Raw genomic sequence first — 133,054 nt, 5'->3', positions numbered from 1 at the left:
CAGACTAACAGTAAAATAACTTTGAACAATTACTCCCTTGGATAAACACTCTCGAAAATGGGCATGTGTGTCATATCACAACGAGCGGCGCAGCCGCGAGTTGCTTGGGGAGGAGAAGCTGAAATCGACTCGCGGCTGCGCCGCTTGCTTGCGCGCGACAACAATTACTCCCTTGGATAAACATTCCCTTGGATAAACACTCTCGAAACTGTGCATAATATCACGTCAGCCCGACTTCCACTTGGAAATTTTCCGCCCAACTTTCACTCGGAAATTTTGTTTTTCAAAAATGTTCATGATTATGTCGGATAGGTTTTATTATGTGTCGTGCATGTCGATATGTTCCTGTGAATGAGTTGAAGTGGTGTCTGCCACATGTTTATGAATTTTTTTAACGAGCTTGATAGACAGTTTTTTTTTTTGCTTGACGTGTAAACAGTTCTTTCATTGCACTACGTCGTATATTGGTCATGAAGCTAGGTAATATAACTTTCCATGATTTTGATGTATAAAAATAAACTGTGCGCTCTCAGCATTTTCTTGATACTGTGTAGCACAGTTATTTACTTGTGTCAGGTTTATTCCGCCAAATTTACCACACACAGGAAGTTTACGTTCCAAAAACATTAACTTTTTGCTTATTTAGTGATCAGGCGCGTAGGAGGGGCGTTCGAGGGGTTCGAACGAACCTCCTTTGAAAGGTCAATAATGGCGGACTGAAAACACAAACTGTTGATTTTCAGCTTTTAGCAAATAGTGGGGAAATGGAAAACAAACTTTGAGTGTTGCAGCTTTTAAATTACCCTGCAAGAAAACGCTAAAAGTATCGGGGAAAGTATTAAATTGTTAGGAGAATGGATCCTAGTGACCTAGTATTATATGTAGTCAAAAAAATCCCATCGTTGAAAAAATATTTCCTTAACAGGCGTTCGGGATTTGATAAATGGAGTATTAATAGACGAAATGCGGGGATTACAGTTTCGGGGGTTCCAGGTGATACGTGTATTTAGTGCATATTGACGCTTTGACGCCGCTTTTAGTACATTGACGGTGGAGCCGGGGGGTGGGGGCTTAACCTTTTACCCTGAGATGCCTTTGCAGCACACGTCAAGCTTTTGTAAAACGTTTAGTGTACTAAGCCGGTATGTATGTATGAATGTATCAAGTTAACAAAACGCCGGAAATATTGTTGTTATGACTAAATATACCTGTTATTTTACACTCCATCCGGTTTGAAACATTGGCGTGCACAATGCTGAAATAGCATTTCCGGGCCTCTAGATTTCAGAATATTATGGGGGGACATGCCCCAGATCCCCCTAGAATGGAATGTTGGCGGCGACGTAGAAGGCGACGCTCTCCTCCACCTTGCATTCCTCGCGATTGTCAAGTTATCTCCTGGTCAACATGGAGTCCCTGCACACATAAATGCGGGACAAGTGGAACACAGACGAGAACGAGGGCCGTAACTCAGGCTGCTTCTTGTGGAGGATCATGTTCGTTCGTTTTATCAGAAACAAGTCCATGCAATATTGGCAAATGTCAGAACTCGGGAACTCCTGTGAGTAGCGGTTGTTCTTGTCCACCGGGATATCAGGGAACGTGTTGTGAAATTGGTAAGTTTAAAACAGATCACCCACGCAAATTAAACACAAATAAACAGCGCATAATACTTGTAAAAGGAACGGCGGATTATATTGAAATACAACTGTGTTTCGTTACAAAATATTTGAAACATATCTTCGAAAAAAAACCACACTTCATTAAAACGATTCACTCGAACTTATTTCATCCAAAGCTCCCCTACAGCACGCAATTTGCCTCATTGTGGTGGCTTGTCTTGACTTTTCTTTTTCTTGTATTTTTCCACGATACAGAAAAAATATTTCCAACCTGACAGAACTTTATTAAGAATTTAAGAAGCGATTTTAAGACTTGAAGACTCGTCTTTGCTAATATTTGTACAGCGTATACAAAGCTTATTGCCACAGGAGTTAAGTTTAGAATTCCAATCATGTGTTTTGATGTTTTTTAGTCAGAACACTGATCATTAGCTTGTTTAAAAAACTCATGCCTAGTTAACAAATTCTTGAAAAATACTGGCATTGACTTTGGTGAACGTAAAACAACGTTTATGAAAAACTTACAAAAAGACGTTTCGATCGAGAACCTCACACAAAGTTACAAGGCACGTTTACAGAGCTTCTGGATCAATAAAGCCCGAAGAAATAATTGTACAATTTTAGGATATGATGCCACAATTTTATAACTAACTGGCAGTTCACATGGGTCTTCCAAAATTGCTTTGATGATCGTTAATAGAGAAAAGAACAATTACACGGTCGAGTATCCAAGGAAGAATCTTTTTGTTATTTCGAATATAAATAGCATACTAAAAGGAAAATTAATGTCTGAACTGAATTCTTGTACATCGTGCATTTTATTCCTTTTTTAATTGTTCACGCTGACGCCGATAGCAACCTTAATAACGTCATCAGTCAATAAGCGAAAATGCAACATCATGTGTTTTTTGTCTTGCGAATAGCGATATTTTCGAATCACACTTCTAAAGCCTTGTCTTCTATATTTTTAAGACATTGATTTTTTAATGTGCTTGATAATTAATTCTTTACTCTTTTGTAGTTCACGTTCACGTCAGTTTTTCCATTGAACTGCCCCGTATATTGCTCGTCTGAGCTGATAAATTTAACCTTGGATAATCGTGATATTAACACACCCAAAACTGTGCCGTGTCATCATTACCCGTGATATTAGACTTTGCGGTCGAGAAATACTGCACTTATCATCAAACTATCGGAACATAACGTAATGTAGCACAAACAAATTTTACAGTCGTCACAAGACCAAAGTGACTAACACACAGTAATCGACATACTTAAAATACAAATCTAACTCTGGAAAATCTTAATGATGCACAAGCATACGAAACTCTGTAGTGTCTTGGCACGTATGTGATCAGCATTTCATATAGAGATCTGTGTCATGTTTTTCCGCTAAATTTTCCACTCAGCAGTTTTAGCGTTTCAAAAATCTTTAAACGGGACGATATTAAGCACCAATTAAGTTCTAACTCCCCGGGCGTCAGATGAACACTATAAATAACGTCCATGAACATTCCACTGACAACTAGTAAATATAATAGTGCACATAATAAAAACTTCAACGTAGGGGCTGGGCTTATCCAATTTATATCCATAGTTATATTCGGACGAAATCGCATCTTTTAATTCTTCAAGCCGCCTCAATCCAATACATGTATAAATCCACATGTACGGCTTTCATTCACCAAATTGTTATGACGCCCATATATGGTCAGGAAGTCCTTGTTATCGGCATTCGTACATGACAGATATGCTGTGATATACGCACTTTGCCATATTTGAAACGCGCTCAACCAGATTCATCTGATATTTTTGCGAAACCCTGCCCAACAAGAGTTTGTTCAGCTGTAAATATGAAGCAATAAAACAATTATCGTACTCAATCCTGCAAAATGTCGCCTGATTTTAGCCAACTCACCCTATGGCTTCGTTGGCGATTCTTCGTGCAATTTCGCAGGAGAATTGTTAAACGTTCGGTATGGGGGGGGCTGAAGACTTGTACGTCAACGACAATTAATTAATGAAATGAAATGACTAAGCGCTTATTTTTCCGCAATATCTCTAGCATTACAGCCCATCAGTTTACAATCATTTTCGACTACATTGCTTGTAGATGGTCCAACTTCGATCTCGTCGTCTGTTATAACCTTCAAAAAGTAATGTGGAGAAACTATTTCCTGTTGGTACTGTTCACGGCCATCTTACTTACGAAAACCTCATCAGGTAATTGACTCAGTTGTTGATACTTGAGAAATTAAGTTTGTGATACCACGAAGTTTTCAAAGTTTTACTGTCATCTAAAGCGAGACCCGGTGGGCCCTTCGAAATCAAATAGTTGGAAGTGTGCCAATGGGAATCATTTTTTTCGGGTTGGGCCATCCAGATAAGCTCTTTCCGTATCTTGCTTTTTAGACTCGTCACCTATTAAATTCTTTCGCTAAACACTAAATTGGAAGATAATTCAGTTTTTTGGCTGCTTCTTCAGTATTTGTTATTCGAGACACCGAATGCTAGCGTAGCAGAAATACATAATATCCTGTAGACATGTAACGATCGATGTATGATGAAACTCCTTTTTGAACTACAAAAATTAACTTCAAATGTAAGGGAAATATCAGCTTACTTAGCTTATATTTGATATTTAATGGTAATTTTGCGCTTTAATACTGAAGCACATATCCCTTCTTGCAATCAATGTTGAGATAATATCGAAAGCCTACAGTCTGGAACATCTTCGATACTCCGCATTATTATGTTAAACCACTATTCTCAGTTGACTTTATCTTTAGTAACAGTGACGTCAACGTTAACGCCAGAACCCAGAGCGTCTCCTTCCGCCGGAAATGCGACGACACCGCCCATGACTTCACAGGCACCGCAGTATCAAAGCTCTCCTACACCGTGCAGCGAACATCATTGTCAAGTTTCCTCCTGGTCAACATGGAGTCCCTGCACTCATCAATGTGGGACAAGTGGAACACAGACAAGAACGAGAACAAAGACTGTAGTCGAGGGTTGTGGAGGAATATGCCCGTTAGATTTATCGCAGACTCGCTTTTGCAACACAGACAAGTGTCAGAATTCGGGGACTCCAACAAGAAGTGGCTGCCTTTGTCCACCGGGATATCAGGGAACGTGTTGTGAAATGGGTCAGTTAAAAAAAATTGTTAGGAAACAAAACACACACAAAAAAAAACAGTTTTTATTTGCACTCCTTGTAAATATTCGGAAGTGCCCGGAGAATGTTCGGAAACGTGCTTAATCTATAGACAATCTTCGAGAAAGTTATAGAAATTAGCAGAAATCTTCCATTAACTATGAAATCGTCATTATTATTATGTTAGACTATTGATTTTCTATAATTTCCATCTTTGGCTTTAGCTTCCGTGGTATCGTCGCTAGCACCCACGCCCTCTTCTTTAGCCGTATTTGTAACACCAACGCCCGCGATACCAGTGACAACACCACCACCCTTTATCGGTAAGCCATTGGATTTTATTTACCGCGTAGGGCTAGTTCAGTTTTTACCTTGCATGTTACCTGGTTACCACGTGTTGCATGGTCGAGGAGGGGTCATTAATGGACTGATAGAGGTAGACAGAAAGAAGTGTCTTTGCAAGCTTAGGTCCTCTTCCTCGATCTTCCTCTCTCAGAAATGTGCTTAAGTGCCATGATGTAGTATTGACATATGGAGAGTAGTCATTACACCAACAGCGGTTTTCAAATGAGTTTCGTTAAACCAAAACTAACATAGTTACTCTGGCCAATCACTAAGGACACAGATCATCCAGTGAACCAATAAAAACTCAAGCTAATACCTGCAACCCGCGTAAAGCGCGGGGAGACGCGCGAGAGCAAGTCACGATTGGGTTTAAATAGTGGGATTTAAGCAAACATTACGTGAACACATAACAATAAAAATAATAATAACTAATAATAATAAAACATTTATCTCTTGATATTTTCTTTTAGGATGCGGCGGGATGTAAAACGGGTCTTCGGGATTATTTGCTTCTCCTGGATATCCCGTGTCTTACACTGTCAATTTGGACTGTTTATGGACGTTGCGTATTCCTGCTAACGGCTCTCTCAGACTCCAATTTATAGTGTTCGAAATAGAGCCAGTGTAAGTCCTAGACGTAATTAAAATAAATTAATGAGCATCAAATCATAATAAAAATTATGATTATAAACATTGACTTGCTAAGTGCCCTTTTCCAGGGCTCTCACCATGCAAGTTTTCACGCACTTCAGTGGCACCGGCGCGGTCAATTTTTTTTCCACGTTTGACCTGACTAGTTTCATTCTTCCCTCGCTCACTGCAGGCTAACTCTTTTCTTCTTGTTCTAGTGATAGAGGGTGAAGAACTTCTCGTTGCTTTGTTTGTTTTTTAAGCGCAATGTTTATGACCATTTTGGTTGTCTCGCTAATTCCTTGCAAATCACATGAATGTATATATGACTGGATTTATGAAAACCAGGTTAGTGAAATTTTCACCGTTGTTAGCGCAAATCGACGTAAACGCGTTTTTTTTCTCGCCAGAAACTATCTCCAAAGTAGACGATATAAAAACTAAAGTAAATGTCAGTCTTTTTTTCTCTCCTCCTCTCTCTTTTCTACCTTTCAGCGCTGTAGTTCATTTTTTTTTCCTTTCTCGGCATGTTTTTAGGCCACATCGCAGTGTAATGTACTTGGTCAAAAACACTCAGGTCACCGGCTTTTCTTTGACCACGTTTTCATAAATCCAGTTATATATATGTACATAGCAATGTATATTTTTTTGCTTGCAGGTTCGACTTCGTTGAGTTGGCCGACAGCTTAGGACTGAGAATAGAAATATTGGATGGCTCTAGGTCAGGATTCAACATCACCGTTGGAGGCGACAGAACGCAGTTGCTGAGGATCAGATTCTTCTCTGACAGTATCGTCGTGGCGCAAGGTTTCTTGGCCCAGTACAACATTACCTTCGGTGAGTGAGGACTTAGAGGAAACATTAATGTTGTAACTTTTGGCACAAAATAAAAGAAAGCTTTAAATGAAATTTAACAAATATTGCGCAAAAGCAAACGTTAACTGCACACAAGGAACATAACTGATGCAAAATGCTTACAAAATGTTTTTCTACAGAATTGAAAAAAAAAAAACGGGACTACTTTAATAAATGAATCTGAAAAAGGTTCCGTGCAGTCTTTGGATTCTTTGTAAGTCTTTTTATTTGCACTCCTCAAAAATATTCGAAAATTCGGAGAAAATGCTTAACCTATGGACAGTGTTCGTGAAAATTATAAAAAAATAGTAGAAATTTTTGATAAATTCTGTGAACTATTGATTCTCTATTAATCTTTACCTTTAGTTACCGCGGCATCATCGCTAGCACCCACGCCCTCTTCATCATCTGTTGCTGTGACGCCAACGCCTACGTTACCAATGACAACACCACCACCATTCATCATCGGTAAGCTAACTAGTTGTAGACTCTAGGGCTAGCTCGACTTGCCTTACATGATATCTGGTTACCACCAGTGATGGAAACAGACGGATATGTCTCTACAACTACTGACATGGAGAACAGTAGTTACGCCTAAGAGCGCAGATGGTCTTTCCTGTAAGGGCTGAAATTGGGCTTGATGCGTACTGTCAACATTCAGTGCCATTATTCCTCAGGACGGCGTTCGTGCTTTGCTAATGAGATATACTTATACCACCAGAGGACATTCAGATATCTACTAACTGATGAATTACAATTTGGAATCCCCATTAAATTATCTTTAAAAATAATAATAAACCATTCTTTTTGCGATATGATATTCTCTTTCAGGATGTGGTGGGATGTTAAACGGGTCTTCGGGATCATTTGCTTCTCCTGGATATCCCGTGTCTTACACTGTCAACTTGGACTGTTTATGGACTTTGCGTATTCCCGCTAATGGCTCTCTCAGGCTCCAATTTATAGTGTTCGAAACAGAAGCAGGGTAAGTCCTAGACGTAATTGGAATTAAGTAATAATCACTAATATAAGGAAGTTCTTCAAACCATAATCAATTAAGAGTGACTTGCTGAGTTCGTCCTCCAGCGGTCACACCATGCCGGACATGTTTTCCCGCGCATGGCATTTTGCCGCCCTTTGCCACGGCACTGGTAAATAACATTAGTTACATTTTTTCCGCGCTTATTGCAGGCTAACTTTATGCCTTCTTGCTCTCGTAATAGGAGTTGACCATTCTATTGTTGTTCTGATTTGTTTTAAGCGCAATGTTTATGGCCATTTTGATTACCTCTTTTATCTTTGCAAATCACATGAATGTATATTTGTACATAGCATTGTTTTTTCTTACAGATTCGACTTCGTTGAATTAACCGACAGCTCGGGCCAGAGAATAGCAAGGCTTAATGGATCTAGGTCAGGATTCACTGTCACAGTTAGAGGCGACAGAACTCAGTTGCTGAACATCAGATTCTTTTCTGACTTTATCATCGTAAGGCAAGGTTTCTTGGCTCAATACAACATTACCGTCGGTGAGTATGATCTGGAGGATAATTACCTTTTTACTTCAAAAAGTACTGGGGTACAAAATAAAAGAAAGCTTTAAATGAATTCTGTCAAACATTGCACAACAGCAAATCGCACCACATGAAAAATACGAATTAGTAGCATTGAGAAAAACAATACGAGCCCGTGGAGGGGAGGGGGTTCGAGGGGTTCGAACGAACCCTTAAAATTTTTGAGGTTGGCATTTTTGGGGGGTTGAAAAGATAAAAAAAAATTTACACAAAACAATCAAAAGACTGTCACCGGTCGATTACACGGGCGACTACCTTCCTAATTGCCACGATTATCGGTGAAAGCCGCACAATTTTGGCACTATTATTAGAAGTTCTAATCTTTTCGATTGGCTAATTGATGTCAGATAAATCATCATTATTCATCATTCTTTCAATTTCTTGTCCATTCATCCACCCTGCATGTAATTTTAATATTTGTGTTTGAAAACTGTCTAAATGCACACACTCATTTCTGAACATTTCAGAATTTTTTAGAATGAAAATTACTTTCCGAAGAGCTAATATTAAAGGAAAATGCATCCCACGTCAGAAATGATCTCGAAATGCTGGAAATGGCAATTGAGAGAACCTAATTTTGCAAAATTTCCTAAGGGGCATGCATGCCCCCAGTTGCTCTCCTTGTAAATATCCGGAAGTGCCCGGAGAACGTTTGGAATCGTGCTTACTGCTATAGACAATCTTCGAGAAATTTATAGAAATTAGCAGAAATCTTCCATTAACTATGAAATCGTCATTATTATTATGTTAGACTATTGATTCTCTATAATTTCCATCTTTGCCTTTAGCTTCCGCGTTATCGTCGCTAGCACCCACGCCCACTTCTTCAGCCGTTATTGTAACACCAACGCCCGCAATACCAGTGACAGCACCACCACCCTTTATCGGTAAGCCAACTGGATTTTATTTACCGTGTAGGGCTAGTTCAGTTTTCACCTTGCATGTCACCTGGTTATCACGTGTTGCATGGTCGAGGAGGGGTCATTAAGTGTAATACTATGGAAAATTCGAACTTGGTCCGGCCACGGTACCTCACCGATTTGGCTGAAATTTTGCATGTAGTCTTGGTTTGGGGTCTTAACTACGGATTGGATATTTTTAAGTTCTCTAAATTATTATTTTGGGAATTATAAACATGGCCTGTTTTGATCGGCCCCGAAGGCGAACCAATATGGCGGAACGAAGGACTACTTGTCACTTTACCTACAAGCGTACCATGAGCTTTCGACAAAAACTATTAGTACCGTCTTAAAGATTCATTCTTTTACTCTTGTCCTGTACCGCCGAAAATTTTGTCGAAATGAAACGTTTTGGTTTTTAACGAGCAAAATGTTGTAGTGTACCTCTAGGTTGCTTTAAAGACTTATGAATTTACTGTTTATCGAAAGACCAATATCTCCCATGTTATGTCGATTGAGAACTTAGCATTTTCCCTAAATGTAGCTTATTTATGGCTTATTCGATATAAGAAATAAAAAAATTGGCAACTTCAATAGCACGCAATTTAAAAAATTTTCAAGTTGCTAAGGTTTGACGATTGTGAAACCACCAACACCAACAATAATGAGGAAAAGCATTTGAATTATCTTCGATGATTGATAAAGTGTCAGAAATATTACTTCTAAATAGTGATTTCTAGCTGAATAAAGACAGTTTGCGTCGTTGGAATGATTTCAAAGAGGAGTTATTATCACTTCTTCGATTTACTGATGGAAATAAAGTAAATACATTATGAACGTCAGTAGTGAAATATGGCCGCTCTTCTGCGGATGAAATGAATAAAGATCATTACCTTATATCCAGTAAAGGCGCTTAATCGTCGAACAAACGAAAGAAAATTACGCAAAACAAACACAAATGAGGATGGACATTAAAATCGTGTTTTTTATAGGCCTAGGATCATACCGGCCTATGGCGCCATTAGCATTTTGGAAGTGTCACTTGCAGTAAACACTTTGCTTGTTTCTGTTGTTATTCAATAAGTTAAATGCTTGACTCACCTTTAGGCTTTTCCAACAGCTATCAGCACTCTCTCAGATAATCTAAGCACCATTTAAACCTCGCTTTGCTTCCGCATTTCGATTATAGATCACAAAGCAACAGAAGGAACGAATTAAGTTTAAGATTTCGATCAATGCTCTGTGAAACTGACATCCTTGGCAAACCGCAATGTTAATTCAATTATATCACGTCTGTGAAAACTTTGGAAATTTCCCACGGTGCAAACAAAATGCTAGTAGTTTTTGTAATCTCATAAAATATTACATGGAATTAAAAATTTGAGCTCGAACGTTTGAATGCAGTTAATATTCACGATCGTTTTTTAGCGTTGAATTTTCTGAGAAAAGCACGAGGTTAAAAGTTGACAATATTTGGCGAAGCATGTACGAAGTTGTTAATTCCACTACCTTGTACATTTTTTCTGAAGTTGTATAAAAACGATAGATCACTTCATTGATGAACATGCACCAATTATTACTCTTAAATATTTATAATTCTTTTCATTTTAGAAAATAACTTTCAAATGGTGGCTCAGCTAGCAAATAAAGGGACAAATAGTTTTTGCTCCCTACCCTAATGGAAACAGTAAGGGCCAACTTTCACTCCGACTTTCCCCTTTCATTAGAACAAGGGAGGGAGGGAGCTCATCTCACCTTATTGGAATAGAGTCGCTTATTACAGTAAAAGTACTAATTGGAACATGTGCGCTGTAAACAGGCACTAGATAAGGGCCCCCCCCCCCCCCCCCTTATGCTTATTGGAACTGGAATAGGAACGCCCTCATCGGAAGAAAAAATGGCGGGCACCTTTTTGGAATATAGGAAGCGATAACTGGAATAGGTGTGTTCATCGGAAGTGTTATTGACCAAGCGTGAAGTCAAGCTGACTGGAAATTGCCCAAGTTCCGTTTTGCATTTTTCTTTTATGGACCGAGACGAAGTCGGGATCAATAAAAACGCAAAAAGAGACGACGCCGATATCCATGTAACCATCTTGACAAAAAATGCCTGATCAATAAAGGATTTATTACATGGCCAAAAAGAGACATTCTTCTCGCGGGACCGACGCGGGAAATCTCAAGCGGGCAAGATACGCCCATCTTGGATGCTAGCGTAGCCAATCAGAACAAAGGATTCGCTTCATCTTGCCCGCGCGAGGATTCAGTCATATAATCAAAGGCCCTTCGAGCAACCTCATGGTAATTCGGTGAAGTGCCGTCTTTCACTTTTTTTTCAAATAAGCGTTCAATAATGTAACGGTCTCACTTTATTTACCTTTAAATGCTTATTTTTTATGTGTGAGTGGCATCAATGGGTCACTGATGCTTTGTGCTCTCCGGCTCCGTAGCGCAGATTCTATTTTATTCACCACCAAGATAAAGTGTAACCTTTGAATATGTTTTTTACAGTCTTGGATGCGCTGAAGTGCGTTTTCAATTACTTTTCTGTCAGTACATGTATTGTATACGTACCGGGCAGCGACAAGCGTTATTTTTGAGCAGCCGATGAAATATGAGAGAAAGATGCACCTGAGCACGTCGTGTTTCTGCTCGCCTCAAAAAGATGAAAAACGGATGACGTGACACGAGATGACGTTACGCGAAACAGAAACGTGCTATGGAACTCGTGTTTTTCCAGTGAGCTGAAACGTTTATTAAATCACGTCACATGCGAAACTGGATGTATTTTGTACCCGCTTTCACTATTAAAGTCACAATCTCACTTTATTTCCATTTTTGAATGTTTTCTTTTCTTTCACGGGAGTTGCGTGAATGGGTCATGGATAGTTTGTGCTCTCAGGCTTCGTAGAGCGATTTTTTTTTACCACTGAAAACGGATGACGTGACGCAAAACAAAATTGTGCCGCGATAGCTGAAACGTTTATTAAATCACGTCACCTGGCAAGCGAATTTGCATGTATCTCATACCTGCCATCAGTAAGTCACAATCTCACTTCATTTGCCTCTTTGAATTTTTTTTTTCTTTCTCATGGGAGTTGCGAGAATGGGTCATTGATGGCTTGTGCTCTCATGCTTCGTAGAGCGAATTTTTTCACCACTAGAATAAAGTGTAATAACCTTTGATCCCCTTTCGCATTTAGAAAAATTTCTTTTGTAAATATTGATCAACCTCGTTTCCGAAGAGAGCGATCTTGGGAATGAGGTTGGAGAATAATTTGTTTTTGATTGACATGTGCTTGATGTGTTTAAAGGACCTTCCTGTCAGCACGTTTACCGCTTAACGCATAAATTAATTGCGGTTTGATATCAGAATGGAGTGAGTGAGTGAAATTAAAGTCTCAAAAGTCATTTTAATACCTTCATTACCATTCGGTAAAAATGGAGCTTATTGGAATAGTAGTTTTCATTGAAAGAGTAGCATTTATTGGAACAGGGGCGTTTATCAGAATTGGGATGCCTATTAGAATATGGGCGCTTATTGGACTAGAAACGCTTATAAGCGGTTTTCACTGTCACGGCACTGTCACGCCGCGTAAAAATCAATCCAATACTTTTGAGGAAAAAAATCAGGAATATTATAGGTTTTAGAAAACTACTATATAAACTACTTGTCCAAGGTTCAGGTCTGTACGTTATTCCGTTCTCGAGTTATCCGTCAAAATGTTTCATTTGGCATTAAATTCTGCTGCAAAGGGTGGTCAAATCACCCCCATGAATAAGTAAACATTTACATAAAAACTTCTCGCAAAACCTCAACTGATCAGATTGTTAAAAATCGCAGGATAAGGCATTTTCTTTTAGAAAACGTGACAGCCTTCTGGCGGCGTGAAACTCTGAAACTGAATTCGAAATTCACTATCTTAAAGTCGGCGAATGCTATCGAGCTAAACACCGTCAGCAAGATATATATTAAGGGAGTCTAATAGCCAGTGAAGGATAAAAACTTCTGGGTTTTAGAATTTTGATGACGACACATGACAGCATGAAAACCAAATAAAATATAACGGCGGTAAAAAAGAAAAAGAGGCTTGTTGTGATAAAGACACTTTCCAGAATGTGGCACCTTTTGTAAACTTATGAGAATACCTGCTGCACAGAAAAGGCCCAGCGGGCCATTCGATGGTTCAGACTCAGTTGGAACTATGGCAAGGAGGGGGTACAACGTGCCCCAATTATTCATTATATCAGTTTACAAGAGAATATATGATTTTTAGAATTTCTTTTGTGTGAACTAGTAACCAATTGCATTGAAACATTTCTCGTTCGCGGCTTTTGATTGGCTTGGAGACAATTTCTTGCTTTGGTCGCGTCATCAGAGTGTTTTGTTTTACAAATTCCTTTTACAAAAAGTGTATGAATTTCTTCAATAAAAACACGTCAAGCACCACTTGAGGTCTTAAAATTAACTTAATGGCGGAGCTGTACTATTTTAACCGTAAAATGTTTCTTTGGTTGGCGAAAAACGGGAAATCTGAAATGATCTTCAAACTGTACAAGCACACAAACGACAGGTGATGGCGAGAACATTCGTAAGCTGTGTGTTTTGTACTCTCATAAAGGCTGGTTCCCATATAATCGCCCTGATCGTTTCAATCGCTTCTGTCACCTTAAAAAAGTTGTCTTGCGATCGGGGCGATTATATATGAGAAAATTACACAGACGATCGCTAACGTCTGCGGCGATTGGGGCAATCACGATTGCTTGGATCGCCCGTGTTCTATCCTTCTAGCTTCTCTATCCCTTCCTCGCCGTAAAACTGTAATAACTGAAAAGAAAAGAGGCCACGAGTTGTGCCCCTCACCTCCACCCCCTAATGAAAATAACATATAATACTATTATATCAGAATAGGGCACTTTAAGCATTGAGGTTGCTTATAGGAAAAGGTATGCCTTTTAAAATAGGGCGCTCATGACAGCAGGGACAGGGGCGCTTATCAGTATAAGGATGCGTATTGGAATTGGGCGCTTAATGTTCAAAAGGTCTCATCCCTATTAAATATAATTAAGGGTTCTTCGTGTTACATATCGTTTTACCTTAGGGCACTTTTATACGCCCAATAGATAGCGTAAGATGTTAGTGGCGGATCCAGGGGGGAAAGTCCGGGTTTCCGAAAGCCCCCCTCAACAGACATGACACTTGCCTGACACTGAAATTCTTGCATCGACAGTGATAAGGGAACGGTCATAAAGTACAGAGGGGGATGAACTATGAAAAATTGGGGGTGGGCCACTATTTTTCAACATGTCAAAAAGGGTGGGTCAGGAAAAATAATGCACTGCATTTGAGGTGGGTTATGGTTAAATTATTCATAAAACAGCATGTATAAAAGTGCAAACATTCTATCAGGATGCCTAAAACAGCGTTTCTGAGGTGCTAAAAATCTAAATTTTCCCGTGGAACATTCCCCCAGACCCCCTAATTTGCCATGTACCAAACATCATTAACTCAAAACCACCAACTATTGTTATCCCTTTAAACTGCAGAAACTACTTCTACAATGGTACAAATATTCTACCAGAATGCCTAAAATAGTATTTCTGAGTTTCTAAAAATCTGAATTTTCCCGGGGGAGCATTCTCCCGGACCCCTCTACTTTGCCATGGGCTCCTGACTTTGCTTTGTACAAAAATCATTAACTCAAAACCACCAACTATTAGTATCCCTTTGAACTATAAAAAGTTCATCTAAAACAGTACAAAAATTCTACCAGAATGTCTAAGATAGCATTTCAGGATTCTAATACTGACATGATTCAAACTTTCGATCTCGATAACTTTTTGGAGATTTTGACTAAAGTGGTAAGCTAATGTTCCCTTTGTACCTATCTACACTACTGATTTGGTTGGCGGGGGAGGGGTGGGGGTGGGCCACTAGGTTTGTCTGTGCCACTTCAGGGGTGGGCCGCCCCAATTGTGTCAAATAATTCGGGGGTGGGCCACTGAAAATCAGTACTTAAAAAGAAAAAATTCATAGCCCATTCCCCCCCCCCTCCTGAACTTTATGACCGGTCCCAAACTACACTTCTCTCACGCACGTGTATTAGTACTGTTAGTGGTAGCTCATAGTTTTCATCTTTTTTAAACCATGGTTGTGCAACCGCTACTGGTGGCTGGTGAGGAGATGCGGGGGTGAAGTTATTTGAAGCAAAAAAGTTTCAACAGTGTTTTCTGAATCAAATTTTGGACCCCACCCCCTGCTAACAAAAAATTTCTGGATAAGCCCCTGGATGTTGATTGTGTCCCAAATCTTGTTTGTTTGTTGTATTGATGTTGTGTTCGAATTATAAAACCTATGCGTGATTCTTGGCAAAATATCACTATGAAACTCGGATTTGTTAAAATCCCATGAAAATCCCTTGAAAAGACCATGAACATCATTTCATGACTGGTGAATCTTGCAAAATAATTTTTCATGGCCTCATCTGTGGTCATTAAATTCTCGTGAAAAAAATTAAAGTGTTTTCATGACCCATGAATTAAAAAGGACTTGGCTTTCATGGGTCATGAATTTTCAATGAAATACCACTTAATGGAAACACACCAAAAAGTTCAATGATTAAGCCATGAAAAAAATTAATGGGTCATGAAATATCAAAAAAATAATCATCATGAAATTTCATGACTCATTAATTTTCCATGAAAATGTTGATGAGAAAATGCCTTGAAAAAAATCTTTAATAATTTAGCAGCAAAAGAAATGCATTTTACAATATAAAGACATGCACACTGTATACAATAAATGAATTAAATGGATTGAGCTGTTAATAATAATGATAATAATGTAATGTTTAATAAAACTCATTGCAGTAAAAAAAACTGAATTCCAAAGTTCCACTAGACCAGTGCTTTGGCCTGCATTATTTATACAGTTAACTTACTAGAGGACAGATCCACTTTGGGACCAGCTAGAACTGAAATAGCACGACATCAAAGTTTCTGTCTATTGATCTATAGTTAATGAATTAGGTAGGGAAAGGCTTCTATCCATTAAAATGGCGCCAATGTTACTGATGTGCTAATCAACATAAGGCACATGAAATGTAAAAAAAATACCAGTAAATTCAATCCATGCATGTGCAGTTGAATCCCGATAACTCAAACCTTCAAGGGAAATTGACAAAGGTTCGAGATATCGGGAGTTCGAGTTCGAGGGTAAAATTATTAAGAAAATGACCTGAAGGGGAAGCAAAAAAGGTTTGAGTTAGCTATCTATAGCGCTGGAGTTCGAGTTACTGAGGGTTTGAATTATCCAGTCGGGATTCAACTGTTTATACACTATCCAATGCATGGTACAATTTTAAAATGTTCCTACAAAAAAGTGAATAACCTTTACTTCTTTTGGAAAAATGTATTTTGATTCGGTCTTTTGAAGTATCCTTGATCAGGCAGAGTGTGGTCATGTATTAAAAAGGGAATATATCATAATCTTAAATCAAGATTAGTTCATGGGGTCATATTATAATCTTATTTCTTTTTTACACTGAATCATGAATATAGGAACTTAATTTTTTCTGGTGAATCTCTAGTATTCTGCTAACTATGCAATGTCAACTTACTTGATTTAAAATACAGCGTTCAGCTTTCCATTAGTTCACTAACTTATCCTGTGCATATAAGTACAAAATAATCTTGACCCATTGCACTTGATATAAGAAAGTGTAGTCTATCCTTTCAAATAGACTACGAGCAGTCCCTATTTTTCCGCAGAGTCCGTTGAGCTTGAAGCGAAATTATTTATTTATTAAAGAGGACTCTGCGAAAAAATAGGGACTGTTCATAGTCTACTTTCAAATGACCTTGCTATCTTAGAATTACAAGCTTACCTTACTCAATTTTAAAATTAAACAGTAACAATATGATAGTGTTTCACTCTTTTATGTTTGCAGGTTATAGAAACAAATACTGGGTGACAACTTAATTTGAAACTACTACTATCCAATGTTAAGACAATGCTATAAAAACCACCATAAGCTGATGTCAGACTTAGCTCGACTTGTACAATTCCTCTAATTATGAAAATCTCCTCCAGGAAACACATCCAAAAACCAGAAACTTCAAACTTCAGCTTCCTGGTGTACAGCGTATGTGTGATAAAAGTAAAAAAACACTTGGACTCTTTGTTGAATGCTGCCTGGAGACATACAAAGAGTAGACAGTCACAAGAATGCTCGTTGGTTTCTATCAAGTATTGTGTTAATTCATTTTATTCTTGATTTGCAAGGATCTGAGGAAAAATAGACCGACTTATAAAAGTTTTGAAACCGCTGAGGAATTAGGTTTCCATATAATTTTTAGGTAAATCGGAAAACAAGCTAATGTTGCCGATCCGGGGACGGATCTAAAACAAACATACAGGCGGGCGAACGCCTGTATGTATGTTTTGTTTACCTGTTCATTAAACTCATACCTTTATAAAAAAGAGGAGCCTTCTTCTTGGAATCCAATATTTTTTTATAAAATGTAGCTTCTGCTTGCAATCCTGAACCGGTGACTGAGTTTTTTATCCATTTATCCCTCGTTTCGACCAGAGAACGCTTCGTTGATATCAAACAACCTCGTGCCGCCATTTTGAAAACTCGTCGCCGAGAAGGCCCTGGGTACGAGGTTGTCCAAATTAGGCCCGGAAATGTCACGTGCGCGTTTAATCATTAATTTCGTAGACCACGTGATTCGTTCAAACTGACCCGCCATGTTATATGTTATGCAAGGTTTCAAGCTAGCAGATTCGCTTGGCTGCAATACGAATTGAAATAGTTTCTTATCAGCGAATCGCCTTCGAAAAGATGCACTTTCCAGCCATATGGATTGATGACTTCGTAAAAGGTAAGCTTGAATTGATTGATTGATTTTTAGCACTTAAAAGATCTATCAGTTGTTCGCCAAGGGGTTGCCGTTGGCGAGTCCCTTAAAAGTAACGAAAGCCATATTTTCTTGAACCTAAAACTGCTTTGAGAAATCGGGGATAATTAAATATAGGAGAAGTACTGCACGAAGGAAACGAAAATTGTTGGAGGAATCGAAAATTTCGAGTAATCGAGGTTTCGAGGAATCGGAATTCTACTGTTTCAACGTTCAGTTCAGTTATATATATTTACAGACTGAACTCCGATTACATGTACGTTCGGTAGCGAAAACAACAAGGAGTCATTTCGTAGATTGGATTTTATATATTATGCTTGCTTGAATTCACTCAATTGCTATGAAGATGCAGTTGCAAATTTGAATGGCCTTTTTCTCATGTGCATGTTCATGTAGACTTGGTATGCAATGTTTTCGAGTGCTGTACCGTTTATCATACAAACTTGTACACCCACGAGTGACTTGATTTTTCAGGATACATGTTGCAAGTTAAATCTGTTTTCAGGTTAAATCCATTAAAAAAAAAGAAAAAAAGGAAAAACGGATTTTCCCGCTGTTTGAAATTGCAGAACTTTAAAATCTAAACTGATTGTGAATTCGTCATTTCGAATTATTGTTTTAAGAATGTTTTATTTTTCTTGGATGTGAGAACGGTTGCAATGTAAAACTGTTTACTCATCCCTTCCTGTGCTTTGTGCACTGCTTGATGTCTGCACAAAGTTTTTAATCTCTACTATCAGGTTTTTCGAAAGATTTAATATTTCGAATGTCCGATTTGAGAAATTGATTCCGTGCAGTTGTTCATTCATGTGGAAAATTTTTTCCGAAAAATCTAAATTGATTGCGAATTTGTCATTGCGAATTATTGTATTAAGAATATTTTGTTTTTCTTGGATGTGAGAACGGTTGCAATGTAAAGCTGTTTACTCATCAGTTCCTGAGTTTTGTGTACTGCTTGGCAAATTCCTTGATGTCTACACAAAGTTTTTAATCTCTACTATCAGGTTTTTCGAAAGATTTAATATTTCGAATGTCCGATTCGAGAAATTGATTCCGTGCAGTTGTTCATTCATGTGGAAAATTTTTTCCGAAAAATCTAAATTGATTGCGAATTTGTCATTGCGAATTATTGTATTAAGAATATTTTGTTTTTCTTGGATGTGAGAACGGTTGCAGTGTAAAGCTGTTTACTCATCCGTTCCTGAGTTTTGTGCGCTGCTTGACAAATATCCTTGATGTCTACATAAAGTTTTTACTCTCTATTATCAGGTTTTTTGAAAGATTTAATATTTCGAATGTCCGATTCGAGAAATTGATTCTGTGCAGTTGTTCATTCTTGTGGAAAATTATTTTCCCAAAGAAAACTGAGCTGATTAAAATAGAGCACTCCGCTGGCTTTTGACGGGAAAACTTGGATGCTGTGAGGAACCCTGGAAACTTTTCATTTAATACATCTACATGACTGTATATGTGCATTGTATTTTCTGGTGGATACTGCAGAATGATATTATGCAATGGCTTTCTTTGTGTAGGTTTCTGATTGGCTGTATACTTTAAAGCATGTACAGTACATGTACATGTACAGTGTATGCACACGAAGCCAAACTGTCATACAGTAGTAAGCTTTCTGTATTTAAATAGAAGAAGCCTTCTCAGGTTGGGTACACAAGGGACCAGTTCCAAAAGATTTGGGTCCATCTATTTGAAACCAGTCTGGAATGGATCCAAGTTAAACTGGACCTGGCATTTGCAGGTCCAGTTTTGGATTCCTACCAGACTGGTTCCAAAACAATCAGATGTAAATACACAGTACTTAGAAGCTCTTGTAAGCGGACACCCTCTGGACGCGAAAAAAAAATGTCCGTAACTGGAGCTGGCCGCTTACGAGAATGGTTCTCGTAAGTGGCCACTAGAGGTGTAGGGGATAGATGCCCGTTTACAGGAGCTTGCCCAGCTTACAATAACCGGACAGACGTTGATGACGACAAAACAGGCACTGAAATGTGGTCCTGTAATTACTGTAAAATCATTGTCACGAACGGCGATGTGAAGTTGATTGAAAAAAACAAGATACAGAGGTTGTTAGTAGGATTTTCTTTGGGCCGTCCGCTTACAGGAGCTTAAAAACAAAGAAAAAGTCTAAATCGTAATCTCTGCAAGTGTCCAGGGCTGTCACTAATTTTTCAAGTAGGTGGGGGAAATTAAAAATGTAGCCGGGGGGCAAGATTTTTCTGTTGTAGGTTGTTGAGAGGGGGGGGGGGTAGGGTTTAGGAAACAACAAAAATTGTTCCTAATACGAATTTGTTTTTATGCAATTTTTGCGCCATGGTAACTTACAACTTTCTCTTTCTCTACACCATTCGACAAGAATCTGACAAGTTTTCGAAAGTTATCGTTTATTATGGGATTTGAAACGGCCTGACTTGTGACTAATGGTGTGACAGAAAAGAGAAGTTGAGTAAGACTGGGAATGAGTGAAAGTAACTCGTGACCAAGACCAAAAAAACATGGCGTCGGGAACGTGTTGGGAACGTCAAACTGGTTTGTTTTTGTTTGTTTTTCTTGAACCAAAACCATTGCTTTGAGAAATTCACACAACAAAACTTTCTGCACTTATGTAGAATACTCAGACAAACCAATGTTTTGTCATACAAAGTACGTGTAATAACGCATACGAGCCCTGTACGACTGATTTGTGTTGACATGTAGCTGATTTAACAGCATTAAAACAGGCAAGAGGAGAACACACATAATGTTGCAAGTTTACAGTTAACTGATCGCCGATTTTATTTGAGTGGAAAGTGTTCATAGTTCAACTATGGAAAGTCCATGTGTGACTATTACTGGGCCACATGCATCTTGTGCAATCTCCTTCATGCATCATCCAGGTCACTTGTCGATTCGAAAGAGAAATGCTGAAGCCCAACCTGTTGTTTCTTCAGTTAAACATAATCTTACCTTAAAGCACAGCCAGAAGATAAGAAGGGATCCAGTTTTATTCGTTTATCAACTTTTGCCCTCCGTTTTTTCGATGACATTTTCACGCGGAGCCGGAATCTCCGACAACAAGAGAATCCGAATGAAACCAACACGTAAAAGCACGCGCTTTCAAAGGAAGATGACATTGTTCAATATTTACGCGTTTTCAATCACAGCCTCACATGAAATGTCAAACGCTCTCTTTAAAAGGTGAAAAATAATTTGAATTAATAAACTATTGGTTTGTTTTTTATTCACAATTCTGTTATTTGATGTATTTTTCACTTCTCATGTTTTGGTTTTGTATCAAGTAGCCGGGGCTCAAACTCGTTGTAGCCGGGGAAAATCCCCGGCCCCCGGCCCCTAGTGACAGCCCTGAGTGTCCGCAGCCGCTTACGGGAATGTCCCCTTACGAGAATGTAAAAATACAGAGTTTGAATGGGAGTTACAACGGGGTTTCAGAAAAAGGTGGCCGTAAGTAGAGCTGTCCGCTTACGAGAGTGTCCATTAAGAGAGCTCCGACTGTAGAAGCTGATCCCGTCTGGTTTTGTTTGAAGCAGTTCCTGTCCAGTTCCATGTCAGTAAACATACACATGCAGCCTGATTGGACAATATCAAATACTTTTTCAACCACATTTCAGACATTTTTTCTGGTCTTCTTTATTGAATGGTGAAGCAAACAAGTCTAGTTGTCATTCCAAAGTCAACATTGAAAGTCAAATCAACAGTTTGATTTCAAAATGGCAGCTCTGTACTTGTATGATGAATGAAGTTAGTCTTTGTCATTTCTGTTGAGATTGAAATCTGGTCTGAAGTGAAGGCAGCATTTGTTAAATTCTTACACAGAAGGCCCTCAGTTATTTCGACTATATATAGCACTGCAGTCACTGCATTAAGGTTACATTCATAATGGGTGTAATTTTATTACACAGTAATTATTTTGTTTGTGTTCTTTAAATAGAATTAATCAATTTTGAGTTTTGCAATGTGAGATCTTTATATTTGGCCCTTTTGCTCTTGATGCCATTTTTGCCAGATCTTAAAGCTTATGTATCCATAGGGTGAGTTAAACTTGACCTTTCTCTGGTCTTTTAAGCCATTTGGCTAACTGGTGTAGAAAATACTGTACAGTACACATGTATCTTTCATAAACTGAGGACTTCCTTACATGTACAGTGTACCTACACTGTACATGTAGGGGTTCACAGATTTAATCTTGACTACAGATTTTAGGTTTTCATCAATATTAATAATTATACTGCTGTTTTTACTTTTTTGCAGATGTATCATGAGGGATTTTTCAAATATTTCATTAATCATAATTATAATAATAACATAAATTAAGTGTTGAAACAATATTGCAGTTGTAACCACTAATTGTTTTCCTCAAATCATCCTTCCTATTTGGAGAGGCAAAAATTAATCAATGTAATTTTAATTTCTAAACTTAATCAAAATTAAATCACCCAGTTGATGCTGTGATTTAATTTGTATTAATGATAAAAAATGAAAATTGCTTTGTTGAGTGGAATTATTCTAATAAATTTAGGATCAAAGAGGTACAAAGCGTCTCGTCTTACTTTGGCAGGCATTTCATTTAGTTTTTAAGTAGGCATCAGAAACTAAAAGAGAAGGCGGCTTTAACAAGTTAAGAGAAGGCGGCTTTAACAAGTTGACTTGCTTGTTGCGATCCAATTGTTATGACAAGAGAAACTGTCAATGAACAGTCAATTGCAAAGTAGCCTGTGTAACTTCAGCTGATGTTGGCTTGTTTGGAAAACCTTTGCTTGCTCAAGTGAGTGGAAGCTACAGTATGTGATTATCATAATGAAATGAAGACCATACATCTAATGTACATTCAGTATGAAGTCACCTATTTGGTAAGTTTGTTATATGTTTTCTTTGATTTATTATGATTTTCATTTTTATTTTAACAACCACCAGAAACTGTGAAAAACAGTTAAAACTAAATTTTCATGGTGGTCATGTCTTTGTCTGCCTCATGAAAAGCAAGTGAGGGGCCGAATTCATGGGTAGTGAAAATGTCATGAAAAGTCATTATATTTTTCATGACTCATTAATATTCTACCGTTAATGGGAAAACAATGGGTTTTTCATGGGGCATGAATTTAATGACACCATGAAAACTCCATTAATTCCAACACCATGAAAAATGAGCTTTAAATTCATGGATTTTTCATCACCATGAAAAAGCCATTAATAAACCATGGTGGGCTTCATTTTGATTCATGGCATTTTCATGGGTATTTTGTCAATTAGAATTTTTTCATGGGTCATGAAGCGTTGAATATTAAGGGGATTTTCATGTTATTTTCATGAGATTTTTATGCAGTATTCATGGTATATTTTCATGAAAAACCCATGAAAATTTTACCATTAAAATCTACTGAAAAATCCATGAAGAAGCTATGAATTTTCCATGAAAAATTTCAGTGGATTTTCATGGGTTTTAATTTCATAGTGTATATAGTTTTATTATAACAAAGATAAAAGATAAGGTTCTTTCTGATATTTTCCCTTTCGTTCGGTGAGTTCGTTGTACCCGAACAGCTTATCTACTGTTCGACAGCGGGCATTTCGACCCCCACCCCTCCACCCTTAGCCATTGCTAAAATTGTTCATTTCAAGTGCAGTTTATTTATTTAGTGTCGCTCGAGATAATCCGTCCAAAAACACAGAAATATACCAAGCTTCAACTTAACTTAAAATAACTGGAGGGAGAACTGTTGATATTGGAATGCCTTAGTTAAACACAAGGTAAGTCCAGCTTTGAATTATTTTAGCAAAGTAACAACGTTCGAATGTATTACGTGACGAAGATATAATGTAACTTCATGTTGCATATTTAATTTGGGGCAGATCATAATCTTTCACGTTATTCAGATCCATATTTAACTGCACTTGTATTCTAAGAATATTTTGCTGTTTTGTCGCTTTATGAATAGTTTAATCGGCTTGAAATGCAAAATAAAATAGGTGTGCGGCTTCCTTTGGGCATATTGATACAGAACTGTTTCGAGGCCGTTCTTTGTTTATATCAGTTAAATCAAAGCAGTGATCGAGAGCCTTCTACAAAATTATTCAAACGATTTTTCCTCTTTATTTAGGGTACTAAATCGTTGTTTGAAAACAAAATTTGCTTACATTTTTTTCGAAGAAGACGAAAATGTCAACGCTTTGTCTCCACATGGTACCACGACGTTCATGTTGATGGTTGCATCATACCGCAAAGTACAGCAACTTGTTAAATTGTTTTCTCTTTTCCAAATAGAGTTGCCCATTTTTTTATTTCTGGTATTAAATCATCTATAAAAACTCTTCATGTCTGTTAAATGCCAAGTTCTCAATCGACATAACATGGGAGATATCGGTCTTTCGACATACTGTAAATTTATGAGTCGAAAAATCATTCTGGAAGTACCGTACAGCATCTTGCTCGTTCAAAATCCAAACTTTTCGTTTCAGCAAATGTTCGATACAGAACGAAAGTAAAAAGATAGCTCTTTAAGGTGGTGCAAATGGTTTTTGCTAAAATGTTATGTTAGGCTCGGAGATAGAGTAACAAGAAGTCCTTCGATCCGCCATATTTGCTAGCTCTCAAAGCCGATCGAAAATGGCTGTCTCCATAATTTCCAAAGTAAAAATTTATAGAACTTTAAAACATCCATTTCGTACTAAGGACCCCAAATCATGATTACATGCAAAATTTCAGCCAAATCGGTGAGGTACCGTGGCCGCGACTTTTTAAAATTGTTCGAAACTTACAGAATATAACACTTAATGGACTGATAGAGGTAGACAGAAAAAAGTGTCTTTGCAAGCTTAGTTCTGCTTCCCCTCCCAGAAATGTGCTTAAGTGCTATGATGTAGTATTAACATATGGAGAGCGGTTTTCAAATGAGTTTCGTTAAACCAAAATAAGCGTAATTACCCTGGCCAATCACAAAGGACACAGATCATCCAGTGAACCAATAAAAACTCAGGCTAATACCTGCAACACGCGTAAAGCGCGGGAAAACGCGCGAGAGCAATTCACGATTGGGTTTGGTCGTTACTTCTCATTGGTTGAAATAGTGGCGCGATATTTTTAAGCCAATCTATGAGCGTAGTAAAACCAAAGCAACACAAATTACCCTCGATAGTCATGTGAAAACTACTCTAATAGCACAGATGGTAAATTAAGATTGGAATTCATGCTCCCGGTCTTTTCTGTAGGGACTCTAATTGGGTCCAGTTAAGTGCTAATTAATATTATCCCAGTACGCGATCACACTTTGCTTATGATATATATTTACACTATTTGCACCATTGCACATAAAAGTATCTAAAAGTCTACGTTTGACCCTAGTCGTGCCCATTAGACAGGAGCTTATTCCGGCCGGAGCATATATCCCTAACTGATAAATTGCAGTGTGGAAACAGGGAACCATTGAATCCACATTACAATTATAATAATAATAATAATAATAATAATAATAATAATAATAATAATAATAATAATAATACTAATCATAATTAATAATTATAAAACATTTACCTCTCGATATTTTCTTTTAGGATGCGGCGGGATGTTAAACGGGTCTTCGGGATTATTTGCTTCTCCTGGATATCCCGTGTCTTACACTGTCAATTTGGACTGTTTATGGACGTTGCGTATTCCTGCTAACGGCTCTCTCAGGCTCCAATTTATAGTGTTCGAAATAGAGCCAGTGTAAGTCCTAGACGTAATTAAAACAAATCATAATAAAAATTATGATTATAAACATCGACTTGCTAAGTGTTGGAGAATGTTGGAGAATGACTGTGCATGACTTGAAAAAGCTGCAAAGTTTTCACACATCTTGTCTCCGAAAAATCTTGCACATCTTTTGCCCACAAAAGATCTCCAACAACGAGCTCTTTAAATTGACAGAACAGGAGGACATGAGTATTATTCTCACACGGAAAAGATGGAGTTGGGTTGGTCATGTGCTCCGTAGAGAATCTACCAGCATTTCTAAAGTTGCTCTTAGATGGACACCAGAGGGTAAAAGAAAAAGAGGCCGTCCAAAATCCACCTGGAGAAGAACTGCAGAAGTAGAACTTCAGGCTCTAAATCTTACCTGGGGGCAAGCTTCGCGGCTTGCAAAGGACCGACAGGAATGGAGGCGACTTGTTGATGCCCTATGCGCCACTGGGCGTTTAAAGGATTGATGATGACTTGCTAAGTACCATTTCCATGGCTCTTACCATGCAAGTTTTCCCGCACTTGGCACCGGCGCGGTCATTTTCTTTTTCCACGTTTAACCTGACTATTTTCATGTTTCCCTCGCTCACTGCAGGCTACCTGTTTTCTTTTTGTTCTCGTGATTGAGGATAAAGATCCTCTCATTGCTTTGATTGTTTTTAAGCGCAATGTTTATGGCCATTTTGGTTGTCTCGTTAATTCCTTGCAAATCACATGAATGTATATATGTACATAACAATGTATATTTTTTGCTTGCAGGTTCGACTTCGTTGAGTTGGCCGACAGCTTAGGACAGAGAATAGAAATACTGGATGGCTCTAGGTCAGGATTCAATGTCACCATTGGAGGCGACAGAACTCAGTTGCTGAGGATCAGATTCTTCTCTGACAGTATTATCGTAAGGCAAGGTTTCCTGGCTCAATACAACATTACCTTTGGTGAGTAATGACATAGAGGATAAATTAATCTTTTAACCTTTGGTTTAAAATAAAAGAAAGCTTTATAAATGTTTATAAAATCTTAAAAAATATTGCACGAAAGCAAACTGCCACATGGAACATAACTGATGCAAAATGCTTATAAGTAGCACTATGTTTTTTTACAGATTTGAAAAAAAACGGGACTACTTTAATAAATGAAGCTGAAAACAGTTTCCTAGCAGTCTTTGGATTCTTTGTAAATCTCTTTATTTGCATTCCTCGAAAATATTCGAAAATTCAGAGAAAGTGCTAAACCTATGGACAATGTTCGTGAAAATTATAAAAAAAATAGTGGAAAATTTGTGATAAATCCTGTAAACTATTGATTCTATATTAATCCTTATTTTTAGTTACCGCGGCATCATCGCTAGCACCCACGCCCTCTTCATCATTTGTTGCTGTGACGCCAACGCCTACGTTACCAATGACAACACCACCACCATTCATCATCGGTAAGCTAACCAGCTGAGCTCTAGGGCTAGCTGGACTTGCCTTACATGTTATCTGGTTACCACCAGTGATAAAAACAGACGGATATGCCTTTACAAGTACTGACATGGAGATCCCGGCCCTATGCCCACTTAGGGCGTTGGCCATAAGTCAAGACATGGAGATCAGTAGTTACGCCTATGAGAACAGATGAGCTTTCCTGTAAGGACTGTAATTGGGTGTGATGCGTACTGTCAACATTCAGTGCCATTATTCCACAGGACGGCGTTTGCGCTTTGATAATGAGATATACTTATACCACCAGAGGACATACAGATATCTACTAACTGATGAATTACAGTTTGGAATCACCATTAAATTCTCTTTAAAAATAATGACAAAACATTCATTTTACGATATGATTTTCTCTTTCAGGATGTGGCGGGATGTTAAACGGGTCTTCGGGATCATTTGCTTCTCCTGGATATCCCGTGTCTTACACTGTCAACTTGGACTGTTTATGGACTTTGCGTATTCCCGCTAATGGCTCTCTCAGGCTCCAATTTATAGTGTTCGAAACAGAAGCAGGGTAAGTCCAAGACGTAATTGGAATTAAGTAATAATCACTAATATAGGGAAGTTCTTCAAACCATAATCAATCAAGAGTGACTTGTTGAGTTCGTCCTCCAGCGGTCACACCATACCGGACATGTTTTCCCGCTCTTGGCATTTTGCCGCCCTTTGCCACGGCACTGGTAAATAATATTAGTTACATTTTTTCCGCGCTTATTGCAGGCTACCTTTATGCCTTCTTGCTCTCGTAATAGGAGTTGACCATTCTATTGTTGTTCTGATTTGTTTTAAGCGCAATGTTTATGGCCATTTTGATTACCTCTTTTATCTTTGCAAATCACATGAATGTATATTTGTACAAAGCATTGTTTTTTCTTGCAGATTCGACTTCGTTGAATTAACCGATAGCTCGGGGCAGAGAATAGCAAGGCTTAATGGATCTAGGTCAGGATTCACTGTCACAGTTAGAGGCGACAGAACTCAGTTGCTGAACATCAGATTCTTTTCTGACTTTATCGTCGTAAGGCAAGGTTTCTTGGCTCAATACAACATTACCGTCGGTGAGTATGATCTGGAGGATAATTACCTTTTTACTTCAAAAAGGAACTTAGGTACAAAATGAAAGGAACCTTAAAATGAATTTTGTCAAATATTGCACAAAAGCAAATCGCACCACATGAAAAATACGAATTAGTAGCATTGAGAAAAACAATACAGGCCCGTGGAGGGGAGGGGGTTCGAGGGGTTCGGACGAACCCCTAAAATTTTTTAGGTCGGCATTTTTGGGGGGTTGAAAAGATAAAAAAAAAATTACACAAAACAATCAAAAGACTGTCACCGGTCGATTACACGGGCGACTACCTTCCTAATTGCCACGATTATCGGAGAAAGCCGCACAATTTTGGCACTATTATTAGAAGTTCTAATCTTTTGGATTGGTTAATTGATGTCAGATAAATCATCATTATTCATCATTCTTTCAATTTCTTGTCCATTCATCCACCCTGCATGTAATTTTAATATTTGTGTTTGAAAACTGTCTAAATGCACACACTCAATTCTGAACATTTCAGAATTTTTTAGAATGAAAATTGCTTTCCGAAGAGCTTATATTGAAGGAAAATGCATCCCACGTCAGAAATGATCTCGACATGCTGAAAATGGCAATTGAGAGAACTTAAATTTGCAAAATTTCCTAAGAGGCATGCATGCCCCCAGTTGCTCTCCTTGTAAATATCCGGAAGTGCCCGGAAAACGTTTGGAATAGTGCTTACTGCTATAGACAATCTTCGAGAAATTTATAGAAATTAGCAGAAATCTTCCATTAGCTATGAAATCGTCATTATTATTATGTTAGACTATTGATTCTCTATAATTTCCATCTTTGCCTTTAGCTTCCGCGGTATCGTCGCTAGCACCCACGCCCTCTTCTTCAGCCGTTATTGTAACACCAACGCCCACAATACCAGTGACAACACCACCACCCTTTATCGGTAAGCCAACTGGATTTTATTTACCGCGTAGGGCTTTTTCAGTTTTGAACTAGAGCGTAGTAATGCAAAACAAAAGCAAACACAAATTACCCTCGATAGTCATGTGAAAACTACTCTAATAGCACAGATGGTTAATTAAGATTGGAATTCAAGCTCCCGGTCTTTCCTGTAGGGACTCTAATTGGGTCCAGTGCGTATCGCAAAGGTTTAGTGCTAATTAATATTATCCCAGTACGCGATCACACTTTGCTTATGATATATATTTACACTATTTGCACTAGTGCACATAAAGGTATCTAAAAGTCTACGTTCGAGCTTAGTCGGGCCCATTAAACAGGAGCTTAACCCGGCCGGAGCATATCCCTTACTGATAAATTGCAGTGTGGAAACAGGGAACCATTGCATCCTCGTTACAATAATAACAATTATAATAATAATAATAACAATAATAATAATAATAATAATAATAATAATAATAATAATAATAATAATAATAAGTAATCATAATAAAGCAGTTATCTCACTATATTTTCTTTTAGGATGTGGCGGGATGTTAAATGGGTCTTCGGGATTATTTGCTTCTCCTGGATATCCCGTGTCTTACACTGTCAATTTGGACTGTTTATGGACGTTGCATATTCCTGCTAACGGCTCTCTCAGGCTCCAATTTATAGTGTTCGAAACAGAAGCAGGGTAAGTCCTTGACGTAATTAAAATAAATTAATGAACATTAAATCATAATAAAAATTATAAATATAAACATTGACTTGCTAAGTGCCTTTTCCATAGCAAGCTTACCATGCAAGTTTTCCTGCACCTGGCACCGGCGCGGTCATTTTCTTTTCCACGTATGACCTGACTAGTCAGTTCATGTTTCCCTCGCTCACTGCAGGCTACCTGTTTTCTTCTTGTTCTAGCGATAGAGGATGAAGATCTTCTCGTTGCTTTGTTTGTTTTTAAGCGTAATATTTATGGCCATTTTGGTTGTCTCGTTAATTCCTTGCAAATCACATGAATGTATATATATGTACATAGCAATGTATATACATAGCAATGTATATTTTTGCTTGCAGGTTCGACTTCGTTGAGTTGGCCGACAGCTTAGGACAGAGAATAGAAATACTGGATGGCTCTAGGTCAGGATTCAATGTCACCATTGGAGGCGACAGAACTCAGTTGCTGAGGATCAGATTCTTCTCTGACAGTATTATCGTAAGGCAAGGTTTCCTGGCTCAATACAACATTACCTTCGGTGAGTAATGGCATAGAGGATAAATTAATCTTTTAACTTTTGGTTTAAAATAAAAGAAAGCTTTATAAATGTTTATGAAATCTTAAAAAATATTGCGCGAAAGCAATCTGCCACATGGAACATAACTGATGCAAAATGCTTATAAGTAGCACTATGTCTTTTCTGTAGATTAAAAAAAAAAACGGGACTACTTTAATAAATGAAGCTGAAAACAGTTTCCTAGCAGTCTTTGAATTCTTTGTAAATCTCTTTATTTGCATTCCTCGAAAATATTCGAAAATTCAGAGAAAGTGCTAAACCTATGGACAATGTTCGTGAAAATTATAAAAAAATAGTGGAAAATTTTTGATAATCCTGTAAACTACTGATTCTCTATTAATCTTTACCTTAAGTTACCGCGGCATCATCGCTAGCACCCACGCCCTCTTCATCATCTGTTGCTGTGACACCAACGTCTACGTTACCAATGACAACACCACCACCATTCATCATCGGTAAGCTAACTAGTTGTAGACTCTAGGGCTAGCTCGACTTGCCTTACATGATATCTGGTTACCACCAGTGATAGAAACAGACGGATATGTCTCTACAAGTACTAACATGGAGGACAGTAATCACGCCTAAGAGCACAGATTAGCTTTTCTGTAAGGACTGTTATTGGGTTTGATGCGTACTGTCAACATTCATTGCCATTATTCCTCAGGACGGCGTTCGCGCTTTGCTAATAAGATATACTTATACCACCAGAGAACATACAGATATCTGCTAACTGATGAATTACAGTTTGGAATCACCATTAAATTCTCTTTAAAAATAATAACAAAACATTCATTTTACGAAATGATATTCTCTTTCAGGATGTGGCGGGATGTTAAACGGGTCTTCGGGATCATTTGCTTCTCCTGGATATCCCGTGTCTTACACTGTCAACTTGGACTGTTTATGGACTTTGCGTATTCCCGCTAATGGCTCTCTCAGGCTCCAATTTATAGTGTTCGAAACAGAAGCAGGGTAAGTCCTAGTCGTAATTGAAATTAAGTAATGAACACTAATATAAGGAAGTTCTACAAACCATAATCAATCAAGAGTGACTTGTTGAGTTCGTCGTCCAGCGGTCACACCATACCGGACATGTTTTCCCGCGCTTGGCATTTTGACGCTCTTTGCCACGGCACTGGTAAATAACATTAGTTACATTTTTTCCGCGCTTATTGCAGGCTACCTTTATGTCTTCTTGTTCTCGTAATAGGAGATGATCATTCTCTCGTTGTTCTGATTTGTTTTAAGTGCAATGTTTATGGCCATTTTGATTACCTCTTTTATCTTTGCAAATCACATGAATGTATATTTGTACATAGCATTGTTTTTTCTTGCAGATTCGACTTCGTTGAATTAAACGATAGCTCAGGGCAGAGAATAGCAAGGCTTAATGGATCTAGGTCAGGATTCACTGTCACAGTTAGAGGCGACAGAACTCAGTTGCTGAACATCAGATTCTTTTCTGACTTTATCATCGTAAGGCAAGGTTTCTTGGCTCAATACAACATTACCGTCGGTGAGTACCCACTGATCTGGAGGATAATTACCTTTTTACTTCAAAAAGTACTAGGGTACAAAATAAAAGGAAGTTTTAAATGAATTCTGTCAAATATTGCACAAAAGAAAATCGCACCACATGAAAAATACGAATTAGTAGCATTGAGAAAAACAATACAGGCCCGTGGAGGGGAGGGGGTTCGAGGGGTTCGGACGAACCCCTAAAATTTTTTAGGTCGGCATTTTTGGGGGGTTGAAAAGATAGAAAAAATTAACACAAAACAATCGAAAGACTGTCACCGGTCGATTACACGGGCGACTACCTTCCTAATTGCCACGATTATCGGAGAAAGCCGCACAATTTTGGCACTATTATTAGAAGTTCTAATCTTTTGGATTGGTTAATTGATGTCAGATAAATCATCATTATTCATCATTCTTTCAATTTCTTGTCCATTCATCCACCCTGCATGTAATTTTAATATTTGTGTTTGAAACCTGTCTAAATGCACACACTCATTTCTGAACATTTCAGAATTTTTTAGAATGAAAATTACTTTCCAAAGAGCTTATATTGAAGGAAAATGCATCCCACGTCAGAAATGATCTCGAAATGCTGAAAATGGCAATTGAGAGAACCTAACTTTGCAAAATTTCCTAAGGTGCATGCATGCCCCCAGAAATTGCTCTCCTTGTAAATATCCGGAAGTGCCCGGAAAACGTTTGGAATAGTGCTTACTGCTATAGACAATCTTCGAGAAATTTATAGAAATTAGCGGAAATCTTCCATCAACTATGAAATCGTCATTATTATTATGTTAGACTATTGATTCTCTATGATTTCCATCTTTGTTTTTAGCTTCCGCGGTATCGTCTCTAGCACCCACGCCCTCTTCTTCAGCCGTTATTGTAACACCAACGCCCACAATACCAGTGACAACACCACCACCCTTTATCGGTAAGCCAACTGGATTTTATTTACCGCGTAGGGCTAGTTCAGTTTTGAACTAGAGCGTAGTAATGCAAAACAAAAGCAAACACAAATTACCCTCGATAGTCATGTGAAAACTACTCTAATAGCACAGATGGTTAATTAAGATTGGAATTCAAGCTCCCGGTCTTTCCTGTAGGGACTCTAATTGTGTCCAGTGCGTATTGCAAAGGTTTAGTGCTAATTAATATTATCCCAGTACGCGATCACACTTTGCTTATGATATATATTTACACTATTTGCACTAGTACACATAAAAGTATCTAAAAGTCTACGTTCGACCCTAGTCGGGCCCATTAGACAGGAGCTTATCCTGGCCGGAGCATATCCCTTACTGATAAATTGCAGTGTGGAAACAGGGAACCATTGAATCCGCATTACAATAATAATAATATTAATAATTAATAATTGAAAAAAAAAAAATAACAATAATAAATAAAAAAACATTTATCTCTCGTTATTTTCTTTTAGGATGCGGCGGGATGTTAAACAGGTCTTCGGGATTATTTGCTTCTCCTGGATATCCCGTGTCTTACACTGTCAATTTGGACTGTTTATGGACGTTGCGTATTCCTGCTAACGGCTCTCTCAGGCTCCAGTTTATAGTGTTCGAAACAGAAGCAGGGTAAGTCCTTGACGTAATTAAAATAAATTAATGAACATTAAATCATAATAAAAGTTATGATTATAAACATTGACTTGTTAAGTGCCTTTTCCATGGCTTTCACCATGCAAGTTTTCCTGCACCTGGCACCGGCGCTGTCATTTTCTTTTTCCACGTATGACCTGACTAGTTTCATGTTTCCCTCGCTCACTGCAGGCTACCTGTTTTCTTCTTGTTCTAGCGATAGAGGATGAAGATCTTCTCGTTGCTTTGTTTGATTTTAAGCGCAATATTTATGGCCATTTTGGTTGTCTCGTTAATTCCTTGCAAATCACATGAATGTATATATGTACATAGCAATGTATATTTTTGCTTGCAGGTTCGACTTCGTTGAGTTGGCCGACAGCTTAGGACAGAGAATAGAAATACTGGATGGCTCTAGGTCAGGATTCAATGTCACCATTGGAGGCGACAGAACTCAGTTGCTGAGGATCAGATTCTTCTCTGACAGTATTATCGTAAGGCAAGGTTTCCTTGCTCAATTCAACATTACCTTCGGTGAGTAATGACATAGAGGATAAATTAATCTTTTAAATTTTGGTTTAAAATAAAAGAAAGCTTTATAAATGTTATGAAATCTTAAAAAATATTGCACGAAAGCAAACTGCCACATGGAACATAACTGATGCAAAATGTTTATAAGTAGCACTATGTCTTTTCTATAGATTTAAAAAAAACGGGACTACTTTAATAAATGAAGCTGAAAACAGTTTCCTAGCAGTCTTTGAATTCTTTGTAAATCTCTTTATTTGCATTCCTCGAAAATATCAGAAAATTCAGAGAAAGTGCTAAACCTATGGACAATGTTCGTGAAAATTATAAAAAAATAGTGGAAAATTTTTGATAAATCCTGTAAACTATTGATTATCTATTAATCTTTACCTTTAGTTAGCGCTGCATCATCCCTAGCACCCACGCCCTCTTCATCATCTGTTGCTGTGACACCAACGCCTACGTTACCAATGACAACACCACCACCATTCATCATCGGTAAGCTAACTACCTATGGACTCTAGGGCTAGCTCGACTTGCCTTACATGTTATCTGGTTACCACCAGTGAAAGAAACAGACGGATATGTCTCTACAAGTACTGACATGAAAAACAGTAATTACGCCTAAGAGCACAAATGGTCTTTCCTGTAAGGACTGTAATTGGGTTTGATGCGTACTGTCAACATTCATTGCCATTATTCCTCACGACTGCGTTCGCACTTGGTATATGAGATATACTTATACCACCAGAGGACATACAGATATATACTTACTGATGAATTACAGTGTGGAATCACCATTAAATTATCTTTAAAAATAATAATAATAAACCATTCTTTTTGCGATATGATATTCTCTTTCAGGATGTGGCGGGATGTTAAACGGGTCTTCGGGATTATTTGCTTCTCCTGGATATCCCGTGTCTTACACTGTCAACTTGGACTGTTTATGGACTTTGCGTATTCCCGCTAATGGCTCTCTCAGGCTCCAATTTATAGTGTTCGAAACAGAAGCAGGGTAAGTCCTTGACGTAATTGAAATTAAGTAATGATCACTAATATAAGGAAGTTCTTCAAACCATAATCAATCAACAGCGACTTGCTGAGTTCGTCGTCCAGCGGTCACACCATGCCGGACATGTTTTCCCACGCTTGGCATCTTGCCGCGCTTTGCCACGGCACTGGTAAATAACATTAGTTACATTTTTTCCGCGCTTATTGCAGGCTACCTTTATGTCTTCTTGTTCTCGTAATAGGAGATGATCATTCTCTCGTTGTTCTGATTTGTTTTAAGCGTAATCTTTATGGCCATTTTGATTACCTCTTTTATCTTTGCAAATCACATGAATGTATATTTGTACAAAGCATTGTTTTTTCTTGCAGATTCGACTTCGTTGAATTAACCGATAGCTCGGGGCAGAGAATAGCAAGGCTTAATGGATCTAGGTCAGGATTCACTGTCACAGTTAGAGGCGACAGAACTCAGTTGCTGAACATCAGATTCTTTTCTGACTTTATCGTCGTAAGGCAAGGTTTTTTAGCTCAATACAACATTACCGTCGGTGAGTGTGATTTGGAGGATAATTATCTTTTTACTTCAAAACGTAGTAAGGTACAAAATGACAACAAGTTTTAAATGAATTCTGTCAAACATTGCACAAAAGCAAATCGCACCACATAAAAAACAGGAATAAGTAGCTTTGAGAAAAAAAAAACACAAAATCGGAAAGTAATAATTGTTTTGTTCGTGAATATAGAGATTGCAAAATGCGATTTTATAGGGACAGTGTCCAGGTTGATATATCGCACTTTAATAAGTATAATGCCATGTAGTTTGCTATAAACTTGCTTGATTATTTTGCAATAGAGAAAAATGCCAAAGTTGATAATAAAAGCAAGAACAAATTGCTACCCAAAAGAAAAATAGTGATTTAAAGATTCGACCTTTTTGCAAGAATGACAATTTTTATTTCTTGGAAACTGTGTTTCACTGCTTTGAGCTATAAGCTAGATGCAGCACATATTTCATGCCGAATTTGAAAATAAGCGTTCTTTTCGAATTCATTCAACGCTTTAATTCAACATTGCAGTGTCGCCCTCATCTTCGGTTGTACCACCCTTGAGTATTCCACCTGATGTCCGGAGGTAGGCAATGATGTTTGTTAGCGTGTGTTAAGTGGTATCCTTAAGAGTCTTAACCCTATTCAGACCGGGGGCAGCTTTTGAGGCCCGCGATGGCTTTGAACGCTTATAACTTTTTCAAGATTCACCCAAACCCTGCCAAACTTTGTGAGTTTGTCTAAAATTTAAATGGAAATAATTTGATAGGATAGGTTGTTGTGTCAGGAACTTGACATCACCATGGCAACGGCATTGTGATAGGCATGTTTTCCCAAATTTGTAATTTTCGTGTTTCTATTAATGAAAATTAACCTGAATGCAATTAACTTTTACCTTTTTACGGTTTTTAAGCACAGTTTGATTGATTTTGTGTACTTTGCAGTAATTTTGGGTGGTTTTCTGGCATTTTGGAAAAATTTTGAAATCCAAGATGGTAGATCCAAGATGGCGGCTGTTTGAACACGAAGCTACTTCATCATGATGTAATTGTCACGTGATGTGACGTCATCATCCCACGTGACGTATACCAAAAGAAAGATGTTTGGACATACTATACATCCTATAAGTTTCATTGTGATTGCTAAAATATTCTGGAAGTTACATGGGGGGGGGGGGGCTTCCGAAACCCCCTCCTCCCCGGGGCAGAGAAGGTCCAAAAAAGCCCGGTCTGAATAGGGTTAATCATACAATGGAAGATTACTGTTTGGATTTTTAGTATAATTATTTCTTTGTTAACTTGTTTGTTCGGCCGGTCAGTCGGTCGGCAGGTAGGTAAGTGGGTTGTTTTAATCGTTTGTTCTTTTTTGATTAACTAGTACTGATTCATGACCGACGGACCGATGAAACGAAAGACTGAACGATTGGTCGATTGGCTGTTTGAGTAACTCAAGGACCGGATGATTACTGATACCTGTTCATCAATCTATTGATTAATTGATTGATCAATGCAATAATTCATCAAAATTGTTTGTCTAGTTATTCATGATCATGACAGCAATAACTGAATTATCTACCTTCAATTTTCAGGATACTTGTTGATCTACTCGGATCTCTCTGCCAGATCATACAAAGGGTAAATATTTCAATGGACATCCATTTATGTTTTAAATTAGTCTATTTTAGGGGAAGGAAGTGTATGGAATAGGATTATAGTGTGCCAATTATGCACGTTTTTAAGACACATATTGTCCATTCTGCAAAACATTTGCAGTAGGTAGAGCACTAGCAGCGGAATAATATGGGTTCAGTCTATTTTCTTTGGCTATGTCACACTTGGTGCCTCAGTACGATTTCCGCTGGGCACTAAAGTGAACATGTTCACCTTTTCTTTTCTTCTAGTACCCACACAAGAATTTGGGTACGAGTTCAAGGTCTCAACTTGGACACTAAAGCGGGGTACTTATAAGTACTTGGATACCAAGTACGAACACGGCTAATAGCTAATCAGCACACTCAAAAAAAAATCAAAGCTTGGACGTCTCTTAAGGTGGATTTCCACTGACGCGTATTTTTTAACGCGCGTGAAAAAATTTAGAGACCATGTATGAACGACTTGCGTAACCGTCCGCAAGCCGTTCATACATTGTCTCTAAATTTTTTCACGCACGTAAAATATTCCGCGTCAGTGGAAATCCACCTTTAAGGAGAAAATAATTTAGCGCGCGTTTTTACTAATTGCTTTTCTTTTCTCAGCTTCAAGCACTTCTCGGAGGATCATTTTCTACAGCAGAGTTCGAAAACTTTCGAAGTAAGTAAACAGGTACCTTGCATTTCCCTGCAACTGCGGGCTGAACTAAACAGCAAGAGTGATGAGAGTTTAATTTCTCCTTGCAATGGCATTATACATTGTCAAATAGACCAGTAATGAGAACAAAGATAATCATCAAACAAGCGAATCTGTCCTTAGTACCACAGAATTTGCATAGCTAACATCGATCAAAGAAAACGTGGCACCTATTCCATGGTAACCACCATAAAAGAAGGGTTTACGAAATCAACTTGTTACGCATAGCAAACATATTTTGTCCAGTTTTTGTCTAGTGTTGTGGGAGTGGTATATCGTAGCTTTTGTTGTACATGTGTTAAGCTGGTGTGTTTTTTGTAGTCTGGGTGTCTATTCCCGTAGCGTGTGCGGTTCCTGCACAAAACAATCATAATCTAGGAGAAATAAATTATTACTTGTTGTTGTTTCACAGATCAAACTCTGCAGATTTTACAGCAGGCCGAGAATCAGTTGATATCGTCAAGTTCTTCTCAGCTGAGAAATTTCCAAATTGCCAAGAGGTCAATACCGGAATTATCAAATCCACAGGATCTGGTACAAGCGCTGGAGAACATTCAGCGACGATTGCTGGGTTGAAATCTTTATACCAGCCGAGGAAAACCTCTCTGTGAGCAAGTTCATGTTAAAACCACTTTTCACATAGCCTGGAAGAAGTATGAGATTCTTTATCCCTCAAACGTGTAGTTTTGAAAACATGAATCATGTATGTAAGCATCCTCGTCTATTTCATATGAACAAAAATAAATCAATAAAATTTTCACCTTCAAACTTGGCCTATTGGTTGTTCATCTTAAAAAAGGAACTTAAGTTTTGAATCAAAAAAGAGGACTCTCCATTTTCGTTTAGGAGCAGGGGGACGTTTTGTATATCCCATAATTTGTTAATGTATCCCATAATATTTCGTTTATTTCCCCCTTTTCCCCCCCCCCGCCGCCCTTTTATATATATTCTCCCCCGATTCTTCGGTTGCGTTAACGAGGCTCTGGGGTCGAGAATGAGTACTATACGTCAAATTTCAAGCTTTCAGTTTTCAATAAATTTGCGTCCAAATTTACCCTGAGATTTGACAGAGAAATATTTGAAAACGTGCACCAGCATAGTATAGGAAATTAATAACATTGACCCAAGGATGAAATAGTTGGTGTCTTGAACAAGACAGGTTTCGGTCGTTCAACGATCAAAAAAGACAAAGTACAGTAAACAACCGCGTATAAGAACCTAGTGATTTAAGAACCTACAGGCTGAAATTGGGCATTTTAATACCCAAATATATAAGAACCTATTTAGGCTGGCAAAGAACAATAGGTTCTTATACAAAAAAACACTCTTATTTTGTAGCGAAAATACTGGATTTTAATTCCCTAAATTGGGTTGTTATTTATTTTTGCTGTTTTTATTTATATATTTATATTGCTGTTATCAATTTACATTATTATCAAATACAACTGTAAATATGGTAGCCTATGATACTGAATTTATTATTGTTTAAAAAATAAGGCTTGGCATTTTTGCGGTTTAAAATACAAATGTTCAACCATTATGACATACTAGTACTACAGTAGCTCTCTGAATGGTATCACTATGACAACTCCTACAAATAAGAACCTACTAAGAACCTAATCAGCCTGAGTTCGGAAAAACTACCCCAAAATATAAGAACCCATTCAGCCTGAACCCAAAAATTCTAGGTTCTTATACGCGGGTGTTTACTGTAAGCTAAGAACAATCTCGGCATTAAGTTAGCAACTTCGTCTTTTAGATTAGCAACACGTTTAAATGTCAACGACCCCGTGCCTGTTACGCTCCGTACACCTGTTGTAAACAAGTTAACTTGAGCAAACTGTAAATATTTTTCAACGTTGGTCTGGAACAATTCGAAAAATGTCGCAGGGCTTCTTTCGCCAAATGCTTCGAAATTTGTATTTTAGATTATGTGACCACAAGATTTCAGGTCGAGATAAAAGAAGCCGTACATATTTACTGGGCTATACCATGTTAATTTAACTCTTTCTTGCGCTCTAATTGGCTCATTTGTATGTTTCTACGCACTGTTGTAGCCCCTTTTGTTTCACTCGATATTTTTGTTAACTTTTAATTTTTTGAATATTTTTGTAATTGTCATTGTTCCATAAGCATATTTCACAACTGAAGATGGTTGCTGAACGACTGAAACACGCCTTGTTTCAAAATCAAATGTGTCGATTTTTTTCTAAAAATTATAGTCAATCTCCTTCTATGAAGACAGATCGTTCGGGAATCACAATTTACAAAAAGCTATTACCGTATTATCATCAAATATAAACATAACACGACGGATGCATGTTTCAGAGGTATTATGTTTCATGGTATAAATATACACGGAAAAGGAATACTGCCATCGCAGATTTAAGACTTTTTTTCTTGTTTTATCATTCGTTACTTTTACCGAAGACCAGTTTTATTTACCTTTTTAACATATTTCGATTTTTTAAGATGTGGAAACAGATTTGCTTGCTTTTTCACCGAAGCAAATGCTATCGCTTCTGTGAATGCTTACGTTTCTCAGTTCTTCTACATTTTGCTTTGTCAACAGGAGCGTTTCCATTCGTTTTGTATCTTTAAACTTTAAATCTTTAAAATATAATGGATCAGGAAGTTTCGCACTCTTCCGCTTGAAAATGGCTGCAAAAATTTGTTAATGGATTTGGTGAAATGTACCCTCAAATCTTGAGGAGCTCTTGAACCGTAAATGGAAGTCAAACTATACCAGCCATTATGATTTGGTACAAAAATACCTTCCTTTACTGAATGCATTAACCCTGCCTGTATTCCAGTGATAACAGTTTGAAACATGGTTGCAATTTTAAGGTATGACAATTAATTTTTGAATGGTCGAGTTTTTACCATGAATAACTGGATAATGACAGCATTTTCTGAAATTCATGATTTCTCGCGCGTCCGTTATATTTCATTCCGTGCACATCGAGGTCAAATCATAACAGCCAATTTACATGGAAACTCTTTGTTAATGACTGTGCTTATATCTGAAGTGTTGCACTTCTTAAAGGACGCTCCGATTTGCCAACCACCTAATGGATTAAAACAGTGTTAAATCCTTAACTCCATGTACAATTTTGCAGGAATAGGTTGTATCTTTTGGGCATTTGTAGTCTTAGTTCAAAGCGTTTCACTTTGATAATTTTTATTAATGTTTTGCACCGTTGGAAGAAAAGAGCATGAATCAAGTAAATTCATAAAAACTATAGGAAAACACGAACCAAAATCATAAAACTGTAAACCGACATTGTCATGTAAATATTGTCGAAATCTGAAAAAAGAACGGCAAAGAAAAATAAATCCTTTCAGTTTCCATTGAGGCTCCTCTTTTTAGACGAACACAATTTCCTTTATGGCAGTGCTATTCTCTTACAAACAGGTGCAGTTGTTTGGCTGCAGTCTATTAAACACGGAACATAGCACAGAGGCGGCCAGTAGGCAGCTATAGATTACAGAGAGAACAAGTTCGATCGCAACAGAGAAGACATGAATTTGAGCGCCGCATCCACAAGCGGGACGATACCCCATGAATGTGAAATCTATGACATTCTTGGAGGAAAACTTGATCACACTACAACAGGGGCTAACGTGGTGCTTGTCTTCTTAACAGTCGTGAGCATAATAACTTGTCCTTTTACAATTGTTTTGAACTCGCTGGTGATAATCGCAGTTAAAACCAAAGCGCGTCTGAAAACTAACTCAAACACTGCTCTCGGCTGTTTGGCCGTCACTGATGTGTTGATGGGAGTTATTGGCCAACCTATATTAATCGCCGTCTTAATATTAATCCTGCAAGGTGATACGTCTAACAAACACTGCACGCTGCAACATCTATCGAAAATTGTTATTAAGGTATTGATTGGAGCGTCAGTTCGTCACCTGGCCTTGATAAGTGTGGAAAGGTTTATAGCCATTAAACACTCGTTTGCGTACACAACCATGGTCACAAAACCTCGAATACTCGGTTCGTCCGCTCTGGCGTGGATCACTGTAGTTCTAATCATCGCGCCTGTACTCTTGACGGGTAATAACTTTTTCTTGTTCAATACTGGTATTTTCTTATTTATTTTCATGTCCATTATAGCCTTTTGCCAGATTGCAGTTTATTTTGAGACTCGTCGCCACGAAAAACAAATCGCTGCCCAACAAGTCTCAGTAGAAGCCAGACAGAAATTCTTAAAGGAGAAGAAAGCTTTTAAGTTAACAACATTTGTACTATTTATACTATTATTGTGTTATTTGCCAATAATTGTTGTTAGAATACTTCTTAAATTGACTTTTACCATCACTAGTTTAAATATAGCTTACATTGCTTCTTTCACTGCAACCTTTGTAACAATGCTCAATTCTTTAATAAACCCTGTTATTTACTGTATCAGAATAAGACAATTTCGCGTAGCGTTTATTGAAATATTGCTTAGAAAAAACTATACACAAGCAGAACAGTTTGAAAGGCGAATGTTTGGAAGATCGAACATTGTGGCACCGCTTGAAGTAGGGCAGGAAAGAGAAGAAGCTCAACACAACGACCAGGGAAATCCAAACAACAACGACAACAACAACAGTGGCTAGGACAGCATGGACAACAAAAATGGAACTCAAATAAACGATGGAACTATCGAGTAAAGTACGAGATCGTTGTATTTAAGGAGATAACTGAAAGATAAATGTAAACTTGTTTCTATGCGCAATGTCAGTTGTACAGAATACTATTTTCCATACATTTTCTTCAAACACTTCTCACAATACCCAATCTTGTTACATTGGCATTTATAATTTTAAAATACAGTCATAGAAATAGAGCTGTAAATAGATTTTCGTTCAACCTTTGCCTATTAGTTGTTCATCTTAAGGGAACCTACATTTTGCAATAAAAATGAGTCGCTTAGATGTGCCGGAAGACCTTGTATACACCCTCTGATTTGTTACAATATCAGCTTTCGGAAACGTTGTTATTTGAACCGCTCACTTCAGGTTTCGTGGGTGCAGAAAAAATAGGGAAGAAAGCAAAACGTGAAACGTGTTGGTTTTGCCATAAGGCATTTTATTTTCACCGAACTTTGCCTTTTGGTTGTTTTTTGTAAATCTTGAAATAAAAAAAAAATTATAAAAATTTTAGGTTTTTAAAATTTTTCCCGAGATTTGACAAAAAATACTTGAAAACTCTCACTAGCATAATATGAAAAAATGAGTAACTTCGACCCAAGGAGAAAATTATTGGTGTGTTCAGGAACGAAGACTGGGGAGGAGAGGGAGATTAGATGAAATCAAGGTGTTCATTGGGTAGGGGACTGTATTTGTAGTTATTAAACATAACAGTTGTTTTCGGGAGGGGGGGGAGGGGATCAGATATAATAAGTTCAAATAGCTGGTTTACGTAAAGAAATTCCTCCGGTCCCTAAAATATCCAGTTTATAATGTACATATGGCAATTTTTAGAACGAGAACGACAAATTTGATTTGGAAAAAAGACATGCTTCGGTCGCTCAACGACCAAAATAGACAATAGACTTGGAAACAATCTTGGCATTAAGTTAGTGGTATCGTCTTTTAAGATTCTTAAATGTTCAGCCAAATGCTTCAAAATTCAAGAACATGCGACCACAAAATTCCAGAACAAAGCCGTCTGCTCTCGCAGGCTAAGACAAATGAAGTCATAAAAACTGGGGCATGTTTATTTAACTCTTTCGCTCTAATTGGCGTATTTGTTTCTTTCGCTATTTTTCTTAATTTTTAAATTTGAATATTTAGTATAAATTGTCATTGTTGCATTAACATGCATAAATTCAAATAAAACCTGTGAAATTTACTCACAACTGAAGATAGTCATTGAATGACCGAAACATGTTTTGTTTAATTTCAAAATCAAATGTGTCGATCACTATCTAAAAATTATAGCCAGACTGCTTCTATCAGACCAGATCTTTTAAAAATCGCAATTATCGAAAACGCTGCTTTATCGATTATCATATATTAAGCTCACCTTAAATATAACATGACAGATGTTTAATAGGTATATGTTTTGTATAAATTTACACGGAAAATGAATACTGCATAGTAGTCTTGTTTGGAATTAAGGTCAAAGATGTGAAAACATTTATTTCTCGTCATTTATACCTAATACGAGTTTTATTTGCTTTTTTTACCATTTCGATTTTTTTATGATGTGTTTTCTTTTTAGCAAAAGGAAATTCTGTCGTATCTTTTAACAAAATATAATGGATCAATTTATGGCAGTTTCCTGACTCTTCCGCTTGAAAATGGCTGAAGAAATGCGTTAATGGCCTGAGTATAATGTACCCTTGTATTTTGAGGAGCCCTTGAACCGTAAGATGGAAGACAAAAGTACGATGCATTATGAGTCGGTGCAAATATACCTTCCAATTATTAAATACATTAACCCTGCCTATATTTATTTATTTAAAGTCACTGACAACAGTTTGAAACACGGTTGCAATTTGAAGGTTAGCCTGCGTAGCTGGCGGTATTTTTGGGTTTTAAAGCGCGTCCAAGCAAGCGGCGAAGCCGCGACAACGAGCGGCGCAGCCGCGAGTGGCTTTCAACTCCTCCTCCCCAAGGCACTCGCGGCTGCGCCGCTCGTTGTCGCGGCTTCGCCGCTTGCTTGTACGCGCTTTATAACCCATAACCCAAAAATGCCGCCAGCTACGCAGGCTATTTGAAGGTTTGTAAACTAATCTAGGAAAATGTCGAGTTTTTGCCATAGATTATGAATGTAGTTCTGAAATTTTCTGTTAAAACCAACTCTAACATTGCACTCGGCTGTTTAGCCGTCACTGATATGTTGATGGGAGTCATCGGCCAACCCATTACTACCGCCTTCACAATATTAATCTTGCAAGGTGATACGTCTAACGAACATTGCACGCTGCAACGACTATCGATAATTGTTACTAGGACATTGATTGGAGCGTCAATTCGTCACCTGGCCTTGATTAGTGTGGAGCGGTATATAGCCATTAAACACTCGTTCGCGTACACAACCATGGTCACAAAAGCTCGAATACTTGGTTCATCCGCTCTGGCGTGGGTCACTGTAGTTCTAATCATCGCGCCTGTACTCTTGACGGGTAATAACTTTTTCTTGTTCAATACTGGTATTTTCTTATTTATTTTCATGTCCATTATAGCTACTTGCCAGATTGCAGTTTATTTTGAGACTCGTCGCCACGAAAAACAAATCGCTGCCCAACAAGTCTCAGTGGAAGCCAGGCAGAAATTCTTAAAGGAGAAGAAAGCTTTTAAGTTAACAACAACTGTACTATTTATACTATTATTGTGTTATTCGCCAATAATTGTTGTTAGAATACTTCTTAAATTGACTTTTACCATCACTAGTTTAAATATGGCTTACATTGCTTCTTCCACTGCAACCTTTGTAACAATGCTCAATTCTTTGATAAACCCTGTTATTTACTGTATCAGAATAAGACAATTTCGCGTAGCGTTTATTGAAATATTGCTTAGAAAAAACTATACACAAGCAGAACAGTTTGAAAGGCGAATGTTTGGAAGATCGAACATTGTGGCACCGCTTGAAGTAGGGCAGGGAAGAGAAGAAACTCAACACAACGGTCGGGAAAATCCAAACGACAACGAAAACAACAACAACAACAGCGGCGTGGACATCAGGGACGACACAACATAAGGAGATGACTGTAGATAAATGTAAATTTGCCTCCATGCACGATGTCAATTGTACAAAATACTAATTTCCATGCATTTTCGTCAATACTTCTCATTATACCAAATCTTGTTACATTGGCATAAATAAGAGAAAATAAATCAATTTTAAAATCTAGTCATCAAAGTCATCAAAGTTGAACGTTATGGGTTGTCCATCTTAAGGGAACCTACATTTTGCAGGAAAAATGGGTCTCTTAGGGGCAGGGACACCTTGTACACACCCCTTTGATTTCTTACAATATCAGCTTTCAGAAACGTTTACTTATTATTTGAACCGTTCACTTCAGGTTTCGTGGGTGGAGAAAAAAGGAAAAAAACAAAGAGTGAAAAAAACATATACTCTGGTGACTTTACGCAACAATTTAATATATGAATATTAAAGGAACGCATTTTTAATCGACACTGATCCAACCTGCTCCAAGCATACATCAATCTCGAGGCTACAGTTATATTTTCACGAGTACAGACGTAAGCAGTGTATAAGTTCATGTTTCCGTTAAGACCATTAATTGTTTATTTTTCTACAATATAAATTTGTCTGTATTCATTTCATAGAAAGAAGGTAATTGCTAGACCCAGACAAGAGAACAAATTGATAGATCACCATACCAATTCACGAGAAAACGATGATCAATCTCTTTCTATCGACAGCCAAGCCACAATTTTCCAAATTAATATTACCGTATTTACTCGAATAAGCGTCGCCCTCGAATAAGCGCCGCCCTCGAATAAGCGCCGCAGTTGGGACAAAAAAGTTAATAAGCGCCGCCCCCGAATAAGCGCCGCAGTCCTGATGTGGGGCTTATTCGAGGAATTCCGTTTAACTAAAAACAGCACTACAAAGCCTCTAAAACAAACTTGGACATTTCGTTCCATCAAAAGCGATGTTTTGCAGTTCAAAGTGATTGTTTTACCACTCGCCCATTAGTTTTTCTATCCAACCTTCTAACCATTCTTAGTTACGTAAATGTTGTGAAGGCCCCGAACTTTGCCAGGACACCAAGCGCTACTTCTTTTTTTCAGCAAGAGACGAATACTGACAATCAAAAGACGCTATTTTCAGTTACTGTAAAGGATTCGATTCTTTGTGGCGTCCAGATTTTAAATAAGCGCCGCCCTCAAATAAGCGCCGCCCTCGAATAAGCGCCGCACTTGAGGAGTGAAAAATTTAATAAGCGCCGCGGCGCTTATTCGAGCAAATACAGTATGTGTAAAATTATGCGCAGTAAAGATGCGCGATGCAATACTAATGCAATTCTTCGTCACGACCGTGCATCTTAAAGAAATTGGCCATTTTTTGTAATCCGTCTTAATCCTCCACAGTCGTAACCTTGCTTGTTTATTTTCAGTTAAGTATTAGTAATTTGGTGTTTTTCTACCTTCGAGATCTATTATTAGTACTAACCGTGTGGATAGTTAAACTCGGGATAGTGTGTGCTATCCGGAAACCTTCCAGCTCGGAGTCAGGCTTCAGTAATAGGCAAAATGGCTACCGTGACAGTAGAAGAAACATTAGCAGTCAAAGAAGCAGCTGTCGCTGCTAACACAAAGAAGGGACAGATTTCGGCCTAGTAGTGTTTATAGGTACGAGTGGTACGAGAAACCGACACAAAACGATTTGTTTACATACAGTTCCTAACTATAAAGTTAGCGTATTGTTGTTCGAGGCTTGCGAAAGTTAAACGTTGTAATCTAAAAATGTCTCACAAAATGGTTTCAAATGCAAGAAAACTTTAAAACTCCTTTTAAGAAAATGACGCCGGAACAACTTAAAAAAGTACCTTCAAAAGTTATATCTATCCGCAAGAAAACGCCACGGCCTTTTCTACAACAAAAAGTGGCTTACCGCAATTCGGGCCGCTTTGGATCGTCATCTGAGAAGTAATTTGCATCCAATAAATCCCTCGGAAATTTTCTTAAAACAAAAGAAAAAGTGGCCAAATTGCTTCTACTGGCAGAAACAGACCATGACAAAGGGAGTCGTAGCTTTAATTTACGAATCGATACGAAGTGGGCGAGCTCGTTGAAATCGATTCCCTTCAGCTACATTATATAAATTACATCAAACAGCCTGTCTTGTTTTTTAATCAATTTGTTCCTTCTTTCCTTGCGGACAGGTAAAACTTTTGATGACTAAAATTTCTTTCTCTGTAATTTTAACTAAACACATGATCGAGAACGTTTGATTTCTCTTGACCACCGGATGTATCGTGTTAATTACTAGCGCTGTTGCCCATTTTGTGCGCGATTGTACTTGTACTGATCTTGTACAGGTCTTTTAACAGAAAATAAATCAATTTTTGCGAGTATTTTAAAAGGGCTATGTCACGCAATTTTAGGCAATTTCGGCACTGACCAACTAGTCATACAATTAACAGAAATATCACAATAACAGCTTAAAACTGTAGAAGAACTCGAAAGAAACACATAGAGGCTAAAAGGGTGCATGGATGGGCAAAATTCGAGAAGATTAAAACGGATTGCGTTCGGGTAAACTTGAAAAATGTAGCCCGACTTTTTTCAAGTTTATCTCAATTTGTATGAAAGTGTCATTTACAATGCTCGAAAATCATCCTTATTTGTTATGTGGCCATGGTTTTGCTAATAAAAGACTTTTGCTTTACCATTTTGAAGTTTAGAGCTCTTAATTAGCGAAAATAAATAGAATGACCTAAAATATCGTGACCTAGCCACTTTAACCTCCTGATTTGGTATATACTACTGTGAAAAACAATTATTTCCCCCCCCCCACCCCCCAGTGTCGGTGTCCACTGAGGGGAATAAGTGATAATTATTCCTTTAATATGAAAGTGTTTTTGCACGTCAGAAAAAAATGAAACAAAATATCATAGCAGAGCCCCTTTAAGTCCACTCTAGTACAGTAATATGTACTTATTGACTGAGTGGGAGGGCCGGACGGGAAAATATTTGGCTCGAGGTCAGGACGTACGGACCGAGCGCAGCGAGGTCCGTGCGTCCTGACCGAGAGCCAAATATTTTCCCGTCCGGCCCGACCTAACTCAGTCAATAAGCATTTTATCATATGACCACTGATTTTGTTTTGTTTTTCTTTCGTGGATGCAGACGCGGCGGCCCGTTTCGCGCGCATTTTGAAAAGCCAATGGTATCGCGTAATTTGTTTGGGAAGCCAGTAAAGTGCATTTGAACTGCGATGTGCGTACAAAGGTTTTGAACTTCTGTTAAAATTGTCAATGAAATCTCCGAGCTTTTAGCTCCATTCCAAGAAGATTTAAATCCGCCTAAATTTCTCGTACATGATTGCAGTTAGTAGAAATTTCAAAGGAAACGTTTATGAAGGACTACAACAAAGAATTTGCACGTAGTTTCGGCTAGCCGTGCTCGTCTCTCAGCGAAGACTGAATTTCTCCTGATTGAACAACTTAGCGACGTTTCTTCTGAGCTGAAATTCACAATTGGTTTGAACGAGAGGATTAAATAACTTTCCACCAAGAAGGATTTTGGATGTTAAAACAACATAAGATCTTAATCTATGAAACTACGTAAAGACTTGGGATTATTCTGGCAGTTCAGGATTTTGCTTCGCTCCGTTTCCTTTCGGCTTCAAGTTGTTTTGTTTACCACGGATCGTAGGATTCATGAACGTCTGCTATTGCTGGTTAGTCCTTGAATTCGTTAGTTCCTCGACGATGTTGAGCTCCGCATTACAGTTGATGTCCGAATTGTGCTTAAAATGCTTCGTGAAAACAAGCGGGAAACTGTGTCATAATCAGGTTAGTCGTAAACATGTACTCGCATTTTGTTTGTTGTGATTTTAAAATTACGCAGCAGAAAGAGAAATTTGAGTTTACTTCGCATTTGCATTTTTTCTTTAATGTTTATCATGACTTCAAACCAGGATTCGTCTTTGTCCGATTTTTTTGACGGCTTTTATTTCGATTTTATTGTTGCGGTCAGGAGTATTTCTTCATCATTTGCCAGGTTTAAACACGTTTTGTTTTTAAAATTTCTGCGCCTGTAAACAACATCCTTTCTAGATAGTAAAGTTTTAATTAACATGTTGGACATTCTTTGCTTTTTAGAAAAATCTAAACTATCGTTCATATGAATTCAAAGCTGTGGAATCAAATGGTTTCAATTCCGGCATCTCGCGGCAGTAGCGGGGCCGTACGCTTTTCTAGTAGGGCCGTACGGCTTTTTCCGGCCCTGCTAGAGCGAGGCGTACGGCCCTCATACGGGACTTTTTTTCATATGGTTTTCCAAGGAAATTGCGCGCGGGTCCGTACGGGTCATATGATAATTGGAATTTGCTTACCAAACAAAAGGAAATATCACATTCACAAGAACGCATTGGTTTTTAATGCTTTTCGGTAAAAGGTACTAAAATTGGCGAATAGGTCTTCTCGTACATTAAATGCACCTAGTACATCAAGATGGAGATATAAAGTAAATTATTGTTGAAGAAAAAAGGGAGTCATTACCATTTTTAGGTGTTTTTCCAGTCAACAAGGACAAAACTTAAAAAGTCAGCCAGACTTTTTCAAGTTCAGATCTAAAGTTCCTGATGGCATCACAATAATATCACTTGTTTATCGCTTCACTACACTTGCTTGGTGATTTTTAGCAACATTGGACCACTATTCGTAGTTTCCATATGTCTTTAGGTTCTTGAGTTTTTGAAGTGAAACTGGTGACAGTGTCCCTTTAATATTCAGAATTGATATTTTTGTAGCTCGAACAGAAACAGAAATGCTAATGAGGCAAATATTAATGTAAACACTGAAGATTCCCCTATAAATAAGTACTTGGAAAAGGTAACCAGTGTTGGGCTAACAGGCAGTATTCCAGGTCGCTTAACATAATGCTACAGGAACTTGGGCTGAACGTCGGCTTCTTGAGTCATTAGCTTGGCCCCGTAAAACATTTCACCTTTTCAAGAAGGACACTTAAATGAAATTAAAAATTAAAAATTCAGACAGCCGGGTTGCCATCCCGAAATTGAAACCTGTTTATCACCCATAACGTTAACGTAACTCCTTTAAACAATATAACTTTGGATAATTATCAACTGAACGCTATCAAAAACTATGCAGTTTCGTTTCAGATTGTCACACAGTTGTCTGTCTCAAGAATGTTGCGTTTGAAACATACTTTGTCCAAGAAGGTTTCAGAGTGTTTGAGCTTCAAAATGATTAAGCAATATTTGAACCTCTTATGTGCCCTTTTACGGACTATATCGTGGAAAGTGTTTGCATGGAAAGTGTCTCCTCTTTGTTAACTACAATGCCATCATAAAAAGCTTAAAATACACTTAGCAATTACTTCCTGGTGGTATTGTTTTTGACTGTTTTCAGTACTTGCTGGGACATTTTACAGCGCGGCTACTGTGTCCCCCCCACTACTGTTACCGCGGTCACCCAGACCATCACAAAGCAGAAAGGGAACAATAGATTCCAACATTTATTTACTCAGACAGAACAATAAAATTTCAACTAGTTCGTTCGCCACGAAAACAGATCTATGCAAATTTTGGCTACACGGGTTTGGGTTTTCAAATGAATTGCCAAACTGTGCAAAACCAGGGAAAGCGACGACCGTAACGTATCTCTCCTGACATAAAAGTGTGTGCAGATTTGCAAACAACGAAAACACAGTTTGTTCGCTGTCGTGATTATTAAGTTTTATGCCCACTGTCGGATCTTTTTTATCCGTTAAGTTTAGTCATGTTCGGGTTGACCATTAACCATTTTGAGAACAGTACTTCGCACAGTATTCCTCAGTTCTCCATAAAAAAAAAACCTAATTTTTGGAAAGTTAGAATACAAAGCAAATAACATTCCTACTTGAGCTGCCGCAATCCCTCGTTAAAGATAAATATAACCTTAGATAATCGTCATGTAATCGTGATGTAAAAACTCTCAAAACTGTGCAGTGTCATCGCTCCCAAGATATTGCAAACATCCATCTGCGTCAGGTTTTCCGCTAAATTTCACTTAAGAATATTTTGTTTTAAAAAAATTCTTAAGTCTATATTTAATGTGGAGTAGTGACATTCGAAACTCTATGAACATAGCGATATGAAACTCAAAACAAGCTCTACAATTTCAAATGGGCACCAAAATGAGCAGACTTAAATTTGTAACGACATTAAGTACAATGTAAGCTATACATCAGCCGGTTAATACATAGTTATAATTAAACTCGGAAGAAATTACATTATTAATTCTTCAAGAATTCAATAAAAAATATAAGCCTGGAGAAGCAAATGTAGACGTCAACGGTGATGAAATCTGACATTTATTTTCCGCAATCTCCAAAATTTAAGAACATCGCGGGGTGATTTCTAGTCCTCATTTACAGTTACATTACAAGCTTTGTACATGGTCTTACATTGTCTTCTTGTACAGTATTCGATCTCCTCATCTGTTAAGTTCGAATAATGTGGACGGCAAAACTGTTAGCTGTCACGTTGTTGCTGTTAATTTTTGTTCGAGACACGGAATCTCGGTGGGGGCAACGCGTAAGACGAAACTATCCTCCGCCGTGCAGTCCTCGTGCTTGTCAAGTCAGCTATTGGTCAACATGGAGTCCCTGCACTCGTCGATGTGGCACAAGTGGAACAAAGACAAGAACAAGAACAAAAACTGTGGTCGAGGCTTGTGGTGGATCATGTCCGTACCATTTGTCAGAGATTCGCTCTTGTAACACAGACAAATGTCAGAATTCTGGAACTCCTACATACTACGGTTGCTTTTGTCCACCTGGGTACAACGGACTATGTTGTGAAATCGGTAAGTTGATCGCAAGCAAACCACAGATTTTAACACGGATTTTAACAGATTTTTGAACAGCCAAAGTTTATATTTGTGTCGTAGGATTCTTAAAAATAGTGGTCCATTTTTATTAACCATTGCTATTTTCGAGCCCTAAAACTGTTTAAAAGCGCGTTTGGCTGCTGATGGCGCGGATGGAAATGGATTGGAATTGAAAACGTTAGTCAACGTTTTCAAGTTGTTTCCGCGCACCTTCAAAAATATCGATATTTATAGCCGAAGTTTGATTTCTTTCCCCAAATAAAGATTATATCTTCAGTAAAATATTCAAAGATAATGTTTTTCATGAGTTTAGTTGCCCGCCACTTATATAAGACAGTTTAGACCAAAAATCTGCGAAATCCCCGTGACATAGTCCTTTAAGTTGCACGAAGCCCAAAAATGTCCAATGCTTCTTCATTTATATATTTCACTCGCGGCGTTTTTTTCCACATGGGCTGTCCTATATATTACCATGGATATGAAAACCAATTGTAACCATGCTGTTCGGTAAGCCGTAACCTAACAAAATGTACAAGAGGAAAAGAGCAATAATCCAAAATGGACTACATATCCTTACCTATACTACATATCGAAATGAACCGACAGTTCCATCAGAAAAATGGTTGAAAACAGCAAATTTGGCGAGCTTTATGAACAAGAAATAGTCAGCGGTGCCTACAAAAACCACAGAAATGCCATAGTAAAATTAACTACGCAAAACAAAAGGATTGATGCAAAAAGTTTAATTAATAATACTTGTAAACGCACAACAAAAGCGAGTGAATAAAGTACAAAAGCAGCAAATAATTTACGAAAGAACGGCAAACTGACACAGTTTCATTCAGTGTACGTCATAAAATTAGGCTCAGCACTTCTGTAAAGTTTGTTACCTTTCAACCCTGAGATATACATAGAGTAACTCAAAATCACTACTAACCAATATAACTTTAGATAATTACGGTGGACAATTATGCACTGTCATTAATTTCCGCAATTTTGTGATATAATTATCTTTGTCAAGTTGTTCCGTTGTGCTTTTATTCTAAAGTAATTTTGCAACAAAGGAATCCGTTGCTTTAATCATTGAACACCGCATTGGGCTAAGCAAAAAGATATGAAACAAATACTGAATTAGTTAGACACTAAACGGATCGTACGTACAAGTCTATGGGCACGATATAATATCTTCAGCAGGGGAGTTATTTATATAATGAAGTTGACGCTGATATAATCAAAAGGAAATGTATATTGTTCTTCGGCAACCTAAAGGAACTGTAAACTTAAATAGAAATCAAACTATTTGGTATGGATGAGTAATTAACATTTTAATTAAATTAAAATTAATTTTGTGCTCGTGACAAATAAAGCACATGCTGCATAAATGTTAAGATGATTAAAAAACCTACAGAAATCTTCGAAAATCGTCGAAAACGTATTGACTTAATGATGAACTATTATTCTCTATTCACTTTACATTTAATTACAGCGACCTCAACTCTAGAAACTAGACCTTCTTCTGCCAAAAATATATCACCAACGCCTACGACACTAGTGACTTCACAACCACCCTTCATTAAAAGCTCTCCTACACCGTGCAGTTCTCGTGCTTGTCAAGTCAGCTACTGGTCAACATGGAGTCCATGCACTCATCAATGTGGTACAAGTGGAACGCAAACAAGAACGAGAACAAAAACTGTGCTTGAGGCTTGTGGCGGATCATGTCCGTACCATTTATCAGAGATTCGCTCGTGTAACACAGACAAATGTCAGAATTCAGGAACTCCTACAAGCAACGGTTGCTCTTGCCCGCCTGGATATAACGGAACGTGTTGTGAAATTGGTAAGCTTTCCCCCAAGCAAAACACACAGAAATTCCACATGAGCTATTTTTATGTTGCAAGAATGCCCAAAATTCCTACAGCTCTTCGTTTGCTGTCTCTCTAAGACGCAAACCGTCGGAACCGGCTCCAAATGTCCGTCTGAGAGACTGAGGCGACCGTCGTATAGGGAGTTTTGTTACGGTACAATGACTGAAGAACGATAGGGATAGGGCCAACACAAGGTGTCCGTTTTATAGAGATGTCCATCTTACATAGGGGTCTGTTTAAAGAGCGTTGACTGTATATAATATTCAAGACTCGGTAACGGTTATATAGGAATTAAAGACGTTTTTATGTTTGTTTTCTATTGCACTTCTAGTACCGCATCCGGTCGATGGTCAGTGGTCAGAATGGTCAGTTTGGACCCTATGCCCTCCGAACACGTGTGGATTTGCTACCAGGAACCGCACCAGATCTTGTACAAATCCTGCGCCTGCGTTTGGTGGCCAGAAATGCCACGGAACCTCAGCTATGTCACAGCTTTGTCCCGAAAACTGTCCGAGTAAGTGCTGTTCAGTTTCTTTCATTGTCCATATATGGGAATGGGAAGATTGTGGTTCAATAAATAAAGATTGGTGTTGAACAAATTAACGCGCTTCTGCAATAAATAATTGCTGGTTTTCACTGTCACGCAAGTAACGATACTGTCACGCGCTGCAAAAAATAAATCCAAAGCTATTGAGTTAAACAAACCAAGAATTTTACAGGTTGTAGAAAATAACAAGATAGTCTACGTGTCCAAGTCTCAGGTCTGTACGGTATTCCGTACTCGAGTTATCCGTCATAATGTTTAACACAAATTTAGAGAGCACAGTATGGAAACGCCATGTTGGATCCCATGTGGAGGGGCACCAAGATGGCCGCCGGAAATCAATAAAAACATCTAGCATTCACTTCTGCTATAAAGCGCGGTCAGTTCACCTTCGTGAACACGTAAACATTCATATAAACACTTCTTGTAAAGCCTCAATTGTTCAGATCGTTAAAAATAACAGGATGAGGCATTCTTTTTAAGCATACGTGACAGCCTTCAGGCGGCCATTCTGATGTTGTGTGGCGCAAAACTCCGAAATTCAAAATGTTATTTCTCAAAGACGGTGGATGCTATCGAGCTGAAAACCTTCAATAAGATATATATTAAGGACGTCTTATAGCTAGTGAAGGATAAAAAGTCAGGGGCTCGCGATTCTGGATTTAGAATTTTGATGACGTCACGTGAAAACCAAGAATATTTATAATCATTTTGCAGCGTTCTGATTCCAAACAAATTTAGACAAACTTTTGAAAACTGCCGCACAACCATAGCAACAGCATTACCTGTTGGATTACCATAGCAACAGCATGAAAGCTAAGTGCTTAAACCCCAGAAACAAGCTTGATATTTTTATCTCATTAAAATGTGATCAAACTGTTAAAAAAAGAACATGAAAAACAACAATTTGCAAAATTTAATAATTGACTGGATCAAAGTACTAATGGCAACTGTTGCCAGCCATCTTAAATTTGTAAGAGATTCAAAGAGCCTGAAAAGTTATAGTACAAAATAAAGCAGAGCATGAAAACCGAAGTTAAACCCCAGCTTCTTGAGTAACTAAGCTCGGAACACACTTTTAAACTTTTAAAGGAAGAGAAACACCAGTCATGCGCAGTTGGTACACAGTTGGCGCAGTTGGTACACATGTTTTGTCTAAGTAGGTTTCAGAGTATTTTAGCTTCAAAATAATTTAGCAATATATGAAACACGTTTATTTTCTCTTGTGCGGACTCATCTTTGACGTAACTCAAAATCACTTAATCAAACTAATATAACTTTGATAATTATAACTAATATAAATAACTAATATAAATTTGATAATATGAACCGCCGACCGGTTAGCTCAGTGGTAGAGCGCCGGACTGTTGTGCGGGAGGTCTCGGGTTCGACTCCCAGACCGGACCAACACTCAGGGTCTTAAAATAACTGAGGAGAATGTGCTGCCTTTGTAATTACATCTGCAAATGGTTAGACATTCTAGTCTTCTCGGATAAGGACGATAAACCGTAGGCCCCGTCTCCTGCATCTTCAGTGTTATAATCAGCAGGGGACGTTAAAGAACCCACACACTCATCGCAAAGAGTAGGGCATGAAGTTCCCGGTGTTGTGGTCTGTTCTATTCCATGGGTTGGCTGGTGGGGTGAGATCATACACATGGACGGATAGCGGCTGCCATAGGCGCCTTATATATGCTGATGTCCGATCTCATCCCTTAATTCTGTAAATTGTAAATAGTTACTGAAAAGCCCTGTGGGGAGCTGACTATTAAAGTTTACTTACTTACCAATTATGGTGGACAATTATGCACTGTCATTAATTTCCGCAATTTTGTGATATAATTATCTTTGTCAAGTTTTTCCGTTGAAATACAACTCAAGATTTTCGTGTATTAAAAAATTGTGGTTCTATTCTAAAAACATTTCGCAAGAAAAGAATTTTGTTGCTTTTTTAATTGGACACCGCATTGGGCTAAACAAAAAGATATATAAAAACAAAAAGTGAATTCCTCAAAGACCAAACGGATTCCAAACTGAGACAAGACTATGAGCACGATGTAAGCTCTTCAGCAGAGGGCTTTATTTATATACTAAAATTGACGTCGATATAATGGAAAGAAACTGTATATTGTTCTTCAGCGACTTGAAAGAAACTGTAAATTTAAATAGAAATCAAACATATTCGGTATGAGAAGAGTAATGAATTTTGCGCTCGTGGCAAATAAAGCACATGGTACATCAATGTTGAGATGATTGAGAAAATCTTTAGAAATCTTCGAAAATCATCGAAAACGTATTGTTGAACTATAATCATCTATAAATTGGTGTTTTGATAATCAATTACTCCTTAATCCGGACCTCGGTATAATATTAGACTCCAACTTAACATACAACGAGCACATAATTACCACCGTCTCTGCATGTATGAAACGCCTTGGCCAGATCAACCAGATAAAACATGCCTTTGATTCCAACGTACATTGATTATAATTATTAATTCCTTAGTTTTTAGCAAACTTTTTTATTGTTCTAATGTATGGAGCAACACAACTGATCGTAATCTTGATAAACTCCAAGCGGTTCAGAACTTTGCGTGTCGCATCATTAGCGGAGCCAGAAAATCGATCATATTACACCGATACTGAAGCGTTTACAATGGCTTCCAGTCAGGGACCAACTTTACTACTCGTCAATTGCAATCATGTGCTTTAAGTGCATGACTTTAGAAGTCTTTGAAAAAATCTGAAACAGAAATCGTCGAAAATCTTCGAAAACTCATTACTAAATTTTTTACTTTTGTTTCTATTAATTTTACTTTTATTCTACAGCGACCTCAACTCTAGAATCTAGACCTTCTTCTTCTGCCAAAAATATATCACCAACGCCTACGACACTAGTAACTACGCAACCACCCTTCATTAAAAGTTCTCCTCCGCCGTGCAGTCCTCGTACTTGTCAAGTCAGCTACTGGTCAACATGGAGTCCATGCACTCATCAATGTGGCACAAGTGGAACGCAAACAAGAACGAGAACAAAAACTGTGCTCGCGGCTTGTGGTGGATCATGTCCGTACCATTTATCAGAGATTCGCTCGTGTAACACAGACAAATGTCAGAATTCAGGAACTCCTACAAGCAACGGTTGCTCTTGCCCGCCTGGATATAACGGAACGTGTTGTGAAATTGGTAAGACTCCCAAGCAAAACACACAAAAACTCTACATGAGCAATTTTTATGTCGCAAGAATTCCGAAATTTCTACAGTTCTTCTTTAGCCGCCTCTCTAAGACGCAAACCGTCGTCGGAACCGGCTCCAATTGTCCTTCGTAGAGAGGTGTCCGTCGTATAGAGAGTTTTGTTACGGTACAATGACTGAAAAACGATAGGGATAGGACAAACACAAGGTGTCCGTTTTATAGAGGTGTCAGTCTTACATAGGTGTTCATCTTTCACAGGGGTGACCGTTTAATTAATATTCAAGACTCGGCAACGGTTATATAGGAATTAAAAGTTCATATCTTTGTTTTCTATTGCAACTCTAGTACCGCATCCGGTTGATGGTCGTTGGTCAGAATGGTCAGTTTGGACCCTATGCCCTCCGAACGCGTGTGGATTTGCTACCAGGAACCGCTCCAGAACTTGTACAAATCCTGCGCCTGCGTTTGGTGGCCAGAAATGCCGCGGAGCCTCAGCTATGTCACAGCGTTGTCCCGAAAACTGTCCGAGTAAGTGCTGCTTAGTGTCTTTCATTGTCCATATATGTCCAATAAATAAACAATGTCGTTGAAGAAATAAACGCGCTTCTGCAATAAATAATAATTATAGTTATTTTTGCAGTGTTCTGATTCCAAACACATTTAAACAAACTTTTGAAAAACTGCCGTACAACCATAGCAACAGCATGACCTGTTAGATTAACATGGCAACAGCATAGTTAAGTGCTTAAAACTCAGAAACGAGCTCGATATTTTCATCTCTTTAAAATGTGATCAATGTGTTAAAAAAGAAACAATATTTTGCAAAATTTAATTATTGACTGGATCAAAATACCAATGGCAACTGTTGTCAGCCATCTTAAATTTCAAGAGATTCAAAGAGCCTAAAAAGTTATAGTACAAAACAAAGCAGAACATGAAAACCGAAAGTAAACGCCAGCTGCTTGAGTAACTAAGCTCCGAACACACTTTTTAGCTTTTTAAGGAAGAGAAACGCTAGTCAAGAGCAGTTGTTACACATGTTTTGTCTAAGTAGGTTTCAGAGTATTTTAGCTTCAAAATAATTAAAAGCAATATATGAAAAACGCTTATGTGCCCTTGTCCGGACTCATCTATGACGTAACTCAAAATCATTTAATCTAACTAATATAACTTTGATAATTAAGGTGGACAATTATGCACTGTCATTAATTTTTGCAATTTTGTGATATAATTATCTTTGTCAAATTTTTCCGTTGAAATACAACTCAAGATTTCCGTGTGTTAAAAAGCGATTGTGCTTCTATTCAGAAAATATTTTGCAAGAAAAGAATTTTGTCGCTTATATAATTGAACACCGCATTGGGCTGAACAAAAAGATATAAAGCACAAATCCTCCCAAACATCCGCCGACTTGCACGCCTGCAGCGCCGGTTCGGGCAGTTTCTCTTCAAAACTTGAAAAAAACTGTAAATTTAAATAAAAATAAAAAATATTCGGTATGAAGAGAGTAACGTGCGCTCGTGACAAATAAAGCACATGACACATCAATGTTAGATATTTGAGAAAATCTTTAGAAATTTTCGAAAATCATCGAAAACGTATCGTTGAACTATTATTATCTATTCACTTAACATTTAGTTACAGCGACCTCAACTCTAGAATCTAGTCCTTCTTCTTCTGCAAAAAATAGAGAAGTTCATATCTTTGTTTTCTATTGCACTTCTAAAAGCTTCTCCGTTGTTGGTCAATGGGGGGAATGGTCTGTTTGGGGTCCTGCCCCCCGTGTGCAATTGCTGTTAGGAACCGCTCTAGAAGTTGTACAAATCCTAAGCCTGCGTTTGGTGGCCAGAAATGCAGAGGAGCCTCAGCTATGTTTAAGCTTTGTCCTAAAAACTGTCCCAGTAAGTGCTGTTCAGTTTCTTTTATTTTCCATATATGGTAATGGAGTGGCAAGATCGTAGGTCAATAAGTAAAGATTAGTGTTGAACAAATTAATGTGCTTTTTTTTAATAAATAATAATTATGTTATTTTATAGTGTTATGATTCCAGACCAATGAAATCAAACTTTTAAAAACAATATTTATACTGAATATCGCATTAGGCTAGTTTTAAAAAATTAAACACTTTGAAATTTTTGTAGAAATTTTATGAACTAACTATGAACATTCTCTTACACTTAAAACAGAGAGACCGCCAACGATAATGCTTTAACGTAGATTCTATTAATTAAAAGAAGGCTTTTAGTAGAGGCATATATGTATATTTTAGGATATTGCTGTGGTATATTATTGGACTATACTGTAAAACTTAGAATCTCAATTCCAGCCTATAGGCTTATGTTTTATATGACAGAGTTATTTTGCGATTTTATATGTCAGAATAATATCTACGGCCTGAAATCTCCGCGTTTATTGTTGACACTCCACGAATATGCCCGCAGATTACTCGCAACCGTTTTGTCGACCTACGCACACTATTCAGAAAATCTTCAGAAATCGTCGATTAAAAATGGCCAGTAATCTTCATAAATCGTCGAAAATTTCTTTATTCTTTTGTTAAACTATTATTCTTTATCTTCGTTGCGTTTTGCTACAGCGACGTCACCACTAGAACCCAGACCATGTACCTCAATGATAACCTCGAACAGCAAGTTCACTGCTTCTTCCAGTAGCGAGGGGCCTGGTACCCCAGTGCTCTATGGCAGCGATGTATGGTGTGCGGGGGTGATAAATGCTAACCAATATCTCAAGGTCGATTTAGGTTAGTAATTGCAAGTCAATAGAGCGATTTTCACTTGAGTGTCGTAAAACCAAAACTAAAGTGATCACTCTGAACAATTGTAAAAGACGAAGCACTCCAGTAAACTAATCCAAACTCGATGCAACTGAACTGATACGTGTGACCAGCACGAAGCGCGGGAAAACGTGCGTCAGTGAGTTATGATTGGTATAGTTTTACTTCTGATTGGCTAAGAAAGTGCCACGAGTTTTTTGAAATAATACTAAGCCAAATAATGCAAAACCAAAGCAAAAGCGAATTTCTTTCGACATTCAAGTGAAAATCGCTCTAAATAACAAATACCAGTTCAAATTGAACATCTCGTTTTAACGACGTTGTGAAAGAGACTAAAAGAAGACTCAAAGTTAGTTGGTGTAATACAAGCAAAAAACTGAACGAATGAACGAGCAAGCGAGCGAGCGAGCGAGCGACGACGACGAATGAATGAACGAAAGGACGGACGACGACGAACGAACGAACAAACGAGCGAACGAATGAATGAACGAAAGAACGAATGACGAAAGGACGAATGAACGAGAACGAACGAATGAACGAATGAACAAACGAAGGAACGAATAAACGAACGAAAGAACGATCGAAGAACGAATGAACGAAAGGAAAACGAACGAATGATGAATGATTGAACGAACGAACGAACGAACGAGCAGAACAATGTTCAACAGTGTTATTTTAACCTTCATTAACACTCGTTTTGTTTGGTTTGAAGGTGCCGTTGTGTGGATAAACCAAGTGTCTGTACAAGGAAAACCAAACTCTACCAGATCAGTCACTCAGTATTACATTCAAACAAGTACAGACAACATCAATTTTGCTTTTATTTTTGACGGGTCACGTCGCAAGGTAAAACGGTTATTCTTGTTGTTCATTTTCTCGTGTTTTATCAGTTATTAATAATATAAACCAAAGAATGAATGAAAACGGGCGTTTACCACATGTCATTATTGCCAACGAGGCAGCCGAGCCAAGAGGCGAGGCTGACTCGGCGGCAGAATCATAAAGCTGCGTGTATAGCAGAAAAATTCTGCGTAAGGGACTTTTTAACCATATTTGGGTGAAAGTAAAACCCCACATTTTGGTTGTAATGTTCTTCCAAACAACGTTGCAAGATTTGTCAAGAGTTATCAATTTCTCACACCCGTGTCATTATGAACACCAGAGGCACTTTTTTTTCGTATTACCTTAATTACAATTTACCATATTTCGAATTCGGTCATTTCAAACAAATATTTTCAGTTCTATCAAGAACCATTCAGTATCTGTTCATGAACAAACATGAGTATTTCGCTCGTTGGCACTTACCCATAGGTACAACTAGGTTTTGTAATACAGAAACGTTTAGTTTTTTTAATTCTATGACATTTTTCCAGAGAAGACTATTTAGTGATTGTAGATGTAATATTTTTTTCCAGGCATTTTTCGGCCCTTTCTTCAATGGAAATGCTGTGGTCACCACGAACTTTACCCTCCCTGTGCAGGCTCGCTATGTGCTGTTTAGTCCTACAGAACCATTAATCGTGTTAGAAAATCATCTATGTATGCGGGTTGACATTGCAAGCTGTCAGAATGGTAAATGTTCACATTTTTAAACTTATTATTACACATATGAAAATGGGAACTCTAACTTTGTGAGCTCGCCCCTGTTGTAGTGGTAGATTTTGGACACAAAAGGACTATTTGGGGGGGTTTTATTTTAAAAAAAAAAAAAATTTTACTCGGGCACAAAAAGAGGTTCGGTACTCGAATTTGTATTTAGAACGAGCCCATCCTTATCAGCATGGGACCATAGAGACACAAGAACGCAACCGAAAAGCTGACAGGAGCTTTGTTCGAGGTATAAAGTCAAAACATCTTCGGGTATTCCTCGGCAATCTTCCTAAATCTTCTTTTGGAAAGTATTCGTATATTTCAAAAACATTTTCGAAAAAAGTTTTAATGACCGTTGGGAAATCTTCGGGAAATCTAAGGGTATGCTCAAAAGAAGATGGGATATCTTCGGCAAATCGTCAAAAATTCCTTATTGGTACGTTTAAGAATTATTGTTTATCTTTTCTTTTAGTTACGGCGCCGTCCACGCTCAAACCCAGCTCCTCTTCATCCCTCAGCGTAAATACGATGCTTATGTCCACCATACCCGTGACTACACCAACACCCTTTATCGGTAAGCTCAGGATTCCCGGTTAGATAAGAGTAGGGGCACGAAGATACTGGTGTCTTCCTTGTGCAAAAGACCTATACGGGTATGTACCGCCTAACGGGGTCGTGGTTTTGGGCTCCTGATCCAAAACGGGTTATCCTTTTTAGAATTTTGACGATTCCTAGAATGGGGAGCTAAATATTTGGAAGAAACCCGGGCCGGAACATACCCACCGGCAAAACATAACTGATCCCCCCCACCTGTGCCCCCGGGCTGAGGACATTGTTAGATAAGAGTAGAGTTAAAAAAAAAAAATTTAAAAAAAAAAAAAATTAAAAAAAAAGGCAATTTCGCAATCCGTTTCAATATACTTTACTTTTGGCCATCCGTACCTTCTTCTGTATTTCTTGTGTTATTAAAATGTTCCTACACTGTCTTAAGCGGTTATTTTTATATTTCACCGAAGATCCTGGCCTGTCTTAGCTTATGCAATATGGCTTAAATCGTATTTGATACAGTTCCTTTAACGTATAATGTAAACGCTCTCAAAACTCGTGCACTGTCATTTCAGATTCGGTATTATTACACTTGACTACTTACTATCACTTATACTTTGATGAGTTAATCCCAAAACGCTTTATAAATTGATGCTACAATAATGGTATCAAGCAAAGCTTGATCAATTGTAAGTTATTAAAGTTGTGGTCCATCTTTAGGACATACAGGTACCATAGCAACAATATGACCTGTTAAGTGCTTACAACTCAAAAAACCAAGTCGATTTTTTAATCTCATTAAATTGTGATCAATATGTTAAGAAACAACATTTTGCAAAACTTAATAATTGAGCTCGTATTAGTGGAAACTGTTGCCAGCCACCTTAAATTAATTTGTAAGACTGGATTCAGTGGACCTGAAAAATTATAGTACAATATAAAGCAGAGCATGACGAAATGAAACACAAAAGTTCACAATTCGAAATACTAATATAACTTTGTATGTTGGCGTATAAAGTAAACATCTCAAAGCTGTCAACGTCATCAATTTTCCCGATATTGTCATACAGGGTTTTCCATCACATTTTCTATTCGGGAAATTTTGCGTTTCAAAATGACGAAGCAATATTTAAAAAGAGTGGTGTATTTGTATAGAATACTCCAAGAAAAGTGCTCGTGTGCGCTTTATATTTTTCATAAGGCGTTCAGTAAGTCACTTTAGAAGTTTCACGAGCTTCAAATGGTTTCGAGTACAAATAAAGCAGGTATTTGTTCTGCAAAAATACAATGTAATCAGACGTTCAAAATAAACTTCGGGGATATTTTCTGGTGGTATTGCACGACCGTTTAACTTGCAGAGAAATCAAGCAAAAATACAATGTTTTCTGCAAAACTGCAATGTAATCAGACGTTCAAAATAAACTTCGTGGATATTTCCTGGTGGTATTGCTCTCGACAGTTAAACTTGTGAAGACATCAAGTACTTGCATGATTTTGTTGCTTATATGCTAGAGGACAGTCGCCTTAAACTAAAAAAGTTCTCAAAGCCAATATCTCATCCCAGCTACACTTTCCCAAATCAAAAAGCCTTAATTGTATAATCATCTCTAATGCAAGCCACTTTAATTTACACAGTAGGCCTTTTTAGTGCTGCAACGATTATCTTTAAATGCTTTTCACACGGTTTCGATCTCGTGACATTATATTAAATTAATTAAATTTTGCATTTATTTTCTGCGATTTCTCATTGTTTCAAGTACAAAATTCTGGATTAGACCACATTGCATTCTTTGTGTCAATGTAAGATCCTTCTCTTTCTCTCCAAAGTTTTCTATTGAAGATAGAAGCTTGGACGGAATCGTTTATAAACTGGTACGCTTTAGTGGTTCTTTTGAAAACCACGCCCATTTTCTGAACAAAAGGGGCAAAATTTATTACCCAATTTTAGATAAAACCAGCTCATATTTTGGCTCAAATAAAGGTTTACATAAGGCCACAACTTTTGCTAAACGAGATGAGATGAGATGAAAATCTTTGCTTCGCCACGATTAACGTCATAGGGTAGCAAAGTGGGGTCGTGCTAAAACTAAGATGCAATAAAACTACTAAGCAATACTAATTTACAATACTAATGCGGTCAAAACTTTTATATTTTGCTGCGTGCATTTGTATCGATAAGCTATTAACATGATTAAATTAAGCTCCTTAATAAAGTTATCTTGTTTCACTTTAGAAAAAACTTATTCTTGTTATTTGCTGAATATAACGCTAGTTTAAGCTAAAATTATTAAATTAAGTTTGAAAAATCATGATTTCAAAACTGTGCAGTGTCATGATTTCCAATATATTGCAAAGAGAACATTTAAATTTAGTAATACCGATGTCAAGTTTTTCCACTCAATTTCCACTCAGGAAATATTGCTATTCGAAGATGCTCGAGCTGATATTTATTATAAGTTTCAAAAGAACCGCATTGTTATGACTATAAGAACTTTAAGAAACACGAAACAAGTTTTATAGTTTTTCAAGTAAATAACTTGAAACCAAAACTTTATGAATGGGTTGTAACGACATAATAGAGGCAACGTCCTTGAGATTTTAATGCATTTTTGGTCTAGACTGACAGAGCTAACCCTATAACGCAGTACCTTGCCTCATACACTAATTAAAAATTGCATGGTTCATGCTTTAGCGTGCACTATCGAGTTATGGTGCACACGGGAGGTTTGGAGAGCACCTGGATAAAGATGTTAAGTAAATTGTCGAAGGAAGAGCAACAAATTTAGGCATTTTTTCAAAAAAAAACAACAACAACAACAACAACAACAACAATAGAAAAACAACGGCAGGATTCGAATAAGTCTGCATGACTTTTGTTAGCGTCATCCCACTACGTCATCGCACTAGCATGGTTATTTTAAACAAAACAAGACTATTATCTTTAGGTTTACATTGATGTAAATGCGTCTTTTTGAATTGATTTTTCAAAATCGTGCTCGAGAAAGTTCGCCTTTAAAAAAGTAATCTATTTACGTCAGGCGGTTTATACATAGATATAATTGAAATCGGAAGAAATTCACATCATTAATTCTTCAACAATTAAATAAAAAATATAAGCTTGTGGGAGCAAATGCACGCGTCCAATGTGAAATGAAGCATTTATTTTCCGCAATCTTCAGTATTAAAGACCATCACGTTTTCCAGTCCCGGACATTCGCGGCTACACTGCTAGCTGAGAACAAGGTCTTAAACGATCGTTGTGTTTAATTTGATCTCATTTTCTGCTAGGCTCAAAAAATAATGCAGACGGTAAAACTCTTACTTGTTACGTTAGTGCTGCTAGTTTTTGTTCGAGAGACCGAATCTTGGTGGGGCAAACGAAGAAGGCAAAGCTCTTCTCCGCATCCAATTTGTAAACCGCGTGCTTGTCAAGTCAGCTACTGGTCAACATGGAGTCCCTGCTCTCATCAATGTGGCACAAGTGGAAAACAAACAAGAACGAGAACAAAAACTGTGCTTGAGGCTTGTGGTGGATCATGTCCGTACCATTTGTCAGAGGTTTGCTCGTGCAACAGAGACAAATGTCAGAATTCAGGGACTCCTATAAGTAAAGGTTGCTCTTGTGCGCCTGGATATCGCGGAAAGTGTTGTGAAATTGCAGAAATTGGTGAGTTTTTTAAAGACAAATGATCGCAAGCAGAAATTATCAGCTAAAGTAAGAATTGCTTCATGATCAGTTTTTGTCTTAAGAATGCCAATATTTTCAATGACAGAGTTAAAGTGACTTTTTGCTGTATGTTTAAAGATTTTTTGTTAAAGTAGATTGTTTTTCTCTCGGTTTATTTCATTCATATCACATCAAGTTAGCTGCTTGGGCTGTCCCGAATATTGCATGTTACTCGAAGAAACCTTCCCGACGTTTACGATAAACATTAGAGTGTTTGTTTAGGAATCTAACGTAAATACTTTCAACGGAATTCAGTACTATCTCGTGGACTAATAGCTTATAGGAAAGGACTTACAGGAAAGCGGATATCTTACGGCATACCATGAATCTCATTTCTGTTTTCGAAAAAAACTACTTTCAAATAGTAAGGGATACTAAAGTGGTTAGTTTAGATGAGGTGATCTTGGACACTCGCTGCTCATTCAAGGAGTATATATGGTACTAGCAACCTGTTCGCATAGTCTGACAAAAAAGCTGCAAAGAGGGAGGGGGTGGGAGGTCACTACGATGGTCTATCAACCCATCCAACGGAGGGGGTATGATGAAATTGTCACAGTTGCTTCTTGCTAGAAGACTGGAGTTGAATGCTAGCTTCTTGAGACACTAGGTTAACTGATGTAGCTTTGGATAAATATGTTGCAAGCGCTCTTTGAACTACATGATACGTAGTGTCATTAACCTCTGGCCTCGCTAAAGAGTGCAAGGGTTTTCCGTTGAATTTCAACTCAGGAAGAAACGTTTTTTCAACCTTTTACTCAGTTTTATATTCTGAGGGATTTTGCGGATTTTTGGTACATATGTATTTGAACATCGCTTTTCGCATTTGGCTAAACAATAAGTATGGAACACAAAGCAAATTCCACAGGAGCTTAATAAATCCTATATGTCCATGAACAATATCGTTACGACAGAAACGACGTAAGCTTTTAAAGGAGCTATGTCACGGAACACGCATCTTGAAAAAATTGGCCATTTTTTTCAAGTTTGTAGTTCGTAATCTGTCTTAATCTTCGTCAGTCGAAACCATTCTTGTTTATTTTCGTGTTTTCATTACTCCTTTGTTGTTTTTCTATGTTAGAAAACTAATATTCTGAGGTTTCCTTCAATTTTTAAAGTAAACGGAAAAATGGCTTAAATATTGTGACACTGCTTCTTTAAGTAGAGGGCTTATATTTAAAATTAACAATATAACTGGAAGAAAAAATTGAATATTGTTCTTCAAGAACTAACTCTATGGGTTTATATTTGGAATGCGGGGGCTATTTTGTGCTCTAATAAATCACATGATATATGGTGCTTTTCCGATCCGTGTTCAGATAATATCAGCTTAAAGAAAGAGACCCACCATCAATTAACCTAAGGAACGAGCTGAGAGATTGCAGTATAAGCACTTACAAGGGCACTACAGAAAAAACCCGCGAGTAAGAACCTTGTTTTTCAAGGTTAGCCTTAACAGGTTCTTACATAAATGGTAGTTAACACAAATTTAGGCTATTTAGGTTCTTTTAAGAACCTAAAAATAAGTAGCTATTAAAATAGCTACCTATTTTCTAAAGAAAAAATTGCATTGTTGCTAATAGAAATTTTAGTAATATTCGGCCTATTGTTTGTATAAAATTTGCACACCACGCAAGTGTTAATGTAAAAATGAAGCACTAATCATTCAGAACATGATATTATATACATGTACAGTATGGCCTTGTCCAAACCTTTTTTCCCAAAAGTAAACATTTTTAATCAATTTTAGAAAATAAGAAACTGTTTTCAAAATTTAGGCTGAAAACGTTCTTTTAAAAATGGGGTCTAATTTGCAAATTTTAGCCTAACAGGTTCTTAGATGTAAGGTATTCTTACTCAAAGGTTTTTACTGAAGTTTAACTTTTCCTTTCCTGAACTAACTGAATTCTCCCTTTGTTTTATTCTTCAGTTCATGGCGGATGGTCTCAATGGACCTATTTTCCGTGCAATGTTCCATGTGGGGCAGGAAAACGAAACCGAACACGAACTTGCACCAACCCACCCCCCTCGGGTGGCGGAGCGGCCTGCCCAGGGGCTGCCTTGGAAACGCTGGATTGCTACAATGGACCTTGCCAAGGCAAGTTGCCCTGATGTTGATTTGGTGAACAATATGTTTCCATAAAAAATATAACAATAATTTAGTACTCCACCAACATTTGCATGAGACGGTAAATATTGAACAAAAGTGACAAATAGAAAATGTTTAAAGAACTGTTTTTCTATTTGGGTCCTTTACAGGACCACTATCAGGCAATTAGTGATTGGAAAATTTGCTAAAGATAAACTGACGAAGCCCAAAACTAATGTGTTCAGTTGTTGTAAATAAAATCTGTTCGCGACTTGCTTTTGGTCTCCAGTCAAAATGCCTGGGTTTGTTCGTTTAATGTGACATGCCTCTTTTAATACGGGGGTACAGAAGTAACTTGCAAATTTGTTCTTTATCAAAGATAGAGGTGTTTGATCTCTCGAGCGTTAAGTACAAAATTCCTTTTTATATTGTCCATCAATTCAAGGTATCTTTAAGGGCAGCCTTTTAGCCAGGATTTAAAAAGTGGGAGTCCAAAATTTTAGGGCTGACTTTCTCCCCATAGGATGGCCTAATCGGAGCATGCAAGGTGTCTCAGATGGTGCAATGGTATCTGAACTCCAAGCTAAAAACTCTGTGTACAGTATTCTTAATCTCTGAAAAGCGGTCGTCCATGGACTCCGGACTCCCACCTGGCTAAAAGCTTGTTTAAGGGATTCAATGCAAAGAAATAAACAAACGCCTTCATACTGGTTTAGAACAGTGATGATGCATGGTCTGAATCGATTTCGGATGAAATCTTTAAATATTCTTCATAGTTGAAAACATTTCATAACAATGTCTTTATGACGTGAGCGGGGGGAGGGGCTGAATGGAAATAATTGTGACAAAGGGATGTTACAATATAAGTCAGCCAGTAAATTCGGAAGCCCTCCAAACAAACTAAAAAACACCTCAGTTTAACGGACACGATCTACGTATTGCACACTTAATAATATACATAAAAAAATTACTCGATTCTGATTGGCTGAGAGCAGTGCAGTTCAGTTGTAACACCAGTGCAAAAAGTGTAACACCAGTGCAAATTACACATCGATATTCCGGATTATGATTGGCTGAAAGACAATAGGAAATTGGACATCCATGTTATTGTCAACTGACAGCTGTCAAAACATGGAACAAGTTACAAAAGTTTTCGCACTTCTAGCAAGAAGAAAATATATCTCTAGTTCTACAGTAGTTGGACAGCTTCCTTATGTAACAGATCACGAGGAGTCCTTAAGTGTTGATGATCTGTCCTCTAGGCCTTTCGACAGTTTTATCTAGATTTTCTTTTCTCTTTTTTTCTGACAGTTTTATTTGATTTTCTTTTCTCTTTTTCTTCAGATCCTAACATCCCATTGATTGACCTCGTGTTTGCCCTCAGTGCAACATCGGCCAACTCTGTACGATCTTACGAGCTAATGCAAAACACCCTCAAAGCATTCATCAACAAATACGGCGTCAACAAAATCCACTACAGCATCATCGTGTATGGAGACTCGGTCATCAGGGTTGTCAGTTTCAACAGGACCTTCCCCATCAGCGCAAGTGACTTGAAGGCAGCCATTTACAGGCAGCCCGCCTTGTTCGGTGGACCGGTCCTGAAGGATGCATTGCAAGAAGCCTTTCGCATCTTCAACGAAACAGTGGGCCGTCCCGGTGCCAGGAAGGTCTTGGTAGTAATCACTGATAAAAATTCAGGTGCTCCTTCGAATGCTTTGGCCAACGCAGTAAGACCGTTAGAAGATAACTGGGTCCTAGTGATTTCCGTGGGGGTAGGATACGTTGAAAGGAGTGAACTAAATGTCATCTCGCCTAATCCCCTGGATGTTATATCTGCACGATTGAAGATTAACCCGTCAGTGCTGGCTGAACGTATAATGGATAGGATTCTCAGACGTAAGCCTTTTGTTATAACTTACAAAAATCATATATGTTTATTTGAATTTGCTACTGATTAAAATCACATTAACTTCTTTACTGTTTGTATTGTAAACATCTCTTTATCTAATTTAATCGCGTCAAGTGTGGTAATCTGTCCTGGTCCGCCTGTCTGTCTGTCTGTCTGTCTGCCTGTCTGACTGACTGACTGTCTCTCTGTCTGATTGTCTTTTTTCTGTCTGTCTATCTATCTGTCTAGCTGTCTGTCTGTCTATCTGTCTGTTTGTCTGTCTGTTTGTCTGTCTGTCTGTTTGTCTGTCTGTCTGTCTGTCTGTCTGTCTGTCTGTATGTCTATCCGTCTGTGATTGTCTTAGAACCCGTTGCCCTGTGTTTTGGGAAACCCGGAACCATAGAGCCCGTTTTTCATACCTGCGAGTGCTGGAGCCCCAAACCTCTTTAAGACCATCAGTTGATAATTTGGGCATTTTCCATTTCAATTTTCAGGCAATATCCCAGACATCGACATTGGTTTTGCCATAAGTTCCGCCTCAATTGATTCCGACTCTATCTTCGCTCTGATGAAACGAATAATCAATACCATTATAGATCGGTATGGCATGTTAAAAATCAGGTTCAGTGTAATCGTTTACGGAAGTATTATCACGACAAGATTTACATTTGACAACACCATCATGTTTACTCAAGAAGAACTTTTAAGAGCCGTGAACGAGACCCAGAGAGCGCCTGGAATGCCAGACCTTCAAATGGCGCTCACAGAAGCCAAAAGACTCTTCCAACTTACGTCCAGGCCAAACGCCACCAAAGTGTTGGTTTTGTTTTCGGACGTCGTAGGACCTACAAATGACAGTGCACTCGCAGAATGTGCTGATAATTTAAGGAAAGAAGGTGTCCTCATCTTGTCAGTGGGTTTTGGAGCTCAAGTCAATCAGATTGGTTATCAGATGAAGAAGGTGGTCATTAGCCCGAGTGATTATATGGCTGTGCGCAACATAACCACTCAGAGACCGGTTGTTATAGCGGAGACTATCATGTTTAAAGTACTTCAAGGTACGTTGGTTACCTAAACATGATTAGCCAACCTTATGCGTAGCTGGCGAGATTCGCGTACCGAGTGTGAGTGCTTTGTTTACGGCGAACGACAGAGACGAGTTACAAAGCCGCGAGGAAATTGGGGAAGAGTCTAGTTACGCCGCTCGCCGAGGTCGCCGATTGCGCCTTTGTACTATCAACAATAAAACCAAAACCACTCACGCACGCGGGCTTCGCCCGCGATTTTTCTCGTGCCGCGCTAATCCCGCCAGCTACGCAGGCTAGAACATGATAAACGTTTTATTTGATGAGCCATACACTTCTCCAAGCTTTCTTAGTATCTTCCAAGCTATCCGTGACATGCTCCAGCATGCATCTCCGTGGCTCAGTTTAAGTCACAGTTTAACATCTCCAATTAGTTACTGCACTTACATTACTGTAGAATAAATAAGATGTTGATCGGTCTTTGAACTTAATAATTTTACATTTATTCTTCCAGTGCCACGACCAACGCTTTTTCCAACATCAGCCACAGTAGACCCAACTTCATCAGGCTTATTAACTATTCAACCAGAGGTCCAACGGTAGGCAAAAATTGATTCATGGTGCTCATATAAGAGCTTGTGTTTATGTATTTACCATAATAGTCTGACTACATAAACGATTATACAATAAATAACTGTTTTGAAATTTTGGAATGATTATTGGTTGGTTGGTTGGTTGGTTGGTTCGTTAGCTGGCTGGCTAGCCAGCTGTCTGGCTGGGTGAATTGCTGGCTGTTTGGTTGGCTGGTCGGCTGGGTGAGTAGCTGCCTGTCCACCTGGCTGGCTGGTCGATCTTGATGGGTGATTACGTGATTGGGGTGGTCTGTGGTCAGTACGTTGGTTGGTGTAACTGACTGACTGATTGATTGACTGTCTGTCTGTCTGACTGACTGACTGACTGGCTGACTGACTGACTGACTGACTGACTGACTGACAGACTGACGGACGGACGGACGGACGGACGGACGGACCGACGGACCGACGGACCGACCGACCGACCGACCGACCGACCGACCGACCGACCGACCGACCGACCGACCGACCGACCGACCGACCGACTGGATGATAAATTATACCAATCGATGGACTGTGGTATTGATTTGCATATTTATTTATCTCTATTGATAGCTGTTAATGCCATGGAAAGTGTAAGAATTGAATTATTTACCTTTCAGGGTACTTGTTGATCTTCTTCGATCCTTCAGCCAAGTCATACAGAGGGTAAATATTTCTTTCGACATCCAATTATATTTGAGTTTATTTATTTGTGAGAAAAGTGCCTATAATGTTATGGTAATGCACCAGTCACGCACGTGTAGAGTTTAATTTTTGTTCTTATTTAGAATTTTTGTGTTCAAGTAACAGCATACCGTAAAATTCCGGTTATAAGCCCCCCCACCCCCCCCCCCCCGCTTATAAGCCTCCCCGGTTATAGGCCCATCAACCTGGAAACAAAAAATACATCCGGTTATAAGCCCCCCGGATATAGCCCCCCTCTACCGGATGGCAGTACTGAACAGGGCTAAATGTTACTTTTTTGTGCGTTTTTAACTTAAAAACGTATTTCGATCAACACTCCCGAGGCTCGTTTCAAACGTTTTTCCTCCGCTTATAAGCCCTCCTGAATATAAGCCCCTCCGCTTATAAGCCCACCCAAAAACCCTTACGAAGTTGTATAAGCCCAGGGCTTATAACCGGAATTCTACGGTATGAGAAGCATTTGTATGTCATGCCACGTCATCACTATGGAACCTCGTGAAAAGAGAGGGGCCTGAAGGAGTAAAATGGAAACTGGAATTTGGGCAAATTTTCACTGGAAAAATGATTTTGAGTCAATGGGACTGGGAATCACAAATAAATAAACAATAGAACTAACCTCGTTCATAAATTGTCATGATCTACCGTGTACGGGGGGGGGGGGGGTAAAAAAGAGGGGCTTATTAAAAAGTGATTGAACTTCTAGAGGGGTTCTATTAGAAAGGGGCTTAAAGGAGTGTTTGGGTGGGGTGGGTTGGGAGGTTTAATGGAGCTTTTACTACTAGCCTACCTATTGATCATGACTTACTGCTTTTGTTATTTTTTAGCTCGAAGTTCTTCTCGGAGGATCACTTTCCCCTACAGATCTAGAAACCTTTCGCAGTAAGTGAACAACTTGCAATTACTTGCTACTAGTTAAGCAGTGAGATTAATGTACGTTGAATATTTCCTTCACACGTTATTTTAAAAATTATCAAACTCCTGACCAGTAACGGCAATATAGAAAATCATCAAATATGTACAAGGCACCGCGATTGTTGCGTTTCGTGCGCTAGGTTTAGAAAGAGTTATTTGCGGTATCTTATATATGAGCCAAAAATGTTTTGTATGCACAATCTTCTCCAGACAGAAACGCGAGCATTTTTAAAACGCAAAAATACTTTTGACCGATGAACGTGCTGAGTTTGTATATTCTGTATAATTTGTGTTAATTTCTGTAGGGCTTTCATTAAGTGCAGTTGCTATTGAGTAATTGAGCTAAGGAATATTTTCTCTTTTTTTCGTCCACAGATGAAACACTGCAGATTTTGCGGCAGATAGAAGATCAGTTAGTCATACCCAGTCCTACCCAGCCGAACAACATGCGAATGGTGAAGAGAGCGATACCGGAATTTCCAGATCCACAAGAACTGAAACAAATGCTGGAGAACATTCAGCGAAGGTTGTTGGGTTGAGGTCGGCTGGATCTTCATACCAGTAAAAACCAACTAAAGCCGGCGCTAGCTCATCTACCCTTCGTGAAAGGAATTATGTTTACAGACTTCGTCACCCCACAAATTTTGTAAACGTATTTTTGTTACCATTTGAATGATACTGTAAAGCCACATTTATACTTTAAGCAGTAAATTGAGTGAGGAAATATAGTAAGGTCACTGGAATTGTCGTTTTATAAATGGCAATCTACGCGACTTAATAGTCGTCAAAAGTATCCGGAGATCTGCAACTTTAGAAAATGTTGTAAGAGCTCGCAACTTATAATATAAGTTTTTGTAATTTTTAAGGATAAAAAATGCTATGCTAAAGCTGTAATAAAAACTAGGCATTAAAACTCGTTGAATAGCTCTTCTGTTATGTTAATCACACTCTTTCTGTGTAAGAACATTTGATAAAGTCTTATTCACCGGCAACTATTATAAATTCTTTTCAGGATTTCAACGCCTTTGAATGGGGACGAGTGTGCGTTTGGGTCATTTTTGTATGCATTTAGGTTATGGAAGCGGTGTAATCAAGGCCGTTTGACCTGGTCTCCAGGCATCAGAGTGAAAACGGTTGGGATTCAAGGTTTAGACCTTGTGGTTGTGGACAGCGCGAGCATGGGTACCTGTCCTAACTCAAGTTTCGCGAGTGTCTAAGAATAACACCAACAAGTCCCTCAATTTCAAAATGCTGTAAAGAAGTAAACTCGTTAATAGTGGAATTGGGCAACAGTAAATTTTTCAATTACTAGTGCAATATTCAAATTATTATTTTTAAAATAATTATTCAATAAACACAAAACAAACAGTACTACATGAAAGTACTGTTCAATAGCTTTCATGTGAAAAATAGCACACTCGACATTCTCACAGAGCCACCTTGTATGGCATGACTAACAGTATCAATGGCTTTCAAATGAATGACTTAAAGTTAAAACCACCTTGAACTGTATAACAAAAAGTAATTTTGGACAGCTTTTATCCACCTCGTCAAAAGCTAGCCCACCATGTACCACATGAAAGCACTGCTCAGTAGCTTTCAATTGAATGGTCACACACTAGGGTTTCACCCACATAGTTAAAAGTTAGAACAACCTTGTACAGCATAATAAACTGTACCACATAAAAGTACTGCCAAATAGTTTTCATTTGAATGACTACAAATTAGAGTTTCATTCCCAGACTTGAATGAGTAAAAAACCAATAACGTAAGAATTTGCTCTGCTGGGATCTTAAATAATCCTTGAAATTTGTACACATTGCTAATTTGCTTTTACCAAACATTGTTTACGGCCCTGTTGATTTTGTGACCTTACTTATATCTTAGGTATAAGATAAAATCGCGTCAAATAAAAAATATACACACTATTAACATATATTATTCTAATTGAAAACATCACTCAAAGATATTTTTTTAAAAAAAAAATCGTCGTTTTCTTGGCTGGAACAGATCTTCTTCGAAGCTTCATAACTTGCTTGAGCAGCTATTGTCTTCTGTATCCTCGCTACACTCGGGCGGTGTTTTGCTTGCTTGTACAACTGGTTCACTAAGGCTTTGTTCTGCCATTGGAACATAATACTCAGGAGGAGGGGAGCTGGGCTCTGCTTGTTCGCTTAAACCGACTTTTTCCGCCATGGGTTGATAATAGTCCGGAGACGAAGGTGACCCTTTTGTTTCTGTGCCTGGTTTAAGATTCTCTGCCATCGGTTCGTAATACTTGGGCGAAGAAGGGCTGGACTTATCTGTTTTTTTCACATTAGTCGCTTCATTCTCCATGGGAACGTAATCTTTAGGCACTGTATTACTATCATTAAGCACGTCATCGCGTAAACCACCTTCCATTGGTTCATAAAACGCTTTCCCAGGCCCTCCTATCTTCCCAGTCGACGCGGTATTGCCTGGTGGCTTATTGGTGTCATTTACAAGCTCTAGATATTCAGGTGGCTTATCCGGGTTATCATATTCGGGACCATTATCCAAGGGCCTAAAATCTAACTTCTCATACAGCCCACTATCATTTAGGTCCTGCTCCGGATCAAGTGGTTCGTAACTAGGGACCCCTGCTGTTGATGGGTCAAGGGCTTGGTATTGAGGGACGGGTGGGAGAGTGGCACGTCTTCTCATCCCGTTCTTTCCCGTCACCCCCGAGGGAGCTGTCGTTGGTAGTGATGGATTACTTTGCAAATCATCGCATATGTCGTTATAATGTGATGCGTCCTCCGCGGGTCTCGGCCTCTCTACAAAACAAGAAAAAACGACTATGGTTAAATGTAGCTGACACAATAACAGATCTGGCTGCGATGTCTGATTGGTCAGAAGCTATTGGGTTTTGCACCTGTATATGTCCGCCTCGATGAAATTGAAGTCATTTCATAAAAGCGATAGCCAAACATTCATTTACAAGTGTTTTAGCAAAATCCCATGTGAATCCGCGGTCGAAACGACCTTTTTATTTAATAATATGAAAACTGTGTGAGTTGGAAACCCTCTACTGGTATTTCGGAGGCGCAGTGGCCAATGTGCTAGACTACGATGGAATGAGCGAGTTCGATCCCTAGCCCCCAAGTCGGGGACATTGTGTGGTGTAAAGACACAATTCTCACAGTGCCTCTCTACACTGTGATGACTAGCATTCCATCTAGGGAGAGTAGAAACACCCCTTACTGTCTGATCACTTAATGCCATAGAAACCGGGATACGTTCTGGCAGTTAAGGCCACTTCCAAACTACGTCTCGTGTTTGCATCGCCCTGTGTAAAGTATTATTGTAGTTGGAACCGATTTCTTTTAAATCCCACGGCAAGTTTATACCAGTAACTACCCACCTTCACGTCTTCGCGCCTTTCGTCGTTTATAACAAATTATGAGAATAATAACCGAGACAATTAACAGAACACCGAGTACAGCTGTGATAATAATCCACAGTAACTTCTGTGAATCAACTCCACTTTGTGAACTTGGGCCATTGGTGGGTGGGTCTGCAACAAAAAACAACGACAACAATTACAGTTAAACAAAATAAACAAAGTTGCCAAGAGTTAAATTTCATTAAAATTAATTGTCAATTTTCAGTTCGCAGATTTTATAAATCTTGTACACGACAAAATAGAAATCGAACGTTACATATCTGTCTTATCCGACAGTCATAAATCCTTTCTAGAAAAGTGGTCGAGTTTCAAGAATTAAAGCATGCATAATTATCACATTATTTTGCAAAGATAACGTATCACGTTTACCGTAGTATGCACAATAAACCGTGGAAGACGTAATGTATAGAAAGCAATATTTGTATTTAGCTAAGTATTATGTAAGTATAGTTAGAGTTATATGTAATGTGTTGTAAGTAGCGTAGCGTAGTGCAACAAAATTGTAGTAAAAGCGATGTTTTGTAAGAAGAAGTCTTACTATAAGCGATGTTTGCAAGTACGTAGTTTAATTGTAAGTAGGTAATTTAATCGATTGTAAGTAATGTAATTAATGTAAACAAGGCCGTAACTAGCAAGAGGCAAGACGAGGCACTTGCCTCGTCTTGATTTTAACCCAAAATTAAAAACAAAATGTGATTAGTTGGGGAAACAATCCCCAGCTGAACAACATTGAGTTTTTTCAAGAAATACCCTATTAAAAAAATTAAGAAAGAGCTTCCGAGCTTCTAGTTTTTGAAATTTTCTGGAGGGCATGTCCCCAGAACCTCCTAGCAAGATCTTGCCTCGTCTATGCCAAAGGTCTGGTTACGGCCCTGATGTAAAGCTATTGTAAGTTTCATGTAAGGTATGTAAGCAATTGTCAGTAATGTACTGTAAGTAATGTTTTTGTGCGTTTGTGATAATCAATAAATTAAATTTGAAAAAAAGAGTTAAAGAGAGCTGAACTCATATTGACAACCACTCAGTCGCGTTCAGAAGAAGATGAGAGCGTACGAGGCAATGTGCAAGCAGAATCCTTCATCGACTCTCGTGGGAATTTGAGATGTGAGTAGCCAAGAGCTTATGAAAATCGATGACAGCACTTGAAGAGTTGATATCCAAACGAAGGCAAGTAAGCTTTCTCAGGGTTACTTGCGTAATCGTCACCTGCGATCAGACGTTCTTTTCTTTTTCGTCGCGGAAAAAAGAAACGCCTGATCTCAGAGTGTGCGAGCACGGGCGCGAGAGAGATTCACGTGGCATGAGGAGACGCGTTGCGCGTCACATCCCTTGTGCGCAAATAATTTTAACGCTAGCATCCTAGCCCACTCGACTGACACTGAGAAAAGTGTGGGACTACTTGTAGTCTAAGAGCAAAAGTTAGAGCTCTCAGCTTCTCTTGCTCTTGTTTAACCCCCGCTTTATGTTTGCTTCTCACAGACCCACCTTCAACATGAACCCAAGTGGAAGTCACGCTCATTCCCTGATCATTTTCCGCGACGCACTGGAACACAGCCTCGTGCCAGCTCTCCACATTTGTTAGCTGGAGAATATTCTTCTGTAATTTTACTCCAGAGCTGCGTAGAAACAAAAATTCTCAAAGCAATATCCAAGATTATCTTTAGACAAGAGGAATTTATAAAATAAAAGCTAATTATAAGTCACGCAGAAAAATAAAAGGAGAGTCAGAATTATTAATCCTCAATATGTTCGAATTGTTCACATTGGGGAAGATTATAATAGGACAATAAACACAGACTTTGATTTGATCCGTTGAAACAAAAAATGCAAATAACATTTTGCAACAGTTGGTAACAATTTCTTCCTTCTTGGAATAAAAGTTCTTTGCTTTCAAAGCCCGCGGTCTACTGCAAATCCGCGAATCTCACTGGTTCCCTAGTCGTTGACTATTTAACAACACGACCGTGCTCGCGTTGATTTGAAAGGGAAATGATTGCATACCGGTACCTTAAAAGGAAATGCTATCCTTAAAGGAGTCTAGTCAGCCACAACGTTGTTTTTGTTTAAGCGATATTCAACTTGATGGTAAAATAAACTCGGGCTCGTATCCCAGTTGTCAACTGTTTTCGTTAAACTTACTCTGAAACGTCAATTTTGCGTCCATTTCTAAACCAGCGGTACTGAGGACGAGACACACCTGTCGCCAGACACACCAGTGACATTGTTTCAGATCTCGTTGCTGATGTATCCGGGGGCAGCTTTACCATCCATTTGGGTGAAGCTAAAAAGTAAAAAAAACATTGTTGGAACTAAATAACACGAAAATCTTGTCTGAAACTCCTTAAAGCGTACGTGATATTGCTGTGGTATAAGTGTCTAATTCACAGGCGTGATTCGTGCCTGACACATTACACGTCATTTATCAACGTAATTTGTGCGTAACTACCCTGCGTGATTTGTGCGTGATTCACGGCGTGATTTGGATGTGTAGAGGTTTGTTTGAGTTCATGCTGGATGATAAAAATGCCTGTCGACGATCAGCTATGAATCGCGCGCGATTAATTTTGACCATGATTGTAATACACGATTTTCGCGACTTTTGCAGACCAAAGAAAGGATATTACAAGCACGAACGGGGCGCACAGTTTAACGAAACATAAATTTAAAGTGCTACTATGACCAAAATTTTTGTTTTTCTTTTCGTCTTTTTCTTAAGTCAATTTGTTCAATAAGGCTAAATTTAACTAGCGCGCTAGAATTTAGAACGTTGCGAGCGATATAAGCCTTGAAATAGCTTGCCGAAAATCGTGGAAAACCCGTCCGCCATTACTCGGACGTCTAAAGTGAGCCAGCGACTGTACTGAAAAGCGGATTTACGCATGAGTTGGTTCGTGACGTCATATGCGCATCGTCGCTTCGAGCTTCGAGTGTTCCAAGAGAGAATATACTGAGAATTAACAGGGTTACAGTATAAAAGATATTTCTTCGACAAATTCTTCGTCTAGTTTGCCCGGTGGCGAAACCGAAGAGAGCCGCAACGAAGAGACATTGCAATTTAGCGGTATCGTTTCTTATAATGAGAATTTAAAGCCGTTTTCCGTCGGTCTAAAGGGCAATGTTTGTATGCAAATACTTCAATATTTATTTCATTCGATGAGGTTTTGGCGCTGTATGCCTACAACGAAGCACCGATCGAAGAAGCCTCGAAGAACGAAGAGGAACGGCGATTCATGGACTACGTACGTTTGAATACATGGTATGATGAGAACAACGTAATTGAATAGTTAGGATAAAATGTCTGCAATGTTTGAATTAATAGAGCTGCAAATACATGTAGGTTGCCGGCTATTGCCGTTTGCGAAGGATTGAAATGATCTTAACTGTTGTTTTCATTATTGTAATCTATCATACACGCCATGGGCATAAAATCTATCTCAGCTGTTTATTCCGAAAAAAAGCTTTATAAACATGAAATAATGTAAAATTTATACAGAAAAATTAAAGTCAACAAGATGGTGCAGGTGATCAATGGATTTAGTTCCTTGAGTTTTGTACAGTTTTACCTTCCTTGACTACAATACAGGTAATAAACCTTTTTAAAACTAAGTGTTTTAATGGGTAATAACACTTCAGACATCCAGCTTCAGCCAGCATTCAGTATTCCTGTTTCTTTAAATAAGAAAACCATTTGAATGCTGTATAGAGTCCTTCACTCTATTTACTGATGTTATGAAACTGGCCCACAAGTAGCAGCAAAACTGGGTAGAAGTAGTTTTTCTTATTCATTTCACCCATTTGTTTTCCTCTTGGCCCTGTGATCTTGTTTTAGTTATTTTTATCACAACATGGGAACAAGTAAATAATGTTAAGGGTTTAAAGTTTAAAGTTCATAAACGGGAACACCTGCATGGACCTCGAACAAACACTGGGACCTTGAACAAACGTTTCCAGTTTTGAACTGGCATTTAAATGAAGCCCGCATTGAGTCGGGGTCTGGCGTCTACTCAAGAAAATATGGTATCATATGCAATATGACAGTGGCTCTTTCTAGAGAATATCACTGGCAGTACATTGTGCATCTGCAGTATGTGTATGTAATTGAGAGTTCAATTTTGGGACTAATCTTGTGTCAACTTAATGTGACTGTAAACAAGCCAGCTCCGAGTACCACCCTAAATAAACAGACACCCTATTGGAGACAGTTTTCTCCTTTCATAAGGGGTTAATTCCCATAAATGTGCTTCAAAATTGCTCCCTTGATGCAAAAAGGCAAAGTCTGCATGCAAGCCTACTTGCCCATCAGGCCAAAGCATATCTTGGTTTAAGTAGGATTAAGCAACCTGGATGAGATGGAAGTACAATTGCATCACAGGTTTAACCTCCCCACTCCCCCCACATACATGTAATGACGCTGTTCTTGGCTCACACCTGAACAGCTTGATTCAGAGTCTTGCACACTGACCATTAGGTCACCGCACCTAAATCAATACAACTACCCCATTATTATGACAACATTTTTATGTATGGTACAGGTTTGACTGTATTTGTTGTAGGCTTCGCAGTTCGTGTATACTCTTTAAATAAATACATATATAATAGTTGCAAGGGTCCTGTGTGACCTCATAATTACCCCCTTGTTACAAAAAGGCAAGGTCTGCATGCAAGTCTAGTTGCCCATCAAGCAAGCTTATCCTGGCTAAGTAGGATTAAGCAACTAGGAGTACTTCTACTTCCCCCTGGATGAGATGCAAGTATAAGTTTATCGAAGGTTTACCCCCCCCCCCCCCTCGTCAAGCCATCAATTTGCCAGTTCCCATTCTACACTTGGAGAGGAGGCACCATGAGAGTAGTCTTGTCCAAGAACAAACACAATGACACCAGTAAGAGTTCACACCTGAACCGCTTGATCCAGAGTCCGACAACTTACACTCAAAACATTTTTATTTATGGTACAGATTTGACTGTACTTGTGTTAGAGAAATTATGATGGATCAGCAGCTCAGGAGTTCTCTGGCACTCTCACATGATTTATTGTTGGCTACTACATTCTCAAATTATGAACAAAAAGAGCATGCCAAAAAATAAATATATTGCAAACTCAAAATAAAGTGTAGCTAGGATATCAACAGTGCTCTGTTGCACACAGCATAAGTGATTGGCACAGGTCATAATTATAGCTCATGGCCCCTGTTGTACTTAAATATAATAAAGATTTACTGAGTAAAATCCGGATAGCATGTATGTCTCTGAGACAGGCTAACAGTGTTCTATCCTGAGACTACTTCTCAGAAAATGTTTATGAAATACTATTCTAAGTGCACAATGAAGTACAGTTCTACTGTAGTGTTTTACATTGCATGGCAGAAATAAACAAGTGACCAACACTGAAGACGTGCTGGTGAGTTGACTGCAGAGTATACAGAGGACTACAATGGAAACATTCTCAGTACATATAATCAGTAAAAAGATATTGCTAAGCTTTGCATCCTTCTTTCACATAATGTACCGCCTCGTGCGAATTTCTTTAAGTTTATTTGTACAATAGAGGATATAATTCAGAAACATACAGGCCGATTTGCCCAAAAATTACCTTTTTTGACATGAAGTATTTACAATTAATTTAAAAATGACTATTCTAGAACGCGAGCGCTTGAGCAACAGAAGTAAATTACGCCACTCACCCAATGTTTTGCTTCTAAGAAGTAGCGAATACAGTAATCTCACTGTAGATAATTCGAAGCGTTTTATTCTATTCACTTCCCTTGGATAGTTGAAGAAGTTTACCTCACAATGGTTGCAGGGAGAAATATCTATAAAGCATTTCCAAGAGTACAAGTTTCCCTCAAAGTTATCAGACGATCTATTATTCATCTTGCGTGGTTCGGGCGAGTTAAGATGTCTCGAAATTCCGCCTCTTGAGTTGTTTTCTGCCACTATGTTGTGCAAAAGTGACCTGGAGATGCCTTGAAGTATGTTTAAAAAACATTTGCGCAGTAGATACGGCTTCTACATCACTGCTGGAAAACAGATAATCTACCAAAATCGTTTAAAAAACAATGTACCATTATTGTCTCATCTTATAGCTAAATTACGATATACAGAATCTATTGAACGAGGAATAGCCAAAAAGAACAACAGACTTAACATACATGAAGGGAAGTGGAAGCCGTTGCTTAATGTTTAATGAATTGAAAAATTGCAACTGTACCGCTGGAAAAATTTATTGTAAGTTATTATATTTATTTTTATTTTATTTTATCGTATTTATCTTTTTTTTTGTTTTTGTTTTAGTGTGTATAAGTCGTATATTTTTATCTTTCTATAAGAGTGATGTAATGTATTGAAGTAAAACGTTTGTGATGTAGTCAGTAGTGTCAATCGATGTATGTAAGATGTAAAATGAAAATAAAGATTAAAAAAAAAAAAAAAAAAAAAAAAAAAAATCACTACAGATTAAAAAGAAAACCAATGTTTTTCCAGATCGGTCACTCCAGCCTTCGAAGCAGCCATTTTGTTGATGCGCATATGACGTCAGCATGCTCTCGCCCCAACTAGTTCCAGATCTCTATTTGGTCCTCGGACATTTTTGAATCTAGTAATGGCGGCAAGCCAAAGCCGAAGTTTACGCGTGAAATAAGTGGTCTTCCAATTCGAATTTGAACTTAAAATTTGGCAAGGTTACTATTTAATGTAAGTACTTTCAAAAACCGAAGAGAAAAGGGAAGGTAAAATTTTGATCATAGTACCACTTTAAGGGAAATAAATCTCATCCTTAAATACAAGTAGAGCTTTTGTAAGATCTTTATTTTCAAACCTTTCACAGTTAGATAAGTAGCCACCGATACACGTTTTAAGCTTCTGGACTGAGATGAGTAAGCTGTACAAGTGTAATTTCCCTGGTGTTCCTTGGTTACTTTCTTGATAACCAAAAGCCTGTTGAAGTGCTCTGCTGGAAGGTAAAAGCCGTCGTCATCATCTTCAATCTTTTCTCCATCTTTTCGCCATATTATGTACGGTTCAGGCCTTGGAAGAAAATGTAATTTGTGTTGGTCCTGATTAACTGGGGTGAGGGTAGTGCGTGAGGCCTCACGGTTAGGCGATTTGAAAAGTGTCCGTTGAGAAAGTTGTGACATTCTACGGTCAGCCTTCCTCGGCTTCACGTTACGCTGTTCAGATTATTTTATCTGTGTATTTAATTGCTACTTTTGTTTTCTTTTGTAGAATTGTTGTAAACCTTAAAACCCCAAAGGTGGCCCATGGCATCGGTTGAGGGTACACGGTCCCTATTTTTTCTCATAGCGGTTTTTAGGGTTTACGTGTCCGTCCGTGGTGCATGAAAGCTATCAGGTATATTTTCTATTCATCATTTTTGTATCATATTAATGTGTCAATAAATGCTTATCTTGGGCTTGGCTAACCAACGCGTCAATGCCTGATAGCGGTGTTGTGTGTTTGATTGTGTAGTGAAGGCAAAATAAAGATTCATATAATATTGTCAAATTCCGAAGATAAGTCCCCCTTGCCACCTCCCAAAAGAAAGTCCCCCACCAAAAAAATAACCCCCACCCAAAATTTAAAATTCTAATTTTTTTTTAATTTTTTACTTCTTAAAAGAAGTAAAAAATCCTTCCGATAGCAAGCCCTAGCTCCCAAATATAAGTTTATGGGCTTATTTGTAGCCAAACGTCATTAACTTTTCCGATTATAAGTCCCCTTTTGTGATGCTTGCTTTGTATTTTACGTCGCTAGATTATGTTCAGATACTTGTAATGTTTGTTTAACGACTGTACGACTTCATATCGTAAAGTTTATAGAGTTCTGCCAAGTGGTGTTCTCGTAATCATCTAAAGTTTGTCAGATGCAGTAAACCCAAACACCAACCCTCTGTACCAAGGCCCTTTCCAAAACTGAATAACGAACAACTTGGTAAAATTACATCAAAGCATTCTTACTTTGCCACAGCTAAACAATAAAGCTCCTTCTCATATCCTTCTCGAGCTTCCTCTTGTGGCTTCGGTGCGAAGTAAATTGTAGGTGCAGTGAATCCTGTGGATTCTAATCAGCAGGAGATATAATGCTTAGGTTAAAATACCATAAGAATAACAGATCATATATCAAGTGAATTGATAATGTCAGCGATGATACAAACTCTTGTTAAGTACATATCTTCTCAGTAAATTAAACTGCGAGTTCGAGGTTTTTATCGGAGCGAGCAGTCTAAGGCCCCGTCCACACTGACCCGGGTAAATTTGAAAACGCATCTTTTTTTCTCCGGTTAGGCCAACCGTCCACACTGAAACGGCGTTTTCGGTCACCGAAAACGGAGCTTTTCAAAAAACGTTCACAAATGAGCGTTTGGACTTGGAGCGTGAAATAGTGTATTTTTATATTTTATTGTAAATAATTTTAGAGGGCCACTGGTTTGTTAGTATTTTTTATGTTATTTTAGTGCTACCCTCGTTAAATAAAGACTTTACTTTTACTTTTACTTACTAATGAAGCGTATCGTTTTCAAATTTACCCGGGTTAATGTGGACGGAAAACATTTTACGCGGCGTTTTCAAATTTACCCGGGTCAGTGTGGACGGGGCCTAACTGTTTAAGCATAACTCAGTAGTTGTTCTATTAAACACAGAATGTTGATAAAACGGATTTATTGATGGTTTTGGTTAACGCTTTTCGACCTCAATGCCGACAACAATGCCGTGCGCACTCCGAGAGCCTACAATCGATCAATAGCAGGTGCCCGTGCAACCAATCAGATTGCGAGTTTTGAACTGTACGTTATGCTATTACTTGATTATTTCTCTTAATTGTCAAATCATATTGAAAAATAGGACCAGCTTGATGTGTTATAAACCATTTTTGCAATGAAATTAGGAATAACCCAAAAGGAACAAAAATGAGATTTAAACCAAAAAGAAACAAAGGAGGTTATGACCGGAAAAGATTGCCGGAGACAGCAAATTTAATTCTTTTTTTAAGCAGGAGCCCATGCAGTGTTGACTATCCGTGACACAGCACCCTTAAAACACACACGCACACCTACCATTCCCGTGCACGCTGAAATTGACAGTATGAGAGTACTTCTTCTCTGAACCTAATGACATCTCACACTGTATTCCACCCACGTCGTTCACTTTGTTAACATCCTGTCCTGTCACAAACATGACCACAAGTGTCCCATCTAATGTCACCGCTATTCGCTCGCCTTCGATAAGAGGAACAAATTCGCTGGGGTCCGCTGGGGAGCTAAATGCGCCCCAGCGATACGTGACACCGTAGCTCGGTGAGTGACTTGGACACGGAATTTCAACGGGTTTTCCAAGCGTGACTGGAGCGACTTTGTTGTTTGCGTAGTAAAAATTGCCTGCAACTGAAACGTAAAACGATTAAAGGTGAGTATGGATATCAACCTCGTCCCCACGGTCTCTCTCTCCCCGTCCCCCAGAGCTCTTGGGGGGAGGCCCTGGGAACGAGGTTGTATGGATACTGAATAAAAAAAGAGATTAAAGAAAGGGACCGGGAAACAAGAAGTTCTGGGTTTAAATTTGCGTTGTGTTAATGGCAGTTTTTCAGAACTACTGGTTAATTAAACGCTCTTTCTGTGAGAAAATTTAATTTAAACTGTTTTCACTTTTAAAGACGTACTTTTCCCACGAGGGTCTCGGCAAGTTCTTCATAGTGAACAAAGTAAACTGCCTCTGCTTGAAACTCAACTGAAAAGGTTGCGTTCAAAGATAACGATGCCAAAAAAAATTGAAGATGGAGCGTTGTTAAAATTTGGGAAAAAAAAGTTATGAATAGAAAAAGTAAAATTTAACCGTTCAAAATAATTGAAAATTACGAATTGTAACCACCGAAAGCCCACTCCCAGTTAAAAAGTGTTAAGTCAGCGCTTCTGCATGCATTGCCTGCCGGTACCGTGATCCTGAAGTCTACATTCTTTGAAATTGAAAAAAAAACTTACCTGAAACAAGGACCTGTATTTTTCTGCTAAAGTCCTCTCCAAAACCGTTTTCCACAAAACACTGATATGTTCCATTATTCGTGTGGTTGAGAAATTTCCCTTCCAAGGCACCAGACTTTAACAGTCGATACTGTTTCCCATACTCAATGTCGCGGCCATTGTGTTCCCATCTGTGCCTTAAGGGACTGGAACCGGATGCTTTGCATGGAAGACGGAACCCAGACACTGACGGGACATCTCCAGGCAGAGTTAAGTCGTAAGACAGGAAATCCCTAATGACTGGCGGCTCACCTAATAAAGAAACAATTTTAAGACGTTATTCAGTTTGTTTTTAAAAGAAGGTTTCCATCAGTTAACAGACTGACACGTACACGACGGTCTGCTCAATAGCTTTTATTTGAATGGTCACACACTAGGGTTTTACTCACAGGCTTAAAGTTAGAACCACCTTGTACAGCATAATAAACATACCACATGAAAGTACCTGCACCTAGTGGTCACACACTAGGGTTTCATTCACAGACTTAAAAGTTACAACCACCTTTTACAGCATAATAAACATACCACATAAAAGTACTGCTCAATAGTTTTCATTTGAATGGTCACACACTAGGGTTTCATCCACAGGCTTAAAAGTTAGAGCTACCTAGTACAGCATAATAAACATACCACTTGAAAGTACTGCTCAATAACTTTCATTTGAATGGTCACACACTAGGGTTTTATCCACGAATTTTAAAGTTAGAACCAACTTGTACAGCATAATAAACAGTACCACATGAAATTACTGCTCGATAGCTTTCATTTGAATGGTCACACACTAAGGTTCTATCCGATGATAAAACGCATTATAATTAACTCCTAAGTGCAGAAGAGATAAAACTACCTCACTAACCTGATAAAGTGTTGTGAATCCCGTGAACAAAAATTATCCAAGCGAGCCATCCCCACAACATCGTTCAAAAAATATGCCAATTCCTAATATAATATGAAATAGGAAAAGTTAACAATGAAAAACAGTAATTTCTCTCGTTTCAAAAGCTGAAGATTTGACGCGATTCAAGAACAGAGTCTCGCGATTCCAGACCCACGCGCGAGGAATGAGAAAGACTGAAATCATTACAATTTATAAGCTTGAAACTATGGATTCTATTTTCAAGCTGGTTACTCGAAAGTGCCTCCAATTTTAGTTAAACTTTGTGATTGAAAGAAGCTTGGGTAAGTGAAATTCGTCTATAGCTTGTAACCAGCCACGCGCGAGAATACGCCGCGCGCGCACTCCACGAAACGCGCAGCTTGTACACAGCTGTATCGGGCGTAGAAGAGGATTTGAAAACTTTTTTGCTTAATATTATAAACAAATAATTTCTAGATCTGTACTCGAAACGAAAGTATAATTGTGCAAAGTATAATCTACATATGAAGGACGCTATTAACCAATTTTTATATGTTTTCGGCGCTATAACCTACGAGAGCGAGCGACCAAAACAAATGTTTGAAATTCACGCAAAATCTCGCCTCCCTCTGTTTGGATTAAAACTTGACAGCAAAAGGACGCCTTTGTACATAACAACGGCAGCAAATATGCGCTTAAGTCAAAATGTTGGATTTCAAAATGCTATGTTGCAAACAAAAATTTAAATTACTGTAAAAATGAGTTCAACACTGTCCAAATACGGGTATGCATAAGACAAAATCCATCTCCCTTTTGTACATTTGAATCGCTACAGCGACGACTGATTCATGTAGCTAAAATTTACTCTGTTAGTACAAAATAAGAATGCACGTTAAGTCAATCGAAACTTACCGCTTACTGGTACTTAATCCCTCTAAAGACAAGTTTTCGAGATCTTAGAATAAAATATATTTTTGTATCACAAACCGACGGCGTGACATAAACCGCATAATGTTTGGCCGAGAATATTTTTCAGCTGGTAATTTCCATGGCTACCGGCTATTTTATCAAGCTTCTGGTTGATTCATCGAACAACAACAAGCAGCACAGTTCATAGAGCTACAAAGCTCATATAGGCCGCCATGTTAGGCGAAACTGCTCAATAGTAATAGGTTGTTATCTACCATTCTGTCGTCATTTCTCGTTACATTTTAATGAATTTTGCCGCCGTACTTTTATAAATCATTAATTGTTTCTTTATAAACATTGACAAAAATGATAGATTGGAGAGTTGGCGTGAAATAGCAAGAGTTGTTTGTTCACTCCAAAAGTTTGACTTGAATATAAAGAATATTTCACTACGAAGTTGCGATAATTTACACAGCGCTTAATGTCGGTTTTACAACAAGACAGCGCCGGTACACGCCATTTTCTACCGAAATGTTTTCGCTGTTTTTCTGTATCAGATATTATCATATCTATGTGTATTTTGCATCTAAAAGTTAAACGTGTTTCAAGGCAAGTTAAAGATTTTGTGTGGCGATGGTCCCATTTTTCGTCCGCTACATAAATACGTATTCAGTATTCAGAAACCAAACCGCAGCTTGCCCGTATCGGAATAAATAACTACAAGGGTCTCTTGTAGTCAAGTAAACTTAGAAAAACATAAAACATTTACCTTATGAGTTGAAATTCTCCAGAAGTGAGGTCTCGCGGAGCAAAGGAACACAAAAAAGGGAATGCTTCTCTAAAGTTGCCGTTCAGTTTAGAGGTCAACTACGATAAGTTTAAACAGGGTTTATTATGCAACGGGACAATAAAAAGGATTTGATTGTTCTGAGCATGAGGGAACACAAAAGAATTAACATAAGAAAGCATTTGTAATATCTAAAATTAACCGCGTGTTATGTCATTGAATTAGTTCTATCCAACTCTACATGTCTCTACTGAAAAGAGGGCAAAGATATAGCATATACAACGGATCTTGCCCGGCCGAAGCCGAATCGATCTCCAGCGCGGGCTTCCAAATTCCCATTCGACTCTCTCTCCTCCGCAGAGGCCTCTTTCGTGTTTCGTACGGGCTGGGAAATGGGGAGAGGTGAAAAGTAAGCGCGCGGAGCCTGGAGAGAATCAAAACGAAAGCGCGCGGGGGACGGAGAAGAGAGCATTCGACTTCAGACATTCAATTTCTGGCGCACCGGCGCTGGTATCCCGTCCCATAGTCGGCGAGAGGTTTTTGGCGGGATGCGAATAGCCCCGCATCAAAGATATATATAAAAAAAATCTGGAGCATTTTTTGGACTTTCCAAGGCCGGTAAACAGCAAGCCACAACTTTTAATGCAAAAAGCAGTGTCAAAGAATACCCAGGTTGGTATAGTAAAAAGCAGCTAATAAACGTTTGTTACAATATATATTTGTCAGTTTTGGGTTTTGGTGTTCGTGGACTGCGTGAAACTGACATCGTTAAAAAAAAATACTTCGCTCAGGAAGAATGGGGGAAAGTGAGACGGATATAATGCGAACGATAAAAATTGCAACATATGAGAACACTAAAACACGGCGAAAACTTGCCTTTGACTATATTGAATTCAGTATGGAGTAGTAGAAAGTGAGAAGCACAGAACTTGTTAGTAAGTTTGATGGATGATTTCTCACACTTTCAAGCAAAACTACAATCATTGACCTAGAGATACTTTTTCGGCAATTCACAGTCTATCGTTACAGAATTAACAAATGTTCAAAACATAGACTTATGCAAGATACGCCAAGACTGAGAAACACATCACGGACCGTGTAGATCTCAATCTTGATTTCACGAAATGCGCGGAGACTCAACATATCAGATCACGCACGGGTGATCTCAATCTTCACCATCATTATGTCATTCTTTGTGTACCGTACACCACAGACTTGCTGAATAGGAGCGAATTCTTCAAAGCCATACCCTTGGCTGTGACTGTTGCTTGCTGTTGGTTTCTGAAATGCCGACAAACTTGGCTTGGCCAGTATAATTCCACTGATATCATCGCGAAACTCAGCACCGCTCTGATCCAATATGGATAGAGTGATCCTACCAGCGAATGGCCAAGCCAAGATGTCGTCATTTTCGCTCTCCATCATCTGAACGAACAACCTCACGTATTTACCGACACTGCCATGCACACCGTTAAGGTACAACAACATACGGAGCTTATATCCGTAAAGATGGGTGTAAATCGGAGGGCTGTACAAGGCTGTTATCACTCCATTTATTGCATCGTGGTGATACTGAGAGAAGTTATGGATTTTCCAGATGAAGATTCCATTACAGGCACGGCCCTCGGTTAACAATGCATCTGGGGGACTGGACCTGAGAATGATAAACACCTTTTAAATCACTGCTCCTTTGTTATTGACATGCTTAGCCCCAGCCCACTTTGAAATTTTGTTGGTTAAAACATGTTCCATTCTTGTTGGAGGGTATGGATGGTTAGATGTCAATGGTAATTATTGGTAAAGTTTTGCGCCATTTTTTAGCTTAAATTCAATTCAGTTCAATTGTTTATTAAAAACAAACGTCACACAGTCTAACGACTGAATTACATACGTTACAAGAGATATAGTCTTAAAATATCATGAAAAAATGAAAACCAATTTAATTTGACTAAATATACAAGCTTTCAGGAGAAGAAAAGATGTTTTAATTAAAATTAGGATACATATACATGGCTGTTTTAAAAGACTTCTCAGTTTAAACCGATGTCCGGTAGACTGGGATATTAAACGGTCTCTTACTTCTAAGATTGTGCTTGTCAGCTGCAACTTTACAAATTAAAGTCCTTATGCCTCGGGAAAATAAACTCTCACTAACTGTCTATTAAAACTATGTAATTATCAAGGCTGGCACTCCATTGCAAGGACATATGACATATGCATTCTGCGACACTTGCCTGTTATGGAACTGATTACAGACAGATAACCGCTGTTCCTGTTCAAGTACTGTGCATGTATGCTCGACTGCCCGATCTTGACCGTTTGTCTCCTGAATGGGGTAGCGGAATCCACTGGCCTGTATAGCATCAGTCTGCTCGCTTTTAAGCTGTAGCCCTGACCTAATCGGAACCTGCTCTGAAAGGCCCCCTCCCGTAGCCTGGCCGCTACAAAGATCAAACTCCTGGCAAGGGTAGTAATGGACATCAGTGGAAGATCCCCGAAGCGCAGTCAGCTCTACTAACTTAGAGGGATACCATGATGTAGAATTGGTCCGAGTTTCCTGATCTCGGGGCTGTTGTGGAATCTGCCCTTCATGCTGTCCTCTCTCCTCAGTGGGATGACAGACTGTACTAGCACCCACTCCCTGCTGACAGAAAGAGAGTTTTCTAGGTACAATGGTAGTAAAGTTGAATCTTCTGTAAACAGACATCCTTGTTCATTCAGTATCTATATACTAGACGTTTTTGCTTGCACTTATTCTTGCGTCGCTGGTAAAAACTTGGCTTAAAGGTAAATATGTTATCCGCTAAAGGTGTGTACGAGGAAAAGGTTATACTGACTTAGTACATACCTCTGTCTCTGTTAACAACAGCTCATTATCAATGGGACATCTTGGGTAGTCTTCCCTTAAAATATATAAACCAAAATTCAAGACGTTTATAATTGTACACATGGGTTACTAAGGAAACTGTTATATTCTCACAAGCCACTTTAAAAAAAGGGATAAAAAACTTGTAATATTTGACCTGAATCTAAAGATGACAGTTTCGCCTATTTATTAACATTAACCTCTACGGCGCCGCTTTTTTCACTTGTGAGTTATTGTAACGTAGTAAATTGTAGGTGAAGAATGTCGAAATAAAACTTTTATATCGAGAACGAAGTTTCGCTCGAGAAAATGTAATTGAAGTTCTGTATTTGTATTTTAGTTTGTTTGATGACTTGCTAATTTAGTTTGTTGAAGATTTTTATAAGCATTTCCGAATTTTAAGTTTCTACGAAGGAAGCCCAATAATTCTTTAATTTAGCTATTTCCTTGTCCAAGTAGACTATTTACACACATATCGGTGAGACAAACTGACTGCTAGCCGAGTTTAAGTCCGCGACCAGAAAATTCACAAACTGAAATGCAACTGCATCGTTCTCAGCAAAGATACATCCATAAATTTTATTGGCAAAGTTTCTTGCCACCAGTTATGTTGTATATCAAATCTTAAGGAAGTAATTCGACATTGGATTCCCATACAAGGACTGTATAATGTTTGTTTGCACTATATTTCCACAAGCTTAAAAAATGTCGTGCGAAATTCCCTGCCAAAAAAATGTTAATTCGTTTTTTGCCAAATTCTTGGCGATTAAAAAATAGGGCGACAAACCGAAGCAGAGTAATACAGGCTAAAGCGATATTTAGTCCGCTGAACAAAATCTTTCATCACGAAAAACCGTTTGTACTGGTGTTGTTATCTACAAAAGAAGTCCAGTTATTTATCCATTTATTTCACAGGCCCGCACTCTTTATTATAGTGTTAGTGCCCATATGGAAAAGATAAACTTAAAGATAAAACATGAAGTAAGCACAAAAAGACTAACCGGAAAAATCGTCAATAATTTAACAATAATAAAATAGTCTTAATTAAAATTCGATTCTTGCCTAAAGTTCTAACACTCACTGTTCTACCGCCGGCCGCTCGTCAAGTCCTTCTGAACTGCCATGTACGACAAAGGAAGAAGAACTCTTAGACGGTCTCATGGATATCGGCTGATGAAATCCGTTTCGACGGACGAAAAGAAAACAATTGCGAACTTTAAAATCTCTCTTGATCACCGGATTTCCACAAACCAGGAGCAGGACTGATTTGTACCCCCTTGTGCCTCATAATGCCCTAACTAAGGTTATTGTTTCCCTTTTCAACGATAAGCACATGTGCACAACGTACGCACTACACGTGCACTTCGTAATAAAGAGGCTTTCCGATTGGTGCCATCAGTCCGTCAAGTTTGCTTTGCGGCTTTCGGCGATTTTATGAAACAATTGTCTACGTACCTGTTCACGTAAGAACAATTTAAAAGAGTGTAACGGCTTCGTAATTACATTTGTTCTTTGCGTCATCAAACCACTTGATGACGTCATTACAACAATTTGAAAGACAGTTTCAAGGAAACATTCTCAAGTGTATGAGAATTAATGGCTTTCTTAATTGGATGTTTTTAGCATATTGTATTATGAAGATGACTTGTTTATTTAGTGTTTGTTTTCTAGTTTGAAATATCTACAAACATGTCTAAACATTGTACTTTTATTGTAGTAAAAGGGCAAACATAGCCATACACATATAAAGTGTGAGCTACCATTAAATTAAGCGCTTGCCTTTTAGTTTTATTGTAAGTTTCCCTTCCGCTTTTGTTCTTTTGTCTTTGGAAGTAGTTATTGTTTCTGTATTTTTTCCTTTTGATCCTGAATATTCATTTTGTTAGTACTCATTTTCATGCTGTTATTACCCACCATTGGCGGTCATATTTTTCTTTACACTTTGTAAGCATGTATAATATCTACACTTTTTTCACTTCTTTGTAACTTACTATCAATGTCGCACATCATGTCCATTAATTTTGTGTCGTTTTCTTGAAAGCTATAACTTTTTTGTTCACCGAACGACACGTCATATGAGTCAAGATCTATTTGTGCCAGTCTAACATATATTCAGGGCCGTAACCAGCAAGAGGCAAGACGAGGCACTTGCCTCGTCTAAATTTTTACCCAAAATTATAAACAAAATATGTTTTGTTGGCAAAACAATCCCCAGTTAAACAAGATTGATTTTCTCAAGAATACCTCATGAAAAAACGTCTCCGAAAGAGATTCATAGCTCTAGATTTGAAAATTTTCTGGAGAGCATGCCCCTAGATCCCTCTAGCAAGATCTTGCCTCGTCTATGGCAAAGGTCTGGTTACGGCCATGATATTTAATTGTATTAAATGTGATATTAGATGTGGTCTTTTTTTAACGTAACCTGCTTCGACATATTCCTTTGCACTGTTTTCAATGATATTGCTTTTTCATTTGCCTCACAGTTAACAAGCGTTTCCCGCCGCCGGTTAAGTTCGACTTGACCGGCGGGAAAAAACCCAAACGTTTCCTATTCAAGAGCGAATCCTGTTAGTATGGACTCGATAAAAAAAAATATGCGATTTAATCATGCAGGAACATGATATAGATGTAAAGTGAAGTGAATACTTTATTTATAATTACCCTCGGATCTTAGTGTAGCTTGTTAACACTGCTTTTAACATAACTAATATCTCCGAGCATTTCAACAGTAAAACGGTACAACGGGCAAAGACCAAACCACAACACAGGGAACTTCATGCCCTACTCTTTACGACGAGTGTTGGAGTTGGATATTAACCAAATATTTACTTATAGATTTCTGCTATTTTTCTCCAAAAGGACTAGTTATCTCACACTGAATATTTTTTTGGCGGGTATTTCCCCACCGGGAAGTACTATTCCCTATAGCTACACCGGCATAAGATTGATTGGTCGCGTGAATGAGCTGGACAAAGTATAACAAAAAGCTACAAAACCTTCAACATTTATTTTATGGTTTAAAAGAATAACAAAACTCACAGCAGTTTCTGCTTCGTTAGCGTCATATATACACGCACTGCAAGTTCGGATCAATTAACTTGAAGTCATATTCAACTCACTGTTCAACTGATTACTAAAACAAGCCAAGAAATGTGGATAATATTATTACGTTGACATTGATATATTGTCTATTATTTAGACTAGCATATGAGCTTGAAGGGAAAAAAAATTACAAGCAAAGCAAACTTTCCTCACCATACAATACTGTCTTATTTGTCTAAGCTACATTTTTTATGACTTTTAAAACTACATTATCAACGAGCTCGAAATACATTCTTCTTGTCAAAAATGTTCCATTTAAAGCACTACAAAACATACGTATTGTGATATCAATACTCAGTACTCTCTTTAGTAAAAAAGCACTAAAATTACAATATACAAAATATCATTTATTATTCCATTTTTTAAAGTTCATGGATGTAACTCTAGTGTATGACTATACAAATGAAATGTACTGAGCAGTACTTTCAGGTGGTACTGTTTATTATGCTGTACAAGGTGGCTCTAACTTTAAATCTGTGGATGAAACCCTATAGTGTGCGACAACTCAAATAAAAGCTATCGAGCAGTATATTCATGTGGTACTGTTCATTATCTGTACAAAGTGGATTTAACTTTCAAGTCTGTGGATGAAAGCTATTGAGCAGTACTTTCATGTCGTGTTACCTTAATCCTAAAATGTTTTCTTTCCTTTCCTTACCGTTTTGGAATAGAGTACAACAACACACAATTTTTTTCACCACTGGCAAAATCTGCGGTTACTACAAAAGATCGTTAAGGTGCAGTGTCACACTATGTAAGGTTATTTTGTATAGTCCAACATAAACCACGAATAATGGTTTAGAACAAAACATCTCACAGAATACTAGTAAATATACTAAAAAATAGTAAAACCAAGAAGTCAGATTGGGTATGAATTGCCAAAACTGGACATGATTGACAGATTATATCAAGTCGACCTTGATTTTTGTTGGGCCCATATAAATCATTGATCTATAAAATGCTCGAAAATTGGTTTTGTCTCCATTTACCAAAGGCAAGAGACGGCTATTTCATCTGTAAATGAAATTTAACCTTTTTTTTTGAAAAAAAAAAACATACATACATTGAACGAAGAATTACTGTAACGTGATCATGATTATGCTCTTCCCAATGACAAATGTTGGCAAATATTTATGTAATTGCACAAATTACTACTTCACCATAAATGCTTGACGCATTAGTACAAAAATAACATTAGCGGGAAATCTCGATTCTAACTAGCATTGTGTCATTCTGAATAAATGGGCCAGAGCATATCTGGGGAATGGGGGCGAACATCTCAAAACCGCATCCAACGTGACTACAAGGGGAGGTGGGTTTTCTGAATGCACACAGCTTTGGCGATGCGACCATCACTTGGGTGATATCGTTCGGGCCTTCAGCACCACTCTGATCAAGGATCGACAGCGTGATAACCCCAGTGAATGGCCACGTCAGCCTGTTGTCGTAGTCACCCTGCATCATGTGAACATAGAGTGCCACATGAGTGTCAACTCCACTGTTCACACCATTCAGGTAGATCCTCATGCAGAATGTGTAGCCATACAGACTGGTGTTGATCGCAGGACTGAACTGTGCTTTCATTGTACCAGTGATAGCATCTTGACGACATTGTTGGAAATTCTTTATTCTCCAATGATAAATACCACTGCAGAACCGCCCCTCAATCTCGCTCAATATGGCTTCATCAAATAAACGCAACCTGAAAATTTTAAAATATACACACAGGTGCTTAATGATTTTCTAAAATGGAACATTAAAAAAAGAATCTCTCTTTTTCAGCTTAGCTCTCTTTCTATTACCACCACAATATGTCTGAGGGGTGAATTAGACGGTACGATTTTGCCTACGATTATCGCATGCAAGATGCTTTCGCTATGACTACAAGAATTACACGATATCGCGTTGTTTAAAACAGCCTACCACATGCAAACGTACCTTGCAAATCGGCCCTGACAAAGTCACATTTCCAAGCTATTGTTTATTTACTTGCTCTATGGATTGCATCAGTGAACTCATGCAATGTTGATTTTCGCAAGAAAGGAAATGTCTGAGTAGGGAAAACTTTAATATTGACCCCTGATTACGCTCTGTGATGACATCGGTGCAAACAGCTATTCTAAAGAAATCTTTACTTTTAACAGTCAGAAATAAAGTCGCTCAAAGTTTAAACCATTTTTCTTGGCATAGAAACAGAAACGCCAAGCAAATCCTTTCACCGGATCCAAGGATCCAATATCCATCTGAAATACAACTGTTATCATTACACAACTAGTACTTGCCTTCGGCGATTTTCATTACACAACTGTACTTCTCGTGCGCCACAGCAGTACTCGGTGACAATCTCTTTCTGTTTTGCTGGAGTCACTCTATTCTCTAGGCCATTTCTACGATATCGCTGATTTGCATCTTGCCCCTCATCTTCAGTAGGGACGTTCAATCCAAAGCGGTCTCGACCGCCTTCTGCTTGCCGATAGCCCAGGAACAGACCATGTGGACTTGTCCTCTGACCACCACCTTGACTCATCCTTGTCAGAGCACCGCAGCCACTCCACCCACTTGCCTGATTGCCATCCTCTGGCTGGTAAGATAGCTGATAAGGTAGGTGGTAGTCTTCATCCTGATGCCTAGGCCTTGCAGCAACTTCTGACCCAACACGGCGAGATGTTCCACAACAGAGTTCGGGCTGCAGATGTGGGTGCTGTTCTGGTATAGGGAAGCTGAGCTGTCGAGTTTGTTCACAAGACCTTGGCCTTGCAAAGCGCTGTAACTCTTCAGTAGAGAGATGTACCTCACTAGGTTGACCGCCAACTGCCTGCTGATAAAAAAAAAATTTGAAACAATTTTTTACGAAAGCACTAAGAAAAAGAGAGTTAAGTTTGCAAAAAAATGAATGTAAGACAAAGCAAAAAGACATGATGTTAGATAAAGCAACAAGAAACGGTTGGTCTTATGATAGATGTAGTTTTGATCAAAAATTTGTATTTTTTAAATTATTTTTTTTCCTAAAATAAAAAAAAATTTAGAAAAAAACCCTTTTTTTCGTTTCACCAAAAAACAGTGCCAACAAAAAAAAAAAATATTTCTAAAAAAAAAAACACTGTGTTTTTTACTTTATTTTTACATTGTTTTGATGGAAGAGCATATAATTCCACGTTTAACCGAGCAACCCATCTCTTTTAATTTCCCTCTGCTGAATTTTTAGCAAGCTCACCCTCTCTATTACTATTATAAGACAAAAGGGAAATTTAAATTTTTAAAGTAATTCCCCGCTGTTTTTTTGTTTTTTTTTTACTTTTTCTCAGAAATATCGACATTTGCTTGATTGGTGCATGGGTTGCAGAAAGACAACCGCACAACGAATGAAAGAAAGAGGTGTCGCTGTGCTTCTTGGGGTTGTTTTGTTTGTTAGTTTTAGTTTTTTTTTTCCTTTTTTGCTGTTACATACCTCTGCCTCTACTAACGGTTCATTGTCAACAGGGCATCTTGGGTCATTTCTCCTAAATAAATAAATAAATAAATAAATAAATAAATAAATAAATAAATAAATAAATAAAACGAAATACAACAATTTTAACCACTGTTGCCGAGGTAAACAATTATTTCATTTCAACAGATAAAGAAGCCAGCGGCTCACGTTTTCAAATTAAATTTTCCTGGTATTTCGTGACAGGATAGAACACTCCATAGCTTTGGTTTCTTTATTATATGCCTTCTGATAAAGATTAAATAAGCAATGACACGATTCGTACCGTGTGCCGACGAATTAAGGCAATTGGGGTAAAGAAGCCTGAATGAAAGATATACACTCTTTTTTTATAAGAATACAGTTTTTCCGACCCAGGCTGAATATTCTTATTTTTCTGCCGATTTTAGGCTGAAAATATTCTTATGAACATTCTTAGAAAATACCGTTTGACATTTCCGTTTTAGCAAGTATTGGGTAATCAATTACAAGTGTTTGGTGTTCAGATCTGTTCGTGTTACATTGTGCACATGTACCATTGCTTTTCTTTGCAGCCTGGCCGTTTTGGCTTTAACAAAGCATTCCTCACAAAGATAAATGACGGAAATGAAAATACCTGATTTTGTTTCAACTAAAAACTATATTCTTTTCAAAATCTCGCCTCGGGTTTGTTCTTAAAATATTCTTAAAAACGCAAATTTCAGCCTCGATATTCTTATAAACTAGATTCTTATAAAAAAAAAAGAGTGTAGGGCTTCAAAAGGGATTTGGGATTAAACAATAAAACACGATTTTCTATGTTGAACACTCTCATGAAGAGTAGCTTTTTAACAATTCGAGCAAGCGCAGAATCCAAAGTAAATTTTAAGTGCTATTCTTAAAGGGACGGTGTCACGAGAAGTCTTCAAAGTTTTTGTGTAACCAGTGATGCCCGGATTATGAGGGTGCACTCACTGATCAAGGAAACAACCTTTGAACGACAAAATAAAGCCACAAATTCATTCTCCAAGATGTAAATAAACCATAATCAATGTGTTTTAAGAACTTTTCTTCCAAGTAAACTTGTCAAACTTCAGAAAACGTCGTTTTGCCACTTCCTCTCCTGCCAGCCAGCACATATTTTTAGCAAGACCAGGTCACTAAAAGTACGCTAGTGCATTCCCAATTAATACCGACACCTTCACTGGATTTTCAAATAGCACTAAATGTTGGTGACACTGCCCCTTTAAAACATTTTGACATGAAATTCAAGAAATATATCTAAACTTTACAACGTCAACACTGATAAAATAGTGGACGGTAAAAAATGTGTTCACTGGTTCTTGTGGCCTTCCCAGTTGCTTTAGTTACAAATATAAAATAGGTTGCAAGAAACTTATAACTTAGATCCATTCAGTGTGATTATCGGTATCCCGAACAATCCTCGAGGTGAATATGGAAAGACAGTCTCCAATCTCAAATAGAAAGATAAAATATTCGCCGTTGGACATCGTGGTTGACATTCTCCAAAATGTACGGAATTTGGTCATTTTACATTTTTGTTTTGCAGAATATAGCTAAGAAATGTACTAAGTTGCATAATGCAAGTTCGAAGCCGCTGTTAAGCCCCTCGTTGAGCAACTCTTGGGTTGCCGCAAGAGTTCTGTTATAAGATTTCCCAAATAAAACCTTAAACTCAATTGTTATCACACCTTATTTTCCGAAACATAAAGAATCTTCTACATGAAAGTTTGTGGCCACATGCAACAGGTCTGCACCGGGGCTCGGAGTTCCAAAGGACAAATGAGCCGTCTCCTTTCCAGGATTTCATCGGATCTGCTCAATCTCTGTCCATTTGAGTGAAGACATTTTTTGGTTGAACGCATTGAAGAATTGTACCTTCTTTCAACTGATGTCGATAGTCTCTACCTTAAATTTGCTCGACTACTCTGAACATGAACGGAGTGAACGGCTTCTTAAATCATGACTGTTATTGTTCTTGGGGCGTTTTTATCTAATCGAATTGAATGAGTTGGAAAGCCCTTATTTCAGAATTTGGAACCTGACGTAACAGTCGAAAAGTCGAGAATACACCTCAAAACAGGGAAAATTCGACTTCCGCAAAAACGTCTGTACAGCTCCCTGGCTGACTTTCAAGAAAGTCAGACTTTCGTGACGTTCTAGAAAATTCAGATGTTACATAAATTATACAAATAGAATAAGTCTCCCACGCAGCCATTGTTTGGGCTCGTCACGCAAAGCCAAACAACAGGCTACGTAGAAGACTAAAATAGACTTTGTTTACACTAAGATCAAGAGCAATAGCGTTGCCAGTAAAGTACTTCCGCTTTAGTCCATGACGTGATGTAGGCACAAACAGAATGATCATCGCAAAACATCGATAGAAGTTTTAGTAACAAACTCATCAGTCTTAAAGTGTTTATGCTCTAAGAGCGTCATCAAGACGAACTTTGAGTCATTGTAGAGTAAAAATCGGGACTACAGAATACCAGCGCCCACCCGTAAACGGCCGTGTTCGATTGCACAGGAGTCGTGTATCTATGAGTTCAAACTGGAGTTTCATTTTAGCCCTGGATTATGGACAATTCTAACACGGACCATGATAGCGACAAGGCAACAGTTTCAGGAGTTTTCACACCAGTCTGCGACATCATGAGCTGCTTCTACACCGACTTGCAATGTGGCGTAGCTCGATCATAATTGGCTCTTTTCAAAGGCTTTTCGGACAAGAATCTCCCCTTGTTGGCAATCCGTCTTGCACGGCAACAGATTGTGTTCATTGGTTGTCGACCAAGAAATTAGAAGTTGCACTGAAAGAATTTTCAAGTACTGGTGAGTATGCACATCTCTCATTTGTTTTTTGAAAAAAAATTTCCAGTACTGTTCTACATTATTTTGCTATCTCGACTCTCTCTCGTCTCAGCCTATGCTTTTACTTTGTACGTAGATTGTAAAGCTTTCATTTCTTTTTTCTTTTTCAAACTGTGGCATTCTTTTGTCTGGCAGACTGCAGCGTTCCGCTTAGCGTTATTTTGGCGGAATGTTTTTCTTAAAAATACTAAGCATAACCATGGTAACCTCCACATTCATCGAAACTGTATTTTTTGCCAGCGAATCGGAAGCGCGCGTATTGTTCGCGTGACATAAAAATATACATATATTTTTTAAAAGGCAGACAGATCATCAAATTGTCTCGAGTCACTGCGGCAGTGTTGTATTCATTTGTGTTAGCTGTTTTCTAGTTGTATAATCGTATGGGAAATCTTAAGCATGAATCGTGTTTTTCGACAACAAATAATACCGACTTCGCCAAAAGCCTGTTTATCGCGGAATACTCCAAGGGCAGATATCAGTGCCTTTTCATCTAACATCAGTAACAGTCGATTTGTGATCGATTTAAAAAAATTGTGCATAGCAAGTCAACAAGGGACGCCGAACTGTTGCATCCTAACTTGTCCGTTGTGGATTATGGCATGGATCGTTATAAGTTCCCACACCGGGCTTGTCTGCGACTTCATAGGCCGCCATTGCGAACGAGTGGCAATGGTCGATTGATTCGATCGAATTCGAAGGCTTTGTTTTAATGCTTTTCTACTTTGGGAGCTCGTCTTTCACACAGCAACAAATTGTGCTCTGGAAGAACTTCTGAACAGGACAAAGTTTCGAGTATGTGTTTGATGATTTCTTCTGATTTCAACAAACTATGAAAACTGACTATTAAATGTTAATATTTCTCTATTATTTTTCATTACAATGATTCCATAAAGGTTTCTGTTGAAAGGATTCTGAATTGTACGTTTGCATCTTGAATGTTTGACTCCGTCGCTCTAGCAAGGATCGTCATTTAGTTCCGCGAATTCAGAGAAGTGGCGGATAACAACTCTGCAGACAATACTACACTTGTTAGCTACTGGGCTTTTTTTTTTTTATAATTCTGCATGTAGGATTATGTTATCTTCCCAACTATCAAACATGGCGTGCTCTGACAACTCCTATGAACGTTTCGTTCTCAAGAGTTCGTTTCTATTAGCTTTAAGGTTAGAATAAATGCTTCAGTGTGTGTAAAACAAATTTTTAACCTTACAGAAAATGGTTAAAACATGGTTAATTTGACTAACAATAGACGGGTCGAAACTGACCAATTACTGTTGACAAACCAATCAGCCTAAAAAAAAATTGGGACCATCGATCAAGAATTATGCGGACTACAAAACCTGTTAAACCGGTTTTTTTAATAAAAATCTTTTGTTAACCACTACTGATCAATACACAGGTGTGCTATTTGATAGACATATGTTTAATAAACATCTTATTCTGCCGTTACTTTCATAGCTCCAACAACATATCATCTACAAAATATACAAAAATGTGTCAGTTATTGCGTATAAATGTATATATTTTCTCAGTTCCAAATTAGAATTGGTTAATTTACCCGTACCTGCTTACTGACCATTCGGACGATTCGTTCTTGGTTTCTGTCGATGTCTGGGATCTCGTAAAATTGGGTCCCGAACTGGAGTTCATATCTTTGAGTAAGGTACTGTACACGAGACGAGTCGAGTCAGACACTTCCAAAGTTTTTCTACAACTTTTCTCACCGTAACTTAGAATATATACACACGGTACCTTCAGCCACATAAAGTCATTCAGTCGCGCTCAACTGGCTAGAAGAAGCGAGAGCCTGAAGTGTCGTACATATGTTTTGTTGGGCGGGAAAATCAATTTCGCGTCAATTCCACCTTCACTTCAATTCGCAGCGCTGTGATTGGCTGTTACTTGTCATTTAGGAGTATTACGTATCTTCTAAAATTAGCAATCAACGTTTGGCGTCATCGATTTTAGCCGACCAATCACAAGAAAGGTTTATTCCGTGTTGCTAAGTAACATAAAACAAAGAAACGGCAAACCCGGAACAAAGGCCAGAAGCTACTCGCAACACGATCCATTTTTGTACACGAATCACGATAAATTCTATTTCTCACATCTGGCGATCTCTTGCGCGTTTATTTCTGACAAAATTTAGCAAACACATCCAAAAAAGTTTTATTTCTGCTTATTCAAGTTTTAGTAATTTGGGATGAACTGGAAATAACAAGGTAACGTGAGAGGGACTAATTCTTTTTCTTAACCAAACTTGTGTAGCAATTGTCACACTGCGCGCATTGAAACAATAATATTTTTCGATTAAACATCTTGCACAAAAGACACATAAAGGTGGCCAGTGTCAACCTTCAAAACTAAACACAAATTCCTTTGCAGTCAGAAACTCGCAGGGCATCGTCCATGAAAATGCAACAGAAATTGCTGCTTTTCTGCCTTCCAAGAGTGGACTACTGAGAGATCTTGTTAATTAAAGGCTTAAAAGTAATGTCCCGGTTTTTAGTTTCTAAAGGATAGTAGAGGTCATTTTATACTCGAAGCAACCTGCCAGGTCGTTCCCTAGTACAGTAGAGTCGGGTTGTCAAGTTGCGAATCCCAATGAATGACTACCCGATCCTAGCTGTCAAACGGCTAAACCAGCAACTTGCAAATAAAATTGTTTTCGGTTTGTTCTTCGCTTGCTGCAAAAGAAATTTTAAGTATAACAGCCTCTTGCCCAACGAACGGAGAGGGAATTTAGCGACTTTTAGCATCACCAGCAATCATTTTTGACTCTGTAAGCGAAATTGACTTTGTTGATGTTTTGTAGTTCCAACTGATTGCGTGCTCATTCGCGTGGATCGAATCAGACTGACAGCAGCATATAGGGTCTTGTGCAGCGTCTTACGAAAAACATGTGGGTGCTCAGGCTATATATAGCAACAGGACATAAACATAGGCACGCTAAGCGTGCAGGAGTTATTTTTTCAATTTATGGGGTGGCTTGGGGTGAAACTGGGTGATTGTCCTGTTGGGATGGTTTATGCCATGGGTTGAGCTATTTGTGTATGGCGGCCCACGGAGTCACTTTTTTGCACAAAATTTCCTTGCTAACAAAATAATTTTTACGTGCATTTTGATACATCAGAACTGTTTTATTCAATACGTAAATTTTCATCATTTAATTGAAAAACAAAAACTAATTCAATTATCAAAATGTCACAAAATGGCAAGTTCTTATTCTGTTTAAAGCGGTTAAAACGTGTTACTTTTGTTTGTTACGGAATACTTTTGGCTTTTTGCCAAACACTGTAACATGATACTGTTGTTTTTCTCACTTTTGTAACATGATACCTTTGTTTTTTTAAAACGAACGTAACACGATACCCTTGTTTTTCTCGAAAAAGCCTTCTCCTTAGTTATCCGAAGCCGTTATCCAAGGCAACACTGGGTGATCGCTCCTTTACATATGCTGCCCCAAAACTTTGGAACGCTCTTCCTTTAGCGATCAGATCTGTGAACACTGTTACCGATTTTAAAGGCAAACTTAAAACATATTTGTTTTCTAAAGCGTTTTTATTAAAATCCGAATAGAATTGTAATTTCTTAGAATTTTAGATTTTAGTTAGGTATAAATTGTACTTTAACGCTTGTAATTTTTAACCTATAACTTAGTTTTAAGAATTTTAGTTTTTAAGCTGTAATTTTAACTTTTAGCGTGTAACGTTCATTTTTTTTTTTTTTTTTTTTTTTGTAATGCGCATTTGAACATTTATGTATGGAATTTGCGCACAACAAATTTGTAATTATTATTATAAAAGCCACGTCTCCATATAGACATTGAACGAAAAGTACTATAATAAACGAATCAAATCAAAAACCAATCTCTTCGGAAAAGTTCTTTAGAGCGCAGTACACCTGGAGTATTTGTTTCCTGTCAGAACTGTTCAACAAAGATTTTCGTTCATTCACAACGTAAATTCTATTCAACAAACAAGAACTAATTGAGTTATCAAATTGTCACGAATGGCACGCTCTCATTCTGTTTTTGCTATCGATCGTAGTTGTTTTTAACAGCAAAGTTAATACTTGTACCGGTTCATTAAATTTTTGAACGAGATGTTTTGCAGTTGATTTCAGTTTACTTTGGCCGCCCGCTTTGCGAAGTTTGTTGGGAAATTGGAAACTTTGTTATGAAGTTGCCAATTACGTTGCGAGTTTGCAAATCAAATTGCGAACTTCGATACAAAGTTCCCAACTTCGGCCGACTGAACTTTCCAAGTTTGGTAGTTGAGGAGAAACAAGACATGTTGCTCGAAAGTCATGGCGATTTCTGAACTCGAAGATTTTAGAACTTGTCAAGGAAAGTTGAAGTAGCTTGAAGTGCAAGACAACGTTTCGCATCAGCGATCACGCAAGTGATTTGCCGATAAATAAATTTTGTATGAAAACACACATTTAGCTATTTCTGTGAGGCATAATCTTCACTGTCTTCAATTTCAAGTCTTCTGCGTTTGTAAACCGGATGAAACTGGATGGTTTACCCATATGTAAAATTGATTTTAATCGACGCCGACGCGGAGACAAACTAACTCCCGAGTTAGGATTTCGAGTTGGATTTCGAGTAAGGATTTCGAGTTGGATTTTCGAGTTGGATTTTCGAGTTAGGATTTCGAGTTGGATTTCGAGTTAGGATTTCGAGTTGGATTTTCGAGTTGGATTTTCGAGTTAGGATTTCGAGTTGGATTTTCGAGTTGGATTTTCGAGTTAGGATTTCGAGTTGGATTTTCGAGTTGGATTTTCGAGTTGGATTCTCGAGTTAGGATTTTTTTGGCGGGATTTTTTTGGCGCGTTTTTTTTGGCGGGGTTTCCAATAAGTTTTCAGTGGTTTTACACAACGTACTTTGCCAGCGGTGTTGCACATGCAAAAATTTTTTGTCGGCAAAATTTTTTTTTTGGGATCACTTTCTTGTGCAAAATTTTCATAGAATATCCACTGAAACTTCTTGAGAGTATCAGATGTTTGTTTAGAAATGTCAAGCGATTCAAAAAATTGTTTTTGTTTTTCTAGTTTACGAAATATCCGAACTAGTCGGTATACTATAAAATCGCTACAGTATTGTTCTCGACAGTATGAAACAGAAAACAAGTCACGCAAACGAATGAATGGATGAATATCTCTATTTACTTTAAAAACCCAATAAGAATATTCGAAGTTTGTTTAGAAATGCCAAGCGATTCTTAAAATTATTTCGGTTTCGAAGTGGACGAATTTTTCGAGCTTGTGCATACCATAAAATCGCTATGTTCATGACACTTACACCCGCTCATCTTTCGATGTGCTACACAAACAAGACGGATCGAAATCCGCCAATCACAGCCCACTAGCATGACCTTCTGAACTTGTGGGCTCATTTCCGGCCGGTGTTGATTTCATGCAAATGAGCCCACAAGTTCAGAAGGTCATACTAGTGGACTGTGATTGGCGGATTTCGATCCGTCTTGTTTGTGTAGCACATCGAAATAAAGATGAGCGGGTGTATTGTTAGCGATTTTATGGTATACACAAGCTCAAAAAATTCGTCCACTTAGAAACCAAAATCATTTTTTGAATCGCTTTGCATTTCTAAACAAACATCTGATACTCTCAAGACGTTTCAGTGGATATTCTATGAAAATTTTGCACAAGAAAGTGATCCCAAAAAAAATTTTTGCCGACAAAAAATTTTTGCATGTGCAACACCGCTGGCAAAGTACGTTGTGTAAAACCACTGAAAACTTATTGGAAACCCCGCCAAAAAAAACGCGCCAAAAAAATCCCGCCAAAAAAATCCTAACTCGAGAATCCAACTCGAAAATCCAACTCGAAAATCCAACTCGAAATCCTAACTCGAAAATCCAACTCGAAAATCCAACTCGAAATCCTAACTCGAAATCCAACTCGAAATCCTAACTCGGTAAATAGGCAACCTCGCCGACGCGATGCGACAGGGAAGACTAATTTGTTCGAGACAACATGTTTACGGCTCGCTGAACATAAAAGTTTTTTTTTATTTTTGTGACATTTGTTTCCAACAGTTTAGCGAAGCAAAGCCCTTTTTGATAACATAATTACAGAAGGTTTTAATAAATTCGGGCCGAAGTTGGGAACTTTGTATCGAAGCTCACAATTTGATTCGCAAACTCGCAACCTATTTGGCAACTTCGTAACAAACTTTCCAATTTCCCAACGAACTTCGCAAAGCGGGCGGCAAAAGTAATTACAACATTATTCTCCAAATCTGCGTTGTGCAAATGTTATATGTAATTTTTACTACGGTCAGGAAAGCTAGCCTCTCCAAACGTACGCTCGAATAAGACGAATAACAAGTTAATGTTGGGTCTTTCGCTCACGGCGTGTGCGTTGTAAGCAGGCCTAGGCGAGCGTTACGAAAAACGTTTTTAATCCAGGGTTAATTCACAACTCACCGATTCCACCTCCTTCTAATCTAAAAATTTCGAACGAAAATCGCTCACTACAACTGTGTCAGATTGCTTCCCCTTTATAAACTACAATTTGATTGGTTCCGATAGTAACTGAAATCTGATTGGTGTGACAAACACACATACTTCACTGACTGATTACAGGTCCATCGCGCCGACTAAGAGCTATTTTTGAAAAAAATAACTCAATAAACGGTATTGCCCTTCCGATCCGTGGGTTGACTCGTTCCATCCAGGGCTTGGGAACCCAGCGAGTTCCACATCAACTAAACAGGCACTATCATCTCATTAGCATCGCTTCTAATTCATCGCTAATTTCAATATACCGTAGAATTCCGGTTATAAGCCCTGGGCTTATACAACTTCGTAAGGGTTTTTGGGTGGGCTTATAAGCGGAGGGGCTTATATCCGGGAGGGCTTATAAGCGGAATGAAAAAAACGTTTCGAAACGATCCTCGGGAGTGTTGATCGAAATACGTTTTTGGGTTAAAAACGCATAATAAAGCAACATTTAGCCCTGTTCAGTACTGTCATCCGGTAGAGGGGGGCTTATATCCGGGGGGGCTTATAATCGGATGTATTTTTTTGTTTCCAGGTAGATGGGCTTATAACCGGGGGGGGGGCTTATAACCGGAATTTTACGGTATAGTTATTCTGAGTAATGGTTACCGTGAAAGATACACAACTTAAACTGTACCTTATCAAATGTGGAATTGTGGAATTGCGGTGAATAATAATATGAGCAAAAAGTTCATCAAGTTAGCCGCCTGAATCAAAACTTAAAAATTCAAAATATCACAATTATTTCTTTACATTTCTTATTTAGGCGATCATTGTTCGTTTTTACGACTGAATTTTCAATGAAGGAGTATAGTGGGTAGCCCGACTTCACTCACATGGTTGGTCGGTTGGTTGGTTGGTTGGTCCATCAGCTGTAAACATTTTGATAAGAGAAGTAAGAGTGTAGCAAGGCGGTCGTAATAAGGCTATTTTTTAAGGTTTAACAAGGAAGACAAAAGCAAAGAAACGAAATGCGGCTGAAAATTATGTGTGGAAGGTACTTGACCGCCGAAAAAGTGGACATTAAGAGCCGCAAAAACGATGCAACATGCGATATTTGCATGCGTTACAGCTGCTTGTAACGCATGCATGAAACTGACACTCGCGCATTCATACTATACATAGAAGATTCCTCGCATAACATAATTTCCTATTGCAAAGATAACGCCGGAAATTTTAAATACGATAAACAAGTTTATCTTCCACATTAAGAGCCGCAAAAGCGATGCACCGATCGATCTCTTTCGTATACTTACCTGAATCAGTCTATATGTTCTGATATATTTATTTACAGCGTTATTACTTTACGGCTTACATGTAAATGCTTTTATTCTCCAATGTATACAGGAGCGATAGAATAAACAAACCATTTTAGTGCTGCGGGGTAAAAACAGAAAAAAAGGGAAAAAGGAACAGACACTTCTGGGCTTTGATCTCACGACCTCTCACACTCCATCCTGAAACCTACACGACTGAGCTAATCCGACAATCTCAGTCACGTAAAATGAAAAGATCTTATATCAATGTAACAGACATTGTGGGGTCAACCGCCGATTGTCTGCAATTGTCACGCATGTTTGCTCGTTTTTTGCTTTTTAATTGCATCAAAGAAATGTTTGAACATCTGCCGCTCATATATGTTCAAGATATGAAAACCAAACGTAAAACTTGGTGAAAAAAATTCAGTCGTGGCTCGAAGAGGCTTTGATTAAATAGTGTGTTTACATCTCGAATGAAAATGGATGAGACACTGAAGAATCAAAATAAGAAGTTCACATAAACCTGTCAAAATATATGTTAGGTTTTGTTTCTATTTGTGCGAATGGTCATTCAAATTCCAGTCATTGCTTTGGGCACTGCCGGAAGCTCAGAAACTGTGTAAGGAAAGCACGGCCGCATGTAAAGGAATGTACGAGATTTCATGCGATTTCGAAGTGAAACCCTCCAACGAGTTGCAACGTCCGCTCGCGGTGTAAATTGCCCCCAAACCCAATAATCGATGATTGGTTGAAAACAATGGGCATGTTCCTTTTGACACTTCTGGGCCAATGGCATTTTTGGTCATGTTTGGTTCTGTGGCGATAGAAAACACTTAAAACGGTTTATTTAAAGGGGCTGTGTCAGGGCTGAGTTAAGTTTATTTTATTAAGTTTTGCCAAATACTTGCTATGAAACTAAATGTTTGCAAAGAAATTAATTCTATGGATCTGAATGACAAAACTATGGCTTCATTGCAACAAAATGTGTCTTCCAGGCGTTATAATTTAAAGTTTCAAGCAAACGAGACTAACTTTGAAAACTGTTCAGCCCAGCAATATTTCAAAAACCCATCCATTTCGATCTTCGTCACTTTTGGCAATCCGTACCTTCTTTTGTCAGTTTACTGTGTTATTGAAATGTTCCTTCACTGTTTTAAGAGGTCATTTTTATATTTCACCGAATTTGATGGTCATTTTTAACGACCAAATTTGGCTAAAATTCGTGACACAGTCCCTTTATTTGATGTAGTCCCGATTGATCGCGTGCTCATTCGCGTGGATCGAATCAGGTTGACAGCAGCACACAAGGTCTGCTTTTAATTGGCTTACAATGGAGGTGTCATCCCACAATGGCAAAGATGAATAATTAAAATAATGTAGATACTTGTTAACAGTTCAGAATATACGCAGAAAAGGGTATACGCGTGACGTAACGAAACCATTGTTTTCGGAGTCGGATCAAAACATTCGAGTCACGTGACAAAGCGACTCCAGCTCAAGCAAAATCAAAATGGCGGACGATGCGATGGCAACTCGAATCTTAGATTTCGTAAACTGGCGTTTGTTGGCTGGGATATTCTACAGAAATAGAGTTCTCAACCGCATTTGTATCGCAAAAATGTGAATTTCAACCTTGCTGACGATTTCAAAGATCAGTGTGCCGAGTCGAGACGCATAAAATCCGCTGTCGAAGAGTGACGTTGTGCTTGATCAAGAGTGAGTGCAATCGATCTCATAAACGGAGGGTTTGCCAAGATCCTTCATTGAGCAGTGCACTGGCTGTAATCGAGTTATACAGAAGAATAAGAAATAAGTGGACACGTAGGTTTGGTGGTTATTTTCTTCACTGAAAACTGTATATTCTTGTGTTCGGTACAAACTATTCGCAGCTCAAAATTGGAGTCTCTACACTGGCGAAAAAGAAAGCTTGTATTTGCTAAAACGGATACCAGAGAGATATTTTGCTAAGCTTCCAAAGTGCTGTTGTGGTTTTGATCATCCTTGCTGATGAAATGCTTTTTGTTTGGAAATTAGAAGTTTGTGGCATCGGATTTTATCCATTTTTACGACTGAATTTATTCAGGAGTATTGTGGGTAGCCCAATGGCACTCGCATGGTTGGTCGTTCCATCATCTGTAAACACTTTTTGCAATTCCGCTGACCAGCGGATATAACAGAAGTAAGAACGTAGCAGGGCGGCCGTATAAAAGGCCGGCCTTAAATTTTAAGAGGTTTTTATAACAAGGGAAAAACAAAACAAAACAAAATGTGGCCTACAATTTTGTGTGGAAAGTACTCGACCGCCGAAAAAGTCGACTTTGACATCCGCAAGATGTACCGCGGGCCCGCGGCCGATCGATCTCATCTGTCGAGTTTATAAATAGCGTCGTACACGTACAAGTACGAACATTTGAAAATTAAATCGGGTTTCACATAAGTTTTCATCAAAAATCACATCTATCTAGAAACCAGAGCGTTGGCTAAAATCGCTTGCGTGGTTGACCGTTTCGTGTTTGCAAGAAAATGTTTATGAATATAAAGTACATATACGGAATCCATGTACAGTGTAATTACTACACGGCTTCAATGCTTTTATTTTCTTATGCAGATAATCAGAGCAAAATAATAAAAAAAACATTTATTAGCACCTCGGGGTTAAAAAAAAAAAAAAGAAACAAAAAAGGAAAAAAAAATTGCCTAGCTCCGGCTTGGCGTCGAACCCTTAACCACTAGGTTGGCAGTCTGACACCCATCCTTCTGTGCTAATCCGACAATTACAAAAAATCTCCGATTAAAACTTATATGAATGCAATAGACAACGTGGAGTCCATCGAACCGCTGATTATCTGCAACGATGTCCGTAGGCTCTAATAAGTTTTGACAGCGATCGTGTATCGATAAAAGTTCTTGCAGTAAATGGGATGATTTACTGGCCAAATGACCTATTTTACTGCAGTGTAGTGGCTCAATTTCCTCACAAATGGCTTGTTTTACTGGCTATACTTTCCGTTCATATCATCATGGATCTGTGGAGACGCTCGGCAGTGGTTTTCTCAGAAATTGGAGCTCACAGGATCGGGGGACGGACTCGCATAGTTTGTGTTCTTTGTGTTGATCTTCTGCTTCGCAAGCTCCATAACATAACACAGGTAAGCTTCTACTTATACCAAACAATATGTTTTTATGAACAAATCCTAAACATGCAGATCGACTGTGCTTCGGTTGTGTTCGGGAACAGAGCGGGAAATAGTCGTACAGGTCACCTGACAAAGCACATGATTTGCAGTGCTAAAACGTTGCAATCCGCCATTTTGTTTTGAATTTCAGTTTGGGGCAAGCTCTTGTGTTGGCTGTTTACGCTGTGTATTTCCACGGGGTGTTTTATGCAATGGATGCCTGTATTGATGTAGATGTTCATAATAAGTCCTGTGAGTATTCAGGGACAGAAACATCGGTAAAACCCTCGACTCGCCAGGGTAATTTGAACGGCGAGGAGACATATCAGACATGTGTCGAATCCCCCGCTCGCTGGGGTTATGCCATAACTATGGAAAGCGAGAAAGCTAAACATGAGCAAATGATAAGCAAATATGAGCAAATGAAAACCAGATATGAACAAATGAAAATCAAATATGAGCAAATGAATGCTATATATGCAGAAAACTGTGAGCTACTCCATGAGGAAATCCATGCCAAACACGAACAGACGTGTGAGTGGAACACTTCTTTGATGAATGGTCAGTTTAACGGTGCCTTCGTTGCCAAGAATAAAGCTGAGTTCACTGAGCAGAAACCATTGCATAAATCACCAACTGATAATCCACCGAGTGCTTGTGCTTTGCAAACAGATGAAATGGACGAATGTAGAAATTCAAGGGTAAGATGTAGGTTACATTCTAGAAGGAAACGGGCAAGAGAACCTTCCAGAATTCCATACAGGAAATTTATCAAGTTATTTAGAAAGGCAAGAATTATTCGACTTGCTGCCAAATCATACCTTAAGAAGTACATACCAAGTTCATCTAAGCTCAGACTTATGCTGTACGAGTGTAATCGTTGTTATTTCACTGAACGGCTTGTGAGACCAAAGTGTTTATTATCTTCAAACAAGTGCTTTGTCAGGCCAAGCTTGTACCTAACTGTTGCGCGACTGAGGACATTAAAGCATAAGAATTCACCATTGTTTTACGTGTGTGTTGATGACAAAATGTTAAAGAAATTAAAATGCTGTAAAGGCCAAACTTATCATTTTTCTCGGAGAGTCATATCTTTAAGTGGTGATGTTGAAGAGAACCCGGGACCTGATCATTGCGATGTAAATACTAATTCAGAAGCACGTGGTAGCTTAGTTGCCAATTCAGTTTCATTACTAGAAACCAGGTTGTCAGAATTAAATAGAACCGCACTTGATGTTGGTGGAGGTGGTGACTGTTTTTTTCGAGCTGTTTCACATCAACTGTATGATAATCCTAATCACCATTTTCATGTGCGTAGTCTCGGTGTTCAGTATTTACAGCATAACCCTGAACAATTTATAGAGAGTAATACTGATTATTCTTGGCAAGGATATTTAAGTAATATGTCATGTCAGGGAACATGGGCTGATGCGATTATAATTCAAGCAGTGGCCAATTGTCTGAATTTATCAATTCATATTACTGAATCAAATGAAACTTTTGCACCTGTTACTGTTGTTCAACCAGGAAGTGTAACGAGAGGACGCACAAATATTTACATCGGGCACATAGGTGAAACTCATTATGTATCTACAGTAGTAAAAAAAAGTTCTGAGTTAACAAACAAGATAAAATGTGGTCAAACATCACTTGGAGACAACCTAATTGATAGAAAAGAAAAACGCAGAGCTTACATTAGAGAATACATGAAAAAGAGAAGAGCTGATCCAGAATTTAGAAAAAGAGAGAATGAAAATTCACTGCAGAGAATACACAAAAATATTGAAGCAACTAGGGAGAAAAATAGCAAAGCTGCCAGAAAGAGGAAAATGACCAACCCAGAACATTTGAGGGAAATTTTTAAACAGTCAAAAAGAAAACAGAAAGAAGAGAACCCAGAACTCATACGGGAAGTTGACAAACAGTCTTAAAGAAAACGGAAAGCGGAGAATCCAGAACTCATACGGGAAGTTGCCAAACAGTCTAAGAGAAAACGGAAAGCGGAGAACCCAGAACTCATACGGGAAGTTGCCAAACAGTCTTTGAGAAACTGCAAAGCAAAAAACCTAGAACGCAGAAAGGAAATTGATAGACAGATATTTAGAAAACGGAAAGCGAACAACCCAGAACACATTAGGCAAATAAACAAAAAGGCAAAATTAAGAAAAAAAAACAATTTACATGCAACTGTACCAGCCGCTGAAATGCCATTTCAAAATGCAGAAAATATATCACTTGGAACAAGTATTGATAATGATGACTTAGAAGCGCAGAAAAATGAAAACAGTATGATTTCTATGGTAAATTCCTTCCACAAAAGAATAAAATGTGGTCCAGAATACATTTGTACCTGTTGTGACCAGTTGTGGTACAGGTCCTCAGTAGTCAAATGTCATTCTAATAAGTACAAGGCTTGTTCACGAGATGTTGTGGACTCTTGTGTCACTGGGGTAAGAAGTGTAGACAATACTGAATGGATTTGCACAACTTGTGATTCAAATCTAAAAAAAGGCAGATTGCCCAGCTGTTCTAAAGCCAATAAAATGAGTTTTCCTGAGAAGCCTGAACTGTTAAATTTGACACCATTAGAGGAACGGCTTATATCACCACGTATTCCGTTCATGCAAATTCGCGAATTACCAAGAGGTGGCCAGTTGTCTATTCATGGAAATATTGTCAATGTACCAAGTGATGTAAATTCAACTATTCACTCTCTGCCAAGGCCAATCAATGAATCACATACCATTCCAATAAAACTTAAAAGGCGTCTCAGTTATAAGCATCATTATCAGTTTCAAAACATTAGACCTAAGAAAGTGTTAGATGCAGCCAAATATCTTGTAGGCACAAGTGACTTATTCAAAAGTGAAGGCATAGAAGTGCAAAATGCATGGGTAAATAACATAAGTTTGCAATGCAGTGCCCATAAAGAATGGAATGAGTTTCTTCAAAATGCTGACAAATCAAGCTGTGATGTGCAAACTGATGAAACTGTGACAAAGGATAAAACACATGATTGCCAAAACAGTATTTCAACTGTTGATGTTGATAATCCAGACATAGATAATGATGATAGCGATGGCTGGTGCGAAATTGCCGAACGCCCTTCAGGTATTACAGATACACTGCTACAGGAAGCAGATGTTGCTGAAAATGCAGATAAAATTATTTCATTTGCACCAGGAGAAGGAAATAAACCATTAGGAATATTCATGGATAAAGATTCCGAATATTTATCATTCCCCACAATATTCTGTGGAAAGCAGAGACCTGACAACAATGAAAGAAAAGTACCAGTAACTTATAGTACAGTTGCTAAGTGGGAATTAAGATGTCAGGATAGAAGAGCAGCAATGTCTGTGCCAAACATATTCTTTAAGCTAAAAAAACTGCAAATCAAACAAATTCAAGACAGTGCATGCATTGCTCTTAGAAAGTGTAAGACCAAGGGAAAGAAATACACTGCTGGTGACTTGAAGTCAGAGGATTATCTTAATAAGCTTGTACATCTTGATGAAGGTTTTAGAGTTTTAAAGAATCTTAGATCTTCACCTCCTTATTTTGAGAAGTGCAAAAGAGACTTGTTTGCTATGATTCGTCAACTAGGCAACCCCACATGGTTTTGCTCTTTCTCAGCTGCTGAAACAAGGTGGACTCATCTACTTAAAACCTTAGGCAGAATTGTAGAAAAGAAAGAGTACACTGATGATGAGATCAAGCAAATGACATGGAAACAAAAATCAGATCTTATTCAAAAAGATCCTGTCACCTGTTCAAGGAACTTTGATCACATGGTTCAGTTATTTATTAGTGATGTGTTAAAGTGCAGTGCAATACCAATAGGAGAAATAGCCGATTATTTTTATAGAGTCGAATTTCAACAAAGAGGTAGCCCACACATCCATGGTTTATTTTGGGTGAAAGGAGCTCCACAATATGAAAAAGATCCTAATGAAGAAATTGAGAAGTTTGTTGATAAGTATATCACCTGCCAAAAACCAGACAGTTCTAGTGAAATGGAAGACCTTGTCAACTTACAGATGCACAGGCATGCAAAAACATGTAAGAAGGCAGGGAATAAGATTTGTAGATTTAATTTCCCATTGCCACCAATGCCAAGAACAATGATTTTAACACCCCTTGAAAACTCCTGCATTGATGAAGAAAACCAGAAAAAGATTAAAGAAAATTCTGAAAAAGTAAAAGAGTTTCTTGACAGCATGAAATATGGCGAAGAAATCACATTTCAAAACTTTCTCAGCAAATTGCAGTTAACTGAAGAATGTTATATCCTAGCTATCAGGCACACATTAAAGCGTGACACATTATTTCTGAAAAGAGCACCATCAGAAATAAGGATTAACAGTTATAACACTTATTTACTCAAAGCATGGCAAGCAAACTTGGACATACAATATGTACTAGATCCTTATGCATGTGCTACATACATACTTTCTTACATTACAAAAGGCCAAAGAGGTATGAGCAGACTTCTAGAAAAAGCATCTGAAGAAGCCAAATCTGGTGATAATGATATTAGAAATAGAATAAGGCACATTGGAAACAAATTTTTGAATGCAGTGGAAATCAGTGCTCAAGAAGCTGTGTATCTTGTATTACAAATGCCATTGAGAAGATCCTCCCGAGATGTTCAGTTTATTGGCACCTCACCTCCAGATGAAAGGACATTCTTAGTAAAGAAATTGGATAAGCTTAAAGAGTTACCTGACAGTTCACCCGACATTGAATCTGACAACATCATTAAACGCTATCAAAGAAGACCAAAACAATTAGAAAAGTTGTGCTTGGCTGACTTTGTTGCATGGTACAATTGTGTTAAAGATGAACATGCTCATAGTTGTAATGAGCCATTAGTCACAGGTCTTGATGACTTCTTGCCCGAAACAGATTTTGATGACAACACTGATGATGACCCTGATGGTATGAGTGCCACTGAACTTGAATATGAACCAAAAGAATACAAATTAAAAGGAGGTCTAAAACTAGTGAAACGAAAAAGGGCTAAAATCATCCGATCTGTTAGATACCATAAAGATAAAGACCCAGAAAATCATTATAGAGAGCAACTTATGCTTTATACACCATGGCGAAACGAAAGTACGGATTTGATAAATGACTGTAAAACTTACCAAGAACGATTTCAACAAGTTCAGAATGAGGTTCTCCACAACAGGCACCAATATGAATGCCATTCAGAAATACTAGATAAAGCAGTGGAGGATCTAAGTAATGTTGAACATGACAACTTTGACAATGTTGCTCCTAATGCAGAGCATATCAATAAGCAGGACTGTGCTGTTAAAGAAAAGCCTAGTGAACTGTTTGGTTGCTTTGACCCTGGCAAAAACAAGCAGCACAGCCAGTATGATATGCTTGATGATATTGGTATCTTTCCTAGAAGTAATGATCAGGATGAACTTGTTACAAAGCATATCTCAGATGACGATTATTATGCACTTGTACGCTCTTTGAATGAAAAACAAAGGCAGTTTTTTTATCATGTCTTACATTCAGTCAAAACTAAAGATGACCCTCTAAGATTGTTCTTAAGTGGAGGTGCTGGAGTTGGGAAAAGTACCCTAACTAATGCGTTATATGAAGCACTGATAAGATATCTGAACAGTATGGCAGGAGAAAATCCAGATGATGTGAAAGTTGTCAAAACAGCCCCTACAGGCAAAGCAGCATTCAATATAAAAGGTAACACACTGCATTCTGCTTTTAAGATACCTGCCAATAGAGGTTTTGAGTACTGTGCACTGGATAGTGACAGACTAAATACCATTAGAACACAACTCGTGAAACTAAAAGCAATATTTATTGATGAGATCTCTATGGTTGGAAGTGGAATGTTCAACTTTTTGAATTTAAGATTACAACAGATTATGGGTACTAAGGAACCATTTGGTGGAATAAGTTTGATAACTGTTGGAGATCTTTTCCAGTTGAAGCCAGTTTTTGATAAGTGGATCTTTGAAAATTCCCAAATGGGCTATGGTGACTTAGCAAGTAACATTTGGACAGAATACTTCACCCTCTTTGAAATAACAGAAATCATGAGACAAAAAGATGATAAGCAGTTTGCTGAGCTACTCAACCGCTTGAGAGAGGGAAAGCACTCTGAAGATGATATAGCCATGTTGAAACAAAGACTTCTGAATGTAACACCAGGAAATGATAATTACCCCATGAATGTGACTCATTTGTTTACTACAAATGCATCAGTAGATGCTCACAACAATGCCCTGTATACTCTCTCAAAAACTGATAAAGCTCAGATCAAGGCTGTGGACATTTTAGTGGGAGATATGTCTGATGATCTTAAGAAACAAATGAAAAATAAAATCCCAGATGACCCCACAAAGACAATGGGCTTATATTCATTAGTGTCGATAGCAACTGCCGCAAAATATGACTTGACAACTAATATTGATGTTACTGATGGACTCACTAATGGTGCAGAGTGTGTCATAGAGAACATAGATTACAGAGTTGACAATTCCACCAGGCCAAGTATTATTTGGGTGTCATTTCCACATTCTGAAATAGGCAGAAAGCAGCGCAGAGAAAATGCACATTTGTACAAAACAAACATAAATAAAGACTGGACACCAGTTTTAGAAGTAACAAGACAATTCCGAATCAGTAAAAAATGTCAAGTTCAAATTCTTAGGCGACAATTTCCACTTAGACCTGCTGCTGCCAAGACTATTCACCGTTGTCAAGGTGACACATTAGATGAAGCAGTTGTTGATTTTCCAGCATCCACAAGGGAGCACATGCATTACGTTGGCTTAAGCAGAGTAAGAAACAGTTCTGCACTTAGTATTCTCAAATTGAATGAAAACAAAATTAAGGTAAGCGAAAAAGTAAAAAATGAAATGAGCAGACTTAGAAAAGAAGCAAGCCTCAGGCCTTTAGCAGTTTTAGAGACTGTACATGTAGATTCTCCACAAACAAAAACAATCTTGTTTCAGAATGTAAGATCTCTCCACCTCCACATAGAGGATGTGCGAAGTGATTACAACATTCAAAAATCTGATGTCAATATTTTTGTTGAAACAAAGCTTTGTTTGTCAGATAGGGATGAAACATACCAGCTGAGCGGATTTACACTTTACAGAAATGACTTCAATCACTCTACCTTAAGAACTTGCTATGGAACTGCCGTGTACATAAAGAATGATTTGAGTTGTATTGAAATTCCATACAGGTTCAACTTTAATAATGTAGAAATAACTGTTATGGTTCTAAGCCATCCAATTCCAAATTTTCATGTGGTTGGTATCTATCGGTCTAAAAATAATGTTTCAATTTCGCAGTTCATTGATGCACTCACTCATCTTCATAACTCAGTATTGACAAACCGTGCCATACCGACTGTAATCCTTGGGGATTTCAATATCAATCTAATGCAGGAGACTACAGAACAAAACGCTCTCAAAAAATGTTTGATAACAGACAGAGGATACAATCAGTTGATCAACCAGTATACAACTGACTACCGTACACAAATAGATCATATTTACACAAATGTACCACAAATTGTACAATCTGCAGGTACCCTAGAGTCCTACTACAGTGATCATAAGCCCATCTTTATTTCCCTGAAAGCTTTGTGAACATATCATTTTCCAAATTAACTTTCCCTTTAATACTATGATGCATCTGAGATAAGATTTTGAACTATACAGCTAATGAAGACCAATAAAGTAACTACATTGTACTTTTACATAGTAAGTAATTCAAATAAAAATGAATCTTAATGTATTTCACAGCTTTTTAAATCACAAGCAAATAAGACAATTGCTTTTGCACTGACAAAGAGTGTAATAATTTGGATTTACTTCAATCTGCGTGTGGTGTTAAATCAATCATAATGATCATTATTTATTTGCCACATTACAAAAACAAGTTTGATCAGTTAAGTAAATGATGGGGCAGAATGTTATCAATAGTTTGAGTTGGTAATACCTGGCATGGCACACTTCGGTAAATAAATAAAAAAAAACATTCATGTTAGTCTCATATAGATGACCAGTCTGAATATTCCAGAATGAAACGTTCCACATTTTGAATGGCAAACTGCATGAACTCTGTCAGAATTTGCACAATACGTGCAAAGATAAATTTTTCAAATGAAAAATCATGAAATTGCAATATTTCCTGACGGTGATGGAGGGATGTTAAAAAACATCCCTTCCTCAATCCCTTCCATACAAGGGACATGTCCAGCCTCCATACACAAAACAGGTAAGTTGTTATTTTGGGAGTTTGAAGGGGGAGGAAGGGTGGGGAGCAAAGGTGAGAAGCATTACATTACATAGATCATAGATACAACTGTTTACAAGCATTTTAAGTACAGTGTACAAAAATTTATACACTTTGTTATTTTACACTCTAACCTATCACCTTCAATGTGTATTTGTAGGTGGAAGACTATCGTGGTACTATGGAAATATGATGAACACCATTATGCAAATGACACAAAATTGAAGTTTTACTACAGATATCAGTACATGTAACTGTATATGGAGGCTGCAACAAATTGAAATCCTGGCTGCCAATTGGCAGAACTGCCTACAAAAATACCAAGAAATAGAAATATACAACTACTAACGTATGGAAAGAACATCAAGTACTTGTATGTGAAACCTACAAGTGGCTGCCAATTGACAGAATTTTCTACGAACATACCAAGAAATAAAAATACACCACAATTACTGTATGGAAGGAACATCAAGTACATATATGTGAAACCTACACGTGGCTGCCAATTGACAGAATTTTCTACAAACATACCAAGAAAATAAAAATACATCACAATTACTGTATGGAAGGAATATTGATAATTAATTTTTATGTGAGACCCACAACTGCTGATACCCAAGCAAGTAGTATTTCTGTGAATCATGTCAAAGCTTGACACTGACTCAGGAAACACCTGCACATTTATCACTGAATGAGTTCCATTCCTTGAAAGAACAACATCCTTCATTATGTCTTAACTACAGATGAAAGCTTTTTGTTAACAAACTATACTGAGAACAAACACAGCTTGCATAAAAATGAAGAGGGACACTGTATATCCTTCCAATTACCATATGAAATGCAAGTTATTATGTCATAATGGTTTCGATAAATGCATCCCTACGAAGCAACCTTGCTATATTTCTGATAAAAAGGGGAACCTTCTTTTCCTGTTATGAATAATAAATTATAGATACTTAAAAAAATCTCAAATGGTGAAAGCTCTGCATTCAACATCAAAGCAACAGTAAAACAATACAAGTCATTGTTTTAGAGAGGCAAGACTTTAATTGAGCTGATCTAATTAACAGAAGTATTGATCTTTAATTATAGCAAAATATCTTAGAAATGTGTTCTCTACAGTAGATGCAATGCATGACTGGCAACATTTGTCATACATGTGACACAACACTCAGGAATATGAATACTTTATTCCGTAACCTGTAAATGACATTGAAAAAATCATGTAATACATATAGAACAAATTCTACAGAAAATAATGCATTTAAAATGTACACAATGTCTCCAATTTTGATCATCACAGGGTCAGAAAGAAAGGGAAGTGCTGGGCACTATGCAATCTGTTAACATTCCCTTGCACTCTGCCATTCCTTTTTGTATAAACCACTGTTTTCCCCTCCTTTCTGAAACTGTCTACATGTTTAAGCTTATCGAAAATTATGCATGTATGTTCACATCAATGTTTATCCAGAGAGGAAGGCAGAAACCAAATACCGATAAGTGTGACATCTCCTGTTCTCCTCCTCCCCCTTCCCCTCTTCCCAGGGTCAACATCAATACTTCCATCAACAACAAAATTTAGGTCAATAATCTGTAAATAACACTGCCACTACTTATGATCCTTCCAATGCCTCAGATGTTTCATCACATAAATAGAGGATGAAATGAAAATTCTGAAAAATATGTAGATGGCCCATCATCTTTGCTCACTGCATTGACTCCTTTTTCTTTTACCTTTCAGAACCCAAACAAACTAAACTGAGAATTAACAAAGTAATAGGTTTCATCCAGAATAGTTCAAAAAGGGTATCAATTTTCAATTTTAACCCGGTTTTAGATACTGAATTCACTAAGGATTTTCACTGTTTTAGTCACATTCATTTCCAAATCTTTCTTGGACAACCAGAACCAGAAAAATGTTTTCATCCATGCTTGCAATATGCAACGAACATGTTCGATTCAACTGTCGCACATCGTCATGTTTTCTCGTTTCTGCTCTTAAGTGCATAAAAGAAGTATTTTGAAACACCTGCTGCTCATACATACTCAAAAAATGGAAATCAAATGCAAATATTGCTAAAAAAAAATTCAGTCGTGGCTCACAGAGCCTTTGATTTATCTGGGTTTTTCTATGCAATTTTTAAAAGTAATTAATTTTGTGTTGTAAATGTCACTGAAAAACCTCGTGGAGTGTTACATGTAAATATAGGTCCCCTGTTTTTATGAGTTTGAGTCAATCACTCAAGGCGATTCTTACACAAAGTAGGTTATTTATCTTGTGAACCGTGGTTTGCATGTATAAAAACTGAATTTGCTTAAAAACACAACACTTTGGTTACAGCAAGTTTCACTCCAATTTGATTGTGGTTAGTTTACTCTAGTTTCCTTGTGGTTACATCCACTTCAGTTTGCTTGTTTAATTGCAGTTTTTAGTTTTATTCCAGTTTGATTGTGGGTTGTTGTGGTGTGGTATTTTTGCAAGCTTTATTTGTTAACAAGAGTAATATCATTGATGGAGTAAAGAAATAAAAGGCACAGTACTAAAATGATTTACTCTGTTGTTATCGAATTGAATTTCTTCTTGGGCAGGACAGTTTAGTCACTTTACTCTCTCTTCACTCAGGTGTATAAATTGGTACTGGCAAATTTTATGCTTGTGGGGTAGCCCTGTGATGGTCTAGCATCCCACAGGGACCGAGGAGACAGGGGCTTAGCCCCCTCCACCAATATTTCCGAAAAAATAAAGACTTTCTAAGAGAAGAGTCTCTAAAGCCCCCCACTTCAAGTTAATACTCAGTCCCCCAATTGGAGAAATGCTCCGCAGCCCCTGTCCTATCCAAGGGGAAGCAGAAATACTCCTAGCAGCTAATGATACAGAAACCGGGATAAGCTCTGGTGGTATGGACCAAACAAAAATTACTGGCTGGACCACAGGCAGACAATCCTCTGTGTTTGAGGCTGCGTGACGTAACCGTCACGCACGGAATACACTATTTGATCCCATACGTTCGCTGTAATTTGAAACGATTGACCTCGGCTCGAGTCAACTGATAGTGAGAAATGCTCCATAAAATACTGAATTTCGCATCTTCTGACCCAACTTTGATCTACTGTAAACCAGAGGACGAGGGCGGTGACGACTAGCGAGAAATTAACGGCCTCGGGCTTTACCCAACACCCTTCTTGCAACCAACAAGCAAATTTTCCCTCTACACTTTGCCCCAATTCTAAAATGAAAATAGAAGAGAACTTTGCTTGCAGGATAAAGTTACCGGTATGTTGGAAAACTACAAGCTGGCAACATTAATGTGAATTACTTTATTCTTTTAAATATTTTGTTCTTCTTGAATGAGGAAAGCACCTGAAAAAGATTAAAAAAGGATTACTCAGCTTTTCAAAAGTACAAATATTCATTTGTATCAATATACATATACACTGGTGACCCACTGCCCACTGGTACCAGAGTTATCTCCAAAGCATATTCATATTGTTATTTAGTACCACAAATAAAGTACCACAAAATCATCACCAACAAACTGTATACATTTATTTCCAAACACATTTATAATAATTTTAGGAAATGAATTTGTTGGTACAGCTTAACCCAGAGCTCAACCAAAGGAAAGAGATAGTGAGGAAAATAAAGGGGACTGCAATAATCCCCCATATTCACGCTTATTGTACTAATCGCTTCGGCAGTGGAGTCTTTTCGGGAGTCTTTTCAGCTGATAGAGCCACAAATTCTTCATGCTGATAATAGATTTTGCCTGCGAAGGTCTATTTCTATCAGAGTCAAAGCAAAAGAGATTACCACTGCCGTGAAAAGGTTAAAGACTACAAATTCCCGTACGCAAATACTTCGAGCGTGAATGCAAGCGGCGGACTCGCAACGACCACTCGATTTTCAAAAATAGTCTACCATAAAATGAAATGGTCTACCACGTGCAGAGCTCGCACAAAGACAAAACATAAGCAAACGAATTCGGAAAAATTGTTCATGTCCCCGTCAAAATTGCGTGAAGATCAAAAAACCAAATGAAACATACACTTACCGTAATATCAAAACCAAAATGGCGGACACGCCACCGCTGAGACGAGACTTCAAACGCCTGTAAAACGCTTCACATTGCAAATTTCCTCGCCAAACTTCGCCATGTTGTTCGAGTTTCCATTGTCTACAAAGACACAGGTTCACGTTCCCGGATGTTATAGGCAATGGTCGAAAATAGACTGGAAACAACAAAGTGTATTTTTCGGGGAATATTTTTGGCGATTTTTTCGTATTTTCTCATAGAACAATAGTTTCGTTACGTCACGCGTATACCCTTTTCTGCGTATATTCTGGACTGGTTAAGGTAGCGCAGGACCCTTGCAATCATTATGTATGTATTTATTCAAAGAGTATGCACGAACTGCGACGACTGAAGCCGACAACAAACGAAATATTCATGACAATTGTTTTCTTAAAGTAGCTCAAGTCGGTTGTAAACATTGACTCGGAAGGTCTTCGGAAGCGTAAAAACCTGCAATTTTGTGTCCAAGTTTTCTCCGCCGATATAGAATTTTAGGAGTTGATTCGCGAGGAACATGAACTTGGTGCACTCTATTGTGTTATGACAAGAGCGAATTTTGAAATTTTGTTCTCAAAATGAAGAGAGCACATTGCAAAGTTTAGATTTCACATTTTTACTCTCTTAGAAGCAAATAAATTCTAGCAGTTTTTGAAATCGAAAATTTCGTTCTTGTCATAACACAAAAGAGGTTATGATTCAACACTAGGTTATATAATCATTTAATTCGGTGCGCTGTTGTAGCCGAAAACTTGGACACAAAATCGCATTATCTACAATTAAACTTTTAATAGCTTGTAACATCACAGTAAACGGTCATCTCTCAGTAAAAGGACAATCATGATGTAATTCCATCATCCCTTAATATCCTTGATAAATTTTAGAGGAATCGATGTTCAAAATGTAGTGAATTAAAGCTTTACAAGATAGCACCCCCTCAAGAAATTTGGCTAATGAATTTATTAATGAACAAGGGTCCTGCGCGACCTTAAACGTTGAAAGGCTAGGTTTGTGCAGATTAGCAATGAATGTGTACGCGGAAATTTATGCAAGGTGACAGCCTGTGTCAAAACATAAAAATTCATGACCTTACATCAAGTTCTTTAAATTTGTTCTTTAGGTGATTAGTGTTTGTTTAAATTTAGTAGTGTGTTTACATCTAAACAAAATGTCCGAGACACTGAAGAATCAAAGTATGAAGTTCACAAAAACCTGAAAAAATATATGTCAAGTTTTGTTTCTATTTGTGCGAATTTTCAGAGACAGTCATAAGATAAGAAGACTTCAATTCACGGTAAAAGTGTTGTAACAGTGTCTAATTATCCTGTTGAATTGATGCTGAAATCACGCTTTTATTTCACCCTCCCATTGACATGCAGCAATCCAAGTCACACAACTTTTAATCATGAGATGCATTAGAGTTTTCCGATTTAGCGGAAAATTCACTTAAATGGAACACATTTTTCCGCCTATTGAAAATCTTATTAAATTCACTTAGTTAACCCATTAAAAGTACATTAATCTGCTGGCTTGTTTTCTCTGTTTTACTATCCCTCAGGAAAGTGGGATTCTACGGTAGTCTAAAAAGTTAAAAGCTATCCCAGAAGAAAATGATGTTGCCGTCAAAATGTGGTGCATTGCCAATAAAATATGTAAGAATTTAAAAAAAATATTTTTTATTTCGAATAAAATGCACAAAAATATTTCCAATCATTAACCTGGGCACGCTACGCCACTCGCGGCCACATTTCTCAACAGCCTGCACAATCATCATTCTCAATAGGTGTGTATTGATGATTTGACATTTTACGCTTTGGAAACTTTTTCTTCCGCGCGTGTTGTCCACTACTTGAGGGCAGTGTAATATCACCATGCAGTGCAGCTCTCAAAAAAGTATTGCTCTCGTCAAATGGCATATCTGAAGGCAGTCAGTAATAATAATAATAATCAGTCCACATGACATGGCCACAGTTTCGAAAGAAAGAAGAATTAGTTCTGAAACAAAAGGCAAGATAGAAAACAAGATGCGTGTGATGTTCGCCTGTTGTACTCGCTCCTAAGGTGCGACAAAAGAGGTGATATGTTATGTTTACCCGTGGAATTTTTATGTGCAAATGAAAAGAAAACAATAGCACAAAAAGATACCGCCTCATTTTCAACTCCCAAATTTCTATTTATTTGGTGGCAAAAAGCAAGTTGCAAAACCTTAGAGAAGTGTGAAGTTCCACAAATGGCAACTGTTTGGATAGAAAATAAGTTGTGAAAAAGTTATGCTGCGAAAACTTTCATGTTCGTTAACGTTTGGGGTTTACTCTGGTGTAAGAACTTGTCAAATGTTTCTTTGTTTTGGGGGCTATTGTTTTCCTGCTTTTTATTGTTTCGAGGTTCTTTGTTGTCTTGGTCGTTCTTTGTTTTACGTTACTTGTGAGTTTCACAGGTTTCACAGGCTTTTGCGTATGCAATAAAAAAGCCGCCTCCTTTCAGTAACTATTTTTTTACACCATGGATACTTTGCACCTAAAAACATTTTTCTTCAGTTGTCTCAGAAAATATACTGCTGTTTTCAATATATTTTTCTGGGAAAACTGTGATACGTAAATATTGTATCTTGATTTTCAAGCAGTTTAAAAAGAGTATAGTTTGCATTCCACCACGAGACATTGTATTTACTGCAAGGATTGCTAATTTAATCTACTCGTAAACAATGAATAACAACTGAAATTTCATTGTAAAAATTGAAATAAACGGCACTTTGCATCTAATTAGCTATAACAGGCGGAAAAAGTCGTTCCATTTCCGTTTAATCGGAAAACTCTATTGGCACTGAAATTTGTACGGATTATTTTCTTGGTTTAAAATCAAGTAACACATTTTTAGCTTGAAAGCCTCAGCTTATGCCATGTCAGAAACGCTTTGTGACTTTAAGCAAAATTGACCAAATACTCAAGAATACTAGCAGTGTATAAACTCAAATAAAAAGAAAAAGAGTCGAACAAAACTCTCAAAACAGAAAAAGCTTAGAGCTGCTTGTAAGTACCAAGTAGTAAAAAAACAACAACAAACAGATAAAATAAAACAGAAATGACGTTGACAACAAAATTAAAAGAACTTAAATTCTGACTCGATTAACTTTTAATAATACGCACCTCATAATGCAGTCCGTACAGAATCGATGGCCACAAGTTGTCTGCACCGGTTCTCGAAGCACCGAACAGCAAATAAAGCATTTGTTGCTGTCTGTAGCGATCGAATCGAGACACTTATTATGGAGTTCATTATGAACTAAATAATTTACAAGTTTTAAATGATAAGGAAGGAATATTCTCCCAGGTGCAAGAAGTAAACAGACCGTGTAGTCTTAGGTATCACGTGTACCACGTGATTTGGTACAGTTTCAGTTAAAAACGCAAACCGGAAGTTTGGGCATATGTGTTATGATAGAAACGATTCATTCGGCGACGAAGCGTTGGATGGTTTCAGTGAATATAAAAGTCACATTTTATTCCGTTTGGTGGGATAAAATGCTTCTGTGTTTTACAGAACGTAGCCGGAAAAAACAGCAACAAATAGATAAAATAAAACGGGAATGTCGTTGACAGGAAAATTATAGGAACTTAACTTTTGTTAAATTCTAACTCGATTAACTTTTTATAATACGCACCTCATTATGCAGTCCGTACAGAATCGATGGCCACAAGATGACTGAACCGGTTCTCGAAGCACCGAACAGCAAATGCCGCATTTGTTGCTGTCTGTAGCGGTCGAATCGAGACCACGAACGTTAGAAGACGTTTTCCTATCAAACTCCATAATTTGTAAGTTTTAAATGATAAGGAAGGAATATTCTCTCAGGTGCAAGAAGATAACTGACGTGTAGTCTTAGGTCAACAACGCGCCTAATTAAGAATTCCATCTTTGTGATGAGATCACGTGATTTTGTACCGTTTCAGTTAAAAACGCAAACCGGAAGTAATAGAAAGATAACAGACGTGTAGAGAATGAGATCATGTGATTTAGTACTGTTTCAGTTAAAAACGCAAACCGGAAGTTTGAGCATAAACAATTCATTCGGCAACGAAGCGTTGGCCCGGGAGCGTTGGATGGTTTCAAGGTATAAAAAAGTCACAGTTTATTCCGTTTTGTGTGATGATAGAAACGATTCATTCGGCGACGAAGCGTTGGATGGTTTCAGTGAATATAAAAGTCACATTTTATTCCGTTTGGCGGGATAAAATGCTTCTGTGTTTTACAGAACGTAGCCGGAAAAACAGCAACAAATAGATAAAATAAAACGGGAATGTCGTTGACAGGAAAATTATAGGAACTTAACTTTTGTTAAATTCTAACTCGATTAGCTTTTAATAATACGCACCTCATTATGCAGTCCGTACAGAATCGATGGCCACAAGATGACTGAACCGGTTCTCGAAGCACCGAACAGCAAATGCCGCATTTGTTGCTGTCTGTAGCGGTCGAATCGAGACCATGAAAGTTAGAAGACGTTTTCCTATCAGACTCCATAATTTGTAAGTTTTAAATGATAAGGAAGGAATATTCTCTCAGATGCAAGAAGATAACAGACGTGTAGTCTTAGGTCAACAACGCGCCTAATTAAGAATTCCATCTTTGTGATGAGATCACGTGATTTGGTAGAGTTTCTGTTAAAAACACAAACCGGAAGTTTGGGCATATGTCGGATGATAGAAACAATTCATTCGGCGACGAAGCGTTGGACGGTTTTAAGGTATAAAAAAGTCACAGTTTATTGTGTTTTGGCGGGATAAAATGCTATTGTGTTCTACAGAACGCAGTCGGATCTTATTAGCATTCAGTGTTTGCTGAAGCCAGTGGCACGTAGATATCAGTTGACCGACGGTCAATAATGATTGGCTGCGGTTAGTCACGGTGACAATGTTGTCCGTCTAAAACAAAAACGTACTTCAGTTTTATTTTGCGAGTCTTATAAATTAACGCTGATGCACTATATGCTTAATTTTAATTCTTTAACTTTTTCTTTTTTCTTGTTCGTGGACTCCAGTAGTTGTCCTTATTTCAAGAACTGACTAATCCCGCAGTGCTACACATAGAAGTTGCCAAGCAACAGTCGTGAACAAATCTAATTACGTCATAACAACTTTGGTCGGGCTGTATTTTGATTACATAACAACAATCGGAAATTAACTCTTAGATTGCTTTAACTAAACGCCTAAGGAAATGCGATGCAATATTCCGAAAGGAGGCCGTAACCAGCATCGTCATAGAAGGGTAAACCTCCAGTGGAAAACGTGCATTTCTCGTAACTTTGGAGCGCCTTGCAGCTGACCGTCGTAGTCAATTATACGTGTTAGTTTGCCTAGTTCATAGACCTCTATTTTCGTCGCGGTCAACCCGTTTCGGGTCACGTGGTATGAGCGGTTACGTCACCGAAACATGTAGTGACGTCAACGATACCGTGAAGGCCTGTGAAAAAGCCTGGTTTTACGTTTGGCGAGCTTTTTTCAACCAATAACGACCAAGAATAAACACAATCGTGACTTGGCTCATGCGCGATTTTCCGCGCCTGTCATTGGTTGTATGGTTTCCCGCGCTTGGCACCGATTGCACGTTTTCCCGTTCTTGGAACCGGCTGCTAGTTTTCCCGCGCTTGGCATCAGAAGTCTTTTTTGCTGCGAGTTGTGATAAGTACATTCCATTGAATTCGCTATTGATCTATTGTAGTTGTTCAAAGGCAATTTCTAAAAGACTGCCCAAGTGAGAGGCAAACAAGATGCACGTGGTAAATAAGGTACATTCTTTGTAACCACTCTTACGGTAAGTTGGAGAGAGGAAACAAAGTAATTATACCAAAAACCTCCCATTGTGAAACTAAGATGACTATTACCTGTTTAACCGGTTTAACCCGTTTCACACATTATTTGTGCCCCATAATAAAGTCAGAGATAAATAATAACAGCATTTATTTCCGAGTTTCTACTGTTTTCGGGACTATTTTAACTGTCTTATAAAGAAGAAGACAAGTCACAGCATTTTTTTCTGCTGACAAAAGCGCTAACTGTTATATACTACCTACAAATATGTTCTCTTATATAAACAGCATAAACGGGGATAAAAATATGAGCAAACCATTCAATTTCAAATATTCATTTCAAGGCTCTGTGTTAAATTGATTGGACTCAACTTATTAAAAATACTCATCGCGAAGAGCCATGATATTTCCGCATCATGATTATGCCATGATTACGTCGTTACACCACTTAGGTCATGAGAACAAGCAAAATATCAGACGCTATTTATACACTGTAGTATTCCTATTTAACACTAGTGCGCCATTTTCGAAGTATGTGATAATTATAACAAAAGTGTAGAGGGATAATATATCCCCATGCAAATTTTGGTTTTACATATAGTACTCACGTTCACGGTTATATTGAACATGCGATGAACAGTGCCGAAGAAGACAACACTGCAAACTCAAGATGTCTGTCTAAGCAAGTATACACATATTGGCTGGAAACAATCAATTAATTAAAAGTCCTGCGCAGCGTGTTCTGAATTATGAAAAATAAAAACTGTTAAAATAAAACGCTTTGCTGGATTAAAATCTAGACGTTTCGGCAATGCTGCCTTCATCAGTAGTAAAGATGTGATCCATTTTGGCTGGCCTGGTCAACCTTTATTAGGTACTGGATGTTAATAACTTACACTGTGGGTCATTTTTCAGAACACGAAGAAACGCTTACTTTCGATGAATGAATGTAGATATAACTAATGAATAGTTGACAAAGCAGCTGTATTCATGTTATTCTTCAGGTGATCTACTTCATGCCCAGTGACTCACTACTGGCAAACTCACAATCTAATTGGCTAAACAGGCACCTACTTTTGATCGGTAGAAGGCCCTGGGAACACCCCGCAGTTATATTTGATCACTACTAATAACTATGAATGGGTGACAATTAAAGCCTTCACCCACACGAGGTAACCGGCAATAAATCGTAAAGATATTCAATGCATATAAAAAGCGGGTACGATAACAAAATCTTAACCTCCACTAAACAAATGCATTTGGGAGGGCATAGAAGAGACGTCTCAAAATGAAAGGACCTGTTAAAATGGCCAGTTAGTACGAAAATTCAATTTTAAGGAACAATTTGTCATCCTTCACATACGGAGGGCTAAACACCTCGTCAATTAAAGCAAACTTGACAAAGCCGCATCCTGTACGACAAATGGCTTCTGTGGGTTTTTGAAATGCTGACATGTTTGGCTTGGCTTGGATGGTTTGGCTGATGTGACATTTGGCACCACTCTGATCCAAGATGGAAAGGGTGATTCTTTGAGTAAATGGCCATCTTACTTC

The 133,054-nt window shown here is 38.1% G+C and overlaps 8 protein-coding genes across 12 annotated transcripts in view; 4 read left to right on the top strand and 4 right to left on the bottom strand.

Moving 5' to 3' along the window:
- Nucleotides 1-41,258: 41,258 nt before the first annotated feature.
- Nucleotides 41,259-42,753, top strand: LOC144628815 (adenosine receptor A1-like). The gene is made up of 2 exons (XM_078486929.1): nucleotides 41,259-41,267; nucleotides 41,518-42,753. Exons 1-2 carry the CDS (start codon nucleotides 41,259-41,261, stop codon nucleotides 42,649-42,651), a joined length of 1,143 nt encoding a protein of 380 aa, XP_078343055.1. The 3' UTR covers nucleotides 42,652-42,753.
- A 2,053-nt stretch (nucleotides 42,754-44,806) lies between these two features.
- On the top strand, nucleotides 44,807-45,745 carry LOC144628814 (adenosine receptor A2a-like). The gene has a single exon (XM_078486928.1). The coding sequence runs from the start codon at nucleotides 44,807-44,809 to the stop codon at nucleotides 45,743-45,745; it is 939 nt and encodes a 312-aa protein (XP_078343054.1).
- Nucleotides 45,746-52,201: 6,456 nt separating this feature from the next.
- LOC144628813 (coadhesin-like) lies at nucleotides 52,202-74,998 on the top strand. The gene is made up of 16 exons (XM_078486927.1): nucleotides 52,202-52,553; nucleotides 53,986-54,417; nucleotides 54,777-54,959; nucleotides 57,817-58,173; nucleotides 58,529-58,711; nucleotides 60,780-60,944; nucleotides 61,690-61,823; nucleotides 62,393-62,549; nucleotides 63,040-63,141; nucleotides 68,768-68,935; nucleotides 70,271-70,825; nucleotides 71,312-71,875; nucleotides 72,357-72,441; nucleotides 73,077-73,122; nucleotides 73,986-74,040; nucleotides 74,449-74,998. Exons 1-16 carry the CDS (start codon nucleotides 52,202-52,204, stop codon nucleotides 74,610-74,612), a joined length of 3,702 nt encoding a protein of 1,233 aa, XP_078343053.1. The 3' UTR covers nucleotides 74,613-74,998.
- Nucleotides 74,999-75,908: 910 nt separating this feature from the next.
- Nucleotides 75,909-90,166, bottom strand: LOC144628596 (fibronectin type III domain-containing protein-like). 2 transcript variants are annotated; one of them, XM_078486713.1, is made up of 10 exons: nucleotides 90,044-90,166; nucleotides 88,366-88,448; nucleotides 87,471-87,761; nucleotides 86,550-86,876; nucleotides 85,453-85,555; nucleotides 84,315-84,523; nucleotides 79,640-79,781; nucleotides 78,986-79,116; nucleotides 77,459-77,611; nucleotides 75,909-76,871 (listed from the first exon to the last, which is right to left on the bottom strand). In XM_078486713.1, the coding sequence occupies exons 2-10, from the start codon at nucleotides 88,424-88,426 to the stop codon at nucleotides 76,099-76,101; spliced, it is 2,190 nt and encodes a 729-aa protein (XP_078342839.1). In that variant the 5' UTR covers nucleotides 88,427-88,448; nucleotides 90,044-90,166; the 3' UTR covers nucleotides 75,909-76,098. The 2 variants fall into 2 exon arrangements, with proteins under 2 accessions (XP_078342839.1, XP_078342840.1); XM_078486714.1 differs by lacking the exon at nucleotides 90,044-90,166 and adding an exon at nucleotides 89,278-89,499.
- A 1,044-nt stretch (nucleotides 90,167-91,210) lies between these two features.
- LOC144628811 (TNF receptor-associated factor 6-like) lies at nucleotides 91,211-92,768 on the bottom strand. Its single transcript, XM_078486926.1, has 2 exons — nucleotides 92,296-92,768; nucleotides 91,211-91,715 (listed from the first exon to the last, which is right to left on the bottom strand). The coding sequence occupies exons 1-2, from the start codon at nucleotides 92,766-92,768 to the stop codon at nucleotides 91,211-91,213; spliced, it is 978 nt and encodes a 325-aa protein (XP_078343052.1).
- A 4,372-nt stretch (nucleotides 92,769-97,140) lies between these two features.
- LOC144628613 (uncharacterized) lies at nucleotides 97,141-104,082 on the bottom strand. 4 transcript variants are annotated; one of them, XM_078486749.1, is made up of 4 exons: nucleotides 103,934-104,082; nucleotides 99,478-99,529; nucleotides 98,312-98,844; nucleotides 97,141-97,731 (listed from the first exon to the last, which is right to left on the bottom strand). In XM_078486749.1, exons 1-4 carry the CDS (start codon nucleotides 104,017-104,019, stop codon nucleotides 97,224-97,226), a joined length of 1,179 nt encoding a protein of 392 aa, XP_078342875.1. In that variant the 5' UTR covers nucleotides 104,020-104,082; the 3' UTR covers nucleotides 97,141-97,223. The 4 variants fall into 4 exon arrangements, with proteins under 4 accessions (XP_078342875.1, XP_078342874.1, XP_078342872.1 ...); XM_078486748.1 differs by having other exon boundaries at nucleotides 98,312-98,847; nucleotides 103,934-104,081; XM_078486746.1 differs by lacking the exon at nucleotides 103,934-104,082 and adding an exon at nucleotides 101,187-101,464 and having other exon boundaries at nucleotides 98,312-98,847.
- An 11,454-nt stretch (nucleotides 104,083-115,536) lies between these two features.
- LOC144628664 (uncharacterized) lies at nucleotides 115,537-121,817 on the top strand. The gene is made up of 3 exons (XM_078486802.1): nucleotides 115,537-118,450; nucleotides 118,625-120,210; nucleotides 121,785-121,817. Exons 1-3 carry the CDS (start codon nucleotides 115,537-115,539, stop codon nucleotides 121,815-121,817), a joined length of 4,533 nt encoding a protein of 1,510 aa, XP_078342928.1.
- Nucleotides 121,818-132,645: 10,828 nt separating this feature from the next.
- Nucleotides 132,646-133,054, bottom strand: part of LOC144628617 (uncharacterized) — a 5,357-nt gene continuing 4,948 nt past the window's right edge. The window contains exon 3 of the mRNA XM_078486753.1: nucleotides 132,646-133,054. This exon is cut by the window's right edge and continues 259 nt beyond it. Coding sequence (XP_078342879.1) covers nucleotides 132,815-133,054 — 240 coding nt within the window. The 3' untranslated portion in view covers nucleotides 132,646-132,814.

This window comes from Oculina patagonica, chromosome 10 (assembly GCF_052425735.1).
Source record: "Oculina patagonica isolate OP01 chromosome 10, crgOcupat, whole genome shotgun sequence".
NCBI classification, from domain to species: Eukaryota; Metazoa; Cnidaria; class Anthozoa; order Scleractinia; family Oculinidae; genus Oculina; species Oculina patagonica.
This window is presented reverse-complemented; position numbering and strand designations above follow the sequence as displayed.

Bases quoted from the DNA above. Each gene is read 5' to 3' on its own strand.
- LOC144628811 (XM_078486926.1), bottom strand. From the start codon at position 92,768: ATGTCTGTTTACAGAAGATTCAACTTTACTACCATTGTACCTAGAAAA. The intron at 91,716-92,295 runs GCAAGTGTCGCA...TATCATTCTCAG, and splicing joins TGTAATCAGTTCCATAACAG to GTCCAGTCCCCCAGATGCAT.
- LOC144628813 (XM_078486927.1), top strand. From the start codon at position 52,202: ATGTGGACGGCAAAACTGTTAGCTGTCACGTTGTTGCTGTTAATTTTT. The intron at 54,960-57,816 runs GTAAGTGCTGTT...TTTATTCTACAG, and splicing joins TTGTCCCGAAAACTGTCCGA to CGACCTCAACTCTAGAATCT. The intron at 58,712-60,779 runs GTAAGTGCTGCT...GTTTTGCTACAG, and splicing joins TTGTCCCGAAAACTGTCCGA to CGACGTCACCACTAGAACCC.
- LOC144628596 (XM_078486713.1), bottom strand. From the start codon at position 88,426: ATGTTGTGGGGATGGCTCGCTTGGATAATTTTTGTTCACGGGATTCAC. The intron at 86,877-87,470 runs GTAAGTTTTTTT...TTTACGTTTCAG, and splicing joins AATACAGGTCCTTGTTTCAG to TTGCAGGCAATTTTTACTAC. The intron at 79,782-84,314 runs GTTTGAAAATAA...TTTACTTTTTAG, and splicing joins TACTTATCTAACTGTGAAAG to CTTCACCCAAATGGATGGTA.
- LOC144628814 (XM_078486928.1), top strand. From the start codon at position 44,807: ATGAATGTAGTTCTGAAATTTTCTGTTAAAACCAACTCTAACATTGCA.
- LOC144628664 (XM_078486802.1), top strand. From the start codon at position 115,537: ATGCCATTTCAAAATGCAGAAAATATATCACTTGGAACAAGTATTGAT. The intron at 118,451-118,624 runs GTACGGATTTGA...CTCCTAATGCAG, and splicing joins TACACCATGGCGAAACGAAA to AGCATATCAATAAGCAGGAC. The intron at 120,211-121,784 runs GTAAGCGAAAAA...GTGTATTTGTAG, and splicing joins TGAATGAAAACAAAATTAAG to GTGGAAGACTATCGTGGTAC.
- LOC144628613 (XM_078486746.1), bottom strand. From the start codon at position 101,305: ATGAAATCCTGGAAAGGAGACGGCTCATTTGTCCTTTGGAACTCCGAG. The intron at 98,848-99,477 runs GTATGTAACAGC...TTTTTTTATCAG, and splicing joins AACCGTTAGTAGAGGCAGAG to CAGGCAGTTGGCGGTCAACC. The intron at 97,732-98,311 runs GCAAGTACTAGT...TAAAATTTTCAG, and splicing joins TGTAATGAAAATCGCCGAAG to GTTGCGTTTATTTGATGAAG.